At 31.7% G+C, this 144,179-nt stretch overlaps 1 protein-coding gene across 1 annotated transcript; it reads right to left on the reverse strand.

Moving 5' to 3' along the window:
- Positions 1 to 11,965: 11,965 nt before the first annotated feature.
- On the reverse strand, positions 11,966 to 115,516 carry LOC148282343 (thyrotropin receptor-like). Its single transcript, XM_088225281.1, has 15 exons — positions 115,451 to 115,516; positions 93,824 to 93,967; positions 60,913 to 60,984; positions 52,775 to 52,846; positions 48,124 to 48,192; positions 46,522 to 46,665; positions 39,745 to 39,885; positions 34,855 to 34,920; positions 30,955 to 31,098; positions 25,886 to 25,957; positions 25,259 to 25,385; positions 24,213 to 24,393; positions 16,351 to 16,524; positions 15,653 to 15,847; positions 11,966 to 13,599 (listed from the first exon to the last, which is right to left on the reverse strand). The coding sequence occupies exons 3-15, from the start codon at positions 60,960 to 60,962 to the stop codon at positions 11,966 to 11,968; spliced, it is 3,069 nt and encodes a 1,022-aa protein (XP_088081407.1). The 5' UTR covers positions 60,963 to 60,984; positions 93,824 to 93,967; positions 115,451 to 115,516.
- Positions 115,517 to 144,179: the final 28,663 nt, after the last annotated feature.

Here is a 144,179-nt window from a genome sequence, read left to right on the forward strand (position 1 = left end):
AAGTGTTTCCTCATCTGCACTGCAGAACTTACACATCTAGAAGTTTCGGAAAGATTCATTCTAGCGCGGTGTTTGTTCAATCTGCTGTGCCCTGGGCGGGCTCTAGTAATAACCCTCGCTTGATTTTGGCTGAGCTTTATTAGGTTGAAGGGAATATGCATGTTAGAGTAATTAATGTTCTGAGGAAGAGACAGGTACTCTCAAAACCGGTAAGTGCACCCGTACCACAAGATGCATAGGGCACTGCATTGGTAATTCTAGTAAATAGTAGAGTGGATTTAGGAGCGGATAGAGGATCTTTAATCTTTGTTTGAAAGCAGGAAAACACTGTATGACAACAATATTTTTTTATTTAAAATTCATCCATCGACTAAAATAATAAAAATATTAAACTCTTATTTATCTATAGTACTTTGAAAAATGATAAATAATATTGAACTAAGGTTAATTATTGAAATTAAAATCTAATTATCACACTTTATCAATTGCTTAGCCTAGTTTTCAAATCATTCTATTTACAGACAATTATTAATTATTGTTGCCAATGTGGAATCATTGACTGATTACAAATAATGAACACTTATGAATATAAAGATGTTTACGACTATAATATATTATGAAAAAGATCATCTAATTCATGAAGGTTCTCCCAAACATTCAGCATTAAAAAATTGTATACAATCGTATGCAGTTAAAAGACTTAAGCGGCCATTGGAAAAAAACATAACTTGTAATTAGAATGGCTTAATAATTTATTCATTAATGTACTATCTTTTTTAAAAAAATGATTCTGAAATTGTGTATCGGGTTGTGGTCCTGTGGCTAGTGTCTCGGACTCACGGACCAAAGGTACCTAGTTCGAATCCCACTGTACCCCAACATGATACCCATTTTCTAATAGTGAGATATTTAAAACTCATTGAAAATGGCCCTCAAAATTAAATATTTGGGCAAATTATAAGAACGCAAATATTTCTTTTTAATATAAAAAAAAAATGTCGCCGTAAATATAATTTATTATTTTATATTTTTCAGTAAAATAGACAAAGAACTCTAATTTTCCATATCATTTCAAATACTTCAGCAAATTCTCAACAAAATCAATTTTTCACTTTCAAATTGGATAATTTATTGTCATGACACTTAAATGTCGCACTTGATTTATTATTTATTACAAAATTTCTACATTATTTACAATAGCAAATTCCAATTTGTTTAAACAAAATTAAGTTGAATAAAAAATAAAGTTCCGCCTTACTAGTAGACAAATTGTGGTTTTATTTGTGTACATACCTAGGTATTGATATAAAATAAATATGTCAGAAGCAGAATTTGTTTTATTTTATTTAAATATGAATGATGCTTGACCTAGAAATAATAATGTCCAATACATCAATTATGCAAGTGCATTGTGAAGATAAAGCAGGTAACCGAGTAAGGAATAAAGTGGCAATATTATGCAGATATGCATAAATGCCTTTACAAAAGTTGCCACTTTGTGATGTGTAGCCAGTACACATTGCATCTGATAGATAGCTTTTATACTCCATAAATATAATAAATACTAGGTTTAGATTTATTATATTCCTTCGTTTCACATTTACGCACCGGTTAAAATAATTTATTATTAAATACTGAATACTCATTGGGCACTGAAAAAGCATTTTATCAGAAATTGAAGATTTATCACCTATAATATAAAAAGCTTACCAATGTGTTGCATTGTCGCGACGATGAACTAAAAGAGTACCAAATATACGATTGTCTCAAATACTCTTTACGTCTCACTATTGATGTTATAGACGCGAGTGAGAGAGATGATTTCACGCATGACACAGGTCAGCCGTACCACTGCCACAAAATGTCAGTTGCTCTCGGAGTTCTGTTAAGAGTGGCCCGTTTTCTCGCGCTGTGAGCGTTAGTTAATGTTTTTTTTTCATGTTTTCCCTAGATTATATTTAAAGTATTATCATTTTCGACTTCAAATATAGTCTCCATTTTTCAGATTTAAATCCTTCATTTTTGTATGTGTGTTCAACTACACAGCACTGGACAGTGCGTTTTTTTTAATACTGTAAGGAAAGGGTTAACAGCAATATTAATAATAAAACAAAAAAAATGTCATGGTAATTGAAAACATTGACAGGAAACGAAAATCATTAATTTAAAAATGGTCATAAAGAAGTAACGATACATAACATTACTTTCTTTTTGTCTTCAAAATGATTGTCCATACTAGGAAGTATTGAGTGAAGAAATGATTTTATGTTTTTTTACAATTTTGGCAATTGGCTTTCGATGACTTGCAAGTATGTATTAAAAAAATATCTAGTATTAATAAAACTGCATCTCACACAAGTATATATAGCTATGAAGCTATGGTTTCCCGTAAGAAACTGCTTTCTTAGGGAATCATTGTTTAACACTGCTTTGTAAATCAAGTTTACAAAAGTGACAAATTATTGAGTTATGGTGAACATGGTCTTCTTTTAAATGTATATTAAAAATTTAGCAAGTACACAACAAAATTTAAGAAACTTATTTATGTTATTACATCAAAGTACATATTAAGAAGACTTTATATTAGTACAATAAGAAAAGTGACATTGAATTCTTAAGATTTAAGAGTAAGAGTTAAATTTTGAAATATGAAAATTCGTACTAGCACATCCATATAAAATAACTAGTAGGTTTTATTACAAAATTCCTTATTTATACTCCCTCGATACAAAATATTTACAAAAATATTATATTAATTTACGAAGTACAAAACAAAGCTTTAATAAAGACACATTGACACATTTATACAGCTGTTTTCAAACAAATAACCGTAACTCGCTAAATTGGATGTACATTTTAGTTATTTTTAAAATGTAATCACAATTCAGTATATGTTACAATTTTATAAATGCCACATTGTAATAATATGCTTATAAATTTATAAAAATTTGGTTTTTATAAAGTTTCTAAATGGGTATGAAAATAATACATTCCATAAGACACATTTAATTAACTCTGTGAAGATTCTGCAGCTGCAAACTAATTGTAAAAATATTCAAAAATACTTATGTACGGTTATGTAAAATTTGTATCTGTAGAGGAATATATTATTTTTGTATCACTTTAACGACAGGTATTACAATTTCCAGCTTAAAAATTTGAAACTAATGAAGGAAATGTAAATTTAAACTCTGAAATCATAGAAAAAGTGCCAATCAAATCTTACAACAGAAATAAACAATGAAATCTGGAGCCCAGGGAAGGCTCTATTTTACTCTTGTAATTGTGGTTCAGTGCCAAACAAGCTCCTCATGTTACTGTTACCTGTGTGGCGAGTCCCCATAGATTATTATTATTATGGATACCTTATATAGCTCTATTTTTGTAATATAATACCTCAATGGCGCGTTACAAAGTGATTCTATACAAAAATAAATTTGATTGAAGCTTTTAAATATGTAATTTAATTAAAACAATTTATTTTATAATGGCGTGCTACGGATTTATTCAAATGATTTAGAGAACAAGTGAGTTTTAAGTTTTTTCCGACACATCACTTCACTCTCACAGCCTCACACCTCTGCTAGGAGAGCATTCCATGTTGTAGGGCCTGCGACCGCCTTTGCGCGTTCACTGAATTCAGTGCGCTGTTTGCGTAGAGGTAGAATAACCTTTTCTCTCGCTGTAGACGTAGTTGATCTAAGCGTGGAACATAATCATCTGAGACGCACAGTTCCCTTAGATATTCTAGAGTAGAGTTGTGCAGTGACTTATACATAAGCCAACAGAGTTTATATACCACCCTCTGTGGAAAACCTAGCTTGTGTAATTCTCGAAATAGTGGAGTGATATGACTGAACTAAGAGATTCCGAAAATAAGTCTCGCTGCAGCATATAATACAGACTGTAGGCAAATCATTTTGTTCATTGGTAGACCTGCATAGATACCATTATAATAATGATTACACTATACAATGAGATTAGTAGTAGGGAAGGTTATGCTTATTCATATAGATTAAATGTAGCATCTTTTATATTAGTTACACACTGTTTGAGGAGCTAGAAATATAATATAACTGATTGAATCAGTATTCACTTTGTAGCACTTCATGATGAATTATTTTAAAAATAATAACTTTGTTATTGGTGTGACATGTTTATTCTATTAAAAGAAAGAAAGTTACCGGAGAGCACTCCTCCCATTGATGAATGATACAAAACTCCGTTCATGGGAGGATTGCTCTCCCGAAACTATAATTTTGCTCTTTTAAAGAATATAAACAGAAATACCAATACCAACTTTTTTTCTTTTTATGATAATAATGAAACAATTTAATTTGTTTTATTTCAGACTTTGATGTGTTCAGAGTTTATATTTAGTCCTTTCCTACTCACAATAACTTAATTAACATTTTCTAACAAAACTTCTCTACTTCAGGTTGTAAACAGGGTGAATCATCAGAGTTTTTTCTAACAGTCATTATTTATGACATGACTAATTAAAAATGGGCACCAAATGAAAATATTTGAGCAAATCGTACGGACCCAAATCAATATTTATTTACAAAAAATAAGAAGCGGTTATATAAATATTTATGTGTGATAAGTTTTTCAATAATTTAATATAAATAAAGCAACGGTGTCGGATCTAATGGGATCTAGCGCCCTTACTAAAAAGGGGCGGGAATATACATGTTTGTAAATTAATACGAGGATGTTATTCTCCCCTCCCCTGTAAGCAAGTGCCCGGTTCATTGAGCAAACTGAACCTACAGTAGGTCCAATTCAAAGTGGTGCATATTAACAAAATAAAAAAATATGTTTACAAATTCTACCACAATATAAACAATTGTTAAAATACATATTAAGTTTACTTTTTAAAATTTTAATATAAATGCGTTGTATTATGTTGATATAACTATATTAAACAGTTACAAGATTTAATTTTTTTTTATTATTATCATTCTTCATTTCAAAAGCTAGTGTTTACTAAGATTTTCATACAAATCTACTTTTTCTCCTACAGTAAATATTTTCAAAATTCCACTCTTGTCGACTGCTCCAACCACGCATCCATTTCTGAAATAATTGACAGTAATTCGCCTAACGTTTTTAAAATATGCATCGATAAATTTTCTCACCTATTATTTCAAATCATTTATAATGAATAACATTAAAAATTTAATATTGGTTATATAAAAAAATTATCAATACACTTAGAAATATATAAAGTACAAAATGGTTGATTTCCTATACACATCCTAAATAATGTTACTCGTTACTTTACAGTATACAATAAAATTTATATTTATTTATTAAAATGCAGCAGTTTACGGGAATGTAAATGAAAAAAAAACATAAAAGCTAAGCTTCAGAAAATATTTTTAAAAAGTTTTATGAAGCTGATGAAAACATAAAAAAAATAAATGATGTAATCTAGTTTTGGCATATAAAAGGTAGTCATAATTGTTATAGATTACTAGGGTAGATTATTTATATTATATTTATATGAAGAACATGAGACTTTTAAGAATGGATACAATATCATTATTTTTGAATGTCATACAATGCCAAGGTTGGGCAAGTTATTTGCTCACCATACTTCATAATGATTTTCACATATCCAAATATTTAATATTTTCCTGTGGAATACCAAAAGAACAATCGCTTACTTTCGTGCATTTTTAACACTGATTATAAAACAAAAATTTTCTTATTTTTTATAGGTACATTTCAAAAGTGAAAAACATTTATTACTTAACAAAAACTACATTACCCCAGATATATAATTTAATGTTCCTTTATACAATAATTGCTTGAATGATAATTGATTATCATTTTAATATCTATTTCATCCATTTACCTCCTTCATAATGATTCCCTATTTATTTATTTTCAAACATATTTATGTACGTATAATATGTTATGATTTACTTAACACTTTTTATGTGGCTTTACCACAATGTAAAAGGTTAACGCAGTGGACAAAAATGTAATAATTACAACTTTTATAAAAATCGTTCTCCTAAAACATCAGTTGTTTTTCAATAAAACTTTAAATCAGAAGAGATAAGAGCAGTCAAATTAATGCATTTTCAAAACACGACAGTAAAAAATAACGCTATTTGTCTGTATTCCTATTTGCAGAACTATGAACAAATGACAAATCATATTATAAAAAACACAATCCGAAAATGTCGCCCTTCTACTCACCCGCTTATTGGGCTTCCAATGGGCATTTTTAAGGACATATTAATACATGGAAAATTATTATAAAAAAAGTAGAAAGACTCAATGGTATACAGTAGACTTTGTGGGAGTGGAAGCGGGAGAGAGGTGTTTATAATTGAATTTAATTCAGTGATCATTTGAAAGAAGGCAACTTGTTATCAAAGAAATCAAGACTGGTATGTTTGTTGGAGAATTCTAAGAATTCTGGGCATAGGGGAATGAAAACCATAGTTTGTTCTATGGTTATCGGTATGAAAGAGTAAGTTTTGTCTGAGGTTTCTAATTGGGATATTTAATTTTATTGAGCTCAATTGTTCAAGCACATCAAAGAGTGATTTGAGAATTTTAAATGGGACTAGAAGGTCGGATTTATTTCGACGGTCTTGAAGAGAAGATATATTTAAGGTAGATTCTAACTCATCATACGTATATTGGTTTCTGGATAAGCCCAACCTCCAGCCTATCTTTCTCAAAAATCGATGTTGAACTGAATCAATATTCTTGATGTGAACATCATAATATGGAGACCAGATAACAGAGAAATACTCTAGGTGCGGGCGAACTAGAGAACAGAAGAGAGTTTTAAGAGTATTGATATTTTTGAAGTCAGCTGTGCTTCTGTTAATAAATCCAAGGAGTTTTAAAGATAATTAAAATAAAAGAAGACGGACATAATTGATGAACTCATTGACTAAACAAATCATCTTACGCACAATCTCTCATGTTTCTCTTGTAAATTGGGGAAGAGTATGTGCCCCCGTAAATGAAACAACAACCTATCTTACTTTTTAGAGATAAGCTGTGTGTGTAATTGAAAGCATCTTGCTTCAAGGTTTCGTTGGCACAAAATACTAGGACTAAATAATCATGTAGCTGCCTTTAAAGTGGAGCCGGCATAGCAGGTATTTCTACGCTTCCCGCTGATAAGCCCGAGTCAGGCGCTCGGGTAGAACCTTTCCCTGCATAAAGTGTGTTAATATAATAATGCAAAGTAATTATTGAAATGTTTTCCAATAAGTGGGTGAATTTTAAAAATACTTTTCTGCCTCGTAGTGTAGTGTATAGTGTATGTTGGCTATGTATATTATGTCTCCGGGTTGATCCCTGACTGGGCCGAATATTAATTTTCAATCAAGTTACTTTCTAGATAGTATTTTATACTATATTTTTTATTTAAAAATCAAAGATACACAGAGATTAATGAAATAATGTAATACAATTCATCGTAACATGCCAAATAAGGCAAAGTAATAATTAAAATTCTGTTATTGTATCTATAATTATATAAAAATGCATCGGGTATGTAAACATACCCGATGCATTTTTTTATGGATATAAAATATCAACAGAACACTGATATTCGACCAAAAAATCGAAACAATTTTTAGACACCAGACCTCACAATAAAAAAAGAGTGTTTATATAGATGTAAATAGCAGAAAGAAAACTATAAAAGAATTTGAGTTATATGCTTCAATAATTTTATTTGTAGAGAATAATTTGTTTTTTTTTGTTTCCTACCTACAACAATTTTTGTCCTCATGGTAATGATAACAATATAAAATTATAATGGTGGGCCAAAAGCTTTTGCAAATAGCAATACTGATATTTGAATAAATTGAGTGACGCTTCATGCTATTTAAGTTCTATATTTCTTTAAAAACAATAATGGACATAACTTGACTGTTAATTCAGCAGAATACATTAAGATGTTATGTGAATTTTTAACTTCACAGTTACATCAATGAGAAATTTCAGTGGAATAGGAAATTGGATATCAAAAATGTTTTCTTGCATGCTGTAAAAATTATACCTTTTAATTGTACCACTCATATGTTTTGTCATAAGTTTGGGTAAACAGCTGTTTAGAACAGACTCAGGAGCCGTTCAGCGTGTTTTCATATACATATGTTTGGATAATTTACATAGCGCCATTTTTGTGAAAATCACCTCAAGGGCGCTGTACAACAAATAAATATCCCAGCACGTCTTGCAGCTACAGAGCGCACGGACGGTTGGGATTCTAGTTCCTCATCTCCAATTATGATATATAACAATTATGATATATAGGAGCTATCTATCTCCTATATATCCTGTAATCTTACAGCACGTCTGGCAGCTACAGAGCGCATGGACAGTAAGAAATCTAGCCCCTATTTACATTTTTTTTATTTGACAGTGAAGTTTAGAGTTTTAGTGATATTTTAAAAAACGAAATAAAAAAACAAATTAATTAAAATAGAAGTTAGATTACAACAAGTCTTGCAGCTACTGAGCGCATGGACGGTTGAAATTCTAGACATCATTTACTAAATTTAGATATTTGATAGTTGATAACATTAACATAATATGATTTATATAATATGATAGCTAACATCACAAACAGTCTTGCAACTACAAAGCGCATCGACGAGTGGAATTTCAGCAACATAAGAATGATTTTAAAAAGTTTACAATAAAAATAAAGAAAACACAATAATAATACATCGAGCAAAGAACGAGTAAGTATGGCAAATTAGTGAACATGTAACAGCACAAAAAGTAAACGATAAAAAACCAAACAAAGATAGCATCCCTTAACTTATTATTAATATAGACGATACTCGATCTTGAAGGATCCCTGTTTTAGGTATACACTTTGCAAGGTGTATTGTCCTTTTCCTAGTACATAACTGTAAAAACATTTGGTTGTTCCCTGGGAGATCTGTGAGGAGCATCTGTGTGCGTAGTGTAGGTACCAAGGGATCTATCCGCTTCTTGTCAATTATGTTTGTTATTATTAGACGCATGTTTCCCGCTTAAAATTTCTGATTATTATTACTTCACTTTGATTAAGATGTCAGATAAACTTGTGTATTACTTTTGATATTTAAGTAATTTTACGTGATACAGGAAAAAAGTGTCATTTATATTTTTAAATGAACGTAGATAGGTAGCACTATATTATACAGAAATCGTGTTATAATAAATAGTTAAATTATATGTACGTGGTTCTCTTTTTAAATGTCAGCTCAACTCACCGACAACAACTCATGACGTCACGGGTGGAGTTATTAGAAAACTTAACAGAACCATAGCAATGATGACACAATACACTAAAAAAAACATTTGTTTTCGGCTTAGTTTGATAGTCTATTAACAAATACATAATAATAAATAAAAAAACACTGAACTTCCCCATAAAAAGGATATAATATCAGGACCTGCAGGATCCACAAGACAGAGCAACATGTGATACCTCAAATGGTGGTTAAAGAAATGTTTCTAAACAAATTGATTTCTCCCTGAAGTGACATTTCCTGGCCTCCGAGGAGCCCAGATTTAACTCATGCCGATTTTTACTTAAACAACTTTTTTTTGACAAACCAAGGACAATATCCTAACTAAAGCCAATCATCCGCAAGGAGATAGCTGAGATTCCTTGCAATGTGTATCAGTAAGTTTTTCAGAATTTGATGGGGCTCACCACGGCGATGTTGTTTAAAAAAAAAAAGTTGCATTAGATGTGCGTTAGATTAAATAAATACCCAACAGAGTAACTTTTGCAGTTTTATATCTATTCATTATGCAAAAACTTTTGGCACACTATAAAATATCGCTTTTCATTATTGTTTTGTGGACAAATGCGCATAGTTAAATTTGATTAAAGAATGGAATAGCAAAAAGCTTTACATTGTTTTAAATAAATGAAAAACTACGCACTACTAGCTGGATTTGACAAAAAGCATAATTATTCCCCAATACTATTATTGGGAAAACAATGATTAATGGGTTGTTCTGTAATGTGAACAGATAAATTTACAGATGCAAATTATTCTACTTAAAATTATAACAATTATTGTCATTAATGGACGGAAAGCAAGACACCATACAAACAATAAAATAAAGTAAAGTTTACGATGGTCTCAGTAATTAAGAAAACAAATTATTATTTATGGTTTGACAGACCAGCTGTATTTTAAATTTTACTAAAACCTTATAACTACATCTATAATATTATGTGTAAAATTTGTCAAAAGCTATGGTAGAAAGACCATAAAGTATGGTAATACTTATTGGGAGGTATCCAAAAAGAAAATATTACTACTGGATTCAATTCTACATTTATTTTTATAATATGTAGGAGTATACAGTGTGATGTGTTCCATCAGAACTAGTAAGTTCATTATAAAACTAATCTTTATATATTGCCTACTCATCCTCATATAATAACTGCTGTTTATAAATACGTCACCAACAGTTATATCAGCCACTCAATTGAGTAAGACTAGGCTGTTCATTAAATGTTGGTATTTAATTTAATGGCTAACGGACGCTTAGCCAACATATTAAAAGCAACGTTTTACGCAAGTGCTGAACGTCAATTAGCCTCTTTAATTTAAAACCAACAATAGTAATTATTTTATTAAAAAAAATATTTTGCTATGTAAAGCTTTAGGTTAGGTTAGGATAGGTTGGGTTAAGTTTGATAATAAAAAAAAAAACAGTTGTTTTACTTAACTTAATTACTTAATATTAATTTAATTGAATAACTTAATTCAACCTATTTTATTCTAACCCAGTGGCTTTTGGATCAGCCCTTTCCAAAGGGCTAGGCTAACCAACCAACACAATGAACGTTGAGCTATCTTAAATAATTCAACGAACGGCTTAGCTATTTGATTGAACGCCGACTATTAATGAAGAGCCTAGTCGTGCAATTGAGTGAGACAGTGGCGACATATACATAATGATAAGAATATTAGTGGAAGTAATTATTTAAGCAAGGGGATTTCTATGTAAACCTAGATAAGAACAGTAATTATGAACCCATAATGGCTCAATTCTAAGGAAGTATAGTTGCTCTTTTTATCTATGTTTATTTAGAAAACCCCTTTACTTGCTAAATTACCTCCATAAACTATTCTTATCATTATGTATATTATTAGACAGCAATTATTGTTAGTACATTATTTATAATAAGGATGACTATGTAAAAATTAAGGTTAGTATGATAATGCCCAAATAAAACAAAACGTGTCACATTGTTTCACTCCTGTAAAATAAATAAATGTAGAATTGAATTGAAAACAAAAATGTTTAATTTTTTAATACCTTCCCAAAAATTAAAATAGAATTTTACCAACTAACTGCATTCACAATAATACTGTCCATTATTAAAATGGTTAAAAGCAACATAAGTATCAATCAACAAAATCAATAATTAATGATTTTTATAATTTATGAATTTAATTCAACTTCTGACAGTTTTTTATTTAGGTAATTATTAATTATATTCTAAGCATTTAGGTTTGCATGGATGTTTTAGAAGTATGTTTGTGTTATAAATTGAGTTAAAACCATTATTACTTATCAAAGCTCTGATTGAATCACAAAAATATAATAAAAGAAAAGGGAAAAAACATCACAAGTGCCTAAATTAACAATAAGCAGCTGAACTAAAAATTCTAGATAGTAAAAAAAATAAAAATTATGGCAGTGAATATTATTAGATTCAAATTACATATTAAATTTTCATCAAATTATTTACTGTTTATTAACATTACGAACTTATCTTTCAATAAATAAATAGTTTGTGTTGTATTTTGAGCATTGGTATTTCCATTTTAGACGTAAAGTAAGTAATATTATAATAAATATTATTCGAGTATTATTAGATGTCCTTAAGGAATACAATTCGACGATTTTGCATAGCTATCATTCTATACAATGAACACTATCTCTTGATTAACTCTCAAGTAGGATCGTGGTCCAGACTGCGAGACTTTTCTGCGTCTAATGGAAGCTCTCTCACTGGGTGTAGGGTTGTTAATGGCGATCCGGAGTTTGCGTGCAAAACTGCGTACAGTGGTTCAGTATTTTTGTTATCTTTTGTTTCCTCCGGTTTGGATTCTTGGGTGTCAGATTCGTTTTGTGGGTGGGATGGGCTCGGGGGTTCTTCATCGAGTTGCATGGATGTTTCCGCCGCCGAAGGAATGGTTGTGAGAAAGCGAACTGTAAGTCGGCCGGGAGATCCGGGAGGTTCCCCGGTTTCGTCTCTTATAGCGTGTTGTCTTGTTAAGCGTGGCTTGGTGCGTGCTCTAGACGGTTCACTCGATCCACTTGATCGAGACATTCTCCACGTGCTTGTGCTGGCTGTTGTAGCTGATCCGGAGGAGTCGTTTCTGGAACTGGATAAATTAGAATCTTGCGAAGTTTTTCGAGTGACCAGCCATGAAGATGTGCGTCGTTTGGGGTCTAAAAGACGTAAAGGTATCCCACAGTGGTGATTGTGCCTCCAAGAATCTGATCGCGACGAGCTGAAATTTTCGCTCGATGAAACTGAACTCGCTCTCTTGTGCTGTTTCTGCTGTATTTCTGCAATTTGGTAAGCGTATTGGTCTGATCGTGTACGGTGATGTGGATCGGGATTACGGTGCAAGCAGTTGAAGAAGTTCCTGGCTTGGCCGATGAACCAGTTCTTTGAAGCGTTGCTTCTGGCATTTCTATTCCCAGCTCCGGGTACGGCTCCTCCACTTTCGCTCAACAGTTTAGCACTGCAGCTACATGCTGTGGGGTGATGAGGTTGATGCTCTCGAGATGATCGATCTACCAGGCTGTTAGTATTAGCCGGAGTTTGCCTGTTACTGAAGTTAGAACTGTGTCTACACCTGCCAATACCGCGAGTCACTCTCGACTCTTCGATTGCCTTGCAAATAAGTACACAGTCCTTCTTAAACTGTTTAGTTAAGATGGCGTAGAGGAAAGGATTGCAGCAGGAATTCAGCGGTAGAATGAAAACAGTAAAAACTTTCGCTTGCTCGAGAGAAATCAACTGCAAACCAAATGCAGCCGTCAATGAGAAGAATGCGATCGGCGACCAACAGAGAAAATCAGTGAAAACCAAAAGCGCCATTCGTTTAGCGATCCTCGAATCGTTTGAATTCCATGCTTGTGAACCTCTAATGGCGCAATACATTTTAAGATAACATCCCATTAAAATGAGGAAAGCAACGCCATTGATGAACATGAGGAAAACTACATAGGCGAGACTGGCAGGACCATTTGTGGTTTCAAACGGCAAGCAAACTGCAAATTTCCGATAATCTGAGATGCCAAAGAGTGGTAAGACCGCCATGGATAGAGAAAATGTCCAGCCTATGAGCATGATGTAGCCGGCGTGCTTGAGAGACAGTCTCTTGTTGAGATGCATGGCATGTGTAATGGCGTAGTTCCTCTCCAGAGTAATGACAGCTAGAGTGAAGACTGAGAGCTCTGAGCTGAGGACTCCGAGGAAGCCGGCCAGTTGACATCCAGCTGACATCTGCCATGGGATGGCGTACATTCTGAATTCTCCCAATGTGGATGCATCCACTACAGCTAAAAAACCTGAAAATAATTATAACATATAAAAATTATAATTCTAAAAGAAGAGGCTGAACAATGGATTTATTTATTATTTTAACGCCTACAATATATCAATTACACAAATGTGCACTATCTGAAATATCTTAAACCGAGAACATTTTTTTTTTTGTAACAGTTTTTTAATTTATATTAGGAAAACAAGAAATCACACAAGTAAATCATTATCAAAAGTAGTACCTATACACATTCAGTTCAAGTTTTAAACAAATATAAACACAGCACAAACTATAGCTTGCATGCACCAGTGTTCCGATTGTGTCGCATTGTAAACTCATAATCCAAACATGTAATACATGAACAAGATATTATACTCTCAGTGGTAGTATTCTGAATCTTCTCTATCCCCTCGAGGTATTAATTTAAAGATTTTTTTAAATGCATCAACACTGCTTCATATGGCCACACTGATGATTAAACGTCAAATTCTGTATAAAACTGCTTCAAAAACGGAAATCAAATTGATACGGTTTGATTTATTCTACCTAGCTAAATGTTTTGGGGAACGCTTAAAGTCGCAATGTTTTAAATGAATATCATCATGCTTGATTTCACGTGTTTGTATATTTTTTGACGTTTAATCATCAGTGTGGCCATATTGTATTGCATATCTTGCCGAGTTTTTAAGCACCGCGCAAATACTTACATTTCCGACAATATATTTATTTTGTAGTGTCTGTAAACATCGGTCCGCAATCTGGCAACTTTGTTCAAAATATAACAGAGAAGGCGCGGTTTGAAATCAAGTTGAAATCCCATTTTAAATAAATGATCGGTTTCAAACATTTTTGTTACCAGATTACGTCCTAATATTTACCGACACTACAAAATATATTGTCGGAAATGTAAGTATTTGCGCGGTGCTTAAAAACGGGGCAAGATGAAATATATACGATAAAAATATATATACGTTAAATATACGCAAAAAGATTCAAGTAATATTATTAAATTGATACACTTTTAGATTAACTATTCGTTTTTTAGTTCATCGGGCAGTTTATTAAATATAGATTTTTTGAGTTTCGGGTATTATGGTTGTGAATATTATGATTAAATGTGTAATTTAAATTTGTGAGAGAAGAAAAGTTTAAGATTTTCAAAACAGGGTTGGTGATTTAATTAGACAACTAATTGAAATGTGCTAGAAAGAAATAAGACGGTCGATAAAATTGTTCAAAATTTCGAAAATCTATTCTATTCCCTAGTAATTTAAACAGAAAAGACATTACAAAAATTAAAAATACGACTTGTTTGTTAAGTTTCACTTTATTTTATTTAAATGATGTTAAACAGTATTTTTAAATAAATACATACGAAGTAAATAGCATTTTGATGGCAACTTAAAAATATTTTTTAATTCAAATTAATTCCGGTGTAAGAATTTTATTCCTAAATATTTTCTTCAAAAATATATGAGCATTATATAAACAAACAAAAAAGTAAAAGACTTATAAGAATTGAAAGACAAATTAAATCATGAGACTTAACACAGCGTCAATGAATCTGTTTTACACTACGGTGTGAGACACTCATATCTAAAAACACAATATTATTCCTTTCATATATATATTGTTTTGTTATAAGCATATTTAAAAAATAACGTTTTTTATTTTTAACTAGACATTTATTCAATGAATTGTGAGCCTATGTGAAAAAAAAACAATTCAAAAGATTAAAAAATATATTGAAATGAACTGATATTCAAATAAAAACATATATTTAAAAAATATATATATATACGTAGATACAACTGAAAATCAAACAATGTTTTGGGCAAATTATACAAAAAATACTAAAGGATGGGTGTGCGGCACCCAAACGCATTTTTAATCCACTTATTTAGCCCATGTGCAAAGCACTACTAAAACAACGCAAGCTTTTTACTCCAGCTACTGAATGGGAGGAAATGCGACGTTCTCAATCCTATAAGTAGTAAGAGTGTTGAAAAATGGGCCAAATGTCCGACACCTAGAATCATTGACGCCGAGTAAATAAATTTAATAAAATATGATTTTACCAAGATATACTCCCATGAAGAAGTCAGCAGCAGCTAAATTGCAGACCAGAAAGCGAGGAACATCCATCTTACTTCGGCTGAAGATTAGAACAAACACAACGGTCCCATTTCCCAACATGGCCAGGAGAAATACTACCCAAACTCCACAGCGGAGAGTCCACCAGTCAAAAAGATCTTCGCACGGTAGAAATGGGCCTAGAAATAAGAAAATTAAACTCTAGAGATAAAATTATTATTCAATATACGTGGGAACAAAAAGGGTTAACAATTACCGCAAGTAATTTTAACGGTTTTAAGAATTTTCGATTAGTGGTTTTGTATTAACATCAATTCGTAAACGCAGCAAAATGCGAAGTAAGCAAACGTCCCAAATCAGCAGATTATAGTGTTACGAGAAGATGCTGGAATAAATCATACAAAAAATGGACCTTTTGCAATTTTAGTGTGCCACAGATGGGCTCGATGGGTCTGACTGAAAAAATATTGAATATATTGATTATCGTGACGCATTTAAAAATTTGACAGTGAAATATTTCATGTTGATCCTCCCAGGAATCGAAGCCAGAACTTCAAGCATGGCAGGTGGGTACGCCAACCACTACAAGGCGTAATTTCCGCCATCCGATTATCTTTTTCAGGATTTATACAAGCACGTACGTTAAATAAAAATAAAGTTAGCACTGGTTACGAGTACGAACCTGGTAACGGAAGGCACTGGGCTCTGCGGTGGTGCTCTCCAGATTGCTGCCGGATTCCATCTTCCTCGAAATACTCGTCAGCATAGGCAGGAAGATTCCCCGGGTATGTGAAATCAGACCCGAAGGATTCCCACAACTCCCGCATTTGAGTACCGAACTTCTTGCTCAGGTTTTCTAGAAATATTTTTTCAGCATTTTAATGATATTTTAAGACAAATTTAGATTTTTACCATTAGATTTCGGATGACGGTTGTTTATTTTTAAACACGAAATTAAAAAACTATTTACTTCCGTACACAGTAAAATAAAAAAAACGGCAGATGCATTTTTTAATTACTGGTGTTCCTAAGCACGTCTGCATTTTTTTCTGCGTATTTCTGCGTTCGAAACATCTTTGATGTTGGATGGGAGATGATTCCACAGTCGAGCTCATTATGGTATGTACGTTATGAGGATACAAGTCCTTATTTTATGAGACTAAAGTCCAGTGTTGAGTTGAGACGAAATGTCGTTTAAACTAGATTGTAAACAAAAAATTTAATAATTTGGAAATCGGTAAATAGAAAAACAAACTAACTAGTTATGATTAAATAATAATAAAACATACTGAAACAATGTTTGAGTATGTCCAAATGCTTGCAGACTGGCTGGATTTCCTCCCTAGGGAGTTATTAATCTTTAAATTTGATGCAACAGAGAGGGAAAACATTTCTGAGAAAGGAATATGGAAGTCTAGGCATTTACAGGGTTTATGACCTGTCATTGGCTGGTTTAAGTGGCCACTTTACACTCTGTGTAACATTCACCATTCTGCCCATGTTTAAACATCTACATTTCCTTAACTCTTCCATCTGTTGACTTTTGTGAAGCTGAAACCTTTATCAGGTGGGTGAGATTCACCCGGCTGAACCAAATCCAAAAACTATTTTTTATACTTCATCTCATACCAACTAGTTTGAAAGCTTGTTTCTGATTTGTTTATTTAGAAAAGAATGCCTGTCATCAATTTAAATTATATTTCAGGCAAGTATTAAATATATTGTACTAAAATTAAACAAATATAATTTAATAAATATTGTGATGAGGAAGTTCAGTGGTACAAGAAATTGGATATAAAAAAAATATTTTTACGCGGCAAAAATTGCATTTGATTATAGGGCGAATTTTCTCGAAAATGTATAAAAAAAAATTGGTTTTTACAGAAATTAACTACTTTGAACTACGTCGCAATTTTATTCGAATTAACTAATGATAGTGTTGTGATAGATTTTTGGTTTCCGGAAAGTAAACTCATAAATCAGCAGAAATCAGCAGAAATCACCGACACCTCCGAACATTCTCATTAAGATACACGTTTCATGAATGTTGTCGATTTAGTATCAGTTTGAGGGCTAGTGTTAAGAAAAAAAAAGTTTAATTATTTATAATTTTAAAAGAAGAAAGATAAAATATTTATTTATTTATTTTATTTATTTATTCACACTCTTTATCAAAATACAATTCCATATTCACTTTGCCCAGCTAACAAGGGTACATACCCCGTTCCAAGCTAGGCAATTACATTTTAATATATTATAATACTTAACAAATTAATATAGAGCACAGACAAACAAAATATAAACTTATTCGGATACACATTTTGATTCATATACATACAGACATACACATATATACACACATGTATATATAAATATACACATATATACACATGTACATACACACACACGTACATACACCCATGCGCATACACATACATACATTCATAAAAACATAGACAATTTATTTATGCGAAACTTCATAGTTGTCATCTATAAATATATATTTTTTAAATTATTCTTTATTTTTTATATTTTATTTTTGACATCCAGTAAGGTTCTCCAATCCGTGGCATGCATCAACTTTTCTGACTCCCTACGACCAATGTCATGAAAGAGCGAGGTCAACACCTTCCGTAACTTGACAACACTCCCGTCTTTCCACGATTCTGGCAAAAGGTTATGGACCTTTTTGCCTACGTTATAGTGTTGTCTCGATGCCAGAACAGTGTTGACCCCTTCACTTAGTATCAGATCCCTATTAGAGTATCTTGTATTATGGTTGTGGTTGACGCTTGGGTAAATGTCTCTCTTTATGTGTGTAACCACTACCGTTCTCAATATATACTGTTGAATAATATTCAGTACTCTGAATTCTTTGAAATATATTTAAATAGTTTAACTAATGGAATTATATTATAAATATGTTGTAGATAGTGTAATATTATAAACTAACTACTAACATACACCAACGTAATAACTTGTATATACATATACTCGTTTATACCATATGATAAAAAATAAACGGGAATTTCCATGTACGTAGGTTTTCACGGTCACCGTTATCAATCTGTTTCTTCTTTTTTGGGTGATACCGTGTGTGTTGGATTTGTTCCGAAGTTTCGGCTACCATTGCAGGAGCCATCTTCAGGGTAAACTGAGACTAAGTAGCCGAAATAGTACCCGAAACGTCGGAACAAATCCAACACACACGGTATCACCCAAAAAAGAAACAAATTGGGAATTTCTAATTTGACATTTCAATCGCTTTCCCACGCTGCACCAATCGGTATCCATTTTTGTAGCCATGTTGACAGCGCTGTTTTTGTCAATCTGTCAAAGCTTGACGGTGATCGGATGCTCAATATTCATTCAGCGTCTGTTTGAGTGAGTCGAAAAATTGCTGTGTGGCCATTTTCACAATAGATAAAAAATTGGCACAATGAGCGTGTTTCAAATTCTGTGTCGCTAATGAAATTTCGTGTGCTGAATTATTGAAAATGTTGAATGAAGCCTTTGGAGAATCGTGTATGTTAAAAACACGGGCATACGAATGGTGTAAGAGGTTAAAAGACGTCCGTGAAAGCTAAGATGATGATAAACATACTAGACGTCCAGCAACGCCGAGTACCAAAGAAAACATCGAATCCGCAAAGCAAATGTGTACCAATCTAAGAGCTTGCTGTGTTATTGAGCATCTCATCATTGAGATGTTTGCGGTGTGAAACGCGTCATTGCCCTCCTCGTTCCAAAAACACTGAAGAAATGTGGAAGGACAATGAGAAACTTCATCCCTACGAGAAATTGGATACAAAAAATGTTTTCTTCTGCGGGGGAAAAATTAGAGCATTAAATTGTACCGCAAAGTTTCTTGAAAATGTACGGAAAAAATAATCAAAAATATTTTAATAAAAACGCACTACTTCGAATGACGTCACTGGTTCATATGAATCGACCTATGATCTGAGAGGTATGGAAGACTTCCGGTCTGCTTGTCGTTTCTGGACCAATTGGAAGAACTGATTGAGAATAAACGGAAATGAACCTCTGACGTTAGACGCGGAGTTATTTCAGAAATACAAAACATTAAAAAATCGTAGCGCGATAATACGATATATGAAAATTGGAAAAATAAAATTTTGGCTTAGTTTAACAGTCTATTAAAAAATTATTTTTTTTTAAACCACTGAACTTCCTCATTCGTGGATTTTACCCCACGATAAATCAAAATATTTAACGGTTCAAATTACATATTCAGAATAAGCATTTAAATTTACATTTCTAGATCAACTGTACTGTTTACAAGCAACATTTTATCGGTACACTTCGCATAATCAAAATTATTAACGTAAGTGCAAGCGACCTAAAATTTAGAATCAACATTAAATCGCCATTTCTAGACATGCCTTCTGTTTTCAAGCTTTTTCCTGGCCTTTATCCATACAGAGTTCAACCCACTATTCTGTTTTTGCTGTTTATATGCTTATCATTATTTGTAAACGCAAATAATTTGTGCGGCCAATTTATCATGTTTTGGAAAAATACCTTAATAAACAAAAAATAACCACTAACGGTACTCATCGCAAAGTTTAATTTCTAAATTTGTTGCAACAGAGAGGGAAAACATTTTTGAGAAAGGAATACGAAAGTCTAGGCATTTACAAGGCTTATGACATGTCATTGGCTGGTTTATGTGGCCACTTTACACACTGTCTAACATCTACATATTTTTCATCTGTTGACTGTTGTGAAGTAAAGGCGCTGAAACCTTTATCATGTGGTTAAGATTCAACACTTAAAACAACCAATGACAGGTCATAAGCCCTGTAAATGCCCAGACTTCCATATTACCTCATTAAAAATGTTTTCTCTCTTTGTTGCAACAAATTAAGATCTAAATAACTCCCCTGGGAGGAAATCCAGCTGCAAACATTTGGACACACTCCAAATATTGCTAAATTAACCAATTGGTAAAAGAAGAATTATAAAAATTGAAAATTGTTTTCAGGCGTTGCCTAGTAGGTGAATTGGTTCAGCCGGATGAATTGTACCCACATGATAAAGGTTTCAGCTCTTTTACTTTACAAAAAGTTAACAGATAGAAGAGTTGAGGAAATGTGGATGTTCAAACATAGGCAGAATGGTGAATGTTACACAGCGTGTAGAGTGGCAACTGAAACCAGCCAATGACAGATCAAAAGCCCTGCAAATGCCTAGACTTCCATTTTTTTCTTCTCAAATTTGTTTTCCCTCTCTGTTGCAACAAATTAAGATCTAAATAACTCCCGAGGGAGGAAATCCAGCCAGTCTGCAAACATTTCGACATATTCAAAACTTTTTTTAAATTTAATTTCAACTATTCAAAATTTCGTACAATTTTGGAATGAAATTTTATTACAATATATTTTTTAAATAACAAGGGTTTTTTGCAAGTAATGAAAATAAAGTTTGAATTGATATCGGCAAAGCGGGTAAAAAAATTAGACTTTCGTATGAATTAAAATTCTACATTTTTTTGCAAAAAATAATCTTTAATTTTAGTGGTAATTGGTAATGGCATAGTCGTCTGAAAATAGCAAATACCAAAAATACTTCGGATTTCTGAAACCACCGGCAGGTAACCGAAAGCGCTTGTTAGATAAATATCTAGAACCACGGCATTACAATTAAATTTGCCAGCGTAAAAAGCATTCAGGGTAGTTTGTAATTCAAACCCTTGACATTTCAGTTTTATATAATTAACTATTTTTAGACTGTAGTTGAAGTCACCTCGCGTGTCCGCCTACATAACGTGTCATATTGGATCACTGTTAGTTTGATTGTAATATATATTTTTAAATTAGTCAGAATTATAAAGTTACAGAAGGATGTATGTATCATTTTATCCAGTGGAAATTTCTTTGAAGTGACACATTAGATACTCTTATTTTCCAGTAATGCTCAGCTTACAGGGTCGCTGGCGCTGTGGAGAAGATTATCCGCCTCGACGATTATGGCATGCAGAGAGAGTTCAGTGATTTAATTCATTTTTTTTATTTGTTAATACACTATTAAACTAAACCCAATATTTAATTTTTATATATTGTATTTTATCAACAACTTTTACTTCACAAACATCAACAGATATATGGAAGGTTTTTGAAAATAGAAAATTTTTATTCTTCTTCTTTTACCAATTAGTTAATTCAGCAATGTTTTGAGTGTGTCCAAATGTTTGCAGACTGGATTTCTTCCCAGGGAAGTTATTTAGATCTAAATTTGTTGCAACACAGAGAGAAAACATTTTTTAAAAGGTAATATGGAAATCTAGGCATTTACAGAGCTTATGACCTGTCATTGGTTGTTTTAAGTGTTGAATCTTACCCACATGATAAAAGTTTCAGCACCTTTACTTCACAAAAGTCAACAGATGTAAATGATGTGGATGTTAGACAGTGTGTAAAGTGGCCACTTAAACCAGCAATTGATGCCTAGACTTTCGTATTTCCTTTAAAAAAATATTTTCCCTCTCTGTTGAAACAAATTTGGGAATTAAACTTTGCGATGAGTACCGTTAGTGGTTATTTTTTGTTTATTAAGGTATTTTTCCAAAACATGATAAATTTGCCGCACAAATTAATTGCGTTTACAAATTGTGATAAGCATATAAACAGCAAAAACAGAATAGTGGGTTGAACTCTGTATCGATAAAGGCCAGGAAAAAGCTTGAAAACAGAAGGCATGTCTAGAAATGGCGATTTAATATTGATTATAAATTTTATGTCGCTTGCACTTAACTAACTAAATAACAAACACTTAACTAAATAAGTTTGATTGTACAAAGTGTACCGAGAAAATGTTGCTTGTAAACAGTACAGTTGATCTAGAAATGTAAATTTAAATGCTTATTCTGAATATGTAATTTAAACCGTTAAATATTTTGATTTATCGTGGTGTAATATTACCTTCTCTGAAATGTTCTTCATCTCTGTTATAATACGTTAATATTGTATTTTATTTGATTTCAAATTTAATTTACTTACTTCGAATACAAATAGATGTACAGGTTAAATGAATATAAATTAAAACTAAAACAAATGTATACGTAGTAGAGCCTGCCATACAATAATATGTATTCACTAAATTATACTACAATAAAGCGACGGTGGTTTAAACTATGTAAAGAACTAGCGGAACCGACAGACGTTGTCCTGTTCGAACGTTGGTTTGCCTGTTATTAGCTTGGAAAAATTCTCTTCATTGATAAGTAATTTTAATCGTAATTTTCCACTCTCACTTTCCTTCAATCATCCTTTACCACTCCTTATCAATTTCCTTATTTTCCTTTCCACTATCTCCTTGTTTTGTCCATATTTATCTTATTATAATATTTAGTATATTTATTATTTATATAGTTTAAACTTCAAGCCGTCGTCGCTTTATTACAGTATTATTTAGTGAATACATATAATTGGATGGCAGGCCCTACTATGTATACATTTTAAATATATATATTTTTTTAAATATTCTTTTAACCTGTACATCTGTTTGTATTCGAAATAAATAAAATAAGTAAGTACATATATACTTGTTTATGGTTGAGTTCCAAAACATATAATAATTCATTTTCAAATGTAGAATTCTTTTTGTAAATGTCAAATTTGGCTCTTTTCACCAACAGGGGTGCACTTTATTCATAAATGCAATTTTTTAAAATGTATTAAATGTCAGTTTATATTGTTTTAGTATTACCAAAAATCCAGTTAAATGAAATAAATAGGATAAAATTATAATGCATGTAAGAAAAAAATCTCATTGGGATCCATAAAAAGCGAATGTTTGTAAACATTCAAAAACAAACTTTTTTTGACAGAGAATACAAGTTTTGTCTTTTTTCTTGCATTTAATCATTAAATCAAATGCAATTTTCAATTCCTACCATCATTCTCCAATCATCCTTCACCAGTCCTTTATCAATTTCCTTCTTTTCCTTCTAACTATCTCCTTGTTTTGTCCACATTCATTTTTTTTATATGCATAGCATATTAATTATTTGTATAGTTTAAACCGTCGCGCGTCATCACTTTGTTGTAGTATAATTTAGTGAATACATATTATTGGATGGCAGGCCCTATTATGTACACATTTTTTTTGGTTTTATTTACACTAATTTAACCTGTACATCTGTCCGTATTCGAAATAAATATAAAAATTGAAAACCAAAATTTTTTGGCTTTCTAGTTTAATAATTTTAATAAAAACAATAAAAAAAACACCGAACTTCTTCATTTGCACGAGGCAATCTCTACCGGCTACCTCTGATGCTTCATTACTTATCTGACAATTAAAGAGTCTGCAAATGGCCCATGACCTAAGCTCGTTACGAGGAGCGCATTTGGGCAAACCGCAGTAGAGCTCAGGATCCATCGGAGCTGCCTCAGCTCCCAGCCTTGCCAATTCATCAGCTGCCTCGATGACGTCGAAGTTTGAGTGTCCAGAAACTACGTTAGCAAATGAAAATCTGTGTATGATGTAAACGATATAAACGAGTGAATAATTGGTTCGTACCGTATTGCGGCCACATGTCGGTCAGGTTGCCCGTCCAGAGGCTCGTATCGAAGTCAGTGTCCGAAGGGAAGATGACCTCCTCCCGCAGGGGTGGTGCAGACAACCCAGCACCAGTTCCGCTAGAGCCGTCCACCAGGGGAACAAACGCGCAGCAGTGGTAGGCGTAAGACAAAACTAGAGTCTAAAAAGGAGGATGAAAAAACATGAAATATCCCACGTTATTACAGAGAGAGAAATAGAGAAATATATATATATTGCACCACAACAGGCCAGGAGACCTAATTACAGTGGTGAATTACATCACAGAATACCCAGGCTTGAGAAAAATCCCACTTATTTTTTTGTGTTATCACCGGGAATCGAACCCGGAACCTTCAGTGTGAGAGTCAAGCGTCTTGACCACTACACTATGGAGGCCGCCATTAGGCATTACCTCAGAGTGTACATAATGTTGTACGGTACTGGTATTTTTGATCGTCATAATAGAAGTCGATTTATTTACGCGTCTACTCAAATAGTTGCGAAGGTTTTCACGGTCACTGTTATTAATATGTTTCTTTTTTGGGTGATACCGTGTGTGTTGGATTTGTTACGACTATTTGGCTACCATTGCGGGAGCCATCTCTAGGGTAAACTGTGTGTTTTGTAGAAAAAAATATTTGTTTACGCACTAGTAATTAGGAGTCACCGTGACACGGTACAAATTACTAGTAGGTACATAAACACACATTTTTTTCTACAAAACACACAATTTACCCAGAAGATGGCTCCTGCAATGGTTGCTAAAACGTCGGAACAAATCCACACACGGTATCACTAAAAAAAGATTGAATCACTACTCGTTTGTTTTTATGCCAGATTATTATTATCTGAGAGTAGCTACTAAATAAATAAAATAATTAAAAATCAATTCATCTTAATTTTACCGTACCGTATTTGTACAACTGGCTAATGAAGATATGTTTTGCGGACGAAAACAAGGAAAAACCCTGATTTTTAAATATTCTGTTTTTACGAGGGAGAAATATAGTATCATGTTAGCATACCTGAACCCTTGGAAAGGTCTCTGGCTGATGAAACTCCTTGAGAAAAGGATTGTTAAATGTCTTCAGGTGAAGAAGCCGCTGGAGTCCACTTGGTGGAAGATGAGGAAACGCATTGTTGCCCAAATTCCTTATGAAAAATATATCATTTTAGTATGCTGAGTATCACATACATTAATATTCAACCGTAAAATGTCAGTATTGTGTTAAAATTATCGTAGACAAATATATTTACCAGGGATTTTTAAAACGACAACTTAATACAATACAGTAGATCAGAAAAACAAGTTTTGGAAATAATCTATAATATTAACAATACTTTTAATTCGTCTAAATTTTTGTAGACAGGGACATTTTTTATTATACTTTTATATATGGGAGTTGCATTTATCATTTACCTGGCTTATAAACATTTTTTTTGAATCTGTAATGAATGGTAAATTATTTTTTACTGGATTTAACTCCCCAGGGAGCCGTTAATATTTACATATAACAACAGAGATGAAGAACGTTTTAGAAAAGATAATATAGAGGTCTAGCCAGTCTATCGTAAATATTTAAAAATAAATTTATAATGCTGTTTAGTCGTTTATTTAAAGCACATGGCCTTAAAAAGTAATTAAAACTTACAAATCTTCAATTTTCGAAATAGGCAGAAACGCATCCGGATGAATGGTCGAAATTTTGTTATCTTCCATGTCCCTGAAAAAAAGAATAATCGCATAATAAATACTTCTTGGACTAATAAAAATATTAACGGGATGTATTTTAATTTAAAAAAAATATTTTACATAGGCATACAACGATTTTACAGTATGGAATTATAAAATGGGAAATGTGCCATAAATTATAATTTCCATTCTCTATTAATTTGGCAAAAAAGCACGGATATATTTAGTGTAGGACTATAGAACAAACCTTTTGAACCTTTTTAAAAGATGGTGAATGGTAATTATATTTATGTATTTATACATTTCGTAATATATACAATTTTTTTGTTTCACTTTGCCCGGCTGTATGAAACAGTACTTACGCATTTCTTGTTATATTACTTTTAAATATTTAATTATTTAATTTGTTATGAACATTTATTCTCGAATTGTTTTAACATTCTACTAATTATGTTGTATAATTTTTAGGTTCCTTTTTTTTTATAAATCTTGTATGATTTTTAGGTTTAATTTTTTTCATAAATCTTGGGGAAAAGGAAATTTATATTTATTAAAAAAAAAATATTAAGCGAAATATGTTGGTTTTATAATTTTTTGTAAAAGGCAGATTTACCGTTTATGTTAATAAAATTTAAAAAAATCTATAATGCATTAATTTAATTTGGTATTTAAAAACTTTTGACTAAATACAGTAAAATTAATTAAAAAAAACCTTATATAATACAAGTTTTTAATCTAAGAAGGTAAATTTTTCCGAAAACCAAGATTTCTCTTTGATTTAAGCGTGCATAGGTGTAACTCAAGTACAACACAAAACCATTGTTCCTTCGGGGAATATAAAAAAAATTAAAAAAACCTACCAAATTTTAAAAATTTAAAACATAAATGAATTCATAGTTAAATTTATGAACCATACAAAACCCACTCAATCATGATTTCCAATATGTATTTATGGATTCATGTTAAAGAATACATTTTCAAGAAATTACAAAAAAAAAGACTGCAATAAAAATTGTAAAACGAACTCCCCCTGTAAACATAAACATCTTGCTCCACTGTAGAGGTAGAAACGTTAAACATAATAAAGTGTGTTATTTTTATTTAATACTAGTCTCAAGTCTCAACTCAACACAAGACCTTTGTTCCAAGGAGTTGAGACTTGTGTCCCAATAAATGTAAAGAAAATTATAGTAAAAATTAAAGGGGTTCGAACTGTCAGTAAGGTCGCGCTGAGTCACATCTTGCTGGAGGGTGTGATTTTATAAAATGCTGTAAATTGTAGTCAATAACTTAAAAACCGGATTTTTTAAAGGAAATTCGAGCGTTTATTAAAGAAAATCTTGTGGAATTCTATTATTCAAAGTATTGTCCGTCGGAAGTTACAACATTTCCCTATCTTTCTGGCAATTTGCGGATGCCATCACAAAAAAAAACGATCATCTTTTGAATCAAAGACGAATCGAGCCAATTTAGGATGCCTTGGACTAAAGTAAAGCGTGTTCTGGAAAGTGCATTCTGCATCGATCGAAACAAATGGAAGTCAGAAGGCGCCAGATCTGGACTAAATGGCGGGTGGGCCAGAACTTCCCATCCGCTATTTTCCAAACAGTTTTTAACGGGTTGAGCAACACGTGGCCGAGCGTTGTCATGTTGGAAAATCAATGTGTCGTGTCTGGTCTCCCATTCTGGCCGTTTTTGCTTCAATTTTCTCCTTATACGAATCAGTTGTTGTCGGTATAGCTCTCCAGTAATGTATTTACCCGGTTTTAGAAGCTCATAATACACAACTCCCTTCTGGTCTTCATCTTAAAACTTTTTCGGCTGTCCAGGCCGCTCTTTGTCTTTGATATCCGTTTGTTTGTCTCAAAGTACTGTGATTTTGCAAGAGTATGTTTGCCATACAATTCCACGAGCAAACAATGATTTTCAACTGCAGTTTTTTTTTTCAAAAAAGGAACCCAGAAAAACATCCCGCAAATGCTGTTTTTACGCAAATTTTCAAAATTTTCCATGATTGTAAAAATTATGATGCCCTCAAACAAATCAAACATCGTTGACTGATTTGAAGAGCTACAAAATGACAGATATGTATTGACAAATCATTGGATTTGCTACAGCTCATACACAAGTCTTGACATCTAAAGCGCTTAAAATATAGCTTGATTAAAATGACAGCTGCCAAACTAATGTCAATGGGGAATTACTGATCACTGATCATGTACCGATCAAATCGATTTTATTAGTTTTTTCATGCAAACATGAAACTCTGTTTATGAAAATTGATATAAAAACACAAAAACAAGCCTATTATAGTGTGTTTAAGACAATTATTTACTAAAAAATACGTTTTTTCCACGAACAACAAATGAATTATTTTTTTATCCGATCGATTTACATTGATCAATTTGTCACATGTCTAAGATTTTTGCAAAATGACGTAACCTTGTAAGAACATCGTTTATAATTAGGTTTATTTACGTTTTTTTTAAGTTTAAAAGCTGATTTAATATAATTATGTTGATTTATATGTCAAGCATCGTATTAAAAAAAAAATAACATGCAAGATACGAATGATTTTTAGAGTGTCAATATAAATCACTCCGTAGACATTCCTACAAAGTTATGTCGGCACTTTTGCTGACAATTGTCATAATCGAGCTATATTTTAAGGAATATAGCGTAAAATTCCTGTTTTTAAGTTATAGACCTAATATATCCCCTTTTTCCTATCGTAAGCCTCTAAAATAGAGGCTTAGCGGGTTATTCCCTTTAAAAAAACATATTTTTGATGGTCAAAATGAGTTCTTAAGAAAAAACATAATATTTTAGAGAAGCAATACGTTTATCATGCGCAGTATTGGTTTTATTATTTTTTCTAAAAAAGCGATTTGGGTAGTATGACTATACTTATTAAGATATGTGTTTATTTGATTTATATTGACTACGATACATCAAAATTAAGATGCCGTTTAGTTAATAGGCTGCAAATAAATATCTTCCGGCGGAAAATAACGGAATAAATTGGTTTGTTATTACTGAATCGGATATCCGCAAGTGATGTATCGTTACGGGAACGGATGACCGGACACAGAACCGGATGGGACAAAGATGGCTGTACAACCGGCATTTGTAACACTTCGGAAATGATGAGTTATATTGGAATGGAGGAAATATATTGCTGGAACAGAGATTTATGGAGGGAAACACAAATATTATAGGCAATAAAAATATTCTCCAAGTTATGTTCCGAGAATGACCGATATCTTGGTTTGCCGATAAAATGAGTTACTAGACATAAAATGAACTGTACGGGGATGAACTTTCTGAATTTATTTATTTATGAATGATCAAATGATTAAGATTTATGTGTAAACGAATCTCTTTTCGAGAAAATTTTACGTATGATGTTAACTCATAAATTCATTACATCCAATAATTTATTACATCCTTAATTGTTTTAATTCTGTATTTTTTATCAACTTATTTTAATGTTCTGTTTTATTGTTAACTATCGTAATAAGTATTTTTTCTTTTCTTTATTGTTAAGATACATTAGTTAATACTGTATAATATATCATAATGTATTAATTTGATAACTCATTGTTAATACTCACTCAAAAGTTGATAACTCATCAAATCACAACTTTTTAGTTTCAAAATTATTTAAATATCAACGTATTTCTATATTACAATATTTGAGTTTGTCCAAATGTTCATAGACAAAATACTGGATTTCACCCCCTCGGGGGTCATTAAGATTAACAAATTACATCAGGGATGGAGAATACCTTAAATAAGGGAATATAGAAGTCAAGGCATTTACAGGGCTTATGACCTGTCAAGTGTGTAAAGTGGCCACTTAAACCAGCCAATGATATATTTCAGTATATAAGGATTTTTATTTTTTATTTTTAACAAATTACGACAGGGATGGAGAATACCTTAAATAAGGCAATATAGAAGTCAAGGCATTTACAGGGCTTATGACCTGTTATTGGCTGGTTTAAGTGGCTACTTTACACACTGTGTAGCATTCACAATTTTTGCCTATGTTTGAACATCCATATTTCTTCAATTATTATTATTTTTATTTTATTTTATTAACTTAAACGGCAAATCTGCCTTTTACAAACATTTATAATACTAACATATTTGGCTTAATACATATATATATATTTTTTAAAACATAAATTTCCTTATAGTCCAGATTAGTACTGGGCATAAGACATTTTTTTAAAAAGAGTCATTGACACATTTCTGGTCATGCGGCTACAATAGGAGATCCCAGCAGAATGCTCGTACGAGGTTTTCCTGTTATTTGAATTATTTCATTCCAAAAACACGTACGACGTTTGCTCAGAGGCCTTTCTCTTTTGTGGCCCCAAGAGTGTTCTATGTTCTGGATGAACATATCAAATTCTTCAAAACGAAAACCATTTCGGAAAGAATGTAGAAGCCTAATTTTTTTCTAAGGGAGGAAGCCATTGCAAGAGACTGCTACGAGATATTGCATAGATTTATATACTATTAAGCGAGTTGTCCAGATGCCCTTTGAAATATATGTTTGTTTATGTAAAAAATAAATAAATTATTGTTGCTTTTATTTAATAATGTACATGCTTTCATTTTCCATTATGTTGTGTACCAACTCAACACAGGGCCTTGGCCTCATAGAGTTTGGGATACGTTTTTATTATGTTTTTTGTAATATGCATGTATTTGTATGAATAAAATAAATAAATTTGGCAGTCAAATGGCAAAATCTGTAATTTTTCTGTTTTTTAGTTTTCAAAAGTTTTAATAAATGTTTCAGTAAATACAGATAGAAAAAGACAGCATTATTTAGAGTAGTAATTTATTATTGAAAAACAACACTAAAATATTTTTGTTCGTGGATAAAATATTTAAAATTGATTCGTATTTCAGCTCTCCTGAGCGTTTTTGAAAATTACAGATTGTCCCGTCTGCCATCTGACTACCGAATCATGTACAAGTCACAGACCATAAAATGATAATTTTTATACTTACAGGACTTGAAGTCTGTGAAGACCTTGGAACGCTTCCCTGGGTATGGCCTGGATGGAATTGTGAGGAAGAAGCAGATCGTGAAGTTGGCTAAGGGTCTTAAACAGTTGTCCATCTATGGAACTGATGCTATTAGACGTCAAATCCCTATGAACAACATCATAGAATATCATTGTATTTTTATATTAAAAATATGTAATAATTTTCAATGAAAAGTAAATTATGTATTTTTTGAGCAATTGGCTATATTACGGATAGTGATTAGTAATTTTTATATTGTGTAGATTTACTGATAAATTTAGGTTGTGTATATTTTGTAATGATCGTATAACAACGGTGCATGTGATTTTCTTCAATTGTACAATAGAGCTGTATAATTTATTTTTTTTATCGGAAAGAAAGTCAATTTCGCTTTTTGCACATCGTGATTCACATATAAGTGTAATTTAAGTACCGACGAAGAGACGGGTACGTCTCGAAACCGGAAAATAATCAAATATTTACTTAATTAAAATATTTTATCACAATATTATTTTTTTAAATTTTAATTAATATTTTTTTCATAAGGGTAAAGACAATAGTTTATTTAATAATATTTTAATGAATTTAGATACACGGGTAGGCTCTTCTTATATCAACGGTCTTCAGCATTTTAATGATATTTTGAGACAAATTTTGGATTTTTACCATTATATACAATTCACGGACCAACTTTGAAATGCACCCACCTATACCCAGGATACATAAGTATGGAAATGAATTAGAACGAATACTCGACATTTTTAATATAAATTCTGTTCATGAATTAAAACGTATTTTCACTCGTTATTTTTTAGAAAAGTAATGGATTTATTAAAAAATATATTATTAAATTTTAATTTGTTTCCTGGAATACGTGATTTTTTATTTCTTTATTTTAACATGTTAGACATAATTTAAATTGTACATTGGTGGATTTATTGCCAAATGGCAACTTCTTCCAACCAACTGATGATGATGATTTCACTAAATAAAGGTATTATTTAGTTAGTTTAAGTTTATTTTTAGTATTTATTTTATTGCTCAAAAAACTTATATTTTTTTAAGTACTAATGTTGTATTTTTTTGAAATTATCATTATCTAGTTATTCTCAACTTTACTGTGTTATAGTTATATTTAGAACATACAATTTTCTCGTGGTTATTGTTACCTTTTATTTAGAGATGTTTTTTTTTTTACTTTTTTGTATTACATGTTCACTATTTTTTTTAGTTTTAATTATTCTATTATTTCAAACTATGTACAACATGATTATTGAGCACTACTGCGATTATTTCTGTAAATTGTTATTTTTTTGTGAAAGGGTCTTTGAACCGTTGACGTATAAATAAATACAAAATTATCCTCGTATTTTCTCTATGGATAGTCACACAAGAGCAGTGATTATTTTTGTACTATAGATATTAAGTTTGTTTTTTTGATGAATTGTGTCTTATAGGATCTAGAACCACTCGAAAAACCGGCGTAAGTATAGCCTGTGAGCTCGCCAATACATGACAGATGACATTAACATAACCATAGAAAAACATAGCAGTTGAGCTCTCAGAAGTAAAGCAACGTGAATGCAGCAATGCTTGAACTACATGTCAATAATATTCTAATAATAAATAATATTATTTGGCCATACGGAACTTTAAAGCACACCTTGGTTTAATTACTAATAGTATTTTATCGGTTAGGTAGGTGTATTTAAAAAAAATGTTGCGTACCTGAAAAAAGCACAAATAATTATGTTTTTGTAAATGATATCAGTAGCAACACTCAGAGAGTGGCTTTGTGACGTTTTGACATTTTTTATAAGAAATTCATGGCGTAGCCGAAATACTGTTATAAAAACGAGGATGTTTTTGTTGATTGACGTTAGCAGGCGCTACCCAGGGCGACTTTGTGACGTGAGAAATTATTTAAAAAAAGAGATTCATGGCGTAGCCGAAATATTGTAATTAAAACGAGGATGTTTTTGTTGATTGACGTTAGCAGGCGCTACCCAGTGGGCGACTTTGTGACGTGAGAAATTATTTAAAAAAAGAGATTTATGGCGTAGCCGAAATATTGTAATTAAAACGAGGATGTTTTTGTTGATTGACGTTAGCAGGCGCTACCCAGGGGCGACTTCATGACGTGATGAAATTATTAATTTAAATATTTTTTTTCATTTTACATAGCGTAGCCGAGATAAGAAATTGCGTGGTGTTTCGAAATTTAACCGTGTAGGTAGCCGCCTAGTTACAATATTATTTTTGTATTTGTATAACTCCTGTTTTATAATGTTTATGTATTTATCGCTATAAGAATTAAACTAAAGATAGTTTTTACATTTAATCGCTATCCGTTTTTTAAATTATGTTTGTAACACTCAGTCATATTTATTTTTCAAGTATTCAATGTTATTTTTGCATTTTAATTAATATTGTTAATATAAAGCGTATTTTTATTTATTCGAATTTACTAGACTGTTTTTATTACAAAAAATAAAAATGCATATTTCTCTATGTATTTTTCTGTTATAAACAATCTATTAAAATAATACACATCAAATTTCCATTGTCTGTTGATTTTATTTGCAATCTTCTTTTTTTTCGATGGTTAAAACTCTAGGAAATTCAAAGACAATAAAATTTTTACTGTCACATATTGGCGAGCTCACACGCTATACATAGCCCGAAAAACCCTTAGAACCGCTCAGTTCTATCTGCAGTCTTCGGTCGTACGGAATATATAAAAATGATAAATTATTTTGAAAAACAGAAAAAAACCCGACCAGGAAAATTTCATTCTGATACTCATTCTATTTAGTAAAAAAACATCGATATCGGCTCAGTTTTGAGGTGCGAAAAACGGGATAGCGAACCGTTGATTTTGTCAATATTATTTAGGTAAAATAAGTCCTCGTGCAGTTGTATTTTTTGCATAATATCGGTGGGGCGTCTGCGAGAGAGCGATAGCAAAACTATGTTCAAATACCCTATTCATTAAATTTCTCTGTCACTAGATTACCTTTTAGTTATCTCAGTGATCCTAATAATTACCATTTTTTTATTTCTACAATAAATAATAATGAATGCAGATCAAAAAAATTCACTTACAAATTAAAATGACAATTATATAAAAAAATACCCCTTTTCGGATTAAACATGCTAAAAAACAACCACTCATGGCAATATAGCTTAAAAAGCCTAACTTCTTAAAAAAACGACGATAATGCCTGCATGCTGTCGCTGATTTCCCTTTTGAATGTATTATTATTCAAGTTAAATATATCACTCGCATTGGCTCCAATAATATTATTAATAAACTTGTTTAAACAAGTTGCAAATTCTATGAATGCATGATTTTTTTGCTGCATTAGTGCATGCATCGGTGCGGTGTAGTAAAATAATTTGGTACGTTTAAAAGGTACATGGCAATTAATTAAACTCAATAAGTTGGGGCAGTCAGTAATGCCATTTAAAAGCTTCAATAGAAACATTAAGTCAGCAATCAGTCGTCTATTATCCAAAGAGTTCATTATAAAATGTATTCTCGCTTCATTATAATTATTGAATTGGTAATTATTTCAGAATTCTGAATGCTTTATAAATTTTTTTCAGGGTATTTACATCTTTAAACATTTAAGTGACTCTAGTGACAAAACCTAACATTTTGAATGCATCACCCGTAATACGCCAATGAGCTTTTTAGAGTTTTCAATGAGCTTCACAATATTATTTTGTATGAAAGAAGCTCTTGTGATACGCAATTTGTCTGTGGTCATAAATTAATAAAGACCATAACGAAATACGAAAAAGGCTCTTGGGGTATAAAATCAATTTTAAACTATTGTTACAAAATTAGGTGAAAGATTAAATAAAATTTTGACTTACAAAACACGTAGATCTCTGCAGTGGGTAAGTTCTGGTACTTTTGTGAGGCGGTTGGATTTCAAATCTCTGTAAAAAAAAAACATTTTTGTTTATGTTTTGATATGAATAAATAAAGAAAATAATAAATTTTATGTTTGGAGAACTAACTTTGTGCTTATTCATTTTAATAAAATAAATAAAAACAACTTTGTTTTTAACCACTTTTTTTTCCCTATCGACCTGTTGTGTATCTGTTGAACAGCCTACCGAGAGAGGTGGATCTTTTCCGTGCTGGGATTACCAGTTTTAGACTCTTCCTCTCTAATAATGTATCATAATGTGTATTATTGACTTATTCGTCATTGTTAACCATTGTGTTTATTTTATTTATTTATTTTATTTATTTAATTTTACAATACGCCCAAGGGGCATTTACAACAAATATACAGTTAAGTACAAACATAGTGCGTAAAAATTTAAAAGATAAACAATACATTTAGAAACAATAAGAAGCATACTGCCATGCAAAATAAAAAGTGAAACTTTACATAGTAAAAAAGAAAAAATAATTTTATATGGATATAATAAAAGTAATTGAATTAAAAAGCAAATTGTAAGTAACTTGTACAGAATTCAAACAAAAAAATAAATACATTTATGGACTATATGTTGAATCTTAATAATCTATTGTTTTTTTTAAACATGTTTTTGTAATTACATGATAATGTAATTAGTCACTAAATAAATTTTATATTATTCGGAATTTTTACATCTACTACATAAAAATAAGTAAAAATATATTAACAACACTAGAACCAATTAAAAAAATCTATGTTAATCTTATACTACTCGTATAATGCTATTTTGAATCGACTCCAAGTTCTCGGCAATTTTTTACTTAAAGTATAGCTTATATAAATCAACTCTATTCAATCATTTCAAAGATGATGAACGGTAATTTTCATTTTTTAGATTAAAGTGCTTTTTATGTTTACTTTTGTATGGGTACTATTGTGTACCATATTTACGTGTATACTTATTTTTTAAATTACTTTAATTTTCATTATTATTATTTTTTTTTTTGAGACACAAGAATTTAATTGTTTAAATTTATTTCAACAGAGACGGAAAACATTTTTGAGAAGGTCTTTTGAGAGGATCTCAAAAATGTTTTCCCTCTCTGCTGAAATAAAATTAAATATGAACAACTCCCTAGGGAGGAAACCCAGCCAGTCTGCAAGCATTTGGACATAATCAAACATTGTTGAATTTTATTGAATTTAATAAATTTTTATTTTGTACCTTTTAAAAAAATATATATATAAATTATTTTCCTTTTAAAATTTTATTTGCGCAAATTGTTTAATTATTTTTTTATATCGATATTTGTTTTTTATACAAAACTGCTGTGTTATATATATAGTATTTATGTTAAATAATACTTTTATTATTAATTTTTAAGATTTTCACATTATATTGAAATATTTATCTTATTTTTAATATGTATCTTTTTAAGGTAAAAGGCACTGCGTGCCGTGTATATTAATAAATAAATATCTTTGATGGGCGTACATAACTGCAAAAGTGCACTTTTCGGGAGGGAAAAAAAACGTTATTATGAACCCAATGAGGAACTTCAGCGCTACGGGAAATTGGATACAAAAATGCGCGCCGTAAAAATTAGAGCATGAAATTGTAAGGTAAAATTTCTTAATAATGTACAAAAAATAAAAACCAAAACGCACTACTTTGAATGACGCCACTGGTTCATATGAACCGTCCAATGATATGAGGGCTTTGAAGGATATTCGGTTTGGTCACCGTAAACGAACCGATATGAAGAATTCTCATAGAACAACCTCTGACGTCACACGCGGAGTTATTTCAGAAAAACAAAACTTTAAAAAATCACAACGCTGATAATACTATAAATAAAAAAAAACTGTTTTTGGCTGAGTTTAATATTCTATTAACAAACAAAAAAGACACTGAACTTCCATATTATTCAGCCACAGAACTCATATTTTGCAAAATGGGTTATTATTTACAGATAATTTCATTTGTGTAACAACATTCAAGTAATTTGTACAAATAACAGAAATATTCCAAATATACTTCTTGAACCATTAAAGATGGGACAGAAATTTGTCTACTTTTACTTCAAGAACTAACTAATACTATTTGTACTACTCAATGAATGATAAAAATGAGTCTACTCATATTACTGAGACCATCTTTTACTATTTGTGCTACTGAAAATATGACACAAATGTGCTTACTTGTTTTATTGAAACCAAAGTTTAATAAGCACAATGTTGTTTATTTATGTTTTGAGTAGCCATCGAAGTGTATTGTTAATACAATTGATGCAGACATGTAAATCACAAATTGAACCAAAATACATTACTCTTATGTCCGTCCAAAAAAGATATAAGAAAAGAGTTTAAAAAATTGTTTTGTGCGCGACGTACGTATTTGCATACATTGTAATTGGCAGTAGTGCTGTATTGTACATTTAAATAAAAAAAAAAATAAAAGTAAAGATACGTTTCTCCATCAACCGCCTTCGGAGGGTCGAGTTATCCGTCGTAATCTGTCAGGGGGAATATGGGTTCAATCCCAGCGAGACAAATAGAGTAAACCGGGAGAAGATTGCGTCTCCGGACTATGGACATGCCCCGCTGGCATCAGACTGACAAACAAATTAATTACAACACAAATTACGAGGGGAATCCCAGTCCGAAACGAGGGGCGGAAATAAAGGTTGAGAAAAATATAGAACACTTTTGGGTGTTGATTCGAATTCGGCAGGTTTTTCAAACAAATAATAAATAATGATATTCTATTATGAAAATTTTCTGTGTTCGGGAGGATGAAATATTCAGTTCTGTTCGTTAAATCAAATCATCGGTGTACCAATGCAGTGCCCTATGCATGGAAGAGGGATGGTGATGCTGGCGATGTGAATTAGAACCAGAACCCTGAATGAGTGTTTGCAATATCAGGGTTTTTTAATAACATTTTTAAAGTAATAAAGGTCTATAAAATACTGTCAAATAAAAAAATATTTATAGCTTATTATAAGTAGCATAAAAAATATTATTAAATCTGGAATTTTCGATTCCTGCAAAAACGGCCATATCATTGGCCACGCCCCTAATACGTCACGATTCATGTTTATTTATTCCCGACCATTCAAACTTGTTTAGAACATTGTCACGAATCTCGACCCCACAACTATCAAGGTCAAACATATCGCGTTTTTCTAGCGACGTATTAAAAAAAAAAACTAAATATTCAAACATTTCTCCACAACATCCATATTGATTTTGAAAATACTTCATTATTCTAAATACATTTAATCGTTGTTTATAGCATGTGATATTTCTCTACTCGATGGTTCTGCTTTCCGTGTGAATAGTGCAGTATCCCAGTTAAGACATGTTTTTGAGAACAACCCAGTACCATAAAATAATATAATATTGTTTTTTACGTAGTTTCATTACTATGCATGTCATTACTATATGCCATGAATCAAAAGAAAGGAAAAAACTGAGTGAATGTCTATGCTTTTTTATTTATATCACTACAGAGATGGGTAGAATTTTTGTTTCAAGATTATGGATATTCGAGCGTTTACAGGGCTTATGACCTGTCATAGGTTGGGTTCAAGTGGCCACTTTTTTTTACTAATATATATACACATACCAAAAATAATATTGTGTAAAACAAGATCTGGTCAAAAAATTAAGTAAAAATAAATTGCAGAGTCATCTGCAGGCGATTACTAGTAATTAATTTAACTCGGATAGAGTCTTAGCTACATAAATAAAGTAATTTGCTTTAATACTTAACCTCAATATCAAATACATAGATGGCGCTCCAAACGCGCTAGCGAAAGCTTTCCTTGTTTCATGACATATATACAAAAACCAAAAATGTCACCGATATGGATATTCGCTAATAAGCGGAATGGGGAATGTTGTAGAACCTACATAAAAGTGGCCACTTGAACCCAACCTATGACAGGTCATAAGCCTTGTAAACGCTTGAATATCCATAATCTTGAAACAAAAATTCTACCCATCTCTGTAGTGATATAAATAAAAAAATATACCTACTCCCCCTTGGGATAAAACCCAGAATTGTGTGTGTATAAATATGTAAATATATATACACATACCAAAAATAATATTGTGAATGACTGTGTTTTCACATAAAGATTAATATTTAAATTTAAATGATAAATTAAACACAAATAAAACCAAGTTAAAGATTATTATAAACTGAAAACCTAGTTACTGCAGTTTTGCTTCTTAGATTTCATAGTTTCTGAAGGAATATTTATACCGTGAGTAAGACTAAAATAAAGATCCCCTTTTTGTTATTCCGAACCTGAATTTAACAAAATGTCGTCAAAGATGCTCGATACTGCACTCATCGTAAAGACGGCAGGGCTCCTCTCAAGTATTTTTAAATATATGATTGTTTTTCTTGCTTTTTACAATAAATGTTACAAATACAAAATACACAAGTACGTTAATAAAATATTAATTGATTTATTCAAAAACTTTATTTACATATACAGTTTATATTCATATGCTTAAGGCAATTTCTCCCTACCTACCCAAACCGTTCAATTTGAGAAAATCAGTGGTATATGAACACATTGTTGGTTTAATATAATATTTTCATTATAAAACAAAATATTGATAAACATTATTTGTATTTAAAAAATACTAAATATCTACACTATACTATGTGACGAAAATGTTTATTTTTATAGGTTTTTATGTTTTTGTCCTAAACATGAACTTAGTGAATCATTCAGTATATGTTACTAAAAATACAAACTAAACTCTGTTTTGCAGCATTGAAACCGATATGTAAATACTTGAAAATTTAACTTACAATGTCTTAAGTTTCGGGCAGGTTTTACAAAGGGTCAGGGGAACAGCTTCTATGGAGGCTCGGTCCAGACGAAGGGTTTCTAAAGCCCCTGTCCCATTCAGGCTTGGAAATATAGTCAGGTCGCGGGCGTCTGATAAAGTCCTGAAAAAAATACAGAAATCAAACTATATCAACGGTAAAAAAGAATAACTGTTGGGATATAATTTTGCAGAAAGGTCAATGAAAGTATTAATAAAAATGAAATGAGCATAATTTTCTGAATTCAAAGTTAATCCCAGAAACAATATAAATAAGAAAGACGGGTGTTATTTAAAACAATTTGGTCTAGTTACATAATTGTCAAAATTTTCATCCGATATACACAACTCAATTTTCTCTGTAGTAGCGTATCAGTCAATCAAAAATGTTAAATTTTGAAATTAAGTAAAAAGAATACTTTTTTTTCAATGCCACAAACTGTATTTTTTAACGGATACCATTTTTAATCTGTTCACTTCATCAATTTAAAAGTTAATTTCTTATTTAACTTTGGAGGAAAAGATGTAAAATATTATATATATATCTGAAAAATTAATCTTTTAAACATCATAAAACAAGTAAAACATTTTTTTATTTTTTTTATACATACATTGAAATAATTATGTAATAAAAGAATATTAAAAAAAAAATGTACACCAAGACTTTTGACAGTCACCCACGTCTCCCCATGCTTTACATGTAATGTAGTTTTGTAGTTTAAATATTCATAAAAAACATTATTAAAAATTAGCTGTCGAAATTTTCCTATCATGCAGTAATTGTGAAAAATGTGATAAAAGTCAGAAAACCAAAAACCGCTATCTATGGCGGTTTCAAATGTAGACTATTTATGAAAAATATTTTCGGATTAGTTTGTTATTCATTATTACATTATTTATTGATATTATTGATAGGTATGTGCCGCTTTGTAATAATAAAAATAACCCATCGATTTTATAATAATTAGTTTTTATACATATCATAAAATGAACACCTTTTTTATGTTTTTAATATTATTTTTAATATTTTAGAGAATAAAAATAAAAATGTCGTAATAAAATTAATTTCATTTGAATCCTTTTTTATATTCGCGTATATTTTTTTTAGTATTCCTCTAAAAATAAAAGAGTTGCTGAAACCGACCTTTAGTTTCCATAGTGCGCCGTTGTTATTTATATCTACTTTATTTATTAATTATATATAAATAAAATGGTTCTTATTTTTATTATATTTATATATCATGTTGATTTTTTAAACATTAGAAATTTCTTACATTCTTTAAAACTGTTTTTCTACATCGACATAAAATTTATCCATAACTAAAGATATGAGTCGATAAACGCGCTGTGGCAAATTGAAAAAAAAAGTTCTGTTTTACATAAATGAACGTTTTACGTATAGCCCTTTCACATAAGCCAACGACACCATCAGAAAGTAACGGAAAAACGATTTTGAGATCGAATATAGGTGTTACTTTATCAACAGGTGTTCAGAACTTTAATACCAGATACCTTCCCCTTTTTGTCACTCATGTGACAACACTATATACGCCACACGCGACGTCGCGCGCCAGGTCCGAGCGACGGACACCAAGAGAAGCGTTTTGGCTGTGATCGGTGACGCACGTTCTTTAGACAAAAACTTGATTTAGTTTTAATTGTTACGATTTCATACTTTTTCTTAACTGCTTTATTTTAAGTTTTACAAATTAGATTTCTTGAGTTATTTTTAAGTATTTCCGTTCGCTATTATATTTAGTTAAGTTTATATATTGTATCTTTTGTATTAATAAAATATATAAAAACTGTAAGTACAATCTTTTACTCTTTCTGTGCACTACACATACCATGTTAGTCTAAAATTTTATCAAAAATGAGCGTGAAGTAAAAAAACGTTCTCACGAGACAATTTTTACGGAACGATATCAACGCGGATAAATATTTAGCAATTTATGTGGAACCTACAAGGCAGTCGACATAACCCGACGTTTAGTAATTGAAAGGCTTAAGAATGGGAGCAAAAATGGGTTATTTAAATGTCAATTAACTTTTGTATGCTGACGATGTCGTACAACAAAGAGGAACTAGAATTTTTGGTAACAAAGGTCTACGATGTATGCAAGGGAAGCGATTTACTGATGAATGTCGATAAATCGAATGTGATGGTTTTTGAAAAAAATGAAAGTATGACTAAATGTGAAATCACTGTGAATGGAGTTATACTAAAACAAGTAGAGGAATTTGTGTATCTGGGAAGTATGTTGACTAGGGATGGAATGACTGAGAAAGATATTGAAAGGAGGGTGAGTGCCGGGAAAAGAGTGAACGGTGCATTTAACCCTTATACTGCTAAACAACGATATATCGTTGTTGTTAATCCCTATCATAAAGTTCTAACTAGACTGATGCTGACGTCATAATCCCCAAAAGGGTAAATGAATTCGGGAACTGCTTGTTGCACTTAACCGTCAGTGGTATAAAACATTTTCGAAACATAAAAATTACTTATTCGACGGGTTATTATTTAGTTTCGTTCCTATTTCAGCCCTACGAAAAATTTAATACAAAAAATGTTTTCTTTCGCGCAGTAAAAATTTAAGCATTAAATTGTACGGCAAAGTTTCTTGAAAATGAATGAAAAATCATTTAAAATATTTTAATGAAAACGAACAGTATTGAACGACGTCACTTGTTCAAATGAATCAACCAATGATAAGAGGGTTGTGTAAGATTTCCGGTTTGCTAATCGTCAATGGACCAATCAACAGAACTAACCGAGAAGAAGCGGAAGAGAACTTGCAACGTCACACGCGGATTAATGTCAGAAATACAAAACTTTAAAAGACCGTAGCGCTGATAATACGATACAAAAAAATTGAAAAAAAAATCTTTGTCTAAAAACATTTTTTTTTTTTAAACCACTAAACATCCTCATTATAAATTTACTTATGATGTTTAAATTTGCAGTGCTTTTGAAAAGAGAAACGACTAAACACAGGAAACTTCTAGCTAGTCGGGACCTGAAACAGTGAACTTTTTTACATTCCAAAAACAGTGAAAAAAATAAATCTATGTTAAAAGTTAGATTTTGAATCACTTACATGATATTTGAGGAAAATAATTATATTTGGTGTTTTCCCCGCTATTAAACCCGATTCAGTGATTACGAAAATATTGATGTACTTCCGTAATGAATAACTAATTGAATATTTTACCTTTAATATAATAACTCTTATCTAGTGAGGTCCCTATATCACCGGAAAAACCCCATAATTAAGAATATAAACAAATAAGTAAAGAGCCATAAAACATAAAAATAATTCACCATGGAACCTAATGATTGTCAATTAGGACGTTTGAATACTAAAAAAATCATTTGTTAATTTATTATAATGGGTACCCACAGTAATGGTAAATCAAAATGTTTTAGCTGTTCATTAGGTAGTAATTATTACTCTACTAACAAAACGTAATTATTACTATACAAACTCTATTCTACAAACTATTCTACAAACAAAACGTAAATGAGGTATATCAGCTCGATATTGATCCAAAAATACTTCAGAAAAAGCTTCTTCGATTTCGTGCTCTTCGTAAGAGTCATATTATAAATTATTATCACTATCACTTATAAAATATCGTTATTGTCTAATTCATTTTCGGAATAGGTTGAGCTGCTGAGCCTCCGAGTTTCTCGGCGAGGAACAATTATTTCTTTTTTTTATTATTATTATTATTATTATTATTATGGATAACTTATATAGCGCCATTTTCGTAATAAAATACCTCAAGGGCGCTTTACATAGTGATTTTATTGTTAAATTAATTTGATTGAAGCTTTTAAATTTGTAATTTAATTAAAATAATTTATTTTTTTGTCACATGCTACGGATTTATTCAAATGATTTAGAGAACCAGTGGGTTTTTAGTTTTTTCCGAAACATCACTTTACTTTCACAGCCTCGCACCTCTGCTGAAAGAGCATTATATGCCATAGGGCCTGCAACCGCAAATGCGCGTTCACTAAATTTAGTGCGCTGTTTGCGTAGAGGTATAATAACTTTTCCTCTCGCCGTAGACGTAACTGATCTAAGCGTGAGACGCCTGTCAGCTAGTTCATCTGGAATGCATATTTCCCTTAGATATTCCGGAGCAGAGTTGTGCAGTGACTTATACATAAGCCAACAGAGTTTGTATTCGACCCTCTGTGGAAAACGTAGCCAGTGTAGTTCCCGAAGTAGTGGAGTGATATGACTGAACTTCTTTATCACTTTCACTATCCGTTATCATTTTGAATGATATATTTTGTAAATTTATTCATAATAAAAAGGACGCTTTGCAGAGTTAAATTGTTAGTTAGAGTAACAAAGTAAGATTAAAAATATATATAAATGTAAAAAATAAGTAATTTACCTCAGCTGTTTGTAGTTTCGGCAACTGTTGTCTATCTCGCTCAATCCATTATGCGTGAACTAGCTATTAGTGTAACGGAATATTTTTCTTAGAAGTGATATCAATTTGTGAGACAGTTGTACAAAAACATTATTTTTTTCAAATTAAAATTATATTAAATTAAAACAACTACCAAGAAATAATATCACTTCTTAGTAAATTTACCGGTTACATTTAAGTTTTAATCTAAATAACTCCCTACAAACATTTGGACATACTCAAAATATTGTTGATTAAAATAACTTCCGTAAAAAATTTAAAGTATTTGTGGGCATTACCTAAGAGGTGAAATAGTTTATCCAGATGAAACTCACCGACTGATGTCGGATAAACTATTTTTATTTATTGATATAAAGGTTTCAGCTATTTTAGTTTGCAAAAGTCAACAGATGGAAGAGTTGAGTTAATGTAAAAATAATCATGAATGTGGATGTGTAAACATACCCAGAATAGTGAATATTTCACAGTGTGTAAAGTGGTGATTTAAACCAGCCAATGACAGATCATAAGTCCTGTAAATGCCTAGACTTCCATATTCCCTTGGCAAAAATGTTTTCCCTCTCTGTTGCAACAAATTTCAAGATATATTTTACTCAATTTTTGTTTAGATGCATTGATGGAAGTGGTAGGTTTGATAATATATAACAGAGCACTTTGCCCCGCAATCAACAAAAAAACTATCATAATTATTTCGTTTCAATAATAACAATGCGCCTTGAGATTGCAGTACGAGATCAGTTTTGTTTGTTTTTATTTTCAATTAAGAAAGGGTTTACAACCGCTGTACGAAAATTGTATATTTTCGGCACGAATTGTCTATCTTGCTCACTCCATTGGGCTTGAATTAGATATTTATGAAATGGAATATTTTTCTTGGAATTGCTATTAATTGATAAAACAGTAGTGTGTTTGGAAAACAACGTATTCGATAAAATATTTTTTAAATGTATAAATAAGAGGATTTCTGATTAGATTCTTGAAAAACTGCGTAGCAGCGTAAGGGTTAAATCAACCTTGGCAAATAAATGCGTGTCACAAGAGGCAAAATTAGCAGTTCACAACGGAGTCCTGGTCCCGACCCTGATGTATGGGAGCGAAAAATGGACACGGAAAAACAGGGATGAAAGTAGGCTGAATGCTGTCGAAATGCGATCTCTCAGGCAAATATGTGGTAAAAATATGTACGAAAGATGCACAATGTTGAGATCCGTGCCTTATGTAAGGCTGAGACAAGCATTATCGACAAAACCAAGATGCGGGAGCTCTGCGCTGGTTTGGACATATAGAACAAATGGACAGCGAAAGAACGGCTAAGAATATTTACAATGTGAATGTTAATGGATGCAGAAATAGAGGAAGACCGAGAAAGACATGGCATGACCAAATCCAACAAATACTTGAAGATGGTTATGTCAAAAATTGGAATAATCAGCACGCGTGCATGAAAAGATGTATGAATGTAGAGGAAGCGAGATCTACATGCAAAGATAGAGTTATGTGGCGTTTTATCCTCTCTGCCTACCCTTACGGGGAAACGGCGTGATGGTTTGTTGTTGTTGTTGTTGCTAGAGACAAATATACTAACATTATCTCTATCTATCCTCGCCTCTGTTGTATACACCATGATTTGGTCTGACACACGTTTTGTACATCCGAATTATGTTATCAATAAATAATTCATGTGTTTATTGTACTAAACGACATTTCTTAGGCATCCAGATGTTTACTGACTGAGATGGATATGTTCTCATCATTACTATGGCAGCATCATCTGCATGGCATGTGATGTTAATGACCTTATCTCCCTTAGTAGATTCACTACTTTTTTTAAATCTTTAAAGCGTTTTTTTATATGTATTTATTCTGCTTGTGTAAGAAAAGGTTTAAGGCGTATATATTGTTGTTGTATATTTAGTTATAAAGGTGCTAAACTTGCTTTGTTTCTTTGTTGTTCTCAATATTTGTTACTTTCTAAATGCTAATATTATTTATGTCCCGAATTGAGTTGTTGTAACTCCTGGGAATGTAATTCAACGTATTATACTTGTAAAGTACTTTGTGTTATATGATTTATAAATAATTAAAAAAATATATTATCATATTTTTAGAGTATGTACTAAAAATAGTTTATATAAAAATACACTGAGTAAAAACATGAATATGATAACAATAATACTGAAACAACAAAATAACATATTAAACGTAAATTCAACAAATGCATTGTTAATGAAGAAGCTATATTTATTTATACATTTAACTATACTCACCTCTTTTTATTGGAAACTATAAAAAATATATGGATACTTACAATTTCCTCAGTTTTGGTAAGAAGCTGAAAGCGTGAGGATCAACGCCAACCAACGGATTCCCTTTTAACTCTAAGAGAGCCAACTTGGGAGACTTCTGCAAGACCCCATAGCCAATATACTTGATACGGTTTCCAGAAATAGACCTGAAAACAATTTAAGCAATTTAAGATCGAATATTTTTTCGTTATAACATCAATGTTCGTATTGTGTTAGACAGCGTTCTGTTATTGAATTCTTGAATGCAGAAGGCGAAGTTCCTATTGGCATTCATGAAAGATAAATCTGTACGGTGATGCAACAGCGGATTTCAGAACTGTTATACGATAGGTTTGTCGCTGGAGTGAAGCTGAAGGATAAACATCGTTGAGTGACGAAAAGTGGAGCGGCAGGCCGTTGACTGCAGTGACTCCACGCAACATTCAGCTAGTCAATGACATTATTCGTGATGACCACTGGATAACTACAGATGACTCGTGTTGCATTCTCTCTCCCAGTAAAGGCTGTGTGACAGCAATTATTTGACAACTGCGGTTTTTGAAAGTTTGTACTTTTTACCACAATTGAATTTTCTTGTTAAAAGATGGACCAAAACTGTGAAAATGCATGAAGATTATAGTGAAAAGTAACACATTAATCATCAAAAGTGTGGTATTTAACCTATATAATTGCATTTTTATTTCCTGGCATTTAAAATGATACAAAATAGGAGGCATTCGCTTTTGACTGGCAACATAAAAGGTGTCGATATTCGAAAAGATACGGTTGAATAAAGACTTAACTACCTCTTGAATAGATCAAAACGCTTAGAGAGATAGTTCTTTTAACAATTATTAAGGTCTAAGTATGTAGGGTTCTTCAGGAAAAATATTTTTCAAATGACTTTTTTGCTAATCATCGTATTGATTTCATTTTTTGCGTAATCTTACCCCATAATGTTAAAAATATATCAAAATTATTAAAATATTTTTTGGTCGAATTTCTTCATTAATAATTACCTTTTATTTTTACTTTCCACCGTGCAAACAGCAAATATTACAATTCATCGCTCTATAGTTCTATAATCTTTGACATGGTGGTTAGTTCCTATGCGTGTTTTTTGCTGTTTGGGCGCATATTTCCAGCCATAACCACAAAAACCGGATTTCATGCTTTAAATTTTATATTCAATACCCTCCGAATTCCTCGTTGTATCGACTAGCTAACGAGATTGATAATTTCATTAATTCTTGTTCAACGTGTCTCAGCAAGAGCGACGCGATGTCATATATCAGCCAATAGCAACAGTATTTTATGATAAAATGTATAATTTCGCTTCTACACGAAATAATTTTAAACTGTTTTATGAACACTACCGTGACAACCATTAAGACCTTTTGTTAAAGTCGTATTAATGGCATTTTGGTGGGGGTATTCCTGGTACCTCCCTCAGAAACCCACGTTCAGGCTCGAAAATATTTTCAAAATGAAAAAAAAGGACCCTATCCAAGTATGAAAGTAACTGATTATTGAAATGACCCTTTTACATATTTCAACTACTAGCAATAATACACGTATGTAATAAATAAAATGGATCAATATTATTTATTTTTTTTAAAACTTACAATTCTTGAAGACTCGGAAGTTGATGGATAGCAGATGGGATGTCTCCTAGAAGATTGTCATCCAGTTCCCTAAAAAAAGATTTTTTTGTGTTTTGAAATTCCAGTGACAAATTGAAATAGAACCATAAAATTAACAAATTTAAGCATTATCTACATATTCTATGAAAGTTAAGCTGTCACCATATATTATTAACCTATTAAGTACTGACGTTAAAAAACGCTTTTTACGAGAGGTAATGCCCTCGCCATTAGTTTAAACGTCTTTTCTCCTCAAAGTGCGAATAAATCACGCAAATTCAAAAGATTTTCTAAAAACAGTATTATTTCAATGTATTTCAGTGTTATCTTGAAGTTTGTAGATTTTATTTTGCGTTAATGTATCAATGTTCTCGTTTCAGAACGGAAAACAAATTATCTTTAGTTTTGGAAAAATAACCTTTTTTCCATATGTGTGATTGTAGTTTTATTGAATAAGCATGTAATAGCAAAAAAAATAAAAGAAAAAGTAATACCTACGGTTTCTAAAGAAAACATTTAATCGCAATTTATTGATCCGTGAAAATAATTCATCACAATTATTTATCGATCCGAGAATATATTTTATCGCAATTTACATATAACATCATTTTTTTAATGTTATATTTTTTGGAATTACATTTTTATTATTATTATTTATTTTTTTTGTTTTGTTTATAATATACATAAAAGGTAAAACAAAGTATTAAAAAATAAAGTAGAATTACATGGAAATGAAATAAATATTAACAGTAAAAATAGTAAACAAAAATCTCACAAAGGCATGGCCTGTTCGTGGGTATACAAGAATGTTTATGATTTTTTGCTCCTAAAACCAGCCATTGACAGGTCATAAGCCCTGTGGATGCCTAGACTTCTATATTACCTTCTCTTAAATGTTTTTCATCTCTGTTGTAATATGTTAATATAAACAGCTCCCCTGGGAGTTGAATCCAGTCCTTGTCTACAAAAATTTGGACAAACTCAAAATATTGTTGATAAATCCACCTGGTCCATGAAGAAGTATAGAAATTGAAAAAAAATAACATTTTCAGGCGTTGCCTAGTATGTAGGTGAAATAATTCAATTAGATGAATCTCACCCGCATAAATAAAGGTTTCAGCTCTTTAACTTCAACAGATGAAAGAATTGAAGGAATATAGATGTTCAAATATGGGCAGAATGGTGAATGTTACACAATGTGTAAAGTGGCCACTTAAACCAGCCATTGACAGGTCATAAGCCCTGTAGATGCCTAGACTTCTATATTACCTTTTCTTAAATGTTCTTCATCTCTGTTGTAATATGTAAACAAAAACTAACTACTTTGAACGACGTCACTAGTTTCATATGAATCAACTAATGGTGAGAGAGTCGTGGAAGATTTCCGGTTTACAGTAAGCGAACGGACCAATCGGCAGACCTGACCGAGAAGAAGCGGAAGAGAACTTGAGACGTCACTCACGGAGTAATTTCAGAAATACGAAACTTTAATAAATCATAATGCTGATAAATACGATCTATAAAAATTGAACAAATATTTTTTGTCGTTGTCTAATAGTCTTTTAACAAATAAATATAATAACATATTACAACAGAGATGAAGAACATTTAAGAGAAGGTAATATAGAAGTCCAGGCATCTACAGGGCTTATGACCTGTCAATGGCTGGTTTAAGTGGTCACTTTACACACTGTGTAACATTCACCATTCTGCCTTTATTTGAACATCTATATTTCTTCAATTCTTTCATCTGTTGATATTTGTGAAGTAAAAGAGCTGAAACCTTTATTTATGCAGGTGAGATTCAACTAATTGAATTATTTCACCTACATACTAGACAACGCCTGAAAATATTATTTTTTCAATTTCTATACTTCTTCATGGACCAGGTAATTTATCAACATATAATAAATGTAAATAAAATTGTTCTTCATCTCTGTTGTAATATGTTAATATAAACAGCTCCCCAGGGAGTTGAATCCAGTCCGTGTCTACAAAAATGTTGTCAAATAAATATAAGAAAAACACAGAACTTCCTCATTATTTGTACCCACGTCAAAATACGCTAAACGTCGAAAAACATGGCTACCCTGGAAGCCGGAAATCGGTTGTCTATTGCCACAACAATTTAACAACGCTTTAATGCATTGGTAACTATTCACCCGTGGTCACTTAAACCTGTGAATTTGTGAAGTAGTTTTTTTTCATTGAAACCATTTTTAATTTTTTTTTCAGACATTTTCTAGAAACTTCACCTTACGATTAAATGCTCTTATTTTTACTACGTCTAAAAAAACATTCCATGTTTTCAAATTCTCGTAGCACTAAACTTCCTCGTTGAACCTTATACTGCAAAATATTTTGTCCAAGAACTGGGTTAAGGAAAAAAAGCATAACCCTTTGGCCAATAAAGTTGACATTTTGAAAATATTGAAAGTTGTGACAGTTTTAAAAATATCTAAAATATCTTTTGGGTGTTTTCATACGAATACTGCATTCAAGTGTCAATTCATCTCACTAAAAGCATTGGAAAATGCTGAGAAAATAAGTTTGATTTGAAGTCAAGGAAAAATTTCTCGAAAGTTTTCTTCAAAACACTGACGTAATAGACACATTATTCTCACAGTATCTGAATCTCATATTTCGTAAATATGTGGGAAATACATAGGTAGTTGAGGGTTGGGGCTCCTACTCCATTTAGGGATTGACAGAAGAAACGAATTTGCAGTTTAATGCGTATTTATTACATGGCGAATAAGATTTAATTAATTTTTTTATTTAAATATAACATATACATAACAAACATATATTTAATACGTACATATTATATAAATAAATAAAAATACATGAAAGAGACTCATGTCAAATTAGTAGGAGAATCCTGCTCCGAAAAACCCCTTCGGATACACGGAACAGATAAATATCCAGAGCAATGTTATATATTAACATAGGTAGGTTGGTCCTGAATATCGGAATATGAAACAATCTATGCTGACGCTGTCAGCAATTATCAGGTAATTATCAGGAACATACAAACCAATGCTCATCATAATCTCAGAATTATCGATCATAGCGCGCAACAATCGATATAAATGAGTAATCAAATATACATTCCTTCTAGTTTCTAAACTGTTGTAGCCAAGCATACCCTGGAGAAACTCGATGAGGTAGAGCCAAGGATAATACCCGCACTCTCTCATGTAGAGATATCTCAGAAACATCTTTTGGGTTTTCCATATCAAAGGAGAGTACTTCAGTTCATGTGGCCTCCAAATCATCGAGCCACTATCGAGTCTACTTCGCACCAAGGAGTTGTAAAGAGTTCTCAGTACGCGGGTATTTTCGAAAACCCTGGCAGTACGCCGATGTAGATGCAGCACTTGGTTGTGTAGCGCGAGCGTGGCGGCGATGATGGGTTGAAGAGACTGCACTTGAACTACATGCTGGAACTGTGTGACGTCGTCGAGCTGGACTGACTGGCGTTGCGTCCTGTGGTCTCTTTATAGGCCACGTTCCTTTGTAGTTTTAATTTGACTTTTAATTTAATCTTTCAATTTAAATTTTTCAATTTTAATTCTTAATATTAACTTTTAATTTAAACTTTTAATATTAATTTAAAATTAAAATGTTAATATTTAACTTCAACTCTTTATGTATACTTATTCACTTGTACATCTACTACCTGCATCTAATTAATTATTGTTGGTTGTGTATTTTTACCAAGAAATATAAATGTTCATGGAAGCATAGAGAGGGAGAAATGTAAAGTTGGAGCTATATAATGTCTTCTTTTTATGTAATTTTTATTTAATATTTATTTTTTTTCCTTTTTTAGAATTTAATTATTTTTTTCCCTTTCCTCCTGCATTCATAATAAATTAGTGTGAAATCTGTAATTGGTGTTACTTTTTTTATTGTTATTTTGTACATTGTATTTATACAGGGTGTTCTTTAAACCCTGTCACACCCGAAACCACGATGATCAGTATGGGTAAGAAGACATATTAGCATATTTAAAAAAATATTTAAAACAAAGAAAAATTTTCGAAATAAAATATTTAAAATATTCGAATATTTAAAAAAAACAAATGGTTGCTTACTTCTGCAGGGAAGAAGTGAGAAGAGCGCGGCGCAGTATAAGACCCTCTCCCTCCCCCTCCTCGTTTCTCCCCTGTAGAAGTAAGCAACCATTTCCTTTTTTTGGTTTTTTATTTTTAAAATTTTATTCGTTCTAAAAAAATATTTGAATGTGCCAATATGTCTTCTTGCTCATACTGATAATCGTGGTTTCGGATGTGACAGAGTTTAATGAACACCCTGTATAAAGACTATGATTTCCTTAATTAATAAATAAATAGTTCTACACATCATTGCCATTACTCTCGCACTACGCAACTAAGTATTGTATCTTATTCAACATGAGACAAATACACCTCTTCTGTCCACCTTTAGCTGTGGACGGGATCACCATATCCAGCTACAATTTAATTCGTACATTTACTACTTTGACATTCGTTGGTTGGAAACAGATTAAACTGGTAAAATGAAGCATCTCTAGAACAGGCCTTCATTTGCCTATTTGATACCCTACAGATATTTTAAGGTAAATTTTAATTGGAAGAGTTTTACTTACAGTATTTTCAAAGATGTCAGATTGGCGAACGCTTTTTCGTCGATTGAAGAAATGCGGTTTCTCTTTAGTAATCTGCAACAATAAAAAATATAAAATGTTAATAATTAAAAGTCAAATATGGCAAAACGAGTACTTATATGAAAGTTTACGTATTTACATAGCTTCTGACATAATTCAGTTTAAATAAAAGAAATGCATAAACATATGTATAACAAAACCTAACAAAAATATAATGCATAACCACCACACCGTTCATATTATATCGAAAATTTAGTCCGCGTTTCTTATTTCATTAAAATTTAAAATAGTTCTCATTTATATTTTAATAGTCTTCTGTGATAAAAAGTATCCACTTCAAAGCGTTCATAAATTTCAATTCATCCTAATTAAAAAAAAAGCTCGTTGAAATACATTTTTTTTTATGATTTTTGACAATTACCAAGATGGTATGCGTAACGATCGGCTGTATTTATCTACTGAGCAATTATAAAGACGGTTCGTTTAACGTCTCGATACGTACACTCAAGAAGATAGTAAAACAGATGGAAAAACTATAATAACAAAATTATTTTGTATAGTGGCAATATTTTACGCCTAGACGCTCTTATATGTTAACAGGGCAGAATCTAGCCACATTATCTGTGAATCTAAGCGTTTGTTTTTAAAACTGGCAGCCATGACAGAGTTCAATTCGACTTTCAAATTAATTTATTTCTCTTTAATATTTTTAATATTATTTTAAGAAAAAAAGTACCAACCTCAGAGCGAAATAAAATTTGCTCGGTAGAATTTTTTTTTGTCTCTTTTAATGCGTAGATATGCGTATAGAGGTACACACCGATGTACTTACATAAAAAATTGATGGTGGGGGGTAATCGCTCGGGAGACTTTATCTTTAACTATGACGTCATAATGAAGGTTCGTAGATATGTATACCGTGACGTATGCTTCCTATTTTTACATAACAATGTTCCTACCCAAAACATGAAGGTGGGGGGTCGGTAGTATATCTTTGTTATCACTCTAGAGAATTTTTTTTCAACTATACCGCCATGCTGCAGGTATGCGGTCCTTAACTTCCTATTCAGCAGGTATGCGGTCCTTAATTCCTTCCTAATCACGGCTCAGGAATGGAGAGTTAAAAAAAACCTTTAATACGTGAAATATTTCACAGCAAAAACATTAAAAATATACGTGGAAAATTTTAATTGAATTTAAGGCATTTAAACTTAACAAATGGATTCTTAAGCATTAAAGAGTTAACAAAAAGCGGGTAATAAAGTTATGTTTATTTATATTTCAGTAAAAGAAAGCCGAAGCTTTGAGAGTATTTCATGTAAAAGCCTTTCTTCCCGCGTTGCTAAATTAATTTCCTTTTTGTGCTGTTGACACAACCCCAAAGCTTGAAAAACTTAATCCTTTTAACGTCGCTCCAAATAACGTTGTTTGATTGCAAATAAACCTTGTTTACCCCACGAATTCCATTAAGTTGTATTTCCTTTTCTTTAGCCTCACTTTGGTCAATATAGATTTACGCTTGTCATTTGCAGGAAGGTGCTTAGTAAAATACATAAACTTGCTAAGGCATTTATTAAAAAAAATCCAAAGAAATAGCCATATTTCTGTTGACCGATAGCTAAACATGATTGCATTTCCGCATTTTTCAGCATTTTGTGTAAACACGGTATGGTAAAAAAACTTGGGCAAACAAACGTTCACCTTATGAGATAAACTTACTTTGCTTTTTGCCAAAACGGACTATCATATTGCAATTTAGCTTGGGGAGGTTGCCTTTGTTCAATCCTCAAACCAGTGAAAATAGCACAAAAATGAATCATGAAAATCATTCTTAAAAACCCTTGAGATATCCAACGGAAGATCTATTCGCCGAGTTTTAGATATTGGATGTAAAACAATTGTTTGTGAGGTGCCTACTACTGAAATTTTATGATAAATTAAGTGAGGTCAAAAGAACCCAACAAAATATAAACCCTCTTTCAGCAACACAAATTAACTGTATTGTCCCATTTGTACTAACCGCCTTGGGTAAAAAGCAATATAATGTAATTGCGCCAAAAATATTAAATGATGTATTGCCAAATATATGAGACTCAAAATGTAAGCCGAATTTTAAAATAAAAATATTTGCACTTATGAATAATAATAAAGCGAGAGACTTTTTGAAAAATATATGTAGACTAACAAACGTAGTACTTATTTATACATAATTGGTACACATATTATTTATATTCTAAAGTATTACATTACTTTATATTTGTTTTTTATGAAATATTATACTATATTATTTATTTTTTTATTTTATTTATTGTTTTTATTTTATTTTATTCAGGAAACACACAGTACAGTTACAAAGTTTAATATTTTACACAATTAGACTTTATTCTAATGGACCAGTGAAATTTCCATATTATAAAGCAATTATATGTAAGGTTAATTATGAAAGTATGAAAAGAGAAGGAAAAAGAAAAACAGAAATGAAAGTTGTTTAAAAATTAAAATTTAAGTGAAAAAAAGATATTTTAAAGTTTGTAGTTTGTAGTGAGTTATTTACAAATGAAAATAATATTAAAAATGAAGAAAATTTGTAAGAGTAATTAAAAATTAAGAATTGAAATAAAGAATGAAAAACATGCTCAGGTGTAAAAATAAAATAAAATATTAATAACATTTTTTAAAAAAAAAAGGAAAAACATAAATAAACACATATTTATTTTAAGGGATTTAAAGAAACGATGAGAAGAATCTTTAAGTGAAATATAAGACAGTTATAGTAAGAGCAGCAATATATTGATTTTATTTACATATATAATATAAGTATAATATTTATGTTTCAGTAACATGTATTCTTGGCACATATACATACGTTATATTTATATAATATAAAGTATGTATATGTGGGGAAGGTGAGGAAGTTGTTGAATGAATTTTTAATCCATATGGGTCGGAGGGAGTCAGAGAAATTGTTGTCCGATGTAGAAGGACGTAAGCTGGTTTCTTGTTTTACTTGAAATGACTTAGGACTTAGGATATAGAGATTTTGGTATTATTTATGTTTTCTCTGGATATTTATTGTTTATTTTTAAGACTGAAAAAGCACACATAATGATAAAACTGTAATTACTTTTTAATATTATTATAAAATACATAATTTACTACCTTAGAACAGGGAAGCTATCCCTAGTTAGGCAGTTTAGATGAACCAACAGCAAAATATATATATATATATATGTTTACTTTTACTACTTAATAAAATTGTTGTATAAATAATTACTTTTAAAGTGCTGTAATAAATATGTAAAAAAAAAAAAATAAATAAATAAACAATAAGGATTATTAATATTTGATTAGCTAGGCAGTTATTGTTATATGAGTAAAAACTACTTGTACTTTATAAGATAAAAAAATCTCCATCTTTGAACATGTTAGATGGAGACTATCCTAAACAGAGAACGCTCCGTTTTCATTTTCTATTCACTAGTTTTATATAGATGTCATGTTATTAAATATGTATACTTATATTATGCAATAAATATATAAAATAAATAAATGCATCTAGTGACACAAGAAGCAGCTTGTAAACCGAAATTACGATTTTTCAGAGCTCATCAAACTTTAAAAATATTCCGCTTTGAAATTTATGAAAAGTGACATATTGTCCAGGATACTGCAATATCACGTAACCTGTTTTTATCACGAAAATGTTAAACTGAAATAAATTCGTTGTAGCAACTAGCTGTTACTTTTAAATAATTGTTATTTTTAGTATAAACACAGATAGTTTTTCTGATATTCCCGAGGTATTTTAGATTGATTAAAATCGTAAATAAGATATTAACAGAAAGCTTTTTAGATTTCCCTGCCAAAAAAATCAAGATCATGTTTTGCCGTTTTTCAAAAGATTAATTAATAACTCTTTGGATTTTAATTTATTGCAACGGAAAGAAAACATTTTACGGAAGGCGATATGGAAGTCTAGGCATTGACGGAGCTTTTTTTCTCACGTTTTCCATAACATTTAAAAAATAAAATGATTACCTTACTGGGCACAACCCGTGTTGAGGCATTCATTTACATGATTTTATAGTATTACTTATGATGTCTAAAAAATAAAGATAAAATAATACATATTCATACTTAAATCCACACAGATATATGTATATACATAAATTATAGAAGTAGAAGAAGAAAAAAACAAAATTATATTATTAGTACAGCTCACATGCTTAACAACTGTGCAGACATAAGGTCAAGTTACAAGCTACTGTCATCTCCCGGTGGCCCAACATCCGCACAAATGCTAAATATACGAGCATATGACATGTATTCATCGAGACACTGTGTGGACACAAATACAAAACATGAAATGCAAAAATAGTTTTATATTGACAAGTTTACTGCTTTGGTGGGGTGACCATCTCAAGACAGTTCTCGAGACCCAAATCAAGTAATAATTTTCTTACAAACAATTTAAATTGCTCAAGATTTTTATCTACTTTTGTGGCAAACGGTACATTTTTATATATTCTTAGAGCAAGGTATTTTTGACTCCTTTGACCAAATGATGTTGTCATTTTATATGCCATGTATAGCTGTTTTGTTTTAAGACGCGTTTCACAGCTAGTATTTAAAATTTTATTTCCACCTTATGACCTGTGATTGGGTAGATTATGTGGCTACTTAACACACTGTGTAACATTCACCATTCTGCCATCCAGCCAGTCTGCAAGCATTTGAATATACTCAAAACATTGTTTAATTCGTTGTATTTTTTTGTGTTCTCTAGTTTTCTCCATTTGGGAAAAAAAATATACAACTTATGTTAATACCCAATATAAAGATGTGCAAAGTAACTCTTCATGAGCATGACTACCCCCGCATTCTATTAGGGGCTAATAAGAATTAGTTTCGTTAAGTATATTGTGTTTTGCAAATAAAATTAGAAGGAATTAGTAGGAATTGTGATGTAAATCTTCCTGTATTATTTTTCGGGGGGAAATAAAACGTGTATACGGTACGACAAAACAACAGCCATTTAAAAAAAGTTTGTTTTCCGCCTCGTGGTCTAACGGCCAACGATTCCTTATATGGTATTCATAAATGTCATTGTCACACAATTTTTTTTTAAATTTTGGGGTCTTGAATAAATTTTCGCTGTTTCTCGTTCGACTACATTCTGCTTTAATTCGTACGTCACCCAATTCCGGTGCGTTTTTCATCATAATGATTTTGCAAGTTCATTTTGCGTCAGACATGGGTCTACATCTAATCATCATCATCATCATCGTTCCCTTTCCGCACCTAATGGTGCATAGGGCACTGTATTGGTACTACAATCGCAGCGTATCTCGATCATTTTTGTTACATGAAGGTAAGATTATCAGTCTTACGCTTCAGGTACCAGTCCAGGGACTATGAAATATTCTAGTGTGAAAACATCCATTTAAATAAATATTTTACATCAACCATGTCGGGAATCAAATCCGAGACCTCTTGCATTGCAGGCTAACGCGCTGACCATTACACCACGAGGCCGACATTTAATAATGCTTCTAATTCTTCAGCAAACTTTTTTGGTGCGCCAGTGCGTTCTTTACCTTCAACATCAAAATCATTATTTTTAGAGCGTCAAAACTAAGCGTTTTTTTAAAAAATGATGCAGTAAATTCGACATGTTTAACACTAGGCGTCGCCAGAAAACATTTTTTTTTTTTTATATTTCTTATACCAGTTAGTTTAATCAAAAATATTTTTAGAATGTCCAAATGTTTGTAGACAGGCTGGAATTTTTCCCTAGAGAGATATTTAGATCTCAATCTAAACCTTCTAAAAAAATCTCTCTCCGTTGCAAGAAATTTATAACTAAAAAACTCCCTAAATACAACCTGTCTACAAATATTTGGACATACTCAAAACATTATTTATTCAAGTGGTGTTTATTTTTCTTGTTTGCCTACCCCTACGGAGAAACGGCGCGACGGTTTGCTTGATTTTTTGTTTGTTATTGAATTTAGGGGTACCGTGTAAAATATTTATTTTGTTAATTACCTACCGAGGTGAAAAGCAAGGGAGGAGAATAATAATTAAGTTTATGGGATATTTAGGGGTGCATAAATAAATACTTCTATGTTTTAATTGGTTTTAATGATATCATTAGGTAAATATTAATTATTACATCTGTTTTCTAAATTAATTAATTAATTAATTAATTAATTTAATTAATACTACTACTACCACCACTACCATCACACCATTTATCAGTAGGGGACGGCAGAGAGAATAGACCACACACGTCTATCCTGGCATACATTTCTAGCTTTTTCCACATTCATACATCTTATCATACATGCCATTTGTTTCTGCCCGCTTTTGACATGACCAAACTTAAGATTTTGGTTCATCTGATCATGCCACGTCTTTTTTGGTCGTCTTCGTCTTACGCCACCGTACATTCTCGTCATATACACCTGTTTTACCATTTTTTTGTCATCCATTCTTTCTAAATGACCAAACTATTTCAAAGACCCTTTCTTAATCTTGTCAATTAAACCTGACTCAGATTTTCACTTTCGCATGATTTTATCATTATTTGTAACCCTGTCATACATTGAATTCCCATACATTCGTCTAAGAGATCGCATTTCAACCGCGTTTATTGGGTTTTTATTTTTCTTCCACTAGTTCCATGTTTTATTTAGCTTCCACGCATAAGTGTTGGGACTAAAACTGCGTTGTGCACTGCCAGTTTAGCTTCGATTGACATATTTTTATTAGCAATTACTGTGCTCAGTACGCCGTTCATTTTGTTACTTGCATTCATTCTCTTTCAACACCTTTTTCTACGTTTCCATCTCTTAAAATCATACTTCCCAAAATATCCATTTGTTATTTACATTCATTATTAAATCAGTAACCTCACTTCCCCTTTCAAATACCATAACTTTTGACTTACTTTCATTCATCGCCAATTCGCTCTCCAGGCATATATCATACATTCTAGAGACTATTTGTTGCAAATTCTTCTTGCTTCTTGCCCAAATAAATTTGGAACTTTTTTAAACTCATTTTAATGAAAATATAAAACCAATTTATTTTATTTATTCTAAATTACACTCGTTGACATATTCAAGAACTTATAAAGACTTTTGAGGATGTGCCTGTTTAATCCATAATAATTAACAATAAAAAATACATTGTTCGATTGATTAAATCATAATAACATATGATGTAATATAATAATTAAAAAGGAACAACCTAGAAAAATAAACTATAAAATAAAATTTCGAATAAGATAACATAAAATAAAATAATCAGAAACACATATTAAAATATAAATGATGCAAATTAAGTTTCATACATAATCAAATATACAAAATCAAGTGTTATTGAAATCAATACTAAATAATAACAAAAACACACAATTAAAATGATAATTGAGATATGGTTCTGTAAAAACTCACTCTGCAAGAAATTAGAATGATGAATAATATGCCAATTAACAGTGAGTACAAAATTGAATAATACCAACATAAATAATGAAAGAACATAAAAAATATTATGAAGCGGAAGGAAAGCAGGTTAGTAAATTATTCTCAAAGTGCGTGTTTCGGGAATTCTCCCGAAATTAACGCCAAAAATATCATTAAGAAGACACTTTCAACGTCTCGTCTCTCGCCTATTAAAATTGCATGAATTAAAAAATAAACAATATATTGAGTTTGTGAAAATTTTAGCATTTAAAGGATGAATTTCTTCCCCAATAGAAAAATATGTATGGGTTTTTTTGGCAATTTTAAGTTAATAAGGGTTTATGAAATACAGTCGAATAAAAAAAATGTTTTACTTAGTTGCATAAAAAATATTTTTAAATTTAGAATTTAGAATTCCCGTGAAAACGATCCATTGCATTGACCACGCCTCTGATACGTCACGATTCGTGTAAATTTTGAACTTCGTTTGTGACCGTTCATATTGGAATAGAATATCGTCACAAGTCTTGACGTTACAATTATCAAGGCCAAACATGTCGCGTTTTTATAGCGACCAATATTTTGATGATTATATTTATACAAAGTGTTAAATAGCAATTTTCCAATAATGAGTGTATAAATAATACTTACAAAATGACTAAATGTTGCATTGAAGAGAGCGCGCCAATAGGAATGTCCATAATTCTGTTGTACGCCAGATTTCTGCAACAAAATACATAATTTGATTAGCTGTAATGAAATCAAAATAGTAACAAACAAACAAAACTGAAAACATATAAAGCTCAGGTAGTTAGATGCAATCATCACTTAAAATAAATAAAAGACGAATGACGTTGGTAAATTTTTTAGAAAGTTAATTTTTAAGTTTTTGAAATATTGGGCTTTACTTATAAACCTGATAATAAATTACAAAAATTTTCGTTCTTTTAAAAAACATGCACTAGAGAAAAAAAATAAACGTAGAGCCGCCATTTGTTGGATGCTGTAATAAAAAATTACCGGTATTACAGTTTGCGTGGTTTGACAGCTAAAATCGATATTTGTTAATTGCGAACAACTTAGGTATCAAATAATAAACTGATGTAATATCTGCGTACTATAGTGTTTTTCTGCGAAGGTTAGCAATGTAGTTATATTAAGATATTATGTGTTTCTATATAAAGGCACAGTGAACATAATAAAAGTGAAATTAAAATGAATCTCTTGGGTTTCAATGTTTTTTTTAGTGAAATTGTTATCACGTCGCTTATTGGCACGTCGATAGATATTTGTGATTGAGCTACAGTAATCAGAGATACGAGTGAAATAAAGGATATCGCGCGATGTAGCAGATCAAGATGACGATACTAGAGGGACTGTGTGGGCAGAATGAGCTGTGACAGACTTTCGTGGGCTGCAGCTAATGAAATTCCATCTAGACAACGTTCGCCTGGAAGACCACCCAGGAGATTGAGCAACAGTTGGACATCATCATCTCAGGAGAACAACCAGTAACACAGATCTTAAGATCTCTTAAAATATGAAAAAGAAGTTAAATTACATACTTAAAAACACAGTTTCGCAATTTTTTATACAAAAAAAAATATTTATCAAATATGTCAAAGCACCATGAGACAGAGAAGCACAATAACAGACAAAATACACACACAATATTATTTTCACAATTTTATACATAATTTTAAAGCCATTGTTATAAAAAGATTCTGGTTTTATTTTAAGCCATGAGATTCTTAAGGCAATCACAAGGAAAATATTTTTTAGTAACCTGATTAATATATTAAAATATTTGAGAACTGACAGCTTTATTCAAAAAGCATAAACCCAATTTATTCTTGTTTCCAAACTTTATTATTACTAACAATTATAAGATTAATACATTTGTATTTATTTTGGAATTTATATTGTGATATTGTGGAGGACATCACCAAGTTGACAGGGCCGAACACCACTTTGGCCCGCAACGTGTAATCCGATGCAACGTCAGCTTGGACAAGTTATTAATCGTCGTGCCCCGAAAGAATATGTGCATTTCATCTGGGCATTTCGTCTCGCCCATCCACCAGCTCCTCGCCAGTGTTTGCTATTGTAAATTCCTTATGTACAAAATTGTAAGGATGTAATTCGTAGGTATCTACTCAATAAATAACTTTATTTGTAATCCATTTTTCTCATTTAACCTCAAATCAATTTACGCGCACCCATCCATACAATATACATAAAAATAAATAAATCACCGCATTGAATTTACGCCACATACGACCATATAAATTCCATCAGTACTTATACACGGTTTTTCAGGGCGAGCCCGCCAAATTTTATAGGAACATTCCTAATGGTAAGCTTTAAAAAAATCCTAACAATTTTTTTCCAAAAAGTCATTTTCAAAAAGAAAATGATTTTTTTTATAATCTCAAAATGGAGTAAATCTTTAATTTCTCGGATAAGCATCCCTTCCAAAAACCTCTACCCTTCCTTAACAAAAAAAAATTGCGATAAAATCGTATTTGACCAACGAAGCGATACACACCAGACGCGGACAAGGGAAGCGGCTGGGTAGGAGAGGGGTAGGGGTTTATGCAGGGACTGCTTGTTCGAGAAATTAAGGATTTACTACATTTTGACATTACAATTATTTCTGTTTTTCTGTATTACTGTTCAAAAAAAAATTATTAGGGTTTTTTAAAAGCTTACCACGAGGAATGTTCCTCTGAAGTTTCGCAGTCTGGCCTCGAAAAACTTATTTTGGCTTATTTTGGTTTAGTTTATATTTACACCTGATGATGGGTTATTCTGAATACCCAAAACTAGTCTTAATCGAAATATAATAAAAAATAATAATGAACGTGTAAGTGGTTTGAAATATAAAGTATTTTCAAAAATGTTTTGAGTATGTTCTCAAACGTTACGTTTGTAGACAGGCTGGATTCCCCCCCTAGGGAGTTATTCAGATCGTAATTTTTTGCAACAGAGATAAAAAACATTTTTGAGAAGGTTTAGATGAACATTTAATTAACTTTTTAGGGAGAAAATCCAGCCTGTCTACAAACATTTAGAGGTTCTAAAAACATTATTGATTAGACTTACTGGTATAAGCAGTGTAAAAATTTGAAAACTGTTTTCAGGCGTTGCCTAGTAGAATTTGGTTAGCCGAATTAAGCTCGCCCATATAATAAAGGTTTCAGCTCTTTTACTTTAAAAAAATCCACAGTTGGAAGAGTTGAAGAAATGTGGATGCTTAAAAAAAGGCATAATGGTGAATGTTACACAGTGTGTAAAGCGGCTGCTGAAATCAGCCAATGATAAGCCAAGACTTTCATATCCCTTCTCAAAAATGTTTTTCATCCCTGTTGCAACAAATTTCAAAAACATCGTTTTATGTATTCCATATTTAAAAAAAAAATTGTAAAACAAACTCTTTCTACGAAGAACATTTTGCACCGTTAGATAGGTAAAGCAACGTTATATAAATGGATTTTGTAAAAGATTATACACCTACTTTATTTTTAATTTTTCTTCGGTTGAAAAAAAAGCTTTATAGTTCTTTATCACAAAAACTAGAAAATCATAAACAAATTCTAAAAATTTAAAATATTGCCCACTTAAAAAAAAAAATTGTTATAAAAAAAGTAAAATAAAGGCTTTTTTTAGATTAACAAATTACAACAGGGATAGAGAATACCTTAAGCAAGGGAATATGGAAGTCAAGGCATTTACAGGGCTTATGACCTGTCATTGGCTGGTTTAAGTAGCCACTTTACACACTGTGTAACATTCACCATAAATAAACTGCTCTCACCTAAAATTCAAAAAAATCACATTTGTCGTTTTACGATCCCGACGAATTTATGACAAACTTGTACGTCAATACATTATTATTTAAAAAATACATTAAAATATAACGTTTAGTCAGGTTTCAAAATGAAATTATCAATTACTATTATTATTATGGATAACTTATATAGCGCCATTATCGTAACAAAATACCTCAAGGGCGCTTTACATAGTGATTCTATTGTTAAATTAATTTAATTGAAGCTTTTAAATTTGTAATTTAATTAAAACAATTTATTTTGTTGTCACGTGCTGCGGATTTATTCAAATGATTTAGAGAACAAGTGGGTTTTAAGTTTTTTCTGAAACATCACTTCACTTTCACAGCCTCGCACCTCTGCTGGGAGAGCATTCCATGCCATAGGGCCTGCGACCGCAAATGCGCGTTCACTAAATTTAGTGCGCTGTTTGCGTAGAGGTATAATAACTTCTCCTCTCGCCGTAGACGCAGCTGATCTAAGCGTGAGACGCCTGTCAGCTAGTTCATCTGGAACGCATAGTTCCCTTAGATATTCCGGAGCAGAGTTGTGCAGTGACTTATACATAAGCCAACAGAGTTTGTATTCGACCCCTGTGGAAAACGTAGCCAGTGTAGTTCCCGAAGTAGTGGAGTGATATGACTAAACTTAGAGATTCCGAAAATAAGTCTCGCTGCAGCATTCAATACTAAATATTGTTACTGTAGCAAGGGGAAAGAATCGAGAGAAAGAAACATAACAACATAGCACTTTTAATACCCTGTCATCGCTCTAATTTTTTTGCCTCCTCTTTCACAGTAGTAGCCGCTCGATTGTGGAATAATCTACCCACTAATGTTAGAGACGCCCTTTCTATATTTACATTTAAGTCAAGATTGAAATGTCACTATCAAAATATTTAAATTGTTCCTTTATCCTTCTTCTTTCCTTCTCATCCCCTCTCCTCTCTTCATAGTATAGTGTTATTTTTTTTAATATTCATATTTATTTTTGTTAATCTTTGCTTTTAATTTTTGTATAAAATTGTAAGATTCAATATGTCCATGTATTTATAATTTTCTCAAACTGAACGGTTTGGGTAGGTAGGAAGAAATTGCCTTAAGGCAATATGCCCGCCCTTATATGTATATTTATTGTATATGTATATAAAGTGTCAAATAAACAAATAAAATAAATAAACATAATTATGCTAGCTTAAATGCAACCCGCAAAATTGAATCGGTAATTTATCTGTAGATTAAATAATAATTTCACGGTAAATTGAGTTGTAATGAAAAACCGAAGAATTTATAATCCGATTTGGTTTTGGTTCTCGAAGTGATTTATGGAAAAATGGAAATTATAGGGCGAGGGAATGAAGCAGAAGTTGTGCAATAAAAGAGTAAAATATCTTATGTAATTGGAGAAGAAAAATACCATCAAGAGAGAATGTTTTGAGTTTGTCCAAATTTTTGTAGACAAGTAACGGATTTGACCCCCTAAGGAGGTGTTAATATCAACATATTACAACATTTTGAATTGAAGGGATGTAGATGTTCAAATATGGGCAGAATGGTGAATGTTACACAGTGTGTAGAGTGGCCACTTAAACCAGCCATTGACAGGTCACAAGCCCTGTAGATGCCTGGACTTCTATATTACCTTCTCCGCTTATGTCTAGATTAAATAGAGTCTAGAAGAAATAGGATAAGATTCGTTAGTTAAGTATACCTTGATAAACAAGTTTGTGTAGCTTTAAAACCGGATGGTAGAAAACACAAAAATAATTGGTTAAAAACAGAGTCTATTTTTAATTTTTACAATTTGCAAGCGTTGTTGGAATGCGGGGCTTTTCATTACTAATTTAAATACTGTTACAGGCACAAACTTTAAAAAATTATCAAGGTTAGTTCGACAAGAGACAGTTATTTACGATCAAAAGTTTTATCGCGACAACAAAACACCGTTTTTATCTTAATATTATTATAAATAATTAATATAAAAAGAGGCACTTTTGTGAAAATCATCTCAAGGGCGCTGTGCAGTAAGTATCCCAACATGCCTTGCAGCTTTAATCCCGTCAAAACAGTTGTTCCAAAAAATGAAGGTGCTGGATATGAGACAACTGTACAAAAAAAGAAGCACTTACACACTTCTGGTCGAACACTAAGGAGAGGTCTCAGCAAAATGTCCGTACGAGATTTCCCAGAGCACGAAAAACCCGTACGACTTTTGTTCAGAGACATCTCTCATTCATCGCACTGAAAGTGTTCAATATTTTGAAAGAGCGTATTAAGCTCTCAAAGACAAAAACAATTTTCAAGCGAGGAGTTAAGGGATAGATTTTTTTTAGTAGGAGGGATTTGAGTGCAAAACTCCTTGACGATTTTCCAAATGTTTGAGATTACTGTTTACTATATTTATGTGCCATATATATGTTTTTTTAATTTTTTTTTTGTGTTTCTGATCCTATATTTATGGTAATATACTCATGTGTCTGTGTCAACTAATTGCTCGTCCCATCTCAACACAGGATTTTTAGTCTCATGGAGTTGGGACTTGTGTCTCAAATAATGTGCAATAAACTAATGTATGTAAATAAAAAAAAATAATAAAAAAATGATAATAATACAAAGCGCATGAAGGGTTGAGATTCGAGTTTCTAGTTTCCAATGACAGTGAATTTTTTTTTTGTTTTTTTTTGCACTACAACACAGGCCATGAGGCCTAATTACAGTAGTGAATTACATCATAGAACACCCAGGCTTGAAAGAAAAAAGATTTATTTTTTTGTGTTCTCACCGGGAATCGAACCCGGAATCTTCCGTATGTGAGTCAAGCGTCTTGACCACTACACCACGGATAATTTAATAACAGATACAAGACAGGAGCTATATTACACCACGTCTTGCAGCTACAGAGCGCATGGATGTTATGACATTGAGCCTCCATAACCATAATTGTAAAATTAACTTTTTGGTTTTTTTGATTTATTTATTTGTTCATTTTTTTCCATTATAAACAAAGATTAATAAAAAAAACAAAATGACCTCACTAGGGTTACTCATGCCGAAGACATGTAACAATATACGTATATTTTTATTTTTACATGTGAGAATAAACAAAGAAGACTTAAGATACAGAGATAATTAACAAAATGTATTTAACACTACGTATTTAAGTTTATGTTGAATTTCTTTGCACCTATAGTATTTATATTATAAAACGCACAATAAAAGAAGAAAAATAAAATATAAACTAAACATTTGCGGAGCAGTTGATTCAATATTGGTTTGGGCGAATGAGACAATCGATTTTACTTCTACCCAGCTGCACTTTTAATTTTTTATAGCCTTTTTGAACATTTTCTCATTTTCAATTGTTTTAATAGACAGTGGAAGAAGGTTATATTTTTTTAAAATGGTTTACAAATAAGAGCTAGACTACAACACGTCCTTAAGCTACAGAGCGCAAGGACGATTTGGATGAGGAAGTTCAGTAATTTAAAAATGAAAAAAATGTTCAAATTAAATATATTAATAATTAAACTAAGCCAAAATTAAAAAAAAATAATGTTTTGTATTATGGGCTTCGATTATTTTTTGAAGTTTCGTATTTATAAAATTACTGCGCGTGTGACGTCTCAAGTTCTCTTCCGCTTCTTTTCGGTCGGTTCTGCAGATTAGTTCGTTAAATTACCGTAAACCGGAAATCTATCACAACTCTCTTATCATATGAACTAGTGACGTCGTTCGAAGTAGTTTGTTTTCATTAAAATATACTTTTTTTTCCGCACATTTTCAAAACACTATGTCGTACAATTTAATGCTCTAAGAAAACATTTTTGTATCCAATTTCCCGTAGGGCTGAAGTTCCGCATTGTAGTAATCACGATTTTCGAGTGTAAAATAATTTGATAATTCATGACATTTACTTGCGGAAGCCAGATTACCAAATAGAGACCACGGACTAATGGAGTTTTAGAAACCTAACAATGATGTAAATATAAAACAAGCATTGAGCAGAATTAAAAGTTAGTAAATTGTTCACCATAAAAAGTAAACCAAAAAACAACTAAATTATTAATAAAGCAAACAAAAGTTGTGTCTTTTGTTCTCCAAATTTAAAAATAAGCACGAAAAGATAAACACAATGGTTAAAGTCATACGTCATTCGAATGAAAATTTTCCGTTCTACTAGGTGTTGTGTTTATTTTTACTTTACATATATTACTTTATTTTATTACAAACTTTCAAAATGGAATGTCTAGTAGACAAAAATAAGCATTTAATCGAGGGAATAAAGGAAAAACGAATAAGGAGTACAAGGATAATACGTAAGTGACTAATTTGTTGTATTTTTTTTGTGTCCTTTTGTATGTGTTAACATAAGTGGTAATCGTTTTTTTTCCAAATGTAGAGAGAACGAGAGGACAAAACCAAAAAAATATTACGACAAAATAGTTAATAATGTATTTTCATTCATTATTTTACAACAAATTAATCAACAAAGTATTTTTCTTCATTATTTTACAACGAATTAGTCAATAATGTATATTTTTTCATTATTTTACAACAAAGTCGTCAAAAATATATTCTCATTCACTACTTTACGACAAATTAGTAAAAAATTCATAGCATCTTCTCGTACAATTCGTAAATATTGCGAGCATCTTTGAAAATGCTTACTTTCGTCAGCTTGACATTCCACTTTGAAGGCTTGTAATCGAATAAAAATAATATTTGTAATGAGAGAGCAAACTTAATATCTTGTAGAGTAGAAAATATTATTTGAAATGACGTTCAACCTTTTCCATTTTGTTGTACTTTTGGTGCTAAATTTTAAATAAAAAAACAGCAACACAGCGTAAGTTAACATCTAAATACATAAATCAAAACATACGAGGTCTGTTCAAAAAGTATCGCAAATTTTAAATTTCCGCGGGTTACGTTTATTCGATTTTCGATTTTTTGTGGCGTTATATTGGCCTTCATGTCTGTTACTTATGCCGACGGCCGACAAGATCGGCTATTTAGAATATTAAGTTATTTTTTGACAGCTGCTTTGCTTGCACGTGTTTTGGTTCGTCTTCGATTTTTGCCAATTCCAAAAAATGTATCGGAGCATCTATATCAAATTTTGTGTGAAAAACAAAATAATTCCAAATGTTGACTGAGGCAAATAATGAAGCTACCTTGGACTGAAGCAACGTTTATCGTCGGTACAAAAGATTCTCAGAGGCCCGAGAAGATGTCAACGACAAAGAGCGTGCCGGACGCCCGAGCACGTCAACAACAGACAAAAACATCGATAAAATGAAGAAAATAGTATTGGCCAATCGTTGAACTACCGTTAAAGAAGTTGCTGAGGACCTAAACATATCGTTTGACTCGTGTCATTCGATTTTGCAAGAAACAGTATCGTAAACACATTGCTCAGGAGCTGTTGGATTCTGTCAGCGAAGATCCAAATTCGCTCCAGAGGGTCATAACTGGTGACAAATCATAGGTTTACGGTTATGACGTAGAAATCAAAGCACAATCATCCCAATGGAAGGTGCCGCACGAGCCAAGACCGATAAAAGCGCCCCAAGTTTGGTTAAATGTAAAGGTTTTGCTTACAGTTTTCTTCAATTGAAGGGGCGTGGCGAATTACGAGTTCTTGCCACAGGGAAGAACGGTCAATAAAAAAATATTACGTTTTGTAAGAAACAATCCACCAAAAACGCCCGGATTTGTGGAAGAACGAAAATTGGCTTTCGCACCATGATAACGCCCCTGCTGACACATCGTTGCTTTTGGGCGAATTTTCGGCCAAAAACAACACAGTAATAATGCCGCAGCCACCATATTCTCCAGATCTGGATCCCTGTGACTTTTTCTTGTTCCCAAAACTGAAGAGGCCCATAAAAGGACGACGCTACGCTACAATTGAGGATATAAAGACGGCATCAAAGGAGGAGCTGAACAAGATCATAAAAAATTATTTTTTGAAGTGCTTCGAGGATTGGAAAAAACGTTGGCATAAGTGTATAATATCTGGTGGGGATTACTTTGAAGGAGACAAAATAGATATTCATGAACAAATTAATAATTTTAAAAAAAACACAAAATTTGCGATACTTTTTGAACAGACTACGTACATACATTAGTTATTTCAATACCCGTTAGTGAGATTTTTCTAAAAAACACAATTTTTATTTTTATCAAATCAGAATCCTTTTATTTGGCTTGATTAGAGTTTAATGAATGCATATTAATTACAAAAAGTTTTTTTCGTGCTAAGCTTCTCATACTCACAGGACTTCAAGTTTCTCGACATATTTTAGTGATTCGGTTGGAAACTGCGTGAGTCCGTTCCTCTGCAACCACAGGCTCCTCAGAGACGATACGCGCCGGAAGGCCAGCTCGCTTACTTGACTGATGGAGTTGCGAGCCAGGTTTCTGACACCAAATAAATATTTAAGTTACAAAATCATTATCATCATTTACTTTTCCGAACTTTACCCGGTGGGCATAAAGCACTGCATCGGGACATAAAATGCAGCTTATTACGATCACCCGTTCCGTGAAAGTAAGGCGATTGGTCTTACGCTTCAGGTGCTAGTCCAGGGACATTGAAAGCTTCCACCACATACCCGGATTCGTTTTAATTCTTAATGTTTTTCTTGGGATTCACTCATACAAGCAAGCTTTTTTTTTATAATCAAATTCAGTAAGGAAAAGCGCTAACAAATATTTACATTCACAACTTTTAATGTCCTTTTCACTGTCGCTCTAAAACCCCTCTCCTCGTCTACAAGGTAGGGACAAGGGGAAGTATAAATAAAGGAAATAACTAAATCCATCACCCTGTTCAAACCCCTTTATGTCAACAGTGATTGGAAACGTTATTATCTACTTCCTGGAGCACCAGAACGGAGCACCCCAGGTGATACTCAAGGCCAGTCACCGGTAGCGTACGCAAAAGTAGCAGACTTACCCAAAGACTACTGGTTGCAAACTAACTTTTGCCACCACTCATACCTACTCAAACTGTAATTATTAAAGATTTTCACCTTATCAAGCGAAAGCAATAAAGTAGAAGAATAGTCCAGGTAGTGTGAAATATTGCAAAACCAGCATATAAAAAAAAAAAATCATGTCTACTTCTTTCGTCACAACAGTTGTTCCAATACATGAAGGTGCTGGATATGAGATGACTGGTCAAACAATAAGGAGAGGTCTCAGCAAAATGTCGGTACGAGGTTTTCCTAGAGCATGAATTATGTCATACCCAAAACCCGTACGACTTTTGCACAGAGACATCTCTCATTTATCGCACCGAGAGTGTTTAATATTTTGGAAGAGCTTATTGAGCTCTCAAAGACAAAAACTATTTTCAAGAAAGTAGTTAAGGTCTGGATATTCCTTAGTGGGGGGGATTTGAGTAGGAAACTCCTTTTTTGTTTGAGTCTACTGTTTACCATATTGATGTGCCAAAAACAGGGTGTTATTTAAACCCTGTCACATCCGAAACCACGATGATCAGTATCGGCAAGAAAACATATAAGCATATTTAAAAAATATATTTAGAACAAAGAAATTTAAAAAAAAATATTAAAAAAAACAAATGGTTGCTTACTTCTGCAGGGGGGAAGTGAGGGGAACGCGGCGCAGTATCAGACTCCCCCCTTCCCCTCCTCGTTTCACCCCTGTAAAAGTAAGCAACCATTTGCTTTTTTAGATATTTTTTTTTAAATTTTATTCGTTGTAAAAAAATATTTTAATGTGCCAATATGTCTTCTTGCTCATATAGATCATCGTGGTTTTGGATGTGACAGGGTATTAATGCACACCCCGTAAATAAACGTATTTTAAAAAATATATTTTTTATGTTTCTGATCCTATATTTGTGGTGATATACTCATGTGTCTGTGTCAACTGATTGCTAGTCCCATCTCAACACAAGATTTTTAGTCCCATGGAGTTGGGACTTATGTCTCAAATAATGTACAATAAACTTATGTATGTAAATAAATAAATAAATAAATGAATTGAACCCAATACCTCAATAATGGTAGGTGAATACGCCAAACACTGCACTACGAGGCGGACTTCAATCGATTTTAATTTTCAGGATTTTTACCCCAGAGTAGCTATTGAGTAAAAAACACTTGTCCAGGATTCTGGTTTTATTTCACACACAGAACTGTATTTTTCATTCGACCGGACACAGACAAAAAACAAAATACCGGAGAATTTTTTGAAAAGGAGCCACCTGATTTTACCTCCTAGATTGATATCAATGTATTACAACGGAGATGAAGTACATTTCAAAGAAGAAAATTTACAAGTCTAGGTATTTACAGGCTCATTACCTGTTGTTGGCTGGTTTAAGTGACCATATCTCCTGAATGTTAAAGAAGACATTAATTTTCGAGAAACATAATTACATACTAATTTATGTTTCTTTGGATGCGGTCCAGAGATTATAAAATGCATAATTAGAGTTTTGAAAACTAGGACTTAATAATTGGTAAGTTGTTAATTTCAATATTGAAATCTCCGCTATTACTAAACAACATGAAAAAAAAAAACTAGACTCGGTAGTAAAAACATAAAATCGTAATTGAATCATGAAAATGGTTTTACGATTCAATTAGTAGCTTAACAAAAATAATCTTACAAGATTACAAATTTATCTTAGATAATAAATTAATCAATTTGATTTTAACGTATACTATAATACTCGTGTCACATAATGTGGAGAAATTGAGTAAAGAACGTAAAGTAAAAAACGAAGAATAAAGTTTGTGAAATCAACAGTTCTACATACATATTTATAGTAAACAAACACATATAGTGTATAAACTCAGAACTAATAACATATTTCCACAAAGTATACAAAGTTAGTAAAGAAAATATATTACATATCAAATAAATACACATAAGTTTATAAAAATAAAAATGTCATTATTGTGTACTCTTAAATATTTTTCAAAAAAGATTTTTTTTTTGTATTTTTAAGAACATTAAGTTACTGTAATTTGGGCGGGACTAGGACAAGAATGTTTGAAGAGAGGATAAGAAGGGGAAGGGAGATGTACATATTTATTATTATAATGTCTACTAAGTTACATAATTTATTTATTTATTTATTTATTAATGAAATCATACAGTCTTTATATAAAAAACAAGGTACAAAAGAACAATTTTAAAAAGTAAGACCAATTACAGATTTCACACTAATGAATGCAGGAGGAGAGGGGAAAAATAATTTAATTCTAAAAAAGTAAAAATAAAAATATTACATAAAAAGTTCATATAAAGGAGAAGACATTGTAAAGCTACTCTACTTTCCTCCCTCTCTCTCTGCTTCCATGAACATTTCAATTTAATTGTAAAAAAAATCACAACTAACAATAAATTATTCGCATTTTTTATAATGCATTTTTAGTATAAATTAAAAATATTGCAATATTTCTATTTACCTCGTTTCCGGTTCATTTCACGAATGGTTGAACCTACCTTGTATAATTACGTAGATGTACATAAAAACACCCACCCCTCACATAGTAACCCAGTTTTTCAAAGATCTAGGCTCCAAAAACAAAGATTTGTATGAATCTCGGGTCACAGTGACGTCAGGAGTTTGTAAAGTGCTGCTTCTACTCTTGACTGATAATAATAAAAGTAAAATATAAATCGTAAGCAGCCCCCGTACCTATTATAGTATTTAGGGTTATTATTTTTTTAAACCAAAGTTTTCTTTCAAGAAAATGAACTTTTAACCGTTCGGAAAACATCTAGTGCCGATATTAAATCAGTACGTTACTTTTCGTGATCAATAAAGTAGTTTTTTTATGGGCCGAACGTTAAAGTAAGTTAAGTACATTACTTTGGCCGTTACAAACTTTTTGTATTTGTAATGGTCAGTTTTTCAGCTGAACAAATTTATTGTGAAGTGTCCCACATTCTTAAGCCTAAGGCAGAGATTTAACGACGGGGAGTAAATTTGAAGTGTAGCTAAAATAGGCTGAAGTAATTATTGTAATTGATTTAGATAAATGTATAAAATAAGATTACAAAATGGTTTCTTAACAGAATATATTGAAATTACAGCTAAGTACGTTAAAGAATTAAAAATAACAAATGACCCAATTAATTTCATGGTTATTATGGGAGTTGACGAAAATACCTGCAATAGGATTATGCAAAAAGAAAAACTAAATAAAGGTTGGGATAGGCGCCCTCTCGTACAGCCACATTAGGGTCGGCCGATATTGATTTTTTCCGAATTTTGAAATTAAAGAGGCCTAAAAAGTCGCGTTTTGGATTACTCGGAATGCAAAAAATATTTTTTTTTATATTCGATACTATTTTTGGCCCTTTGAAGTTTTCGAAAAAGTCGTTTTTTGCGCTTAAACATATTTAAGTAAAAAAAATCAGTTAATTTTATAATATGCAAAATTTTATTAAATGATCTAAAGGTGTGAGTTGTACTTTGTTTTGTAATAAATGGGAAGCATTGTTTTGATGTGCCTTTTTTGTCAATATTAGCCAGGCGCTCAACGAAATCAGTTCCGCTGAGTGTAAACTTTTTGCATTTCAGTAGTTTTAAAACGCGTTCGAATTTGTAATGTGATTATGTTATATCTTACTTACAAAAAAAATATTTTATCAATAAAGATAACTAAAAAAATGTTCAGACAGTGGTAAACTTCAAACCTCGGTTGAGGGCCAAAAGAAGTGGGGAATATTTTTTTAAATAATTTTTACGTTCAATGTGATCCAAAATGCAACTTTTTAGACCCCTTTACTTTGATGTCTAAAACAATAAAAAAAGTCAAACATCATCGGCTTACTCTAATCCACATCTATCCATACTGCGATGATTTAAGTATAATGGTTTTAAAAATACCCTATCGTGTATTAGATGTGCTGAGGCTCATGATATCAAAAATTGTAATGAAGAAGCATACGAATTGCAGTGAACTGTAAGATTACAAATGAAAATCTAAAATTATAACCTTATTTCAATCATCTGGTTTGGAGTAAAGAATTTGCAGTTTTAAAAAAAAATCGAATTGAATCGAATGTTTCCATTGTTTTAGCTTATTGCGAAGAGCTGGAAGTATTATTGCAACAGTATAAATCATGTATATTGATGCTTGGTGAAATATATGTAACTAAAAAAATAACAAATAATGAAGTAATGTTTTCGAGATACGCGACTGTCAGATGTGATTCGTTAAGTCGGAATACAGAAGACGTAATTATTGTAATCGAAAGTATTGAAAAAAAAAGGTAATTTCAAATAAGGCTCTGCAAGAAACAGAACTCAAGATGCTATTTATACAAGTTAAGAATACATTTATAACAGGAACATAATATGTAGTGGTGTGTCATTCTTCAAATCGAAACCTTACTTTTTATTTGATTTTTTCGAAGATTGGTGTCAAAAAACAAAATAACACCAAACTAAAAATAAAAATGTATCATCGAAAAAAAAAAAAGAAATATCCATATGCGAAGTAAATGAAAAAGAATATGGTTCTGTGATGAAAGTAACTGACAATATCATGCCCAACAAAAAAAATAATTAAAAAACTAACCAATCATTAATGACATTCAACAACCCTTGCGTGAACTTCAAAAACAGAGAGATGATGCATACAAAGCTATTAAAAGTATTCATTTAAATGAAGAATAGAAAATACGAAAAAAAAAAAACAAAATGCGTCTGAATCTAATAACTTATAATATAGCAACTTAAATAATTTGTTTTCATATTTATTTATATATTTATTCAAAATTACACTCGTTTAAATATAAATAAACTTATTAAGGCTTTTTAGGCTGTGCCCGTGTCAAGCCATAATAATCAACCATAAAAAAACATAGTAAAATTAATTAAATTAAGTTATAATGACATGTGATGCAATAGAATAACAATCCAGAACAACAAAGTATTAAAAAATAAATAATACAGCTCCAAAGACAAATAAAAAGAAAACAGATACATAATAAAATACAAATGATACAAATTAAGATTCATATATAATCAAATATACAAAATAATGATATCATTGAGTTCCATGGATTTTTTAAAAATAAAAAACAATTGAAATGATAATTTAGATATGGTTTCTAGAAACTTACTGTATACTGCAGTAAGAAATGAGAGTAATAAATGATATGCCAAATAACAGTGACTTAATTAAATAGTGAAAGTTATTAGTGTAATTTATATAAATGGTGTAAAGTACTGTGTTTTTCTGTTTCTTATTTTATGTTTTCTTACTATTTTGGACTTACTATGTATGATATTATGTATTGTCACAAAAATGTTTTCTTTTTATGTACGGTCACAAATGAGTTTTTTTATATAACTCCTGCGAGTAAAATATCTACTACATGTTTTATTAAAATAAAAAAAGTAAAAAAATATACAGAGAAAAAACATAAATATATCAAAAAAGATTATAATGTAAGTCATAACTAGTTTAACATATTACAACAGAGATGAAGAACATTTAAGAGAAGGTAATATAGAAGTCTAGGCATCTACAGGGCTTATGACCTCTCAATGGCTGGTTTAAGTGGCCACTTTACACACTGTGTAGCATTGACCATTCTGCCCATATTTGAACATCTATATTCCTTCAATTCTTTCATCTGTTGTAATATGTTAATATAAACAGCTCCCCAGGGAGTTGAATCCAGTCCTTGTTTACAAAAATTTGGACAAACTCAAAATATTTTTTATAACCAGCTGTTTAAGTTTTTTTTTACAACTATCTAAAAAATACATTCCATTACAGATATCTCAATAAAGATAAATGATTTTTACTGATGTATTTATACCTTTAACCACTGTGCCTCTTCTTTTTTTTCTTACAGTGTTGGGATTAGGAGAAATATTCTATAGTCGGCCAATCAGGAACTTCTCACCATGCGCTATTGTAAAGAGGAAACTACATAAAACTCTTCAGAAGAAGCCAGCCAGTTGACAGTCATCAATAAGCCTTTCGTTCCACTAGAAGAGTGTTCGGGATTACATGTCCTACTTTGATTTCATTTTACCAACATCCTGTACTAACTTGACCACGTACAACCCTTTCTTTGGGGGAGTTCTTTATAAAGTATCGCCCAGTCAATATCGCATAGTCCCTCGCCCATACTTCTGCACCACGCAACCGGCTATTATCTAAAGCTCAAAAATCGGCAATGGATCATCGGGTTTCATCATTACATAGGCTCTCAGAAATTTTCAGAAATCTCGAAGCGACAAGACAAACTAGTAAGACGCGTTTTGGTGTGATCGGCGAATTTTCAAGAATATTATAGAGCGAAAATATGACTGACGCCCGTTCACGGCTCGCGTCTTGTTCGCGACTTTTTGCTTTTAAAACGACATGGGGATTTGCCCTCTGCGACATTTTCCTGTTTGCTATGTTAAAGAGGACTATGAAAAGAAGACGTTTCGCGACCATAGAGGAGATAAAGACCGAATCACTGATGACCAAAAAGTGGGTTTCATAAATATTGCATTTAATTAAAATTCATTTGAAATGGGCAGATTTTTTTTTTGAAAAACAAAACTTGTCTTTAAATTAAATTTAAACATATCAGGCCTGGGCCTCGATTATGATGGGAATATGAAATGTATCTTTCAGTATATCTACAATATAAAATTAAGTTTTCTGTAAGAATAATAAAATATGTTTACATTTTTTTTTTGCTAAACATATTTAATTACCGGTTACTGACGAAGATACTTTAAATTTCAATACAAATATACACACTTTCATACTCAAACATCGATATTAGTTCATACCGTCTCAGTATATACCGATGAAGATAGCAAATCGCGGCCCTGGGGCTCGATTATGATGGAAGTTTATCTACAAAGTAAAATTAAGTTTTCTGTATGAAAAATAGAATAAGTTTACATTTTTTTTTCTAAACATATTCAATTACTGGTTACCGACGAAAATATTTTGAATTTTCATACAAATATACACACTTTTGTACATAAGTGTCGATATTAGATTATACCGACTGAGTATATACCGATGAAGACAGCCGTTCATAACCGCGGCCCTGGGCCCCAATCACAATGCGAAGTATAAAAAAATAACTTCAATTGTCCATAAAATAAAACCGGATTTTATGCATGAAAATAGTGTATGTTTGGTATCTTAATAAAAATAATATTTGGCTGATTTATACAGCGCCATTTTTGTAAAAAATCACCTCAAGGGCGCTTTACAATTGTATACCTCAACCTACATTCTAACTAAACTGAAATGATATATTATACTTCCAGATTTAAAATTGAGGGTATGATAGTCTAAAGAAGTGTGATTTTAGTCGGGGTCTGAACTGACTGGGACTGTCGATGATTCGTAAGTTTGGAGGCAATTGGTTCCAGGCAGAGGGGTTGGCGGCGGCAAAAGCACGATCTCCAAATCTAGTGTTTGGGGAGCGCCGGATTTCAACAAGTTTTTCTCTTCTTGAATCTAATGCTGACCTAAGAGTAGATTTTCTTTGACATGTATTTTCCCTAATACAAAGGTCCGATAGGTATTTTGGAGCCATTTTATAAAGGGATTTGAATATCCAGAATATACTGTCCAGCAAAACTTGTATTTTATTCTCTCTGGGCTTTTTAACCAGAGGAAATCTCGAAGATGTTGTGAGATGTGAGAATATTTTTTTGCTCCCGTAATAAGCCATGCTGCTGCATTGAAAACAGATTGAAGTTTATTAGTTTGATATTTTGGGAGATTTGCGTATATTCCATTACAGTAATCTAGACGCAAAACGACATAGGCATTTACAAGAGCTTTGGTTGCATCTATAGGAATATTTCTCCGCACGGATTTGATCTGTCGGAGATGGAAGAAACCAGCACTTACCGTTTTATTGACCTGAGAATGAAGAGAAAGATCTGAATCAAAATGAACACCCAGTAGTTTAACATTTATAGTAGGGGTAAGATCACAACCTGTGATTGAAATCGGAGATCGGTCTAAAAGGTGTTGTCTCTTTTTTGTCGCTGTCAATATAAGCTCTGTTTTAGATGGATTGAGTTTGAGTCTGTTTGATGACATCCAGTTGTTGACGGTTCGGATGCATTGAGATCTTCGTTGGTAAGATGTAATTTAACATGATTTAAAATATATTTTCTATGGGAATTCAATTTTTCTGTATTGTCCTTTAGGCACTAACATAGTAATGTGCATACTATGTGTGATCAAGGTGCGAGCGACGAGGCGCGGCTGGCGTTGGGCTCATTCGGATATTGCCTTCCTAGTTAGTAACACGACCTTTATAATTATACTGACTTGTACTAAAAGTCTGAGAACATCATCTTTACTTATAAACGAAGTATAAAGATACACCTAGGCATAGTATTAGAATAAGGATGGAAATACCGTTCTTATTCTACCACTAAAAAACGGATAGCCATCCCATCCGTATTTTACCACTAGCCTAGGCGTAAATTCATACCAAGTTTATGAGTAAGGCCCATATGTAACACGAAATATCAAAGCTTTCATTATTATCAAAGCATTCATTGAACCCTTAATTGTGATCACTTGCACCTGGAGTAAAATAAGGACCCAGCAAGATAACTTATTATTGTAATTGTTCCCCAGGAACCGTTGAGCAATAAATAGATATTATAAAGGCATTATCTGGCGGCCTTCGTAGTGGCCAAGACGTTTACTCACGCATGGGGGGGTTCCGGGTTCGATTCCCGGTGAGAACACAAACATTAAATATGATTTTCTCAAGCTCGAACCGACAGTGCTGAAGTTCACTGGTGTAATTAGGCGTCCAGGCCTGTTGAAATGCAAACACAAATAATTGTAATACTATATTTTTAAGCACTAACTTTGTGGTTTTCCAATATAATAAAATAAATCTCTCCAATTGCAAGAGTATTTAACTTTTAAATGAAGTTCAATTGATTTAACCAATAAATGTTATAAAAACAAAAAAAACCTTTATATTATATAAATAAAACACGAGTGATACTTTAATCCACAAATTTGGAATATCCAGAGAATATCAGAGAATATCACTGGATATTCCAAATTTGTGGATTAAAGTATCACTCGTGTTTTATTTATATAATAAATTACAATGAACTTCCATCAAGAATTTTCACTTACAAACTTAAATGTTTTAAAACCTTTATATTTGTAATTTAAGAAATATGCAAGTGAAACTGTATCGACAAATTGTATTTTTTTTTTGTTGAATAAGGAAATATCACCTTTTTAACAATTTGAAATTTTCGTATTTTATTACGCACAGTCTATTTTAAAATTTGTAATTTTAAATTTTCGCGAAAACGGTTCATTGTATTGGTCGCGCCCCTAATACGTCATCATTCGAAAGAAATTTAAACTCTGTTTGTAACTGTTAAAATGCTAATAGAACATTTTAACTAATCTTGATGTCACAATTGTCAAGGACAAACATGCTTTTCAGCAATTTTATTTTTTATATTATTCCCCACAATATTAAAATTATTTTTTCTAAATCCATTTCACGTGTTTTTATCGTCATTCTTCATATGCTTAAACTGTTTATTTTACGATGTAAAAAACGTACTCCTTTATGTTTAGAGATTTTATTTTTCGTATTTTAAGTGAATTTTACCAATGTCCTACATGCCGGGCCATTGAACAAATAAATATTTTATCCCTAAAGTCTGAATCTGAAAGCCCTTACTATAAATATTTATTCGTCCTTCAAATCATAGGCCGAATGGGCATTACGCTCGGTAATGTGGACGTTCGTACAATTTATGTTTGACTTACAAATATTTTATATAATCTGTAGTACTTTAGAGTCAATTGCCCTAGAAAAAGTAAATATATTGGCGCTGATTGGTAAGAAATAAAACCGAAGGACTCCGCAATAATCAGAAATATGTAACGTGTAGGTTTTTTTCTTCGTCGCTATAATTTTCCACCGCATAGTTAAAATTATTATTATTACATCGCATGTTTCCGGTATACACGACTGTTTGATGTAATTAGTTATGTTGACATACGGGAAACGTAATTTATTTATTTATTTAAACGCCTTGTAGGCTTTTACATGTTTTACATATATTTATATGCAAAGAACAGACATATATTTTACACAAAAGTAGCAAAAAATTTAAAACAAAGTAACAAGAAAAAGAAAATAAAAATGTATTAAAACTAATCTTACATATAGTACAAACATACATATATTCCAGTGGAGAGAACAGAAGTTCATTTTTTCCCATTGATTATATTAAAAGAATCTTAGAATTAGAAGAATGTAGAAAAATTATAATTAAGAATACAGATATAAGTTATTAAAGGTATCTTTATCTATATAATTCCTCCGTACGTAAGATATCACCGTACTCCTCCTAAACCGCTTAACCGATTTACGTGCGGTTTTCAGAGAAATATAGATCTTCGCGCTGTGCGTGTTCGTAGATATTAAAATCTTCAATCAAATATGTAAAGAAGCATAAATGTTAACATAAATGCGTTAAAGAGATGAAACCTTTGATTATGGAGGTGAGATTCATCTAATTGAATTATTTCACCCATACACTAGGCAACGCCTGAAAATTTATATCTTTTTCAATTTCTATACGTCTTTATGGATCAGGTGGATTTATTAACAATATTTACAGCAATGAAAGGTCATAAGCCTTGTAGATGCCTAGACTTCTATATTACCTTCTCTAAAATGTTCTTCATCTCTTTTGTAATATGTTAATGTTAACAGCTCCTCAGGGAGTTGAATCCAGTCCTTGTCTACAAAAATTTGTGACCGTGTAATTTTTTAACGAGACGTCGCGCGTCGTCACGAATCTTGACGTCACAATTGTCAAACAAAAATAATTCGCGTTTTCGTGTATAAATATTTAAAAATAATTTTGTTTTTAAAGTTGTGTATGAAAACTGCTCTCCACAATATTCATATTGATTTTGAAATTCAAATAATTTTTTTCTTAATCCATTTCACATATTTTTATTAGTATTCGTTATATGTGATATTGATCTTGATATGATCGTTCGTCATTGTAATTAATAAGTTATGGACTTATAAATAATAATGATTTCAATTATTTGTGACCTTAATAAGTACAAGAAACGTATTTACGATTCAAGACCTCAAAGTCTTAAATGAAGTGGTATTTAAGTACAAGATTTCAGAACTTTGAAGATTTCCCAGAGTTTTCTTGTGAAAATCAGATAGAGTTTCCCGAAATTTCCCTATCACTTATAGTTCTCAAGAGATTAAAACTTAAGGCTGTTAATGAGGGCAACCCTTTTTTTAGCCATAGTTAAGCACTTTATCAAACGCCCTCGAGAGAATTTACGTTATTTAAAACAGTATTTTCCGGAAGCGAACATTTTTTAAAAATTAACTCTTCACACATATTTAACTAATTTTGTTTTTATTGAAATGCTAAATGGTTGAAAAATAAGGATAATTCAATCAATAAGAATATTCGTTCGACCGTAATGAAAAAAATAGACATTTAATTGCTCCCTTAAACTTGCTTTAGAATTTAACAGTGTTAATGATAATAGTTTTATACATATGCAAGAAAAATTAAATAAAATGGATGTAAAAATAGAACAAGCATGTGTATATAAATGAATAATTATTGATAATAGTCTTCAGTGAGAAAAGGCAATAAACAGAGATAAAAAAGAGAGATTAAGGAAGAGAAAGGAGGTGTTTCTTCAAACGTGATTTAAACAGAGATACTGTAGTAACATCTTCCATGGTGGATGGGAGATGATTCCACAGTCGAGCCGCATGGACACTGTATGAGTTAGAGAAGAAAGAGGAATTGTGGATAGGTATTAAGACAGCGCCTTGTCCATAATGTTGACATCGTATGACGTCGTATGACGTGTATGACGTCGTATGACGTGTATGACGTCGTAATAATGTCGTATATTTGGCATTTGTGCGGATGTTGGGCCACCGGGAGCTGACAGTAGCTTGTTACTTGACCTAATGTCTGCACAGTGTTACATGTTACCAAATAATATTAAAAATACTGAGTTAAATACAGGAGTGAGACGTTTGCTCAAATTACGGTTATTAGAAAAAAGTTTTTTGTATTAGTGATAGTTTTTAATTTTTCATAATGTAATATGTAATTGTTTTTCAAGTAAAATTATTGTTAATGTAGGTTAAGTGTAAATAATCGATGTAATTTATAAGAACCTGCTGACGAATTGTATGTATGCAACTCAGCAGGACTTTAATTTAATACTATTTTTTTTTTAAAAGTAGTTAAATGTGTGAGCTGTACTAATAATATAATGTTGTTTTCTTTTTCTTTCTTTTTTTTTCTCTCTTACTATAATATATGTATATATATTTGTGTGGATTTAAATGTGAATATGTAATATTTTATATGTATTTCATATGTATAGTTTTAGACACTATAAGTATTATATATTAAATCATGTAAATGAATGCCTCGACACGGGTTGTGCCCAGTGAGGTATTCATATTTAAAAAAATGTAAAACGTGGAATAATAAATATTTTTTTTTCTGTTTTGTTCATCTTAAGGACGAGGGAAAATGCCCACGGGGCGAAAAATAAAAAAATAAATATTTCACTTACAAACAACAATTAATGTTCCCACATACTCGTTTAACAAATTTAACTGATGTAAAATTTACAACTTTCTAAACTGTCATAATGTTTCAATGTCTATTTCATATCGTCATGGGTCATAAAGCAACCATAAAAAACAATTTAAACCAAGGAGATGGTGGAAATACTAAAATAGGTTGTTTTGGTGTATTATTATGCTAATAAGAGAATCGTACAGCGGGACTTGGTAAATCTAAAACCCTGGGCTTTATATCTACCAAACAGAACGTACTATATGTTAAGATTATCCCCACTTGACTTAAACTCGTATTGTATGGGTCAGAAAATGAAACCATATCTATTTTTGGCATGACAGATAACGGGTAGTTTTTCAGTTGACAAAACGAACTAACCTGTGACAATGCGAATACTGATTAAAAAAATATTAAATGTATAACCACAGAGATTGAAAATATTGTACCCATGTACTGTGTAACACTTCATGCCTCGATACCCAAAATCCCCCGAATCCGTCAAACCAAATCATCGAAAAGGGTTTTTTATTTTATGTTTATTTTTATATTTATTTTGACCCCTGTATTTAGTAGCCTTACGTGTCATGTACAAGGCTAAGGTACTCTGAAAAAATCGTTTTTGGTTTTCTTGGAAATGGGATGTTCGATCACTGATTTTTGAGTCCAATCACCATTGTTGCAAAAATGAAGAACAATGACTGCACATATAAATAGTGTAGCGAGAGATTATTTAAAAAATATATGTAAATCAAAAAACGTACTACTTTATATAATTGGTACACATATTATTTATATTTTTATATATTTCGTTGCTTTATATTTGTTTTATTATATATTATACTATATTATTTATGTTTAAGTAACAATTTTATTGACTTCTCTTGGTTTAAAATCTTCTCCTTACATTGCTTTTTCAAATTTTAAAGATTACTTGCTATACTTGTTATTCCTTCTTTATTTTTTATTTTTTCTCTGCTGCATTGGGATGTTTTTATACTTTTAAACTACTTTTAATTACTTAAATATATATATGTAAATAAAATCAATATATTGCTGCTCTTACTATAATGTTTAATTTATTTTGAAGATGTTTTTTAAATTGACCTAAATTTATTGTCTTATATTTCACTTAAAGATTCTTCTCATCGTTTCTTTGAATCCCTAAAAATAAATATGTGCATATTTATGTTTTTCCTTTTTTTTTAAAAATGTTATTACTATTTTATTTTATTTTTACATCTGAGCATGTTTTTCATTCTTTATTTCAATTCTTAATTTTTAATTACTCTTACAAATTTTCTTCGTTTTTAATATTATTTCCATTTGTAAATACTCACTACAAACTACAAACTTTAAAATATCTTTTTTTCACTTAAATTTTAATTTTTAAACCACTTTCATTTATGTTTTTCTTTTTCCTTTTCTTTTTTATACTTTCATAATTAACCTAACATATAATTGCTTTATAATATGGAAACTTCACTGGTCCATTAGAATTAAGTCTAATTGTGCAAAATATTAAAATTTGTAATTGTACTGTATGTTTCCTGAATAAAAGAAAATAAATAAATAAAAAATGTACGCTTGGCACATATATATACTTTATATTTGTATAATAACGATTTTTAATTACTTTCATTTGATACAAGTAGTTTTAGTTTTTCTTTTTTATGTTATTGTTTTATTAGTATAGGACTACTTATGCTTTAAAGATAGAAAATCTCCATCTTAAAACAGGCTGTGCCATGTTAGATGGAGACTATCATAAACAGACAACACTCCGTTTTCATTTTACATTAATTGGTTTTATATAGATTCCCTGTTATTCAGTATGTATATATATATTTTATTTTTTTTGAAATAAATTGAAAAATAAAAATAAATAAATAATAATAATGGCGGGTGATAACTACTATTAACAAGGATATTTCATCTTACCTGCATTCTGCTTCAAGATTATGGCGTTATACACTGAAAAACGGGCACTGAAATAACAGATGTTCGATACTTTGTGAAGAAATATCATTGCATGGACAATGGTCATCATTCTTTGATTTAAGCCTGTATTGATAACTTCTCATAGCTCCGTGTCCGGTAAAAAATGGGGTCGTTTCGAAAGTACTTTGGTGATGACGACAGAAGTTTGCTGCAGCAGCCAGCGTTGGGAAAAACATTTTAGTGATTTTACCTATAGAAGAAGCGCGGTAATGGTTCTCCCAACGCTGCTGCGTATTTTGTTTTATACAGCGTTTAGCAAAGTTAATGGAAAATTCTGAGAATAAAGGTGCCGTTCTTTTACCGTTTTTTCATCGAAAGGGTCAAGTGTTTCAAATACCTGGGAGTATTTGTTACAGAAAATGGCAGATTTAAAAAATAACTGAGAGTGCTGCTAGGATGAGCAGGCGCCAAATTCAACAGTATGAAGGCTGTCTGGAGATCGGATATTAACTCATAAAAAAAACAAAAGCCGCTTTTATAACGCCTACATAACACCTTTTCTCCTCTACGGATGCAAATCGTGCTACCTCACTAGGGCCCAAAACAGCAAAATATTGAGTTTTAAAATAGGCGTCTCATAAGCATCTCGGTTGTGGATATTTTTAATTTACCATCTTTGTGTATTTAAATTAAAGTATTAATTTTTTTCGTTTTCTGTATGCATTGAAATATTTTTGTAATGGACGTAAACGTTAATAAAATAAATAAATTGAAATCGAAATTATTCAAGAACCAAATGTACACTGGGTTTTAAATGTTCGCACAAGCGTAAAGTTGCATCCGCGCTATAAGACGTTCAATTCGTGATTTTGAACTGCCGATCGTAAATTAATAACTATGTTCCCTCGCGCCGTTAGATGGCGCTGTGTTTCCTTTATGCGACGAACTTCGGGACATTAAATCTTCCAGGATGACGTTTGCTGCAGGACGAAGCAATAAAAGATAAAACTCGAGGAATAATAAAATAAGGGCATAAATTTTGCATTGCTTACGGAGCAAGAATACTTGAGTCTAAATTTGTGTTTAAGGGATTTTACTGCGATCGAAAGAAAATTCGTATTTTTGTGATTTTGTTTTGCATGCGTTATTTTGAAATTTTATGTATGGGCAGATGGAATCGTTTGATGCATAAAATATAACAAGTTAACATAAGTTGCGTCCGTTGTTTTTCAAATTAAAAAATGAGTCCCAAAATAAAAACAAAATGGTATGTTAACAAATTAAAACAGGGATGGAGAATACCTTAAATAAGGGAACATGGAAGTCTGGGCATTTACGGGGTTTATGACCTGTCATTGGCTGGTTTAAGTGGCCACTTTACACACTGTGTAACATTCACCATTTTGCCTATGTTTGAACATCCATATTTATTAAATTCTTCCATTTAAGTGAAGTTAACGAGCTGAAACCTTTATTGTTCTGAAGAGATTCATCTGACTGAATTATTTGACATAAGTTTAAATGTTTGTTGATTAAAATTTATTTCAATTGTAATTATAAATACAAAAATCAACTCATAACCATAATAATAGTTAATATAATGTTTTTTGATAAATGATTTTGTCATATTAATTAATTTATAAATATACGTCACCATGTGGCACTGATCCGAAGCAAGGTGAACTGAATTTAAGAAACTGTTTTGCGTTTGTTATATTTTGAATACTAAACATCCTTTGAATATAATCAGTATCTTGAGTGTACAAATCCTCTTTTGAAATGGTTGTCCACGTTTTTAAGTACCTACATTTACCTGAATACAAAAGAAATACCTTGCCAGTACCAGAAGCTTTTAAAAGCTTGGTACAGTCGAGAGCTTTATTTCTATTTTATTCCATTTATTAACATTTCCTATAACAGCACTTGTAATATTCTAGTTCAAAAATAAGAAAGAAAAACTTCAATGTCTCAATAGACTGAGTAATAATAAATGTAACTCAACAATGTTTGATTATGTCCAAATGCTTGCAGACTGGCTGGATCTCCTCCCTAGGGAGTTGTTCATATTTAAATTTATTTCAACAGAGAGGGAAAAAGTTTTCGAGAAGAAATTTGGAAGTCTAGGCATTTACAGGGCTTATGACCTGTCATTGGCTGGTTTAAGTGGCCACTTTACACAAATAAATTTAAATATGAACAACTCCCTAGGGAGGAGATCCAGCCAGTCTGCAAGCATTTGGACATTATCAAACATTGTTGAATTACTACCTGGTAAAAGAAGAAGTATAAAAATTGGAAAATTGTTTCCGGGCGTTGCCTAGTAGGTGATTTGGTTCAGCCGGATGAATCTCACTCACGTGATAAAGATTTCAGCTCTTTCACTTCACAAAAGTCAACAGATGGAAGAGTTGAGGAAATGTGGATGTTCAAACATGGGCAGAATGGTGAATGTTACACAGTGTGTAAAGTGGCCACTTAAACCAGCCAATGACAGGTCATAAGCCCTGTAAATGCCTAGACTTCCAAATTTCTTCTCGAAAACTTTTTCCCTCTCTGTTGAAATAAATTTAAATATAAATGTAACTACTCAAGAAAATTATTTCTTTGAAAAATAAGGAAACAATTCAACAGTATCCAAGTTAGCATTCCATTAAAATGTTGCAGCAGAGTTAAGCAACTTAGTAATTTATGAAATCAAAAGCACACAACCTTTTAAAACGTTAAGATATAATATATAATACCTCGCTCATTGAATCGATTATATCTTACGGAGTGCGTGTCTGGGGTCTCACCTTCCAGTCTCATCTGCGTAAAATTCATGATATTCAGGTGAGACTTTTAAAAGGGATTGTACGAAAAAGCATAATCCGTCAGGCAAAACATACATTTAAGTGAAGGTGTATATATATTTGAATTCTGTAATGTCCTGCTGGTAAAACAACTTTGTGACTACAAATTTGTTGGAGATCACTTTATTGATCCGAAATATAGAAAAAGAGTTTCCCCCTATTTTTATTCTTAGTGGTTGCGGGCAGTGCTATCCAAGTTCCTGACGTCACTGCGACCTATAAAAATATATTATGACGGGTACCCGTGAATAGTTCTCGCCCTCTAAGCCCAGGTCTTTAAAGAGCCTGGCTACTGTGTGGAAGGCGATAGTGTACGTTTTGATAAATCTCCCCCCCCAAGCTCAGATCCGTAAAGTATCGGGATATTAAGCAGGGAGAGAGTTCTTTAGCATCCTCAGGTTTAACCAGTGGTCCCCCAAGAATGAGACTTTTTTGTGATGTAAAATATTACATTCACATAGAATGTGAATATGTGTTTTCTCATCTGCACTGCAGACTTTACATGTAGAAGTTCTGAAAAGGTTCATTCTAGCAAGGTGTTTGTTCAATCTGCAGTGCCCTGTAAGGGCTCTAGTGATAACCCTCTTATGAAAAGCAAAACTTTGCGAGTACCCTTTTATCAGTTCCTTCGCATGGTGCAGACCGGGTATTTTTTGCCAGAGCATTAAACTCTACTTCCTGGCCCATGATCTAAGTTCATTACGAGGAGCACATTCAGGAGACCCACAGTAGGGTCCAGGGCCTATTGGGGCTGTTTCAGCTCCCAGCTTGCCAAATCATCAGCTACCTCGTTACCGTCGATGTTAGAATGTCCGAAAAACCAAATAGATGTCACACTGTTATACTCATCGACACAACGACATAATTAAGCATCCGTAGCCACTCCAAGGTTAATAAAGAATTTGACAGATTTCAGTGTTTTTAAAGCGATAGCTGTGAGAGACAGATTTCTTAAAATAAATAATTCTAAAACATTTAAGTTTGTAAGTGAAAATTCTTGATGGAAGTTCATTGTAATTTATTATATAAATAAAACACGAGTGATACTTTAATCCACAAATTTGGAATATCCAGTGACCGGTTTCATCGCGTCGATGAAACCGGTCGAAGATGTCGCGAAAGCGATGAAACCGGTCACTGGATATTCCAAATTTGTTGATTAAAGTATCACTCGTGTTTTATTTATATAATAAAATAAACAATTCTGACTACTCACCGAATTAAAAATTACTTCGGAGAACGAACATTTGATTGCGCCATTCGAAAGTTGTACAATGATCTCCCGCAAACCATCATTAACATGAAAAATCTTCAATTGAAAAAAAGAACTGAAAAAATATTTGTTAAATACCATAAATAAATATAGTGTCCGTCAAAAGATTATGAATAAATACGTATAATATAAAAGTGTTTTAAATAAATCTGTATTGTTTTAAAAACATGTGTCACAATAAAAAGTCTTTAGACTTAGTGTGTAACTAATTATATTTTGTGTTAAAAAATACTAAATAAACGCTTTTCTAAAACTAAAATTAATTTAATATGGCGGTTTATGAAATTGAAATTTAAAAAAAAAACTCAAATTTTTGTCAAAGAAAAATTGTTAAGTTCTTAATGAGAAAAACCAATAGGAAGACATTTGGTTTTTTAAACGGTTTTGACTTATATGGAGGGAATGCTTTTACTGCTGAAGATAATAAACAATGATATTTCTTTGAAGAATTAATTTTATTTTTCCAAATATATTTTCATCGCTCTATTTTATGACTTACGCTGGGAAATTGAGTCAGTTTGATTGATTCGTTTGTTATTGTGTTGTTATTTGATACGATTCAGTAAAATAAATTACAATAGACAGCAAAAAACATGACCCATATTAGTCTTCTTGAGGGAATTAACCGTCCAATATTATGTACAATTATATTAAAAAGCTTTTTTACCTGGCTTTACCTAAAACAGATTCAAATGACCTAACATGGTCTACAGTACTCTGGAGTTAAGAAAATTGGAAAGTGATGAAGTTCTTTGGCATAAACGTCTTAAGGCACTGCTTGGTCGAAGATTACTGTGGGTTTGCATCGTATTAGAACAATTAAATAGTAATCATTTCAAAATTCTTTTCAAACGTCGCCATAATACACGCGCGTATAATTATTATAGTTTAATCTCAGATTAATAACGCACTAGAAAACCCTTTTGGCTGTATTGCATATAACAAAGGCGTTCCAAATTTTTGGTTTAGTTTTTAGTTTAACAATAAACGTGTGAAGGATGGTTTCGATTTGCGCTTGCAATTCTTGACCTAAGTACCTACGACCCTTTGTATTGCTGTAAACCGTAGCTAACTTCTGTTTTTTTTTTCTTTATTAAATTGAAAACATACTATACATATTTTTTTATAATAGTTTTTAAAAAAAACTCATTTAGGGACACACAGATAACAATATTTATTTAAATACGTTTTTTACATTTAAAACTATAACATTATTTACAAAAGCAGAATAAAAATTATGATTTACTACAAATTAAAAAGGGTATGAGAAATATTTAAAAATAACAAAATAAACATAATACTAGGCATGGAAATAAATTCAAAATGATGTATACATTATACAATCTGGAAAAGAAAAATTGAAAAATATAAAAAGTTTAAAAATTAGGTAAAAAGGTATTTGTCCGTATGGGCGATTCATTTAGTCATTGGCGTGTTTTTACTCTAAGGGTTTACAAATACAAAAAAAAAATAAAAGTAGGTTTTTTTTTTATAAAAATAAATATTTGCGTTCTTATGATTAACCCAAATATTTAAATTTTGAGGGCCATACTTAACGAGTTGTAAATAACTCACTTTAAGAAAATGAAATCAGACTGGGGTAGAGTAGGATTTGAACCACAGACCTTTGGTCCGTGAGTCCGAGATGCTAGCCACAGGACCACAACCCGAATAAATGTTACTAGGACCAGCGTCGTAGCTAGGGGCAGGCTAGGCGGGTGGCTGCTAGGGGCTCAACCCCCTCAAGAGGGCGCACTTTGCAGACCCACGGCCTTCTTTTTTCTTTCTCTTCATAGAAAATAAATCTTTGAGGGCGCGACATTAAATTCTGCCAGGGGCGCTCACAACCAGCTGCGACGCTGACTAGAACTCTTAATTATTTAGTACCGAGAATTTTAATGAATTGCCAAAATCACGTAATAAGAGCAAAATAAGAAAGTGGCAATTCGATCAAAAGTCTATATAATGTGTTATAAATAGTTATTAAACAAGTTCATGTGTGTTAATTGTATGCATTTGTTTATTATACGCAATAGTAAACAAGTCAGTGTATGTGGCTGATGCAACGAGTATTGTGTCCAGAAGGATTAAAAGTTTTTTCCGCGTTAACAATTGAATCGAAAATGTAGAAATATAAAAAAACGAACAAATGAGAAGATAAGGGATTCCCATTAGAACTCTAACAAAACGGATGCATTCTGAATACACTGGAAAATTTAATCTGGGTTCGTCAGGAATATTTTAATTGTTAATCTGATACACAAAAGCTCTGACATCACAAAAGTTCTGACATCCATGGAGAATGCACTAAATAATAAATATAACATGAAAATAAACAGGAACAAAACAAATGTGATGACTGTGGTCCGTAATGAGCACCAAATGTAGCAATGTCAAGAGCAACTCTATAGAACGCGAGAGTTTGCGTACCTTGGAAGCAGGATCGCCTGGGGTGGTAGAACAAAAAGAGAAGTCGACTGCCGTAAACATCAAACCAGGCTTGCGTTCAATAAAAAATCAAAGATTCTCGACTAAAACAACATAAACCTTAAGCTCCGAAAGTACTAACCAGGATATTTATATATATATATATATTGTTGGATAATTTATAAAGCGCCATTTTTGTGAAAATCACCTCAAGGGCGCTGTACAATTAATAAATATCCCAGTACGTCTTGCAGCTACAGAGTGCATGGACGGTTGGGATTCTAGTTCCTCGTTTTCAATTAAGATCAATAAAAAATTATAACAGTTAGGAGCTAGATTACAGGACGTCTTGCAGCTACAGAGCGCATAGACAGTTAGAAATTTAGCTCTCATTTACATATTTTAAAAATTGACAAACAAATTTAGTGTATTAAAAAAAAAATATATATAAATAATTAAAAGGAGTACGATTACAACACGCCTTGCGGCTACTAAGCGCATAGACGATTGGAATTCTAGACCCCGTTTACAAAATTTAGGTATTTTAAAGTTGATATATGAAAGCTAGATAACCAATCATCGTGCAGCTACAAAGCGCATGGACGAGAAGAATTCCAGCAAAGTTAAAACAATATCAATAAATTTATAAAAAATAGAGTATAGTAGTAAATTGGTCAAGTGTTCATGCCAAGAAGTAAGCAATAAAAAACTTAATAAATCAAACACTGTTTCAACTCCATGGTTAACAAAGGGAGATAGATGTCCGAAGAGAAGCTTTTGTAGACAGTAGGTAGATACCGTTGCTATGTGGCCCGCTGGCTGGTAGATAGTTTCTGGAAACGCACGTGTGTAGTACTATTATGCCCTTTGTTCCAATGACTTGGTGTCCATTTTGGTCCGTATTATTTCGTTTTATGAAACGTAAGATATAGAACATATAAATGAACGGCTAAATACCATAGGCCTTTGAGATGTGGTGTTACAGAAGAATATAAAGAATTTCCCGGACTACAGACTAAGACCACATCACAATTGACGAGGTTCCCCGTAGAATCGAAGAAGGGTAACCAATCAAAACCATCTCAGAGAGGCGAGCCTGATGGATCGGCTGACACAATAGAGAGAATGGCTGAAGGGCAAATTACAGAGAGCACCCTTGACGAGTGTATTTAGGGCAAGTGTGCAAAGACTTGAATTGCGTCTCAGACATATATTGAGCTCAAGAGGGCTACAGAAAATAAAGCGCAGTGGAGGACAAGATGCAGAACTTTGCTGCCAACCGATACCAAGGATTAAGACTGCGGAGAAGATCAAATACACGGCAAATACAATAATGTGTAGCAAATCTCCCACACATTGAAGGAAATATGCCATTTTCATTGTTCAATGTTAAGTCAATTTTTTAGGTTTTTTGGTGTATATTTTAGTTTTTATAATCATGTTTTAACATAGCGCATTAGTTATTATTTCGAACAAAAAAAAAAGTATTTAATTAAATTCACAAACTCGGTTTTTATTGATCCTTAATATAAAGTATGGCGTGTCTCCGGATTTTACCCTGCATATATATTTTTAAAAACATTGAATTAATTATTGCTAGGTCATTTACTTACAGGTATGTCAGCTTATGCAGGGGTTGTAAAGCTTCGACTGGAATAGCTTTAAGTCCACAGTTATGAAGAAGAAGCCTCCTTAGGTGTGGAACTGTGTCAAATATCCCTGGCAGAATGTGTTCCAGTTTATTGTCCGAAAGAACCCTAGAAAAAAAGTGTACATTTTTAATCGTAAGTCATTGGAAAACCAACAGAAATGATCTAGTCATTGTAATGTTGTAAGATATTAATTAATAAAAGGAATGATTTATTTATTTAAATACGGCATTTCTGCCATTAACATATATGTGGTTTAAAGAGTGCTTGAAAAAAAAATCAAGTATGATATATTCATATTCTATACACATTATAGGTTACTTGAAATTCATACATATTTTAAAGTTTACATTTATAATAAGTTTCCGATAAAATAACAAAATAATTTAATCAATCAAATTATAACTATTCTAACCCGATCTCCTGAAGTTGATTTGTTATTAAAGGAATTGTTTGAAAATATTTGGAATTTTTCATGTTTTTTTAATATTTTATGCGTTAGAAATTATTAAACGTTCTTTTTTTTATAAGCAATGGGTCTCGAACTAATAATCAATCGACAAAATTAATTAAAAATATGTTATTATCTTACAATATGTGTTTATTAAATGACAGTAATTTAATTTAACTGAAGTATGTTTAAAACTTGCCATACAAAGCATTTAAAAAGACCACAGGAATTCGCTCCAAAACAAAGAAACCCGCCAGAAACCAGCTGTCAAAGTTAAAAATGAACTTTCTTGTGTAATGCTGAATACCCACGCAAACAAAAAAAATAGAGACATACTTAAGAATTCCATTAATTAAAAAACAAATTCGCCGCATTTGAATTTCGGTAGGTACGAGACTAAAAAAATGTTTTAATTTGTGTATATTTTAATAAACACCCAGGATGAAAGGACAAAAACGAATTTTTCATGTCGACTTTGCCTGGATAAAATCTTAGACCCTCAAATATAAGAAATTAATACGCCAAAAATTATGTTTCTTAGGATTTTAACCAAAGAGAAGTCATCGAGTCAAAAACGTTCGTAATAGTACAAAGTAGCTGCGGCAAATATTTTGTACTGATAATTTGTTTACACATACTTAATAATCGGGTCGATTGAGCTGATTTGTAGGCTGAAATAAATCTCAATATTCCCCTTCGTCACACAGACATACTACGTTACTGAACAACGACAAATGCAGCACCAGAGCATCTCAGAATAATGTATTAGGAAAAGCAATCAGTAACTTTTCAAAATTTGAGAAAATGGACGATCTTGACTTATTTCACGACTCAGCTCTCCGCTTTAAACGGAAGCTGAGTCTAAACTAACTAACTAACTAACCATCACGCCATTTCCCCAGAGGGGTAGGCAGAGAGGATAGAACGCCACACCACTCTGTCCTGGCACACTTCCTTTGCTTCCTTCACATTCATACATCTTCTCATGCACGCACGTCGATTATTCCGACTTTTCACATGACCACTTTCAAGAATTAGTTGTACTTGATCATGCCATGTCTTTCTCGGCCTTCCTCGACTTCTACAACCAGACACATTCGCATAATAAATCTTTTTAGCCGTTCTTTCATCATTCATTCGCTCCACATGACCGAACCATCGCAAAAGACCTTTCTTAATTTTGTCGATAATGCTTAACTCAGCCTTGCATTCTGCTCTAATTTCGACATTAGGGCACCTATCATACATTGTTTTTCCGCACATTCGCCTGAGGGATCGCATTTCAACAGCATTCAGTCTACTTTCGTCCCTTTTTTTTCCAACTCCATGCTTCGCTTCCATACATTAGGGTTGGTACCAGAACTCCATTATGAACTGCTAATTTAGCCTCTTGCGATAGACACTTATTTGCTACGACAGACTTTAAGGCACCATTAACTCTGTTACCGGCACTAACCCTCCTTTCAATATCCTTGTCCATATTTCCATCTCTAGTAAACATACTACCCAGATATACAAATTCTTCGACCTGTTTCAAACTATCTCCATTTACTATAATCTTACATAAGCTGAGTCTTATTTACAATAATAATATTTAGTCTCTTTTTGAATAAAAATAAAGATAAAAAACAAAATATAATACGAATTTGCTATTCATATAACACAGTTTTTCCCAACCTTCTTTATGCCATGCCCCACGGTAGTCTTTTCAAAGGTCAGATGCCCCACCGGCATCTTTTTTAAGTAAACAGAAGGTAAATTTTCAAATAATATATTGATATGTTTGTAAACATTTAAAACCTCAATGAAATTTATTAAAACCTATTCTAATATATATATAATAAATTGAAAATGTAATTAAGTAGAATAAAATAAAAATGGAAAAAATAATAACATACGAGTGGCAATTGAAATTGAGTACAGACACACACATATCTTTTACCTAATTCATGATTAAATTCCTTTACACTAGCTATAAAGAAATTTAATGTCAGGATCGTAGTTAATTTTAGTCCTAGGTCCTCTCTATACCTCTATTAGTTATATTTAATCGATTTAGATTTTTAACGAGTAAATCGCTTATGGCGCTAATACCACATTCCACCAAATAAGATGAAGGAATGGGTAATAATACGTGCATAAGGTACATTTTTGGTCTTAGGAAATATGACCAAATTTCTGATTATCGTAGGCAACTGAAATGGCTCAAAATTAGACAGCGGAGAGACTATCACTCCCTCTCACTTCTCTTTAATGTACTTCATAGTCCTAACGCTCCTATATACCTGTGTGAAAAATTTCAACGCTTATCAGTTCATGGTTAACCTCTTCGTTCTCATTCTCAAGGCACTCTCTTAATACCCATACACAATTCCTCTTTCTTCTCTAACTCATATAGTGTCCATGCGGCTCGACTGTGGAATCTTCTCCCATCCACCATCAAAGATGTTACTACATTATCTCTGTTTAAATCACGTCTGAAGAAACATCTCCTTTTCTTCCTTAATCTCTCCTCATTTTCTTTTTCCTCTTTCCTCTTTTTTCCTTTTTCCCATTGAGTAATAGTTTTGATTTAAGGTAATTTATAAACAAATACGTTTATTTCTATTTTTATATATTTTTAACTTTTTAATCTTTTTTTTTCTATTGAATATGTTCTGTAACTTGAATTATAAAAATTAAACTTTTATTTTATTGGTTGGTGGGAAGGAATTGCTATTTTGCAATAAGCCCGCCAATGTACAAATAACATTAAAAAAGTAAAATAAAAAATAATAATTTTCTGGCATGAAAAGTAATATTATGATATTTTGTGTTAGCTTCTTCGCAAACCCATGCCATTATTCCTACATCCTGCACGGTTTCTGTGTTTTTATATAATTATTGAAATCGTAACGGGTTTCATTCTGTTTTAAGTACAATTTGGCGTATATTTCAATTTTGTACATCTCAGGGATTTTTTTGTACTACCGATAAGTATTCCCATCTATATGTGGAATGCCGATCTGTCTCATCTCTAAAGCGTGGTGCTCCACCTCTTAGGCGTTATGCCCAACCGGTGGGGCGTACGCCCCACCGTGGGAAACACTGGTATAACATAAACACCACATTTTACACTCATCACTCTATAAGTCACACTCCACATTCCATATTCACAACAATGGAGACCCCGCAACTTTTTCTCGGAGAAATTTCTCTTTCGTGGCCCCAAGAGTGTTTAATGTCCTAGGTGAACATATTAGGTTCTCCAAAACGAAAGCCATTTTCAGGTGAAAAGTACAATTTTGAATTTTGTCTAAGGGAAGAGATCATTCCAGGAGACTGCAGCAAGATATTGCATAGATTTATATACTATTAAGCGTGTTGTCCAGATGTTAATTGAAAAAAATGTTCATGTTAGTAATTATTTTTTAATTAAAATTTTTGCCATTGTTTAATAATATGCATGCTTCCACTTTTCCTTATGTTGTCACAACTCAAACCAGGGCGTTATATATATGTATTTGTATGAATAAAATAAATAAAATCATCCACCACCATAAATAGAGTCACGTATTAAACATATTCTCGTTACATCTTGTTGTTCTGTTCAGAAAATTTAATTTATTTTTGTTTAGGAAAAAAATAACAGTTTTTACATATATTGTATACAGAAAATAAGAATATATAAAAACGAGAATTGTGAAAACAGTCAAAATAAATTTTCCACATTGGTGTAAGCTATTGATTAAGTACAATATCGGTATCAAAATAAAAGCAATGGTTAGGCCGATTGAAAATGTGTCACAGCGTAAATAAATTCCTATGCCTGTCTCCTTTTCTCTCGCCCACTTGAATCCTGTCCCTTTTGCACCTTTATAGTTCTAATAACTATTGAGTTGATGATTTTGCCACCTGGGGTCAGTGTCCGATTTGACCGCGATCGAAGTGCATGTTCGGTTTGAAGTTTTGCCGCTCGCTCCGCCTTATCGCCGCCTCAGCTAAGCTCGGAGGAAACAAGAAAATCAACTAAAAAGGTCAGTCCATTCACTCCATTTCCTTGCATCCATTTGCGCTGTGACATTTGCAAAATTTCATATACCTACTGTCGAGAACCAGCTCACGCATCGCCAAGCAATTTAACAATTTAGAAACGTTAGGCACTTAGAAGTTGCAAATAAAATAAAAATGCATATATTTATACACAGTTATAAAAATAGAGTAAACAGAAAAACGCTAAATTTAAATTTAAAGAATAAGAAAAGAAAAAAGGTACGTTATAATAATGTAAAAGGTACAAAATATAATAGTGAACATACGAATACATACATAATTACCGACATCGTATAACTATAAAATAACGTTAAATTACATTATGTACGTAATTGGTGCTGTGAAAGGATTATGTTTTTCATGTAATAATATCATTGCATTATACCAACTTATCATTGTGTGCACGACAATAAATATAAATAAATCAATAAAAAAATGAACATGCGAAAATTTCACAAAAATTAATTATTCACATGAGCGGTTATTTCTCACGATAAATCTTACGAAATTTGGCAGGAAAAAAAATATTTTTTTCTTTCATATTGCATTTACTCATAAATTCGCAGGCTTAGCAGATTCAGCTAATTTTCCGCCCCACTGTTTTCTTTAAATGAAGCAGAAAGCTTAAGGTTCTTTTTTAATAAATCACTCTTTAATATAGATCATGAGTACTTGGCCTAAGGGAAAACTAAACTAAAAGTAATTAGTTTAAAGTTTATATTTGAAACTTTTCGAAAATATTAATATCAAATTCCACCAGGAAAAAAAGACTTGATTTATTGGCTCTACGTGTAGTATTTAGTGAACATGATAAAATTAAAAAAGCAATCAATTCATTAGTTACGTAAACCTTGACGAAGAAGCTTGTTTGCTTTGAAACCGGTCGGTGGAAAAAAAAATAGCGGTTAAAATCAAAGTTGTTTTATTTATTTAAATGTAATTAAGTTTATTTGTTTAAAATAAAGTGAAAATAAAAACAACATAATAATCCGTACAGCCATAATAATCACTTAACTTAAAGAAGAAACACAAAAGACCCTACCCAGTTATATAAAACTATTGACTAACACTTTTAAACAATACGTATTCATCATAATAATTTCTCTATCCACACCTAGTGAGGCATAGGCACATTGCAGCGTTTATGATGAAAATATAAGATTCTCCAAAACGAAAGTCATTTTCAAAAGATGTTTACCAAGTTTGGATTTTGTCTAAGGGAAGAGACCATTGCAGAAGACTGCTGCAAGAAATTGCATATATTTAAGTACTATTAACTCTTAAAAGACTGTGGTAAATAATCCCTTTGCGCGCGGTGATGTAACATCGTGTTACCACTAGTAAAAGACGGAATATTCTAAAGTTTGAATAATTGAAAAAAAATAAAAACAAAGAGACATACGGTTTAATAATTCCTTTTCCACAATGTATGAGAATAAACAAATAATTTTGCTCTGTTATAGCAAATTAAATTTGAAATCACAGATACGCCGCTCATGTTACGCGCGTGCGTCACCCATCATTGCCATCAACCGACTGAAGACTAAATCTGTTTTAGACGACACCCGCCGCAGAACGGCGTCTCTGTCTTCCTTATTATGACTTTTATATTCGTGCTCTCTCTTGTATAAGGTATCTGTATAGATGTTTTGTTGAATTAGCGGACATTCGTTCTTCGCGTAGCAAGGATAAATATTTTTTGTATTAACACTAAACATAGTTATACAAATTTTACTTTGCAAATCGGATGTGAAAATGTCCATTTGATGATTACAAAAAATACGAATTCATAATTTTGAAAAAAAAAGAGAGATATATCAAGTCTTGTGTCGTATGTCGACTAGTGTGACATCACAGCCACACAAGAGTTAATAGCGTCTTGTTCAGATGTTTATTAAAATTAATGTTTATGTGATAATTTTACTTTGAGAATTATTAAATAATATCCACACATCCAACTCAACACAGATCTTGGCCTCATAGAGTTTGGGATGCGTTATTATTTTTTTGTAATATGTATATTTGTATGAACAATAAAATAAAAAAAATTATAAAAATTGTTTTTGTTACATGAGAGGTAAGGTGATAAGTCTCACGCTTCAGGTGCTAGTACATGAACAGTAGCAGTGAAATACCATGTTTAACCATTTGAACTTGGGTGTTCATTAAAATATTTACTCATTTTTAAATTATTCATTTTTGTACCAAACGAATATAAAAAGCGGCGAGTTAATATTTTGATTACTGGAATCCTTAAATACGTCTTTTTTTGTATACGTCGGTAGTCAAAATTACTCAGATGTAACTTGGTCAGATGGCTTTTTCTAAACATATTTCAGTAAAATAAATTTAATTTGATTTAATAAACTTGGTAAAACGAGGAAGCTCGAGAAAGATATGGCACGATCAAATTATTACAATTCACCAATACCTAGACTACACCGGCTAGGTAACGAGTATGGTGAAGTTGATATATTTCGTCTGTCTTTATATAAATATAGGTTAAGTATTCAAAAGGTTATAAATTAATTTGTATAAAATTTCTTAATATTGTTCTTTATTTACTATTTTTTTTCTCATGTATCTTTATAATCATGGTATGTGCATCTATGTACATGTATGCGTATGTGTATGTATATATATGTACATGCATGTATGTATATGTGTGTGTATGTATGCATATGCATGTTTATGTATGTGTGTATATTTTCATATGTCAATTTATTAAATATTTTTCTATTAATTAATTAATTATGGATAACTTATATAGCGCCATTTTCGTAATAAAATACCTCAAGGGCGCTTTACATGGTGATTCTATTGTTAAGTTAATTTAATTGAAGCTTTTAAATTTGTAATTTAATTAAATTAATTTATTTTGTTGTCACGTGCTACGGATTTATTCAAATGATTTAGGTACCCATATACCTATGTTGGTAAATATCTTTATTTTTACTTATTATTGTATTAGTTTTTCTTATGTTATCTTTAATTTTAGCTAAATTTACATACTTAATTTCAAATATATGTTAAAGCCCGTAGGGCGTGAAAATTAATAAATAAATAAATTATACCATATTTCGTTTAAAATTTCGACTATTTATCAATTTGATTAATAATTTTATTATTTTATTTTGTACTATTACTGTTTAAAAAATATATAAATATTATAATTTTTGTGATAAAAAAAGAAACTAACTACTTAGCAACATAATATTATTTCTATGATGATATATCATAATAGTTTATCAATATTCAGAAATTTATTCACAAAGGGAAAAATAGATACGCGAAGCAATTGTTGTATATTTCAATACGGTTTGTTTATTATTACATTTCCTAAGAAACTTCTCCAAGTCGTACATAAAACATTCTGTTTAATGCCAGAAAGTAAGATAAAATAAATAAATATTCATTGTTATTGTAATATTTCGTGAGTTATTGATGTAATTTTTGCTTTTCTGAGAGTAAAATGTAACATCACGGGTGAATGTCATAGTGATACAACTCGCCTGCCAAATTTCAACACCTAGTACAAGACACGTTTTAATTTGTGTTTTCTGTGTCCAGGCGGATGCAGAATACAGTTAGGTGTTTAAAATTGATCTTCGTAAGCTTGGACTTGCCCCTATCTCAGGCTGTGCCTGCGGAGATGACCATCAATCGGCCGAACAAATCCCGCGCACTGTGTGCTATTGGATGATGTCAGAGATGAGATGCTGAATAGTCTGACAGGAGTCATGCGATCAGCGTGGAATGTGGATCTGATGGCTAACAGTACGAACTCTTCCGTCGGTTTGTCCGGACTCGGGTATCGCGTTGGGAGCTCCTCAGATGCGCGGAAGGACGCCTAGGTGGGTAAAATAAGATGGGACAAGCAACTGTTCCTGTGGGATGTTGATTCAGTTAGGACTGTGCTTCCTTTTGTTTTGTCCATCCCTTACGGGGGTGGTATTTGGATCCTCTTCCTCTGATCACCCAAGGAGTCTTTCTTTATTAAAAGCCTTTCTTCCATTGCAAATATTAGTGTTTTTAATTTTGTTTTTTGTGTTAGTTATATTTGCTGTGTTATTTTACTTTTAAGCCATTGTTTTTGTACAGTTTTATTCGTGAAATTGTTTGTATAAATATATATTTTTGAATAACAAAAAAGTAGAGGCGTTGGCTGACGACGTCTGTTCATACATTCTCCTCCCCCCTCCTTAATCTGCATAGAGTTTGTATTCCTTAGGAATATTAAAAATATTTCCCCTTATTTTGAAATAGAACCAGAACCCTAGACGAGTGTTTAAGACTCGATGGCTACTCCAAAGTAAAAATCTAAAATAAAAAAATCGAGTGGAGATAAGTCTATAGGTACATTAAATACCAGGTGCCAGGCCTGTCAACGCAGCAACGTAACACGTTACCAGCAGCTACAAAGCGAAATTTAGACTCTCTTCACCCGGCACTGATTTTGGTTATCTACAACACTTATATATTAGTTACATATAAAACTACATTGTTAACGACTTTCAACATTTAATGTAAATTAAATTCATATATCACGGTTAGGTTCAGCCAGTATTGTCGGCATTAATTTTATTATATTTTTCTTTTGTTCATTAAATTAAATTAATATTAAACTCCAGATAAATATGGAAGTAAAGTCTTTTATTAAACACACACAACCTGGTAACAAGACTTTCGTAAAGTCGAAATTCCATATGAGTATTCTTTACGCAAAAACAGTTTCACTACAAATCCGCCTCAATGTAAAGTAATTCACGCGTTCGTTGACAATTCTTGAGGTCTTGAGTTTAATTTCTGTTGAGGTTTTGAGAGAAAAAGGAAACTGTATATTGGGTACAAAAACATGATAGACAATTATTAGTTAGCAATATTTTGAGTTTGTCCAAATTTTTGTAGACAAGGACTAGATTTAACTCCCCGGGGAGCTGGTAATATTAACATATTATAACAGAGATCTAGAAAATTTTAGAGAAAGTAATATAGAAGTCAAGGCATCTACAGGGCTTATGACCTGTCATTGACTGGTTTTAGTGGCTATTTTACACACTGTGTAACATTCACCTTTTGTTTGATTTGTTGATAAATCCACCTGGTCCATGAAGAAGTATAGAAATAGAAAAAAATATATTTTCCGGCGTTGTCCAGTATGTTGGTGAAATAATTCAATTAGATTAATCTCACCCGTATAACTAAAGGTTTCAGCTCTTTAACTTCACAAACATCAACAGATAAAAGAATTGAAGAAATAAAAATGTACAAATATGGCAGAACGGTGAATGTCACACATTGTGTAAAGTGGCCACTTAAACCAGCCAATGACAGGTCATAAAAGCCCTGTATTTTGACTTGAAATTTTAACTTCTATTTTACCTTCTCTAAAATTTTCTCCAATTCTGTTGTAATATGTTAATAATTAGCTATTTGAAAAAAAATTACTTTAATTTTTTTAATAAAAATAGGGGAATTCAAGGGTTGACGACCACGTGTTGGCCTTTGTTAATACACCCCCCTTCCTCAATGATATGCATTTCGTTTGTATTTTGGGTAATTTTCCTCTATCACAACAGGCCAGGAGGTCCAATTACATTTGTAAATTACAGCACAGATCCAATTAGCAAGAAAAATGGTATTTTTTCGTGTTCTCACCAAAAATAGTAATTATTATATACACTCGCACATTTAGAGACTACATAAACTTGGCAATTAATTTAGCTCTATTGATATATTTTGGTGTTCTATATCCAAATTTTGAAAAAGACTTTTCATCAATGATAGAATAATTTATTGGATCATTTTGCCATTTTGTGTTTAAGTCCCTATTGTTTTTTTTTGGTTTTATTTATTTCCATTTCTTTCAATTGAATTGTATTTTTGGATTAATTTATTTTATACCCGCTATCACTATGCAGTTAAAAGTTTATAATTGTCATATACGTGTATTTTTTATAATTTAAAAGCCCGGCAGGGCGTTTAAATTATATAAAATGAAATAAAAAAATAAAAAAATCGAATCTGGAATTATCCGTGCGCGAGTCAAACGTTTCAACCGATAACACACTAGGGCCACCAAAGCAATATAGTTTACTAACGTTTTCATTTCGATGTACGATATGTATACTGTCCTTTTTAATTTATTTTGTACATGGAACCATACTGTTTTTACCAAACATAAAAAAAACGTTAGGTATTGATAGCAAATAATAATACAGAGTTTAGTTAGAATATGTATTCCAGTACAGAAATTGTAATAAAACTTCCAAAATATTATCCACGAAGTCATGAATAAATAATAAAAAACGTATTTATATGTACATATTTACTAATACTGATATTAAAAACATATTTCGATGCAAACGTTTTTTATTTATTTTTATTTATTTATTAAAGAAAAAAAAATTATTACTAAAAAAATAATAACGTATCCCTTACTTTATAAGGCCAAGAGCCCTTTGTGTTGGGATATAACAAAATGGAAAATTGAATAATGCACATTATTAAACATTAGCTATGATATTTTTTATTATTTTTACGTAAAAGCATATTTCAATAAATATTTGGACAACACGCTTTATTATTCCTTTTCCACACCTAATGGTGCATAGGGTACTGTATTGGTACACCAATCGCAGTGTATCTTGATCATTTTTGTTACATGACGGTAAGATGATCCGTCTTACGCTTAGAAGTGTATAAATCTATGCAATGTCTCGTAGCTAATTTCAAATGTTAGAAAAACTGTTTGGGGGGGCACCCATGAAATTTTTTGACGGACTGGTGAAGTCACCTTTCTTGATAGTCTGTAAAATTTTATAATTTCCCTAGATTCGGCAATTCTATATTTTTGATACCAAAGGAATACCTCTGATCAGACCCATGAATGAGACCACATGAAATGGAATAAAATACTATTTATATCCATGTGTTACCAACTGATGACACACGGTTTTGGGTAACAGATTTTATTACTGCACAAGGAATGATATTGGAAATAGGGAATGCATGAGTCTACCAAGTTTGATGAAATTTAACAAAAAAGATGAGTTAAAAATAACATTTCCAAAAAAGGAAAGGTTCACTATTTCTCTCTGTTAATTTGTGAATGATGATATCTAAAAATCTGAAGATAAAAGTTAGTTTGATGTTGAAGGTAACGGAAAAAAGGGATTAAGATGTTTGAGGTATTATTTGTAATATCTTCGACAGCATAATTTTTAATTTTTTTTCATCCTGTATTTGGTATAATTGGGGAAGAGGATAGTAAAGTATTTGATGAAGATGTAAAAAAGATATCGGGAGGTTCCTTACGACGGGTTTTAATCCTCACAATATTTTAACAAAATAAGATTATTTGAAATTGTAAAATCGTATAAAGGAAAAAAAAAAAATTTTTAAATTTATTACTGAGAGTAATAATTTCCGTAGTATGAAATTTGAAATCTTGAATTAGGAAAATAAAAAAATTAAGAAACATTTGGCTTGACTTATCTGGGAAGTACCTACTTATTAACTAGAAACCATTAAAAAACGAAATAATCTACACAGATATGGCAGAATTGATGGAGCTAAACACTAAACTAAACAGGTAACTCCGACAGAAAAATCTACCAGAGAAGGCAACGGGAAACCACTCTGGTCATCTTTTCCCAGGAATCACTATGGCGAATACATACAATAAGCAGTTGTTCTGGCTGCGGAGTAGCGCAGGACCGAGATGCTTTCGGTGTAGTGATCGCCAACGTCGGGGGATCTGACAAGGCACCTCAAGAAGAAGAAACACTAAACTAACCAAAAATTACAGCTATCAAAATTCAAGTCTTTAGATGGTATCTTAGAATGTGCATAAATTATTATTAAAAATATACAATACAAAAAAACGGCAATTCATTGTAAAATTGAATGTATACTTTATCGATTTTTACGGCTAAAACGTCTAGCGATATCGACTCTAGTGGACGTCCTTATCATGTTATCTCACACAAGCGGTTATCGTTACTTCACATATTTTGTTTCGCATGAGCTTTAATCTTATTTTTAAAAAAATACAAAATCTGCTGAAACCGTGGCTTGACCGAGATTTCGAGACTTTTCGAGACTTCGAGACTATTCAATACCTAAAATATTTTAGTTTGTGAGTGAAAATTCTTGGTGAAAGTTCATTGTAATTTATTATGTAAATAAAAAACGGGTGGTATTTTAATCCACATATTTGGAATATTGGAAAAACTAGTGATAAAATTAGACAAATAATAAATAAAAATAAATGCGCCGCAGCCTTTTACAATAATATTTCCCAAGCTAGTTTGTTGGTTCATACAAAAAATTGAAGTTTTCCAACTCAGAAACATACCTTCTTGTAACGACTGTAAAAATACATGCTACGTTGGCCAAACGGGTAGAGCCTTTAAAACACGCCTAAAAGAGCACATACAATCATAGTCTAATAATAAAGATAATTTAAATTTTGCCAATCATTCAATAGAAAATAAACATTCCTTAGATTTAAAAAATAATTTAAAATCAATTCATATTGCACCTAAAAGCCATAAACTTGACAAAATAGAAATTGTTAAAATTAATAGATTAAAAAGTAAACCCGACGTAGAATTACTTAATTAACAAATAACACACGTGCATTATCCATTACTATATACATTGTAATATATTTTTAGTAATGAATTTTTCCCTTTTGTTTTTCAGAAATCACAATTGACAAAAATCACACTCAACAAAGGATGGGTCACTAAAAATAAAATACTTAAACTCATTAAAATTGCATTATATTAACACATTAGTAACCCGATTTTTTTTATAATGATCCTTAAGATAAAAACAACTTTATTAAATTTACTTTTATATAATTTTGAATTCTCCATCCTTACCTCTGTTTTGAATAAATACATTGAACTCTTAAATAAAGATACCAGTCTCGAAGATGTCGTGAAAGCGATGAAACCGATTACTGGATATTCCAAATTTATGGATTGAAGTATCACTCGTCTTTAATTTATATAATAAACTATTTGATACTTTTAACTGAGATATTCTGTTATTTTTAATTATAATCGCTTATTAACTTATAATTACTGCATTGATAGTAAAAATGTAGTGCTATATGCACCATCGAGTTCTGATCCGGGGGTATGATGTTCTCTCTTTAAGGTGGATTTCTGTAGCTTTTTATTTTATTTTATTTTATTTAAATCTTAAAGTAGGGCACACATATCATACATATTGTTATGTGTGTTCTAATAATAACATTGCAAATACATTTAATTTATAAATTGTTTATCACATATGTCTTGACCATTATTTTAAACTTTGATATGTTTTTTTCTTCATAAATATTTTTTTCCATTTCGTAATACTTTTTAATTGCTTTAAATAAAATCGAATTTTGTGACTTTGCCTTTTTCCTAAATAGAAGTCTAATTTTGTTCTTTTCTCTATGATTTGAAGTATAATTTGACGGAGTGCATTTTCGGAAGCACCCTTCAGCACTAGGAAGTAAATTGAGGCGTAAAATAAGATATGCGACAGGAGATAAGAATCTTCCATTTTTGAAGGATATAAGTATTTGCATAAAATTACCTCACAGAAAATGTCGCTTCGAGAAAGTGACGAAGGTTCACTAGGGTTGGCAAAATCCGTTTAAGTTTAATTTCCTTATAGCAGAATAATTTTATGTATAGTTTAACATACTTAAGTCGTTCATATATAAAATACATCTTATTTCATATTGTTACGATTAACAACAATTTAATTAAAAAATATTTGTTCGGGTTACTAAAAAGATAGTTTAACTTATAGCTGATTTTATTCAGGCTAAGAAAAAACATGACGAAATCCCGCAAAGCCCAAACACTAGGTTCGGCGATCGTGCTTTTGCCGTTGCCAGCCCCTCTGCCTGGAACCAATTACCTTCACACTTGCAAATCATCGACAGTTCCAGTCAGTTCAGATCTCAATTGAAATCTCACTTCTTTCGTTTTAAAATCATAAAATATAAAATGTGTAAAGCGCCCTTGAAGTGATTTTATTTAACTAGTAATAATTTTGATAATCATGCCAAATATCGTTATTGATTTTTATTAAATCCTGGCAGGGCTATTGCATGATAGTCTCTCTTGGAGTAAACGGCGAGAGCTGCTAGTCATTCATTACAACTAGTTTAATGACGAATATAGAGTTTTCGCTTCATAATATAAGTGTAGGGTCCACAGTCCATAATCGATGACACACACGTGTTAAATTTTTTCACCTGAAGTAGACTAATGACCGACGATGCAATGTCATCATTTTCTATCGAATCCAATACATTTGTATAATGCGACTCTTTTAGTATTGCACATTAAGCCGGGAGCATTGTTCTGCAGTACATTCACATCGTCCCTATAAAGAGACCACAGGACGCAACGCCAGTCAGTCGGCCCAACAAGTTCAGTTCAGTCAGTCATTCTAGATCGACGACGTCACACAGTTCCAGCATGTAGTTCAAGTGCAGTATCTTCAACCTATCATCGCCGCTACGCTCGCGCTACGCAACCAAGTGCTGTATCTAATTCGCCATGAAATAAACACGCATTAAACAGCACCCTCGTGTCTTCTCTGTCAATTTCTAACTGGGGTAGGAACTCCAATCCTCAACTACCTAATCCTTCATAAGTAACCTAAACGCGCTAACCATTAGACCACAAAGGGGACTGATAATATAATAATTATTTCTAAACTTAATTTTAAAAAGTAGCAACCCTGTTACTCAAGGCAGCGGCATGGCGTGGCAGCCGAGCGGTTGTGGGGTCAAACCAGAAAATGGGTCAATTCTGTTTGTGGCGAGGACCTGAATCCTATTTTCGCAGAGGAAAAAATATATTTTTGTTCTGCAAACATTCCCTCACAGTACGATCTCTCATAGAGCAGTGTTCAAAGGAAAATAAATATAAATTGTCTGTACATCAACAACAAATATTCATAAATTCAGCGGCCTAAATTAGATGGATAAATTTCGAGAACTTCTGAAACTAATTTTCAATTGAAAGGATTTGTGTGGAAAGTAGTTTACCACAGAAAGCTCAAAGTAGTAGAAAAGAACTATATACTTAAATCTACGCCATACAAATCGTAATATTACATATTAATTTTGTACAAAAATAATAACCAAACCAATTTTAAAAATCAACCATCATCATTACGTAAAGATTATGTAATTATGTAGCAAGTAATGTTGATATTGACGTTTTTAAAGATGATGTAATAACTTATACTTACATGTAATTTATTAATTAAAAAATATTTAATACAGTCCCACTTATTTGTTTGACCAATTAGCGCTCTAAGATGCAAATAGCCAAATGATACAAACCTATTAAGCCCAAAAAAAGAAAATCATTGTTCATAAATTTGCTCTTTTTTTGCACCACCCTATTATGAGATATAGTGATCTCAACAGACGGAAGAGGTAAGGATATGCGAATGTTTAAAGGGAGATAAAATGGTGACAGGTCATAAGCACAGTGAATGCCTTGACTTCCATATTCCAGCTACAAAAAAAAATCCCTATCTAAAACAAATTTAGACAAATACTTAATGCCGACCTTTCAGGAATCGTACCCGGGATCTTGAGCATGGTTGACGAACGTACCTACCACTTCACTACGACGCGGACATTTTTCCACTCGATTTATATTTTTTTTCTCGGCCTCGTGGTGCAATGGCCAGCGCGTTTGCCTACCAAGCGAGAGGTCTCGGGTTCGATTCCTGACAGAACCATGTCAAACAACCGATATGAAATATTTATTTAAAAGGGTGTTTTCACACCAGAATATTTCGTAGTCCCTGCACTGGTACCTGAAGCGTAAGACTGATCATCTTACCTTCATGTTACAAAAATGATCAAGATACGTTGCGATTGGTGTACCAATGCAGTGCTCTATGCACATTAGGTGCGTAAAGGGAAATATGATGATTATTTTTTTTTTTAAATACCTTAGAAAAGTTATCGATTTGGAAACACCCGTTAAGGTTTCTGGTTCTATTTCACAAAAACAACTGTATTCTTCTCCCGCTCGGACACATACTAGAAAATATGCCTGGAAAAGGTCAAAAATGGTTTATACTATTTTTATTTTTTTGCACCACAACAGGCCAGGAGACCCAATTACAGTAATGAATTACATCACAGAACACCCAGGCTAGAGAAAAATCACATTTTTAATTTTTGTGTTCTCACTGGGAATCAAACCCGGAACCTTCCGTGTGTGAGTCAAGCGTCTTGACCACTCCACCACGGAGGCCGCTATCTATGATATTTTCGTTTTTTTTGTATTTACCTCATTTTTATTACTGTTTTTAATCAAACATTTCAATTGAAATTAATTTCTGACACGACAAATATTTCATCAAACTTCCGGTTAAATGAAAGTTCGGAAATCCTTTATACTGCAATCAATTTATATTCGCCTTCCTTCCCTTCCTCTCCACAAAATGGCGACCTGTTGTTCGCGCAGAAAGGCGTTAAATTAATTAAAATTACGCTGGCCATTATTCATATTTAGTGGAAATACTGGCTGGGATATCCATCGGGAAATTGGTGAGAAAGGGTAAGTTTTACAAGCAATAGTTTTCAATTTTCCAAATACAAATTATAGTAGTATTTAATAAGTTTCGGTTCAGTTCAGTTGGGGTGAATGAATTTATGTTTACTATCAAAATTCAATTTTATTTTGACGTATTCATATTTGTTTAAACACAGTTTTTCAGGGCCAGACCGTGAAACTTCAAAGGAACATTCCTCAGTGTAAGCTTTAAAAAAAATCCTAATTATGTTTTTCCAAAAAGTCATTTAAAAAAAAACATTTTTTTGATTTCAAAATGGAGTAAATCTTTGATTTCTCGGACTAGCATCCCTTCCGCAAACCCCTACCTTTTCCCGACAATTTTTTTTTCGATAAAAACGTATTTGACCATCGCACCAGACGCGGACAAGGGAAGTGGCTGGGTAGGAGAGGGGTAAGGGTTTGTGGAGGGACTGCTTGTCCAAGAAATTAAAAAATTTTCCATTTTGAGATCATGTATTTTTTTTTAAATGACTTTGGAAAAATTTTCTTAGGTTTTTTTTAAACTTACCATTAGAAACGTTTCTTTGAAGTTTCGCGGTCTGGCCCTGAAAAACCATGTATTTATATTTTTTCCAGTGAAGTTCAGTTTTTTGTCTACAAACATTTGGACGAACTCAAAATATTGATATAAACCAACTGGTTCAAGAAGTTTAAAACCTGGAAAATTGTTTTCAGGCTTTGCCTAGCATATGAAATAATTTAGTCAGATGAATCTCTTCACAACAATAAAGGTTTCAGCTATTTAACTTTATCAATGTCAACAGTTGGCAGAATGTTTTTCTTTTCTTTCTTTAAATATGATTTTTGCCATACAACATACATTCATTTTTTTATTATGACTTTAAATATGTTTCTTACTATGTATTCTGTTTTTATTTCGCATTTTACTGAGTTTCGAAATATTTTTATAGACATATTTATATATTTTAATGGTTTTTACTATGTTTTCACTGCATTTATTACTTTGTTTTTTTTTTTTTGCTACGTTTTTTTACTACATTTTTACTATGTTTTTACTACAATTTTACTATGTTTTTACTATAATTTTACAATGTTTTTATTACATTTTACTATGTTTTCACTACATTTTTATTATGTTTTTACTACAATTTTACTACGTTTTTATTACATTTTACTATGTTTTCACTACATTTTTTACCATGTTTTTACTCCATTTTTTACTTTATTTTTTACTTTGTCCTGTATCTTTATAACTGTTTCTATAAATTGATTACTGATTTTTATATTTTTTTGACTGTCTTAGAACGGGGTAAATAACCCTAGTTAGACAGTCAAAGCAACTTTATATAAATTATAATTTTGTATATGTAATATAATGATAATAAATAAATAAAATAAATAAATTGAAGAAATATGGATTTTCAAACATAGGCAAAATGGTGAATGTTGCACAGATGTGGCCACTTAAACTAGCCAATGACAGACTATAAGTCCTCTAAATGCCTAGACATCCATATTCCCTTCTCTAAAACGTTCTCCGTCCATTTTTTAATTTGTCAATCATAATGACTCCCTGGTGGGGGAAACCAGTATTTTGTCTACAAACATTTAGATAAACTCAAAACATTGTAATGCTTGCTTAATTAGTCTGATTAATTCATGCGTTTATTAATGATTGCATCCCAAAGCACATGTGTCTATTTGATATAACTTAGTTGCATTCATTCGCTGATTGTCGCGTTACGGTCAAGTTTGTATTTTGAGTTTTAGGTGTTTATTTTTGTTCAGATAAAAAGAAAATTACTTGTTTAATTTTGAAACGTGGTAGATGCTCCCATAAAAAATGCACAAATTTGGTAATTTTACTGTCCATTTTTTTTGTTTCTCGAGAGTTCTTCTCGAAAACAATAAAAATTGCACATTTTTGTGTTATAAACGGTAACTAATATTTAATTTGATCTATTATCGTTTTTTCTCCCAAAACCTCGCATCATGATTATTATTTTTTTAAGACACTACTTAGACGATTTTCAGGCAAAAGATTTTATTAACACGAAAGAATTTATTGAAGCAAGTTAAGTTTCTAGCGGTGTATAATAATGTTTTGAATAAATTTCAACGAAAAAATCAAATATTTTTATCTTATCAATCAAAATAGAGTAAAAATAATAGTCGATTCAATTTTTTGAGAAAATATTCGTTTCCGTGAACTATCATATAACATTTTTTTTGGATTACAATAATATTTAACCAAATTTTTCATCACTGCAGGATATTGCACCAGTGGGTTTCGAGACCTTTTAGGATTTTTAACGTTTAGCCTGTATGAAACGAAACATCGTACACTGGCAGGCCGATTCTTTTTTAGGATTTTCACATGTAAAAGGGCAATGTCTCGTCCAGAATTCAGGCTCTATTCCAAAAACAAAAATATACAATTTTTCCAGCAAGATACGAGAATAATATTTAACTGCTACACATATTACTTTTTGGTTAATTAACTTAACCACTAATTAAAGAAAAATTAAAAACAGGAAGGAAACCAGAAACTAATAACGTATCTTTTGGTGGTTTAAAGTTTACTCCGAGTTTCAGACTTCTACCGTATTACCTAAGATGTTAATTGCCTAAGTTTACAGCAGAGTATTTTAATAGGATGTGAGATATTTATTTCGAAAGAACATGATACTATGGGTCGGTACTAACCTATTGAATATTGCACTGCTATCTGGTCTCCTGTTTATAAATTAAATATTAATAGAATCGAGAGTTTTCAAAAAAAAATCCTGAAAAACCTAGAATACAAATTTCATTTGCATTTTCCAAATTATTTAGCTTCATTAAAATTTTATAACCTTGTTTCATTAGCACACAGAAGAGATATGTTTGATCAGATCCTGCTTTATAAAATTGTCAATAATAAATTCGATTCCCCGGAACTCATTAATCTACTTGCTTACCGTGTCCCCTCCAGGCCAACTAGACTCTCTGATATTTTCTATATTCGTAAATTTAAAACTAATCATCGGAAACATTCTACAATCCCTCGTATATGTGAAACATTTAACAAAAAAATTAATAGTCTTGATATATTTAACACTCCATACAATATGTACAGAAGAGAATTAATAGGCTTGATTCATGCTCTTCATTCATAATTCGTTTAATCATTAAATCAAATGCAATTTTCCACTCTCACTTTCCTTCAATCATCCTTTACCACTTCTTATCAATTTCCTTCTTTTCTCTTCCACTATCTCCTAGTTTTGTCCATATTTATCTTATTTTAATATATAGTATATTTATTATTTATATAGCTTAAACTTCAAGCCGTCGTCGCTTTATTACAGTATTATTTAGTGAATACATATAATTGGATGGTAGGCTCTACTATGTATACATTTTATATATTTAAAAAAAAAAAATATTCATTTAACCTGTACATCTGTTTGTATTCGAAATAAATAAAATAAAATAAAATAAATTTATCCTACATTTAGAATTATAACATTACTATACAGTTACGTTGACTGTCTAACTAAGGTAAGTAACCCTGTTTTAAGGCAGTCAAACAAATCGTCATCATTCGGGAAGAAGTCACTAACCCAAAAAAGATCATTTTGAGGAATTGCAAATCAAAAGTTTGGAGAACTCGGAAAAAGCATTTTTTTCAGTTTCGGAAGTATACAACAAAATTTTTCCACGTCTTTTGAATAAATTTATTTGGTGATTTTATCTTTCTAAAGCATTAAGTATTTTGAAAATGCATATAAGGTCCATCTCAGTTCTACGTCTCTCCAATGAAGACAGATTAAGAGATTGCTCCATTTCAAAATAGGAATAATTACTCCTTTGTAATCCGAGCAACCATGCCACTTTTCTTAGAAAACGGTGTTGGACAGACTCGACATGGTTAATATGAGTCCTGTAGAATGGAGACCAAATAGGAAAAGCGTATTCTAGATGGGGTCGAACTAGTGAGCAATAAAGAGTTTTGATGGTATTAATATTTTTGATGTCCGCCGTCACTCTATTGATAAAACCGAGAAGTTTGAGAGATTTGTTTACAACATTATCAATGTGTTAATATATTAATTCTTTTTATAAGTAACTAAATTTTATTGCTTGTAAATTGTTTTGGCTTAGCACGGGTACAGCCTAAACAGCCATAATAAGTTAGTTAGGACAGACTCGACATGGTTAATATGAGTCCTGTAGAATGGAGACCAAATAGGAGAAGCGTATTCTAGATGGGGTCGAACTAGTGAGCAATAAAGAGTTTTGATGGTATTAATATTTTTGATGTCCGCCGTCACTCTATTGATAAGTTTGAGAGATTTGTTTACAACATTATCAATGTGTTAATATATTAATTCTTTTTATAAGTAACTAAATTTTATTGCTTGTAAATTGTTTTGGCTTAGCACGGGTACAGCCTAAACAGCCATAATAAGTTAGTTAATGTGGAAATAATTGTAATTCGAAATGAATAGATAAAGAATTATGGTTAAAAATACTTACAACTCTTCGAGATCAGGTACTAGTTCAAAAGATGTTGGTTTTAAGTCGGTGATGTTATTTCCTTGTAGGTCCCTGAAAAAAAAATTTTTTGTTAAAAATAAAATATTTAGGCAAAATACATTTTTTATTACGATTTACATACTTTTGAAAAATGAACGTAATGTGTGTTCATCGTTACAAGGATTTCCAAATAAACAAACCAGCCGCGTGATACCCGTTGGAGAATAGCCTATTTTACACATTTCATCTCAATCTAAACGGCACAGTAAAATTATAGTCGATTGACATTCATTAGATTCGTTAGTACATATATAGATTTGATAATATTTATTCTTTTCGTTTTTTCATAAAACTCAATAATAGTAAATGACTTTAATAAAAATATCAATAAAAATGCCTCGGTTAATGTATTAATTTATAAAATAATTAATATTAGCGTTCTTATATATTTACCCAAATATTTCAATTTTGGTCACCATTTTCAACGAGTTGTAATTAACTCACTATTAGAAGATGGGAATCAAGTTGAGGTAGAGTGGGGTTTAAACCTCGGACCTCGGATCCGTGAGTCCACAACACTAGCCACGGGACCACAACCCGATTAAAATAATAAAATACAACTTAACAAAAGAGATTATAATGATAATTTTATCAATATCATTATTTAAATTCAGCAAGTACTCTCAGGTAAAAACCCTGCGAGAAGAAATCGACTGGAGATTAGTCGGTCTCGTGGTGTACTGGTTATTGCATTTTCCAGGCATTAAATAAGTAAACAATTGTAAGAAAACAAATATCGATCCACCGTATTATATTTTATCGTGCCGTGTAGATTTTTGCCGTGGTGTGAAATGGGCCAATCGTCATGCGATATCACGCAGTGGGCTCGTGGTTTGCACGTGCACAGCGGTCTAGTCTCCATGAATGTACGGTAGGTTTTTTATTCCGTTTTCGTTAAAATTTTTAAGAAAATATGTATAGTCTTATGAAATTGTCGTTTTTTTAAATTACAAATTTTATTAAAATAATTACAACTTCTTAAGCAAGTTACTCTTTTGGGTCATTTATGTAAATATGATACTTATTTATTGCCTATTTATGATACATTAGACTCTATACTACATTTTATTTGCCAGTACCTAGGACTAACTCAAGGAAAAGCGACTTTTTCTTTAAAGCATGTCATTACTATAATACTGTTCTTCGCGGTCACGCAGACATTTTTCATTTCTCCCATATAAAAAATAGAAGATTCTTTATATACAGTACACCCGCTTAGTAAAACAATGTCAGTAATAATGAATGTATGTTCCCTATTATATTTTCTACGTTTTAAAATATTTTTAAATAACTGTTTTCTTTTCTTATTTTTTTAATTAAATTTATTTAATATCTATTCACGTTATTTTTATAACTGTATACACATTTATGTATTATGATTTCATTTGAAACTTCTAAGTGCCCAGTATATCCCAATTGTTAAATTGCTTTTATTTTGATGCCGATAATGTACTTAATCAATAGCTTACATCACTGTGGAAAATTTATATTAACTGTTTCACAAGTTTCGTTTATATATGTTCTTATTTTCTGTATGCAATACACGTAAAAACTGTTGTTTTTTTCCCAAATAAATAAAATAAAAAAAGAGAATTTTGTTCCTGGTTTTTCCGTCCATTCATATTTTCCACGTTCATTTTTCTTACACATTTTTTCTAGATTGTCTGTGATTGATACCAGTCTTTTTTCAACCGACTTTTTCTACAAATAAAAACATCGCTTATTCTTGTTTATTCTGTGTTCCACAATAAATAAAACCTGATTTCTTTGTAGTTATTTTCTTTGTATTGTCGATAAATTTCCACTAGCAAATAAGCAAGCGGAGAACTCAATGATAAATAGATACACTATTGAAAATGCTTTTTAAAAGATTTATAGGTCATTTATCTTATAAAGGATGTATTTAGGAAAACATTTTTTTTGTTTATACAAGGTTAATACAATGAAAACAACAAAAAAGGCATTAAAAATCGTAATGCTTCGTTATTTGAAGATTTATTAATTATTATTTTGTAAGCATGAAATGGACTTATATTTATGTTTTCGGGCAGATGAGGAATTCAGTTCTGTTGGTTAGTGTTTTCGATTCAATGGCTTACTCTCAAGCGAAAATTCTGAAAAGGGGAATAAGGCCTTTTCTTGTTTTATATATAAGTATTCAAAAAAATTAGGATGGTAACGGTTTTAATATTTTTTTCGTGCGACGGCGGATAAATCACAAAAGGTTTAAAATACGCTCATTTTGAATTTCTTGAAAATGAGACGTTTCGCGCCCTGTGGGAAAAACGGGAAGAGGGGGGCGGGGGAGGGGTTCGGCGCATTTGTCGATTTGCAAAAGGCGTACGATAAAGTAGATAGAATAAAATTGTAAGGCGTGTTGGAAAAGTATGGAGTAGACAATAAACTTATACGTGCAGTATCGTCTCTCTATGAGGAGAGTTCAGCGTGTGTAAGAGATAATGGGGGATTCACATCTTGGTTTGCGATCTCAAAAGGCGTGAAACAGGGATGTGTTATGTTACTATGGTTGTTTAATCTATTCATGGACAACTGTATTAAAAAGATAGAATATATGGGTATTGGAGCAAAAATTGATAATTTTTCAGTAAGCTGCTTGTTGTACGCTGATGATGCAGTTCTGTTAGCAAGCAGCAAGGCTGATTTGCAGCAAATAGTCTCTAGAATGTTTGATGTTTGCCTGGAGAGCGAATTGGCGATGAACGAAAGTAAGTCAAAAGTGATGGTATTTGAAAGGGATAGTGAGGTTACTGACTGCATAATAAATGTAAACAACAAATGTCTCGAGCAAGTAGAAGAATTTGTGTACCTGAGAAGCATGTTTTCAAAAGATGGAAGATTAGAAAAAGATGATGAAAGAAGAGTGAATGCGGGCAACGAAATGAACGGAGCACTAAGCACAGTAATTGCTAATAAAAATATGTCAATCGAAGCTAATCTGGCAGTGCACAACGGAGTTTTAGTCCCAACACTTATGTATGGAAGTGAAACATAGAACTGGCGGAGAAAGGATGAAAGCCGAGTGAACGCGGTTGAAATGCGATCTCTTAGACGAATGTGTGGGAAATCAATGTATGACAGGGTTACGAATGATGAAATCAGGCGAGAGTGTAAATCTGAGTCAAGTATAATTGATAAGATTAAGAAAGGGTCTCTGAGATGGTTTGGTCACGTAGAACGAATGGACAACGAAAGAATGGTAAAACAAGTATATATGGCGAAAATGAACGGCAACGTGTGACGAGGATGACCAAGGAAGACGTGGCATGATCAGATAAACCAAAATCTTAAGTCTGGTCATGTCAAAAGCAGACAGAACCGAAGGGCATGTATGACAAGATGTATGAATCTGGAAGAAGCTAGGATTGTATGCCAGGATAGACGTGTGTGGCGGTCCATTCTCTCGGATGGTAGTAGTAGTAGTAGTAGTAGTGGGAAAAACGGCAGGAATGACATCTTATCGCCAAGTTTGTACGCAATATTTATTAGAAGCACAGTCAGCGATCGTAACGCGTGACGTCAAAATGACATTTTAAAGCCCAAAAATCAAAAATTAAAACTTGTTTTCAATACATTGATGGTTGAATTATAATCGTAAAAATACGCTCTAAATACATATAATATTTTTAAAGTTATTCCCGACTTGTGAAAACACCTTTATGAGTGGATGTACCGCCTAGTAGTGTAGTGGTTGGTGTTGTCGCCTACCATGCTTAAAGTCTCAGGTTCAATTCCTGGCAGGGGACATTTGAAGTATTTGTTTTAAAAGTGGGTTTTTACGGCAATATTTCTGTCTCTGGATTGAAACCTAAAGCAAAAGTCTGATCACCTTACATTCATGTAACTGATGATTGATATACGCTACATTTTGAGCACTAATGCAGCACCTTTAGATGCTATTATGATGATAAAATAGAGAAAATACTTCTTTTGCTGTTGATTTGCATATTTCAAACTATACTAAATACTTAATTATTCCACGGCTCCACATGTTAGCGAATAAACATGGAAACTTAGATTTATTTTATTTATCTTTATACAAATTAAAATCATTAATTTTCAATAACTTTTTTTCTAAATTATGAAAATGTAGTAAGTGTTTTATGTTTTGCAATTATGTTTTCCTAATTGTTTTATTTTAATTTTTAGTAAATAAAAATTAGTATTCACAGAATCAACAATATTTTGAGTATGTCCAAATGTTTGCAGACCGGCTGGATTTCCTTTCTAGTGAGTTATTTCAATCTGAATTTGTTGCAACAGAGAGAAAAAAACATTATTAAGAATATGATATGGAAGTCTAGGCATTTACAGGGCTTATAACCTGTCATTGGCTGGTTTAAGGGGCTTCTTTACACATTGTAATCATTCTGCCTAAGTTTAAACATCTACATTATCTCAACTCTTTCATCTGTTGACTTTTGTAAAGAAAAAGAGCTGAAACGTCACATGTGGGTGAGATTCATCCGGTTGAACCAATTTACCTACTGGGCAACGCCTGAAAACAATTTTCCTATTTTTATACTTCTTCTTTTTTTTTATATAATTTATTGGGGATATCAAAAGTAATAAATGTAACAAAAATATAACAAATAAAATATACAGAGGATAAAAACAATGACAGATATCCATACAAATACATTAAAAACACGTAAAATACATACTAGTGTGTTTGAGTGAGTGTAAGTGAGTGAGAGGGTGGGTGAGTGGGTGTTATATTGGAATGAGGGTGGACATGTGTGTAAATATTGTACAAGTGTCAAGTGTCGAACATATAAATATTTGTAAAATATTAAGAATTAGAGAAAAAATAAAATAAAATAAAATAAGATAAAAGAAGACTTTATTATTGAAACTAAGTATAAGACAAAAAAGTATGTTTTAAGACGCGCATTTTAAATGTTATTTTTTTACAATCAAATGGATCAATAAGGGGAAAGTTCTTAACATCAGAATGGTGAATGTTACACAGTGAGTAAAATGGTCATCTAAACAAGCCAATGACAAGTCATAAGCTCTGTAAATGCCTAAACTTCCATATGTTACATTCACGTTTTCCCTCTCTATTGCAACAAATTTAGTCCATAGAATCACTTTGTAACGCGTCCTTGACTTCTTATATTATGAAAATGGCGTTATATGATTTATCAATAACAATAATAAATAAAAAAATGTTTGAAGAGTTTTGGAAAGTCGTATGATTTTATGTCGAAATCTGTCTCAAAAAAGTCTCTCAACAATTCCAAGCTGAAAAATTTCGACATAACTCAGCATTCTCAGATTGGTTTAAAATTGTTTTCCTCTTTCGAATAACTCAAATTTCCCGAAAATATCCGAATGATTTTGTGAGTTTTTCCGTTACCAATTTCTAAATTTTTCCAATAGTTTTCATGAGGGCTTACGCTAGAGTTACTCGTTTTTAAAGTCGTTTTCGACGTTTCCGTATGGGCAAAAAAAATATGGTCTTACTAAATGTCGCTTTTAATTATACTGATTGACTTTTTGTCGGGTGCCCTAATTACTTCTTAGTTATCGAGTTGCGATATAGAAAATTTGAATTTTACGTTTTTACCGAAGATCATTTTTTTATGGTTTTAAATGATCATTTACTAGTCTCGATATGGTCATTAGAATATGAAGCGCTAATTGTTCAAATAAATTAGCGGAATAATACAGAGTATTTTGAATTTATAACTTATCTTCAAATATAAGTTACTATATTATTCAAATTCATTAATTTTCTTACTACTACTGCTATTTTTTTATTGGAAAATTTATTTATAAACCCTTACGGATTATTACATTCATTTTACATAAAATAATATAAACATTTTTCATTCATACTCTGTTGTTCAAAATAATATTTTTTACTTCTTTTGAAAAGTTTGTCTGAGTCTTTTGTTTAATTTTGTCTGGTAGTTTATTGTATAATTATAGTCCCTGGTTCATTAGTCTTGATTGTCCTTGTCTTGTTTTAGAAAGTTGTTTATGGTATTTGTCTGATATTCTCGTATTATGTCCATGTTGACGACAATTTTTTACAAGTTTTAGTTCTTCGTCTACAATTACATTAGTGGCTAGATTATGGATAAATTTTAATGATTCTAGTTGAAAGAGTACAGTTATATTTAATTGCTTAGTTTGTTTAAAAAGTTCTCTAGTTGCAGTTAAATAGGGAAGGTCATATACTAACTTTAATATTTTATTTTGTTATATTTGTAGTCTGTTTATGTCATTTTGATATCCTGCTCCCCATAGTAGTTGCGTATAACATATTTAAGTTTTTACATAGGCTTCATGCATTAGAATTTTTTCCGTTTTTGGAACAAAATTTTTGATTTTTAAAAAAAGACTCGATAACGTCACCACTTTGCCAATTTAATTATTGATTTGAATTGTCCATGTTAATTGTCTGTCTATTGTTAGTCCTTAGTATTTAACATGTTCAATTTCAGTAAGTCGTTCATTATTTATGTAAGCATCTACTTTATGACATTTTTTTCTAGATTACTACCATCACGCTATTTCTCCGCAGGGGTAGGCAGAGAGAATGGACCGCCACACACGTCTATCCTGGCATACATTTCTAGTTTCTTCAACATTAATACATCTTGTCATACATGCCCATAGGCTCTGTCTGCTTTTGACATGACCCGACTCAATATTTTGGATTATCTGATCATGCTACGTCATCTTTGTCTCAAGTTACTGTTTATTTTCGCCACATATACTTTCGTATTTACTTAACAAATTACAACAGGGATGGAGAATACCTTAAATAAGGGAATATGTAAGTCTAGACATTTACAGGGCTTATGACCTGTCATTGGCTGGTTTAAGTGGCCACTTTACACACTGTGTAACATTCACAATTTTTCCTAAGTTTGAACATCCATACTTCTTCAATGCCTAGACTTCCATATTCTCTTATTTAAGGTATTCTCCATCCCTTTTGTAATTTGTTAATCTTAATGACTCCCGAGGGGGTGAAATCCAGTCTTTTGTCTACGAACATTTGGACAAACTCAAATATTGTAATTTCATATATACAATTGTATTACATATTATATTAATACATTTTACATAATAAAATACCCTCATTAGTATAGCCTGTGTATGCTTTACTATTATTTATTTTTATTTTTTATTAAGTTTTGTTTCTATTTTATATAACAAACAATTATTAGAAGAGTGACTCTTTTTTGGCAAGTTCAACATACATTTTTAGTATTTTTGTTTATGAATGTTTTTTTAAAGGTTTAAGAAAATCGAGACTTAAGGAAAATCAATCCATTTTTTAAAAATAATTTTAAATTGTCGAATGCTTTTCAAAATCAGTTTGAACAGGTAAGCGTTCAAAATTGCGACTCAAAAATAAGCAAACGAGTGACAAAACGTCATATATTACTAGCATAAGGCCCCTGGCTGGTGGTACTCCGGAGAGGGGTAATATTATTTATTGAATTACATCTAACCCTTGAGTTATGAAGTTTCTAAACACTTCATTTCTGGAGAAATATTTCTGGGAAAGGAAACTAAATCACCCCTGGAGGGAGACAAATTGCTAGAAATACGCACGGATCAAACCGGCGAAGTTTCGAGTTTTAATGTACATACAAATAATACTTAAAGCGATAAATTGCGTCCCAGAATTAAATAATGTCACGAAGAACTGGTAAAGCACTGAACCCTATTTCAAGAACAAGAATGATAAACTGATTTAACAAATCATATAAAAATTCTTCTTCTTCTTTCTTCTCCATAAGCCATCCACTCCTGTAGCACAATCACAAATAAATATTTCGATATTTATGCTAATAAGCGACGTGATAACAATTTCTTACCGTGGTTGTTTATCGTAGTTGCGATCAAAATGAAACATCCGTGAACACCTATATTAAATGTCAAAATATTTACGTATAATCCTGCTGCGCAATCACATATTTGAATTTCATCGGTGTAAATATGGAAAATTTTCCAAAACTGCTATTTTTATTTATTTATTTTTCATCATGCTATTTAATGATTTATTGACAAATATTAAATATAAAAGATTCAAAATGTAAAACAAATTTTAAAATAAAAATAACTGCACATATAAATAGTGTAGCGAGAGATTTTTTTGAAAAATATATGTAAATCAAAAAACGTAGTAGTTTATATAATTGGTACACATATTACTTATATTTTTATGTTTTTTATTGCTTAATATTTGTTTTATTATATGTAATACTATATTATTTATGTTTAAGTAACATGTATTATTGGCACATATGCATACTTTATATTCGTATAATAATGATTTTAAATTTATTACATTTGATTGGCTAGGCATTTAAAATTAAGTAATTTTCGTTTTTCTTTTTTATGTTATTGTTTTATTAGTATAAGACTACTTATGCTCTAAAGATAGAAAATCTCCATCTTAGAACAGGCTCTGCCATGTTAGATGGAGACTATCATAAACAGAGATCGGGCTCGCCTCTCTGATATGGTTTTGATTAGGTGCCTACCTTCTTCGATTCTGTTGAGAACCTCGTCATTAGTGATGTGGTCTCTCCAGCAAATTCCTAATATTTTTCTGTAGCACCACATCTCGAAGGCCTCTAGTCTTTTTTTATCTCTTTCGGTAAGGCACCATGTCTCACAACCGCACATCAATATGCTCCATACATATGTCTTGGCAAGTTGCTTGCGGAGTTTTAGTTTGATATTATTTGACTCAAAACTCTTTGATTTTTTGTTAAACGCTAGCCTGTCCGAAATTTCTTACTCGAAATTCTGTTCTAGACTGTTACCACCAAAATGTTGTTTAAAAAAAGATTTATTATTTTAAAGGGATTTAAAAAAGCTAAAGAATAAATCCCGCAAGATATTCCGAATAAAGCAAGCATAATCCTTCAGGGAGCGTCTACGAATCCTGTTTTACAATTCATTTAGTGGGCTGCTCGGGTTTTGTGATTTATAGTGCCTGTTCCACACACCCTCCTGTAATGGCCTTAGTTTATAGTTCCTAATCCACACGGACCATTGTTGTACCGAAAAACACTTTTATAACTCCGCCGAGTATTGTAAATAGACTGGAATTAACAGAATTTCCCGCGTTGTGTAAGCACCTAAGGTTGACATTTCTCACACACTATTACCTTGTACCGTGCTCAGTTTTTCAAACTTAATTAAAATGATTTCAGGTATTCAACAGATGCACATAAACTTCTAGTTATACTGTATGAGTATTAAAAAAAAAGAAAAACTCTTCACACCTCTATTACAAAGGATTTTCAGCAAGCGGGATAAAAGATACAGGAAAAAGTTATGAAAAACACGCCACAACACCCAGGCCAATTAAGAAAACCCTTTTCTGTTTTTTTTTTTGCAAATCGCGGAAATCGAACCCGCGACGCCAGATTCACAGTTGGCCGTCTTACCAACTGCGCCTCGTCAATATTGGAATATATTTAGACAGAGATGAAGAACTTTTTTCTTTTTAAAAGTTTTTCACGAAGAACATGTTTGTGAAGAGAAATAAACATTCCACGTTGTTGAATCCATTTTCAGTCTACATAGATTTAGATATTGTCAGTTTTTCAAAATTATTTCGATATATGGTTTGTTAATTTTTTAAAATTAAAAATCGATTTACTATGCGAATGTTTATGGATGCGAAAATTGAGGAAGACCGAGAAAGATACGACATCAAAAATTACTTGAATATAGAGATGTCAAAAGTCGGAATAGCCGGCGCGCGTGCATAAGATGTATGAAAGTAAAGAATGCGAGATTTGTATGCCAAGACAGTGATATTACGTTCTATCCTCTCTGTGCACTCTTATTAACGGCGTGACGGTTAGCCGTCGTTGTTGTAATTTTACTGGTTAAAATACTTGTGTTGTATCAACAAACATAACGTGATATATTTATAATTCCACACTGAGTAATTTATGTTTTTTTTTTAATGTTTTGAATCGGCTTGTGGTCCTGTGGTTAGTATCGTGGATTCACGGATCAAAGATTCGAGGTTTTCACTCTGCTCTTCCACAACTTGATTTTCATTTTATTCGAATCGTTAAAGTTGGCCACCTTGAAATTGAAGTAAATCGTAAGAAACCAAATGTTTTTTTTTATTTAACCCTACAATGCCCAATGTAGACAATTTGCTACATACGAAAATTCACTCGGCAACTAGTTTATTATATTGTATACATACTAGCGATATTTTTTTAATTTTTCGATATAATTTGAAACAAAAAGCCATTTGCACGAATTCTGTTGAAAGTGTAATTTAGCTAAAGTTCAAAGGGTGATTTCCTTGCTTTTTTAAAAAAGATTTGAAGTTATAATATTGTTTCCGCAACTTTCATTATTATTTAAAAATATGTTAATAAGAATCGTTATTTCTTGTTTTCCTTACATTCTTGTATTTTCAAACCTTTTAATTCCCGATATAAAAAAAACCACATTAACCAAATGAAATTTAAACGGAAAAATTTAACTTTTTTTTTTCTTTTTTTTTCCACAGTATTAACATAAAGAACATTCATAAAAATGTGTCTTAAGTTAGAATTAGAAAAAATGGGCATTAAAGGGTTAAAATTTAAAAAAATCAAATAATAAGGAATGGCTTACGCTCAGACGTTGAAGTTTTTGTGTGCATTTTTTCCGAATTACACTTTTCTGACTGTACTTTTTATAATGCGTATTTAAAAAAAATTTAAATTGCATTTTGCGAATGTTCTGATGCACCTATTGTAGTTTGGAAAAATAAACAAATAAAAAAGTTTAAAAAATTAGATTTCTTTTGTTCAAAAAGTAAATTTTGGAAAAATTTCTTCATTTTATTTTGTTTGAAATATACCAAGATTAATAAAAAATGCCCCCATTAGTAACATACTAAAAATTGCAACTTTCATTACCTATCTCGTCAATCCAGTATGCCCTCACAGTAAAATTGTACAATATTTAGGGCGCATCGAAAAACGGGCCCTAATTCCACGCTTCCATTCATTTGGCTTGTATAATCTGTTAATGCGTTTATGGCGAAACCCTCGCTGTACAATAGTAACCACTTCGAATAACTACCATGCCCTGATGGGATTTCAGGAGATGTAAAGCAACTAAACTTACCCTTATGCGCAAGTGTACTTACTAAAGGTATCTTTCTAGTACGAACGTTGTAGGTTGTAGGTTGTGGGTTGTGGGTTGTGGGGTGGTAACACGCAAGATCTTAATAGTCGAAAACTATTTGCCATAATGAAACTGTGTAATCGTCACCAAACTGCAGAATTACTTTTATTGTTATACATATTTATTTATTTTAATTCCTTTGTTCTTTGCACGCGGTGATATGAATCTAGCAAATTGATGAAATTCATCTGGCTTAAAGTAAAGTAAAATGGCCACTTAAACCAGCTAATGACAGGTCATAAGCCCTGAAGATGCCTAGACTTATATATTTCGTCCTCAAAAACGTTTTCCTTTTTTAAAATTATTTATTGACAATTCTTGATGGAATTCCATTGTAATGATGTAATAACTAATATTTACATATAAGTTATTTAATTAAAAAATACTTGGTGCATTTCCACTTATTTATTTTGACCAATTAGCGCTTTCACCCTCTAATGGGCATCTTTAGACTGATGAATGTTATACAGTGTAAGGATAATTTATATAAAACTAAATATTATCTTAAGTGTAGGTTCATTTAAAAATAAGTTGAAAAATGTACAATACGCAATATTTCAACGGAACAGAGTGAGACAAATTATTAAAAAACATGTGTTGGCGGTGTACTTTAAGAGAATATTCTATTTTATGAAAAATATTTATTGTTTAATTACAATGTACAGAGTCCAACTAAGGGGGCTAATATGGGTGAGTTTTTAAATTCGATCTGCTGTCCTCTATGTTGCAAAAAATCAACATCTTAATTAATAATGTTTGTGAAAGCAAATGATTCTACCAAACCCAAAAGGAAGACTACCATAAGTCAAACTAGAGGATAGGTCATGGGGTCAACTTTAAATTCTGTATTCCAGCAAAGAAATGTCAGGTTTTTAGGCCCCAAAATATTAAATATGCTATCCAAAAATTGCAAAACCATGACCCGGAGACAACGAAACAAATTTGTGGAAAAATGATTACTGGGTTTAGAACAAGAAAAAAAGAAAAATTTACATAAAAACATTCTCAAACAATAAATGGTATAAATTAAAATTGTTTAACTGTATGATGAATTAGCTAGTAAGTAGTAATGTTATTGTTTATTTTGCATAAAAATGTCTGCCTTAAAACAGGTTGTACCTAGTTAGGCAGACTAGACATGATCCAGAGAAATCTATAACCTAAGTGTGTATATAGTAGATAAAGTAATTGTTATTTTAGTTAATAAACTATGATATTTATTAACATATTACAACAGAGATGAAGAACATTAAGAAAAGGTAATATAGAAGTCTAGGCATCTACAGGGCTTATGACCTGTCAATGGCTCAAACTCAAAATATTGTTGATAAATTACCTGGTCCATGAAGAAGTATAGAATTTGAAAAAATAACATTTTCAGGCGTTGCCTAGTATGTAGGTGAAATAATTCAATTAGATGAATCTCACCTGCATAAATAAAGGTTTCAGCTCTTTAACTTCACAAACATCAACAGATGAAAGAATTGAAGGAATATAGTTGTTCAAATATAGGCAGAATGGTGAATGTTACACAGTGTGTAAAGTGGCCACTTAAACCAGCCATTGACAGGTCATAAGCCCTGTAGATGCCTTGACTTCTGTATTACCTTTTCTTAAATGTTCTTCATCTCTGTTGTAATATGTTAATATGAACAGCTCCCCAGGGAGTTGAATCCAGTCCTTGTCTACAAAAATTTGGACAAACTCAAAATATTATGATATTTATTATTATTATTAAATAACATAGGGAGGAAATTCAACTAGTGTATAAACCCTTGGACATACTCAAAACATTGTTGACTTCTAGAATCATTATACGCTTCATTGAATGTTTTCATAAATACATTTTTTAAACCAATCGAAAGTTTTATTAAATTAACCTTTATGAATAAGTATATATTAGGTATCGAGAATACATTTAAAAGAACAATAAAACTATATGCAACGAAAATACACAAAAATATCATTATTTTCCCAGAGAGACAATACATTGTCATGTCAGTAAGTTCCATCCATCAAAAAGTTATCTAATTTATTTATTTTGGTAAAACTGTCTTCGCTGTAGGAACATTTTCTCACGTCCTATGCATTATTAGGTAGTGAAGTTGCAGATGTGGTTTCGCCACATTACTCTTTGTGTTTAGCACATTGACTAGGTTGAAGCGTTCAAATTTATTTGCTACCTACTGGACCCTGGTTTAGACGTTGCAATGCCTACCATAGGTACCAATATTGTTCCGGCCCCATAAAAACAACTGAACTGATCATGTGTGCATTTACTTTATCGCTGCCCTAGTTTTTGTATGTTCAATTGACCATTTTGCAAATTTTGCAAAATACCTTTTATTTGTTTTTAAAGTGAAATAAGTAAAATCAGTAAGTAGTGATTGGCACCCAAAAATGCTGAAAATACTATTTGCTTACGGAAAAAAACAATCATTATTTAGCCTCATGGACGCGTAATAAGATAATTAACATATTGGCATTCATAACTCAAATTTCTAAACATGGTATATTACACATACAAGAACCGCGATCGCAAATAAGTTATTTTTGCTATCATTAACTCATTAAATCCACTGTGTCGTGAAATCGCATATAATATTCAAGAAAACACGTCAAGTGCCCCTCTTTCCTAACGACATAATCTGATCGGATCCTGACTGCCACGACAGAAGTTTCAAACAGTAAGGTGTTAAAACACCAATACAAGGTAGGTAATTGCATTCATTGTATTAGGGTTTGGTAAAGTAAATAAAGATAACGTAACCCGCAAACCAGACCATTTCGAGCGTTCATTGCCAACAGGCAAGGGGCGCGATCAAGATGAATAATTGATTTCTATATTTGAAATATAATTTATTCAATAGTAAAAATATCTCATGAATTATCCAAGACATCGATTATCAAATTTTGAGCTTCGAGTAGATACTGATATTTTTTTTATTATTTTTTTATTTGAAAATTTATTTTTAAACCCTTACGGATTATTACATTCATTTTACATAGAATAGTATATACATTTTTCATTCATATTCTGTTGTTCAAAATAATATTTTTTACGTCTTTTGAAAAGTTTGTCTGAGTCTTTTGTTTAGATTTGTCTGGTAGTTTATTGTATAATTTCAGTCCCTGGTTCACTAGTCTTGATTGTCCTTGTCTTGTTTTAGAAATTTATAAATGGTATTTGTCTGATATTCTCGTATTATGTCCATGTTGACTACAATTTTTTACAAGTTTTAGTTCTTCGTCTACAATTACATTAGTGGCTAATTTATGGATAAATTTTAATGATTCTATTGGAAAGAGTTCAGTTATATTTAATTGCTTAGGGCCGGTTGCATCGACAAAAGTTAAGTTAATGTCAGGGCTAAAGTCAAATAATAGTTACTTTTATGTCAAAATGCGTTGCATCAAAAGAAGTTAACTAAATATTAACAAAAAAGTTACTTTTATTTAACCGGCCGCTAGGGGGCCGTTTAAAGTTAAGTTTAAAGTTAAATGCGATCTGCCATCTGTCAAAAAAACGTCGAGAGTGTTAAAATCCATTCATCGATCTGTGAAAAGTTGCACAAAATGTCAATTTTATCTGATTTTTCGTCTTTCGATGACGAATTTATCATCAAGTATATTCTGAACCGAAAAAAAAACTGTTCAAACCACGAACGGACCATTTTTTGTGGGAAGAGTCCTACTTTATCGCAATATTTCGAATGTCAAAAAAGTGAAGAACTATTAATTATTTGAATTTTTAACTGTCAATAATTTTTCAAAACACAGGACTTGATCATCAGCGGGCGCGGTGTAAAATAAATCTAAATCATCACTGTATTGAAATGCTGTTTATTTATTTTTAAATAGAGCTAGATTGAGCTCAGCTAACTCTTTCTGGGCATTTAAGGCTGCCATAGTTGCCCGAAAAATGTCATTTTTTTGCTCTATTTCTAGAGTAAAAAGTTATTCATTTTGTTTTAGCTTTTGCTCTTTTTATTTTTTATCTAGTTCAAAAAAGACGATTTCCCATTTGTTCTTTTCTTCTCCGAATGCGCAGTGTTGCTTCGCCCTTTCGCACACACTGAAAATTGGAACGAAATTTAAACGTTTGTGCCCAAAGACGCGTCGCGGGGCATGTGTATTGCTACATGTAAATAAACAAGTACGCGCTTGCGCAAAAATCCCAACAATTTTTAGGGTGAAACTTGAACCTTTACAGTGGCAACATTCTTAACTTTAACTTAACTAAAATAATGTTGATGCAACGGAATTTTTCAGTTACCAGATTTTGAGCCTTAACTAAGTTTAAATATTTAACTTCAAACAAAATTTATACCAACATTGATGCAACCGGCCCTTAGTTTGTTTAAAAAGTTCTCTAGTTGCAGTTAAATAGGGAAGGTCATATACTAACTTTAATATTTTATTTTGTTTTCTTTGTAGCTTCATACATAAGAATTTTTTCCGTTTTCGGAACAAAATTTTAGATTTTTAAAAAAAGACTCGATAATGTCGCCACTTTGCTAATTAAATTGTTGATATAAATTGTCCATGTTAATTGTCTGTCTATTGTTAGTCCTAAGTATTTAACATGTTCAATTTCATTAAGTCGTTCATTATTTATGTAAGCATCTACTTTATGACATTTTTTTCTAGATTCAAAATGGATAATATTGCATTTTTTTTGTGAAGTGTAAGTAAGTTTGAGTTTGTCCATTTAGTCAACATAGTAAGGTCTTTGTTTATGTCATTGTTTGTTAATACGTCTGTTTGATTTTTATGAAATAGTCCATTGTCGTCGGCGTACATAATAATTTTTCCCTTGAAATTGTAAAGTGACAAATCATTAATGTATAAAATATATAATATTGGACCCAAAATAGATCCTTGGTAAAATGAATAAAAATCTCGCATAGTATATATTTTACTTATCTTTTTTTAAATTTTTGACAATATGTGTGCACTCCTGCATGTCATTCTTACAAATCTAGATTGCGCTTTTTCCGGTGCATTTGTGCTCCCGCCATCATTTCCGGCGGAAATGACGTCACGTCGCGTCGCCGCCATGACACTAATCGACTGCGATTACGTTGAACACGAAACTGCACATTGATTTTCCGGTTTCGACTGAATATAGAATTTAAGCATCTCACTCCAAGCAAAATAAAACTAAGTGGTCTCGCGGTGTAGAATGATTATTATTTACTCGCAAAGCGGCATTTGAAAAATATGAAGTAAAGTTGAAGCAAAATATAGAACCAACTCCACACAGTTTTTAAATGAGACGAAAGATAATAGACCTCACCTGTAGCTCAATCACTAAGTCAATGCTCGTGTCGGTTTGTTTTTTATTTTCTTCATAAATAATTACAGTTATTTGGTATCAAACATAGGCAAAATGGTGAATGTTACACAGTTTGTAAAGTGGCCACTTAAACAAGCCAATGATAAATTATAAGCCCTGTAAATGCCTAGACTTCCATATTCCCTTATTAAAGGTATTCTCCACCCCTGTTGTAATTTGTTAATCTTAATGACTCCCGAGGGGGTGAAATCCAGTCTTTTGTCTACGAACATTTGGACAAACTCAAATACGGTAATTTATTATTAAAAAGCAAAACTTAAATACTTTAGTTTGTGAATTAAAGTTTTGAAATTGAGACGTATTTCAGCTCTCGTGAACATTTAAAAAAATTACAGATGGTCCCTTCTGCCATCTGACTACCGATTAGTGATTGAGCTACTGGCTATATAATTTTTTTTAATTATCACGTTAACACGTCACTCATCAGCAATATTGACTTTTACGCTAATATACGACTGCGTAATTCTGACACCTTCAGAGTTGAGTGCTTTTTATCGGATACAGGATATTATAATCCCCTCCCTCGCATATGCAGGGAGTACAAATAAATTCATTATTTAAAACCAAAAAAAAAAAAAAAAACTTATCTGGCTCAAGATAAAGACGTCTGCCGAAAATCTGGCTTTTAGGTCGTGGTTTTTTAAGTTGAAATTTTTTGGTGTTTTTCTTTTTTATTTGGACAATTTTTAATTTTCGATGTATATGGGAATACATATTTTTCTTTATTATCATAGTAATAAGAGTTTTTATATGTTATAGAATTTAAGAGATAAGATTATGTACATATATTAGAATGTACATATATTAGAACTTAACTATAAGTACCTGCTGACTAACTGCATTTTATGCAGTTCAGTAGGACTTGATAATTTATATTTTAATTTTTGTATGCTTTTGATAAATAAAAATAAATATAAAAAAAAACGTGAAAGGTATTGACATTTTTGGGAGTTCCTTGAGGATAAAATAGATAATTTATTATCTATTATTGAGTAATTCTTACAAGAACCATCATGTAATTTTTTCTATGCTTTTATGTATTTTTCATTTATTTTCGTAGTTTTTAATCAAAAGTTTTTCTATAACTTAAATTTCTTCATTCAAAATGTTTTTTATTTATTTTAATTATTTTTTGATAGCTGCAGAATTCCTATCGACCTTATAAATGACATTGAAGGCAAGTTTTATTCACAACAACAACAAACCATCATGTCGTTTCCCCGTAAGGGTAAGCAGAAAAATACAACGCCACATCACTCTATCTTTGCATACAGCTCTCGCTTCTTCTACATTCATACATATTATCATGCACGCGTGCCGATTATTCCGACTTTTGACATCTTCTGCCCATCTTCAAGTATTTGTTGGATTTCGTCATGCCATGTCTTTCTTGGTCTTTCTCTATTTCTGCATCCATCAACTTTCGCATTGTAAATGTTCTAAGCCGTTCTTTCGCTGTCCGTTCGCCCTACATGTCCTAACCAGTGCAAAGCTCCTTCTTTGATTTTGTCGATAATGCTTATCTCAGCCTTACATAATGTACAGATCTCGACATTTGTACATCTATCGTACCTAGTTTTACCACACATTTGCCTGAGAGATCACATTTTGATTGCATTCACCCTACTTTTATCCCTGTTTTTCCAAGTCCATTCATCGCCCCCATACATCAGGGTCGAGACCAGGACTCCATTGCGAACTGCTAATTTTGCCTCTTGCGACAAACCTTTATTTGCCAAGATTGATTTAAGTGCACCGTTTACTCTGTTCCCGGCACTCACCCTCCTTTCAAAATCTTTCTGTCATTCCATCCCTAGTAAACATATTTTCTAGATACAAAAAATCCTCTACTTGTTTTTGTATAACTCCATTCACAGTGATTTCACATTTAGTCATACTTTCATTATACAATATAAATAATGTAAGATAATAAAGCACTAAAATTATTTTTTTCATTCGGTCAGTTTGAGACTCATTGTTTACAAAAAAATAATTTCTAAAGTATAAAAGATAAAAAAAACCCTTAAAATAGCAAAAAATACATATATTTTTTAATTCGTACAGAAAGGGTCAAGTAATTTACCGCAATTCTCTATTTCCGAACAAATGGAGTGATGCTTATTTAAGAAGTTGGATTCGAGTTCCACAATTGACCTTTGGCGTGCGATTGGTTCCACATAGTTCAATATTGAAACAACTGCATTAGAGGAATTATTAGATATTGAAGATCGAACGAAAACATTGTGGAGTTTTCAACTTGGAAAACGGAAAATTGACTCGGTTATAATATTGCGTACCTAATGTTTGTGGAATTTGGTTTCTCTGTCAAGAACTCGAATTCCACTTCATGGGATTCTATTTCAACTGTGCACTATTCATATCCAATATATATTTTATATTATGAGAGTTCAATTTAATGGAATTATAAAACTCATCAGTTTGAACAACGTTAATAAATTAATTTGATTTATTCATTAGCTTTTTACCCGCGGCTTTGCTTGCATGGTATTATGGAGAAAAAAAAAAAAAATTGTCGTTAAAAAAAAATAATTTTCCTTATTGAATGACATATATTTTTGGCATGAAAAGTAGCCTAGATTGATTGCAAATCTACCAACTATTGTTATGCAAAAAATGGTGTACCCAAAAAATATCTCGATTCGTGGATAACCCATAAGGATTAGTCGTTCTTTCGACTTGATATGCATATACAGACATCTACTAAAGAAATATTTCACAAATCACAACTTATGACACCAAAGCAATGATACGCTTCGCAAAGATTAAAAAGCTACTCTTACTCAAATGAAAAACAAAACCCCTACAATACATCACATACAAATAATATAATCACTAGATCCTCAACGCAAATACAATGTTAACAAATACAAACTAATACCACATTCGGACAAAGGGATTTTTAGTATTATTCAATTAAAATATATAACCTACTTCCACTATCTATTAAAACAATGAGTAAAGGGAGAATGTTCAAAAAGCTTTTGAAAAATGAATAGTGGAGCTGAGTAGAAATAAAATGGATTGGTTCATTCGCCCAAACCAATATTGAATCAACTGCTCCACAAGTGTACAGCTTATGTTAGGTTTTGTTATTTTCATTGTGCGTTTTGTAATGTAAATAATGTAAATGTAAATATGTACGTAGTTTTTAAAGCTGACTGAATATTTTGTTTATTGTCTCTGTTTATAAAGTGAGTCTTTTTTGTTTATTCCCAAATGTAAAAATATTTCAAAAAAAGTATATTGTTAAGTGTCCTCAGCTGAAGTAAATCAGAAAATAATGTGTCCTCATTGGAGTGAGGTCACATTATTTTCATTATTTATTATGGTTTATAAGATAAAAAATATGAATAAATAAATATGCTGCCAAAAAGATAGAAGACAGTAATCACTAGCGATGGACAAAACTTTAAATGACATGTTTCTTACTATATTTCAAAAATTAAGCATTGATTTTTCCGAAACAACAGCGATAATTTATGCAAGTTCCTAATATTGACAAATACCTGCTTGCTGCTTGTCAGACATGGATTCTTTTAATATGGAAAACGAAGCCAACAACCTAGAATTGAATAATAAAATAAAACAGATTCAGATCTTCAGCAACAAATCCTGTCCTGACCCTGATCAGCCTCTGCATAATAATTGACAGAAGATCGAGAAAGTTGACAGCTTTAAATACTTGGGAGTTCACATAACTGAGGATGGAAGCATGCACAAAGAGCTCGCAACCCGCTTAAAAATTGCTGGAGCAACTTTCAACCTGACTTTACTCGGTCAAAACAAAATGCCAATTATTTAACTCTTGTGTAATGCCAGGACTCCTATATGGGTGCAAATCTTTGCGTCTTACCAAAGCTCAGAATACCAAACTTTTTGTGGGTAAGTGCTTGAGAAGAATATTAGTCATAAGGTTCGATATTATAACTAACATTGAAGTCCGAGAACGGACGCAGCCGCCTTCTATAATGAGCGTCTTGAGGATGCGGCACTGGACCTGACTTGGACGTGACATGCCTCAGGAGGATCTAAACCCAAGTTGCCTCTTTTTTAAATCTGCGGGCTCAAGCCATCCTGGAAAGCCGTCGATGACGATCTTTCGACTTTTTTCGGCGGAACTAAGGCACACTGGATTGAGGTGGGAGAACGCGAAAGTGCTGGCTTGCAATAGGGTCTCCTGGAGGCAACTGGTGATGTCCACATGCACCACCTAGGAGCGGATGTGGAAAAGAAGAGAAATAATAATGTCTTGATTATTTTGTTCCACATATAAAAATGACCATGCCATAAAACAGGTTGTATCTAGTTAAGCAGACTACACATTCATAATCCAAAGAAATCTATTCCAAAAAAAAAATTTAGTAGATAAAGAATTTGTTATGTTTGTTAATAAATCATTATCATTATTATTTGTACAAAGTTTAGGAGATTTAACATATCTTTGAGGAAACGTGTTTGTTGCTAAATGTTTACATGTTTTGGGTCTTCCGTGTAGGGAAACTATTAGCAAAATGCATTTTTTCCGATCATACAGAAGAAAAAAAATATATAAACTAGAATTTAAAATAGATACTTAATGCGCCATCGGCTTGTAGCAACCACAATAATTATTATTATCTACTCCTCCAAAGTATGCCTACCTAACTAATCCCCACATTACTCTAATAGCAATAATTTGCGTGCTGTGGTTACAGAATAATTTACATATAATATTATTATATTATCAGCCTAGTAAGCGGTTGTTCAAATTATTTTATGATCATAAGAGAACATTGTAATCATGGTATGAATTATACACGGCTTAAATCTACAATAGATAAAGTCATTTAACATCACAAATCATAACTGCTTAAAAAAAAAAAACCGGATATAAATCCTAGTTGAGTATATCAAATTTTACGGATATTCCTTGGTGGTAGATTATTAATTGATTTTAATTTTGATAATTAAGTTGTATTTAGTGGAAATATATGTAGAATTAATTAATATCATACTTTATTACACTAGTTTTAACCCTCGGCATTAGGGAGAAATCACGGTCCCTGCGTATACTATTGAATCTGTACTTTGCAGGATTTACAGGAGAGCAAAAACAAAACTTTATATTGTTTTAGGAAGCTATTAAACATTTGTCTATTGAAATAAAATAAAAACATGCCAGGAAATTCTATGAAAAGGGGTAAATTAAAAAAAAAGATAAATTCTAATTAGATAGCAACATGTAGGCCAATATTCATTACATACAATTTATTAATATTGACAGGTTTTTATAATATAAAACTTTGCCTTATTGTCAAATCAAGACCGGAATAATTTTGAACCCAGGAAAAAAATAACGTGTCAAGTTTTTTGACTAGTTTTCGTTACCGTAACAGTTAATTTATTTTTGTCGAACGGTTTCAGCTGTTTATAGAGAATAACTCATTGAATATAACTGTTTTATTTTTTAAACCACATCTAGTATATACACCGGAGTGCATAATATGCTAATATTTGTGTAATTGTGCAAATTGTGCATGTAGTGAGGGTGAGTAAAAATGTATGTTTGCGTGTGTATGTGCGAATGAGGGTGAGCATGTATGTGAAGATCATAATGTGTAGTAAGTATAAGTGGACTTATTTCATATTTTATTCATGAAATATTACAAATGCCATCATTGTTAATTACATTTTATTATCTACTGGGTATAATATATCGCATCTAATAATTAATTTCTATAATTTATTTTGAAAAACGTATCAACAGTTTTTTAATAATAAACGTTGTTTTCCAAGACAAATAAGTACATATATATTTGTATTCTAAAAAGTTGATATTTTTTTGTATGTTCTTTTTATTAACTTGTAAATTATTATTGTGAATTAAAATAAAGTTGCCGAGCTTGAGACGGGAAATATACCCTTGTATACTGGGTATAATATATCGCATCCAATAAAGAATTTCTATAATTTATTTTGAAAAACGTATTAACAGTTTTATAAGAATAAACGTTGTTTTCCAAGACAAATAAGTACATATATATGTGTATTCTAAAAAGTTGATATTTTTTTGTATGTTCTTTTTATTAACTTGTAAATTATTATAGTGAATTAAAATAAAGTTGCCGAGCTTGAGACGGGAAATATACCCTTGTATACTGGGTATAATATATCGCATCCAATAAAGAATTTCTATAATTTATTTTGAAAAACGTATTAACAGTTTTATAAGAATAAACGTTGTTTTCCAAGACAAATAAGTACATATATATGTGTATTCTAAAAAGTTGATATTTTTTTGTATGTTCTTTTTATTAACTTGTAAATTATTATTGTGTATTAATATAAAGTTGACTAGCTTGAGACGGGAAATATACCCTTGTATACTGGGTATAATATATCGCATCCAACAATTAATTTCTATAATTTGTTTTTAAAAACGTATTAAAAGTTTTTTAAGAATAAACGTTGGTTTCCAAGACAAATATGTACATATATATGTGTATTGTAAAAAGTTGATATTTTTTTGTATGTTCTTTTTATTAACTTGTAAATTATTATTGTGTATTAAAATAAAGTTGCCTAGCTTGAGACGGGAAATGTACCCTTGTTAGCTGGGCAAAGTGTAAAAAAATGTAAATATGATATAACGTATAAAAAAATTAAAAATTAAAAAAAGTAAGCAGACAGATCGACAATAGTACCTTTATTTTGATTATCATACTAAATGCACTCTGGTACAAGCTTTACTACTACCCATTCTAGATTACCCTGATGTTTCCATGACTGATTTAGGATGTGAACAACTCGATAAACTTGAACGACTTCAGAATATGTGCATAAGGTTTATTTTTGGTTTTAGGAAATATAACGACATTTCTGATTTTATCGTAGGCAACTGAAATGGCTCAAAATTAGACAGCGGAGAGACTATCACTCTCTTTCACTTCTGTGTGAAAAATTCCAACGTTTATAAGTTCATGGTTTACCTCGTTCTAATTCTTAAAGCACTCTCTTAATACCCATCCACAATTCATCTTTCTTCTCTAACTCATATAGTGTCCATGGCGCTCGACTGTGGAATCATTTCCCATCTACCATCAAAGATATTGCTACATTATCTCAGTTTAAATCACGTCTGAAGAAACATCTCCTATCTCTTCCTTAATCTCTCCTCCTTTCGTCTTTCCTTTTTTTTCCCTTTTCTCATTGAGTAATAGTATAGATTTAAGGTAATTTGTATACAAATACACATATTTATATTTTTATATATCTTAAGCTTTTTTATCTAACTTGAATAATAAAAATTAAGCTGTTATTTTATTGGTTGGTTGGAAGAAATTTCCATTTGGCAATCAGCCCGCCAATGTACAATAAAAATTATGTACAAAAAATAAAATAAATAAAAAATAAAAACAAATAAAATTTTCACTTAAGACGACGACATCAAAATTAATTGGTGAAATAATTGATTCATTTGAATCCTACCCGCAACAATAAAGGTTTCAGCTCTCTTACTTCACAAATGTCAACAGATCGATGAATCGAAAGAATATCGATGTCCAAATATAGACAGAATTGCGACTGTTGCAAAGTGAGTAAAGTGGCCTCTTAAACCAGCCAATGACAGGTCATAAGCCCCGTGGACGCCCAGTCTTCTATATTTTCTTCTCTGAAGAGTTCTTCATCTGTTTTATTGTCTTAACATAAGGTATGTTTTACACTTAGTAAGCTTTTGTATTAAACCAATTATTTTATACGCTGACGCAAATAAGCTAATATTTACATTTAAAAGTTTAGTTGTGGTTAGCTAAAAAGTAATATTGGCAAATTAAACAAAATATGTAGGCACTATTATATTATATTGTGTAATGAAGAAAGCGGGAATAATATTTGATAAATTAAATTTGCGCAATTTTTTTTCTTAATTTTTTTTTATTATGTTTTGATACAGCCGGACTCTTTTCTGTAGTAAATTGCAATAAACATCATCATCATAAGCTCGATAGCCTTGGGCGGGCCTTGCTGAATCCAGGAGTCTCCTTCACTCTTGCCGGTCTGCTGCCTTTCCTCTCCAGTTTTTCACTTCCAACATTGTCATATCTGCGCTGATGCAGTCCATCCATCGCATTTTGGGTCTTCGTCGTCCTAGTGGCGCAGAGAGGGTAAGGCGTTTTATGGGGTTTTCGTCGTCCATTCTAATTAAATGACCAGTCCACCTCAAGCGTCCCACCTCGATGGAGTTGAGTAATTACGATGTATTGACTTATTCAAAATAAAGATCATATTAAGAATTTGCCTCAATCTTTATTGTCATAGATTTTACCCACAATTCCTACAAAGACGATGTATTAGGTGTTTGGATAAGTTGTGTCCGTTTTTTTTTCAAATTTAACAATGAGCACCAAAAGAAAAAAAAACAAAATGGTAAACCTCATTTTACAAAAAAAGATACACAAAAAAATTAAATTCGGAAAACACATTAATTAATAATAATATATTGAAAAATCCTTAGCATTTCTAACAAGAACCAGAACATTTTAGAGAAAGTAATATAAAAGTCTATGCTAAGCATCAACCGATTCAAGAATTGAAGGAATATAGATGTGCAAATATGGACAGAATGGTAAATGTTACGCAGTGTGTAAAGTGGTCACTTAAACCAGCCCATGACAGGTCATAAGCTTTATAGATTCCTAGACCTTATCTTACATTATCTTCATCTCTGTTGTAATATGTTAATATAAACAGCTTCCGGGGGAGTTGAATCCAGTCCTTGTCTACAAAAATTTGGAGAAATTAAAATATTTTATGTAACATTTTTTTATTTAAATTAAAATTTTTGCTTTTATTTAATAATGTACCTTTACGATTTCCTTTTAAACTATGTTGTATTCCAACTCAACACTGTTTGGGATACGTTATTTTATTTTTTTGTAAAATACCGTATATGTATTTGTATGAATAAATATTAAAATAAATATGCGCCTGAAAATGTAATGTTAATTTGGACAAACTCAAAATATTGTTGATAAACTTGGTCCATGAAGAAGTATAGAAATTGAAAAAATAACATTTTCAGGCGTTGCCTAGTATGTAGGTGAAATAATTCGATTAGATGAATCTCACCCGCACAAATAAAGGTTTTAGCTCTGTAACTTTACAAACATCAACAGATGAAAGAATTGAAGGAATATAGATGTTTAAATATAGGCAGAATGGTGAATGTTACACAGTGTGTAAAGTGGCCACTTAAACCAGCCATTGACAGGTCATAAGCCCTGTAGATGCCTAGACTTCTATATTACCTTTTTTTAAATTTTCTTCATCTCTGTTGTAATAAGTTAATATAAACAGCTCCCCAGGGAGTTGAATCCAGTCCTTGTCTACAAAAATTTGGATAAACTCAAAATATTGTTGAAAAATATATTTATTCATATGGTGATTGATGCGTCCAATAAAAATGTAAAAATAAATCCTCAACTCGTGCATGGTTATATAAAACGCTTTGTGGAAAACATTGGTTGTTAATCGGTTTATCTTTTGAATATAAAATGGTAAAGCGGTTTGTTCAAATAAAATAAATGCAAACAGATATAAAGAACACTTCCGGGAAGGGAATATGGAAGTCAAGGCATTTACAGGGTCATAGCGGTCTGGATTAACTGACTATGTTCGTGGAAAGAGTTCTCTCCCGGAACTACAGTTTTCATTCTAGGAAAAGACGTTATCAATGGTGAGAGTTATTTAATTTTGCAGCAGCTGTTGATATTAAAATATATATACAAATAAAAAAATATCTGAGACTATTATAGTAGTAAAACTAACTAAATTGCAGGAAAACTCTGTTCGTATGGGCTTTAATATTAATACCAAAAAGGCTCAGATCTTGTGCAATAAATCCTGTCCTGACCCTGATCAACCTCTGTATAATAATGGACAGAAGATCGAGAAAATTGATAGCTTTAAATACTTAGAAGTTCACATAACTGAGGATGAAAGTATGCACAAAGAGCTCGCAACCCGCTAAGGAATTGTTGGATAAACTCTAAACATGATGCTTGTTGTCTGGAACTCTAGTCTAAACGAAATGCCGATTCAACTCTTGTATAATGCCAGTACTCCAATATGTGTGTAAATCTTGGCACCTGACCAAAGCCCAGAACACTAGCCAACGACAGGTCATTAGCCCTGTAAATGCCTAGACTTCCAGATCATCTTATTGAAAATGTTTTCCTTCTCTGTTGCAACAAATTTATATCTGAACAAATCCCTGGGGAGGTAATCCAGCCGGTCTGCAAGCATTCCGACATCGTCAAAACGTTGTTGTCTTATTTTTTGTTTTAACTTTTTGTGTCATTTTAATGGTACTTAATTTGAGCCATTGCTGTAACAGTCTTGTGGGCAGAAGACAAATGTTATAAAGGCATTCACCGACTCTTCCGAGTTTAATTTTTAAGACTAAAAAAGTTATCCAAATTTCTAAAAAGATGGTAATCGGATGTACCAAAATCCGACAAGTATGGCGGTAACAGACGAATTTTTATGGTATTTATATTATATATTTACGCCACACGCAATATACATAAACATATCTGCTTTTTGTTCATTTCATAGCCCTAACTCGTTCACAATTACCACCACAAACTATGTTTAAGCATTTATTAACTGTTTGTAGAAAAAACTTTCAGTGAAATTCCACGATTTTCTCAAATAGATTACTTTTGTATACACCCAAACCTCTGAACTATTTAAACACTTAACAAAAATAGTAACTGAAGAAATTTGTTTGTATATAATAACGGGAAATTTATCTTAACTGCTTTGCAAGAGTTGGATTACAACAGTACAAAGACGCAACGTTGGGTGTTGAGTTAGACATGTTATTTATATATTATACTCGTACACATATTTGAGATAAGCGTGCAACTATTCTTCATTTCCATTTGTTGGCTGGTTACTGAGTGTTCTAGCAAATGAAATGAATTAATTATCTATCGATTGAAAATGCAAAAATAGTGTCTGTGTTTGTATGTTTGTTTGTTAATATGTCACAAGAATTTCTCAAAAATAGTAAATCGTAGCGACGTAGAATTACAAAAACCATTTCTAAATCAACAGTGCTATTTACAAGATATTTTTTTCTTTACAATCCTCCGTCTTTTTTAAAAGATGAGTCGTAGCAATGTGTAATATAAAATTAACATCCATGAACTTTCTAAATCATCCGCTCTGTTTTAAAGTCTTTCGGACTGCTTTGGTGTAAATTCGAACTCTTCAACGGTAAGTCGTAGGGACGTGAAATTAAAAGGTAACATTTATAATGTGGTTTCTAATTAACAAGTCAAATTTGTTTAAAAAAACTCTTGAGTACAAAATGAAACCTTTCAATGGTAAATCATGGCGATGTAAAATTAAGAATCAATATTTTAAATGCATTTTTTTTTTTTTAATTAAAAGAGAAATAATTGCGTTTTCATAATTTACACAAATATTTAATTTTGGGGGCCATTTTCAACGTGTTGTTAATAACTCACTATTAGGAAATGGGAATTAAGTTGGGGTAGAGTGGGATTCGAACCACGGACCTTTGATCCGTGAGTCCGAGTCACTAGCCGCGGGAGTAGTCCCCAGCTTACTTCTTCCACTCATTGACTACGCGGATGTATGTTATCCAGATGCTAACTGTGAATTGCTTGATAAGTTAGAACGATTGCAGAATATTTGTATTCGTTACATCTTTGATCTTTGCAAATTTGATCACATACCCGAGTATCGCACGCAACTACACTGGCTCAGTATCAGGCATAGAAGAAACATTCGCATTCTATCACTTCTTCACTATATTTTAAATAATCCCACTTCGCCTGTTTATCTGAAAGAGCTCATTCAACCTCTTTCACAACACGGACTATCTTGTAGAACTCGACTTTCTTAATCAAGTGTGCCGATTTCAAGTAAAAAATTGACTTTCCTTCATGGCATTAAAGCAAACATTTAAAGTCGTAATCGGGTGTACTATGTACTATGTAATTTTATTTATATATTAACTGTGCTATTTAAAAAATATGTTTTTCTCGGGTTTCCTTAAAATAAAATCAAATTTAT

Source organism: Micrasema longulum, unplaced genomic scaffold, assembly GCF_059751315.1.
Source record: "Micrasema longulum isolate JH-2025_06_02 unplaced genomic scaffold, ASM5975131v1 h1tg000340l, whole genome shotgun sequence".
In the NCBI taxonomy this organism is placed as follows: Eukaryota; Metazoa; Arthropoda; class Insecta; order Trichoptera; family Brachycentridae; genus Micrasema; species Micrasema longulum.

Coding starts and splice junctions, on each gene's coding strand:
- LOC148282343 (XM_088225281.1), bottom strand. CDS start 60,962: ATGGACATTCCTATTGGCGCGCTCTCTTCAATGCAACATTTAGTCATT. Junction 39,886..46,521: donor TTACCAAAACTGAGGAAATT/GTAAGTATCCAT, acceptor TATTTTTTTCAG/GACTTTATCAGACGCCCGCG. Junction 16,525..24,212: donor CGACATGTGGCCGCAATACG/GTACGAACCAAT, acceptor AAATATTTCTAG/AAAACCTGAGCAAGAAGTTC.